Below are 101,794 nucleotides of genomic sequence, written 5' to 3' on the forward strand. Positions count from 1 at the left end.
ATACATTTCTTTCAAGTTCACAGTGCATTAAAAAACCGAGATTTGAAAACGATTCTTGGACTAGCTGTGCTGACCAATTCAAATGACTTTTTGCAATACCTCACAGGGTTTAGGTCGTCAGATGCATTTAATGATAAGCTTAACCTCCCCCATACCAAGAGGTCGAGAAATACACGGAGCCTGACGTAAATGAGACAAACTTTGAGAGAGCGAATCCATGAAAGCAAAGTTTCTGGAGTTTTCTCCTTGAATTTCCACCCTGTGGGCAGAGATCCACACAGTCCTCACACAAGGTCTTCAGCTGTGTGTGTATGTTTGTATGTGTGAGTGGGGGTTATGGACAGAGTCACCAACACTTTTTTTAGGATCAGGACAGATCCTTTGAACATGCTGTGTTTACACCAGTTCAAATGCCAGCGTTCCAGTGACTCACTTTGACACAGCAGGCAAGTGAGAAAATGTATCTGGGAACGGAGATAGATGTGTGCCTGTGTGTATGTCCTTGCATACATTTATCCACTTTAATATTTTGTTCTGATTAGATGGGCCATAGCTTTAGCATCTCACACACACATACTCAGGTAAGTCTCAGGTAAGCGCCGATGTAAACGCACACACACAAGAATGAATCAAAAATTGTCTCAGCCTGGATACTAGATCATTATTGTAGAAGGGGCACCAAGAGTCGCCCACATGCAGGTGGGCAAACAGACACACACTTGAAGGTGGACACTTGTTGGTGAGCTGGCTGCCTCCCCCTCTCACCCTGAGGCCAAGAATACCCTGTGTGCATTACATGTGCACACACACACGCGACCTTATCTATTCCACAGACCCCTGCTGAGGCCACTAATGCCTCCTTGTTGAGCTGCCTCCCCCAATCACTATACCGACGCCAAGAAATCGTGTGACTCCAGACGGCCTTTATTGCCTGCGCTTCGCTCACAGCTTGGAGTTACAAATGACCTTCAAGGAGCAGGTTTTGGTGAGCGTGTGTTCATTGGGGAACAGATGATGCGCATCATGCTGAACCTGGGCTTGACCCGTGCCACGAAAGAAGGACTCACTTGTGAGTAAACTCTGCCCACCCCTGCCCTGACACAGTTAATTTCACATGGAAAAAAACAAAACGAAACTCCATGTCCCTTGTCATCCATCCCACGTCCCGCCCGTGCGCGCTGCATCGCGCCTTTTCTAGCAAATCATTTGTTCTGCAGCCAAATTGGCTCAAGGATGCGACTTATGGGACCTATTCAGTCAAATGGGTACTCTGTGTCATTGTTACTGGTAGTCATCCCATCATCTTTATTCACATCCACAGCGCAAAGAAAATCCACATTTCATCAGTCCACTGGAGGATTAATAATGCATTGCTTTGGTAAATGTGACATTTACAAAGAGGATTGGTGTGAAAAAATGCAGCCTGATGTGCAGGTGTTGTACTACTACGATTTGTCAGTGGTGTTATCTCTCCCTTTCACACTAATATAACCAGGTCATATGCTGTGGTAGATGATTTCGCTCCACTGCTGGGTTTCCCTTTCATGTTCATCTGTTATTCTGAACTGTAGGCGTCTATCGGCTTCTTTCCAGCCTGGCCTACACCGAAGAAGAGAAACGATAACTTGACTTTAAGGCCAGATGAGTTTTCCCACCTCCACCTCCCCAGAGTACATGTGCCACGAGGCTACACACAAATTTGTTTAATGTGCAGTAGTCATGCAGCAACAATTCTTACTTTTTTCCCAGTAATTAGTTTTTGTCACCTCCATCCACCTCCAATCCTCCCACACTGCGAGTTGTCTTAAACGATGAACAAAGAAATTATTGCAAGTTAAACTAAATGCTGGATATTTGTATTAAACGTTGGGGAAAGGTTAGAATATTTAATACATGCTCAGAAAGAAAATGTAACGAATTATAAAAACAAATTATAAAATTTCTAGTTTATGTTGTGTTTCATTATCACAGCATAATAAATGATTAATGTTGAATTATAATATTTTTCTTTTGACAGCCAGTGGAGGTCTGCCGCCAAGATGACAGTGGCAAGCTTTGCCATTGCCTTTCTAGTCGCTTCCTCCGGTAACTCTTACTCCTCCTCCCAGGCTGACGTAGAGGATCCTCCGCTACCCACGGCAGTGGGCGAAGACCGGCCACGGGGATAAAAAGCTCCTCGGGACTCCGGTACGTCACTGCTTGAAGCCGCAGTGACTCGGTCACCAGAGCTGAACCTTAGCAGAGATAGCATCAAGCAGGCACTTCCACGCCGTGCAGGCTAACTCGCTTTCGGCTTTGGTTCGAGATGGAAACTCGTCGCACCGTGAGGGGCTCCAGCGCCCGCAAGTACAAGGGTAAGTTCCTCACCATTTTGCATCTGCAGATTCTACAGGTGCATTCATGTGCTTATAGCTGACACATTTTTACTTACCTTTGAACACGTTTCAGGGTTTTTTTTAGTGTTTTCAGGGAATATTGTCGTGTCATTTTGGGTTTAAGCAGCCTTTGTTAGACAGAAAAACAAAGTGTAGACCTCGATTTACGCGCAGTCAGTCTGACTGTTTTCTAATTATTTTACTATGAATCTAAACTGTATATGTCAGCTACATATTATGAGAGTTAAAGAAACGTGTCAGGGATGCTCACTCTGGGGTACAGATTTTGTGATCTGCTTAAAAAGTTATTTTTTACACGTGATCAAAGAAATGCTCTCCATACTGTTTTACGCATGGAGAGATAAAAGCATGACAATTCGTTACTTTAACGTTAGTGTAAATATGAAAGACATATGCCCTATTTGACTCCAGAGCTCTGGTTCCAGCTGTCTCTCAGCGTCCAGCGCGGCTAATAGTCCAACTTGTTAAGAGGTCAAGGGGTGAGACGCTGGAAAATCTTGCGCACAATAGATAAAAAGGAACCTCGTTAATATTTAACGCATGTACTTTTCCCGCCTTGCCCACTTTTTTGTGCACCGTAATCTGAGCGATGCCAAGAAGCTGCTAAATTAATCATAAGAACCGAAACTGATCCGGGTTTGGTTACTAGTTTTACGCGTGCCCTCCGCGTAGACAACCTTTCAGCGGAAACATCCTTTTGGTTGAAACAGCCTGAGAAGTAGAAAACAGGGTTAATGTAACAGGGAGGCAATGTGCTTTTCGTTTCTGCCTCTTAAATATATTTTGATTCTTGATTTGTGGCTAATTTATAGTCTAAACTGCTGAAATCCACGGTTATGTAACCATGTCACAAAATCCACTGACACTTAGGTAAAGTGATAAGGTGGATATGAATGGGTGATTGATTTTTGTAATGTAAGCTGCTGAATTATATATGAAGCCTAAGGTTCTGAATCCATCAACAGGTCACGGGTAAGAGCACAGCGATGTTAAAAGGAATCACTGACAACAAAACAAAAGTTTTGACAGACAGACAAAAAGAAAAAGAAATGGTACCTAAAGCTGAAACCGATCTCTTTTTCTTTGCCAGTCACTCTTTCTCACACACAATGTGCATGTTTTTCCAAGCCGCTACTCCTGCAGCTTTCTCATGCTAACATTGCCTTTTTCTTCTCTTTCCAGGTGGACTAACCCTATGGCTGATTCTGTGGCTGGTGGTGGTGAAGCCGGGTGGGGTCACAGCATGCCCCAAGCTGTGTGTGTGTTACCCTACGCCCATGACGGTCAGCTGCCAGTCCCAGAACCTCACCATAGTGCCGGCCGGTGTGCCCTACAACTCACAACGTGTTTTCCTCCAGAACAACCGCATCACAGAGCTTCGCGCAGACTCTTTTGGCTTTGAGACACAAGTGAGCAGAGTCACAACACTATTTCTAGAAATTATGTGCAGAAATGCATTTTTCCTCTCTCATGCCATTATTTTTCTTTTTCTTTGCTGTCCTGTTGAATTCCTCTGCAGGTGCTTTGGCTATATGGCAACAACATCACATGGATTGAGGCCGGAGCCTTCAGTAACCTCAGGGTACTGGAAGAGCTGGATCTGGGTGACAACCCTTCACTGCGCCACTTGGAAGGTGGAGCCTTCAGGGGCTTGGAGAAGCTGCAGAGCCTGCATATGCATCGTTGCAAGCTGGCCACTCTCCCCCATGATCTCTTCCACAAGCTGTACAGCCTGCAATTTCTCTATCTGCAGGTAAAGACAACATTCACACACACACACACCTAAAAGATGACCAGTACGTTCACAGTAAGATGTTGGATAGTAATACATGGGTATGATCAAGGGTATGCAAAATTACTGCGTTTAGTTGTGTTGTAGAATTGATTTAAAGCTTGCACAGGCTGCACACCCACACGCACGTTGATGCTTTCATATTGCACGTGTTGAAGCGTCACTTATAAATAGGTCCACTGAGTTGCACACACCACAGGCATTTATATGCAAACAATAATAAGTTGTAAAAATAAAAAGATGCAGAAATGCATATCTACAAAGAAAATTAGAACCACTGAACAGTTAAAAAACACTGAAACTATCGTATAAGGATAGATTTACAATAGGACAATAGATTTATTTAATTACTATAAACTGAATGCAGATAATGATCAATGTGAGCTAAGTGGGTAGTTGACAGATCTTCTAATAATATAAATTGTAAAAGAAAAACAAAACACATGTCCACACATTTACTTTCAGCAAGTGTATCTGCAAGTCAGAGGAAGTAATATCAATCCAAACTTAAAATACAAATATAGATGGCAAGGATGGTGATACAATCACCACTTCTAGAAGGCAGGAAAATTACTACAACACTTCATATTCATCCTTAAGTTAATTTTATTTAAAATAAGTGAAAAAGAAAACTTAAAGTCATCTTTTTAAATCACTTCAAAACCAGTACAGTAGATCCAAATAGGTTTTTTTTTTAAAGTAGAGATATAATATAACAGGCAGTGATTTCATTTTAATGCATTGAAAATTAGCTTGCAGAGATGCCATGTGCATTATTTTTTTGGTTGCTGTCAGTTTTTGGCAGCTAACAGTGAGATCTCATCTGTTCCTGAATTTAAACTCTCTTCCAATAAGACAATAACTGCCTGCCAAGAAGCCTTCTGAGGGAATTAAAGAGAACACATCCCACATTCAGTGTGACTCAGACAATGCAGGTCACTTCTCAGTGTTATAAAGCTACTTTCAAACAGATCACTTCTCACGTGTGCATAAATTATAACTGCAATCAGAGGGAGGTGAGATATTCTTTTATTTATTTATTTTTACTGCTCATATTGATCGCTGACTCAAAGAGAAATGTTGGATGTTCATTAATTCGTTAAAGGCGGCTTTTGTGTCACACATTGTGTGAGCTTCCAATCATTTCTAGATTTCAGGACTCAAAATCAGCTTTGACCTTTTGTTGTAGGACTTGAATCTGTTGTATGCAGTCTTTAACAAAAACCACCATACCCAGCTGCTTTAGTCTTTCTCATAGACTGTATATCAAAGATAGATGTAAACATTGTGATGTTAATCGTTAGTTTCAAAGTAGCCTTTTTTATATACAATCCATCATCATTTATTTTAGTCTTAGTGGGATTATAATTTGTAATGTGAACATCATGGTTTGCTTGGGAAGACATTAAACTAGTGACTGAAACCACAAACTCATCACAAAAGTGTCTAATGAGCTGAGAATTGAACCAGCAGAGTCGCCCCCTGCTGACCGCTAAACAGATTGCAAGCTTAAGTCACTTCTGCATTGGAGACTATGTGTATCTTTTATATGCAGTCTATAGTTTTACTTTTCACTTTTTTCCCGGCACTAAATGTTGCATTTTGACTTTGCTGCAGGAAAATCAACTCCATTTTCTGCATGATGACCTTTTCTCTGATCTGGTCAACCTCACCCATCTGTTCCTGCATGGGAACCGTATCCGTACCCTCACTGAAAATGTGTTCAGGGGTCTGGTCAACCTGGACCGTCTCCTTCTGCATGACAATCGCATCAGGCAGGTCAACCGCAAGGCCTTTCGTGACCTTGGCCGTCTTACCATCCTCTACCTGTTCAACAACTCCCTGGCTGAGCTACCAGGACAGACCATGAAAGATGTCCAAGACATCCAGTTCCTCCGCCTCAATGGTAACCCCTGGTCCTGTGGCTGTGAGGCACGTCCCCTTTGGGAGTGGTTCCGCGAGGCCCGCATCTCCTCATCTGACCTTGTGTGCACTTCCCCATCTACACGTCGTGGTCAGGACCTCCGATTCCTCCGAGAAATGGATTTCGCTCTCTGCCCTCTTCCTGACCCCGGCTCTCTGGCTGGATCCACCACAACCACCTTCAGTACCAAGACCCGCTGGTGGTTCTCCAAGAACAAACCCGAATCCAAATCAAAGTCCTTGTACCAGAAGAGCTCAGAAACAGTGAAGTCATTCCCTTTCCCTGCGGTCAAGCCTCAGTTCCCCTCCAAGTATGAACTGTCAGCTGACGAGGCAGCCCTCCCCAAACTCGACCAAGAAGAATACTGGACCAACTATGGCAATGAAGATTCCTCTGTCCGCTGTGTTGAGCTGGACTGTGCTCCAAGCTATGACGACCAAGCCTTCCCCTCATTCTCCTCCCTAGCCATCACTCCACGCCCACTCCACCTCCTCACCCTCACCATATTCGTATTCTCCCTCCATTTCCTTTTCAGCTGAACTCCTTTCTCCTCTCAACCTGTTTCTTTCTCCGATTTCTCCCTCTCCTCTTTCTAATACTAACAAAAACCTGGATCTTGAGTCCTTTCAGTTGCCTCCTCAACATGCAAGGGGTGCTACACTGAAGCAGGAGACAGGCAAGGCAGCAGGGAGCTGCTTAAAAGTGCCAGGTCAGTTGAGCTGATGTAGAGCCAGACACAATTGATCGTGAAATACCTGATCTTTCGTAGTACAGGCTTAGGATGACATCAGAGCTGAATGACAGTGACAACACAAAGGCAGAAAACTACCAAGTTAGCTGGTGGGGTCTCCACATGTCTTTTTTTCTATCACAGCTGTAAACAGCGCAGGCGTTGTAAAACTATCCAGCTGTTTTCTATATTAACTAGTACTCACCATTCAATTATCACTAACATTATTAAAGGAAGATTATTTGGCATTACCAGAAGTAGGACAAAGATGTGGATTAACAAGAGAGATCTAGGAGGAGAGAAGTAAAGCAGTTTGAGGTGTTCACTTCAATGCAACCAGGAGTGACTAACCTCCCTCCTTCAGATTCAAAACCTTGTGTGATCCAAGAGATGCCAGCAAACCATCTGTACATACCACACACCATCACTGTACATATGCATCCAGCACACTGTATCTTAGACTAGGTGGATTTGTACTTTGATCGTAGTAAACAGCTGTTTGTGAAGATAGAAGAGATGCTTAGACTGTAAAAGGATGGCAAGCAAATTAAATATGCGCCTCTTGATTTCCACTATTACCACTTTGCCCTTTATAAATTTTAAAGTTTTCGATATCCCAGACATGGAGTTATAACTGATTTGTGTGTGTGTGTTTCAATTTTCTGTTGTGGTTGTGTGAGTGAAACTTAAGTAATGTAGATAAGAGAGTCTAGAAAAGTCTGGAAGAGACGGATCGTCATCTATCTTAGAAAAGTGAGTGCCTGTATGCATGTTGTGTGGAAGTCCAGAAGTCCTATTTCATTACACTTATACCTAATATTGTTTTTTTTATTATTTTACATGTCTGTATGTGCTTTTTTTCTAACCTGAAATCTGAAAAAATAATCCTTCATACACACAAAAAATGACCAAGAAGTGTATTTTAAAACTGCATGCAGCATTTACACTCTGAACCATCTCTTCTCTTTATAAGCTGAACCTTTCTAACCCCAGTATGTGTTTATGGGAAAGTGTATGTGTGTTGTTTACGACCAATGAAACCTAACTGTGACATACGGTCCACGTCGGCCCCACATGTTAAATCTGAAACCAAACCTCGATGATGACTGTGAGTTTCAGAACAGAACATGAGAGATACTGTGACATTCGTTAGAGTCTGTTTTTTTCGATGAAAAATTAAAAAACTGTTATGGAAGTGCTTTGCTTTATTAAAAAAATAAAGAAATAATTACACAGAAGTGAGTGGGAGTTTTCTTTGTTCTTGTCTTTGCTCTAATCTCACTCTAAGTGCTCTCTAAGGATGATGCAAAAGAACAAAAAAATCAATAATGAATTTACACGAACACTTAATCAGATGAAAGCAGAGAGCAGAAACCTGAGTAGCAAAGCATAAGACATACAGTTATATAATGCAACAAGTCTTTCAGCAAGTCTGAAATTGATAACCTATTGAATAAGGGCTTTGCATGGAATATTCCATCCAGTAAAATGAGGGACTCGTGCAAAAGTGAGGACATTGGTTTATAGAAGGGAGGGGATATTTATTATCTGTATAACTGTGTGTAGTAGACGCAGTGTGTGTTCAAGGTATCCAGCCTTGGCTATGTTAAGCCAGTCACTTTTCTCAACATGTGCAGAAGGCAGCTATATCAGGTCGCATTACATATACAGTGAGATGAATGAATAAGCTCTCGAGATGTGTGTGTGTGTGCGTGTGTGCGGGGGTTTGGAAGGAGGGGCTGAGGTATGATTCAGGGCAGAACCGGGAGCCCACCAGGGATGAATATGTGATGTGTCCCGGAATCAGCACACCCCCTCAACAGATACTCTCACCATGCTAATGATAATGATGATGATGCACACACTCACGCATCTGTTTGCTAGTGCAAGGACACGTGCACGTACATAAACAGCAACATGTGCACACAAAAAGAAGTTTAGCTGAGTTGCCTCCAACTTCACACTTCGTGGTTGGCCTCCATGTCAATAACTATTCACAACTTTCACAGATCGCCTTGTTTTTATTTTAATATTAAAATATGTGATTGTTGCTTCTGGTTGTAGTTCAGATTCCCTGAAAAGTGACAAAAATCAGTTTTTTAAAAATTGCATTTTACACAACAAATACTGTCTTTTTTTTTATAACAAAAAAAAAGGTACCACAAGTGTGATCCTCACACATAAAAATGTAAGCCAATAACTGACGTTTGATAACAAATAAATGAGTCATATGTTACAAATTTGGTACAAATAATATAATATTAACATAAAACTATGCATTTTTCTAGAATGTGTTTATTGAGACTAAAACAAACAAACTATGCTAGTTCCGTCTTTCTGCTGGGAACATTGGATGTTTTCCACTTGTGAAGAATCTCTCTCATTGTTTCAAAATTGTTTAAAAGTAGCCTTAATACGTCTTTACTTTGTGATATTGACAACTGCTGACTCTAAAGGAAAACCATTTTATTATAATTGACTTTACCCACCAGGGACATAACCTATTCCCTCCGGTTCCCAGTGATCTGGTTCTCTGAAGTACTGAGAAGTTTGTTTGAATCTTTTTCTCCACTAAATAAACAATTACTGACCGCTTTACATGACACCTGGTGTTACCTGTCCTCCTTTCTCCGCAGGTGTGCCAATGCTGGCTCAGTTCCCAGTGAGAACGTGCGCCAAAGCACGTACAAAAAAAGGAAGAATCTCCCCTTACTGGAATAAAAATTCTAAATATCAGCTGTGAAAAAGTTTGTTCTTGATCTGAAGGGAAGTTAGATGGGAACATTGACACTACTCCCAGATAGCTCTGAGAAATAGCTTAGCTCAAAGACTGAAAAGAGGGGAAAAGGTGTGTAATAATTTAAAAAGGAATAAAACCTGCACTTTTTAAGATCACTAGTAAGAACATCATATCTGGTATGTTTGATTCTTAGAAACACTGTATAAATGTGTGTTTACTGCTTTACAGAGCGATATATGTCAGAGTATTTTTTTGACCAGGCCCAGGCACTTCCTGGAGTCTACTTGTTGCCTGGCAACTGCTCAGAGGCAAAAACTCAGTAAAAACTCTAAAAAATATCAACGAGCAATTTTCACATGCTTTTACATTTATTTAAAACAAATGATAGTATTAAATTATAGAGCTTCAGAGATGCTGGTAGGTGGATTTTGTTACTGGGTCATTCGTGGAAAAATCCTCAGAGTCAGCAAATTTGTTTCTTTACTAAAACTTTATAGATCAATGCAAAATTTTACTTCATACCATGAATATTTTCAAATAAATTTAGAGGCCTCCAAAGTGTTAATAGGCGAGTCAGACATTTTGTTACTTTTCAATTAGCATTTTTGTTTTCCCCAGAGTTTTTAGCTAACAGAATCAAAACTTGTAGAAATTGCAAATGAACCTGTACTTTTAAGCACTTTTACTACACCCATCATTACAAACACCTTTTTTCTATGTATTAGTGCCTTGTCTAACATTCAGACACTCACTCACAGATATACATCAAGAAACTTCAACATGTAGATTTGAGGAGCCAGGGATTGTTGTTCTGATATATAGATGTCCCTGTCTTCCTACACCTCCACAGCCACCTCCATAATAAACCTTGAAAAATATTGGACTTACTTCTATGTAGTTTGAGAGCCTGTAACTAGGAACATTTTATAGTGTTTAGGTAAGATTCTACGTGGCTTCATAAATTAAAGTTGTTGTAAAATATTGTAAATAAAAAATAAATCATTTGAGATTTATTACAAGGTTGTTTTTTTTAATGCAATAACCTACTAATAGGCAGAGGTAGGGCTGGGTATCGTCACTGATTTCTAGAATCGATTCGATTCCGATTCACAAGGTCCCGAATTTATTCTATTCTATTCGAATCGGGGAAATTTTGCCCGAGACAGTCAGAAATATTATAATTCTGATCACTTATCAGTACATTTCTATATTTTTATATCTATAAAAAGAAACCTGACACTTGTGAGACTTTATCAAAGGTGTAAGCATCACAGCTGATTCCTTTGTGTCAAAGTAACTGAGGATAAAACACAGAAAAACACGAAGGCGGTTTTCCTGGTCTAGGTTTTTATAGCAGATGATTTTGGTTTGATTAGAGACACAGCTAAGCATTTTTGCAATTTTGCATAATTTTAAAAAGTTTAAATTTGTTCAGTATTGAACAGCAGAAATGAGACTTTCTTGTCGGAAGTAAGTTAAAAAAAAACAAAAAACAAAAAAAACAAACAAACAAACAAACAAACAGCGGTGGACACCATAGACTGGTGGGTAATAAGTAGGAGTGGGTGACGATGTTTATGTGAAAAAAGTAGTTTGGACCGTCTTTGGCTGCTGGTTCAGTCAATATTGTTTGGAGAGAGATAAAACCTACAGCTTCAGAATCTAGCGCAAAAAGGACGTAACACAAAGCGCCCGTCGACGCTTCAAAATCAGTGAGCTGTCGGCTTTCAGCGCCCACAGCGTGTCCGCGTCTGCGTACAGGCCATCGGGTGAGAAAGGCAACATCTCACTGATTTGGATGCCTTGGGTCCGCGTTTTGTGTTTACATCTTTGTGCAGAATCCGTGAACCTGCTCTCATTGACTGTTTTAGCTGTTTAGTGGTTGTAGAAATTTCGTGAGGTTTTCCTGAGATTCAGGCGTTTCGGGCAAAATAAATTTATATTTAAAAATCAATTCAGGATTTTAATGAATCGATATCACGTTATCCAAGCCAGAATCGATTTTAATCGATAAATCGATAATCAAAACCCACCCCTAGGCAGAGGCAATGTGGATGTTTGTTGTTGTTGGTTTTGGTTTTTTGTTTGTTTTTTAGGTTAGTTAGCTAGCTAGCTAGTTAAGCTAAGCAGGAAAAAGTTACAGTAAATATTTGTGTCTTCTATTTGTAAATGTCTGCGTAAGACTTAAATGCCTCTTAATATAATCAATTCGTGTAATCATCATCTTTCATATTTAATCATGCAACATAAGAATTAAGTATGAGTGAAAAAAACATTATGTGGTATAAGAAAATACAAAAGGCCCTGTTTTAATGAGTTAGTGAGTTATATGTATTCACCAGTGACTTTTTTCAGGTATGCCTTTTCAACTGCTTGTCTAATCAGTCAATCACATGACAGCAGTTCAGTGTATTAATGCATGTAGAGCTCACAAATCTGCAGCAACTATGTGATGCTGTCGTGTGAATATGCACCAGAATCTCTGATGAATGTTTTACCTTGTTGAATTTATGTCACAAAGAATTAAGGCCTTTCTGATGTACCTAATAAAATGACTGGTGAATGTATGTCTCATTAAAATTTGCTGTTGAATACTAAACTGAGAAGTAATACTTTATACTTCTTTTGACTGCAAGAAAGAGAGGATTTTTTGTAAGTTTAAGGTTTTTTTTAAAAACTCCATTTATAGAGTATTCATGTGTTTTCTTAATTTCATTATTATAAGAAATGTCTCTGCTGTTATGTTCAAAGGAAATAATCTACAGATGCAGTCAGTTACCAGGTCAAAAAGTATTTCACAGTATAACTGTGACAAAACTACTTTAGAGGCAGTTTTGAGCTTTGGTTATGTAAAAGGACTTTTTACTGTATGTCACAGTTTCACGCTACTGTTAGAGGAGATGAGATAGCAGTATAAAATTACTCCCCTCAGCTTTTTCCTGCCACTGATAACCACCTGCAGAAAAACTTTCATCGTGACCAATGTAATTACCCTTCCCATATTCTCAAGTCCCAATTTCATGGCAGAACTGTGGGCGGTTGCCCTCCATGGCTGAAAGCAGCTGCCTGGGTGGTCATGGGACATATTTAGTGTTTTTCCGGTGCAGGAACCAGGCCATTAACAGCCAGAATTTCTCTGATCGTCAGACTTCGATGATGTGTGCCCACTCATTCTCCCCCAACTCTCTATCTAACTTCTGCTGCCTCTGCTTTTATTCCTCTCTTTTGTGTGTTTGCATCTTTTTAATTTGCTGTCACTCAGTCTTTGTCTGAAACCCATCGCTCCGGCACTTCTCTCTCCCTGACAGTATCCTCCACGTGGCTGTCTATGCTTGTCTTGAATAAGCCTGCGTGTTGGCCCGAGTGAGTTGGCGTTTTAGTTTGCGTTTTGTCGTCGTGTTTGCTGACGTTCACCTTCACACGTGGTATTTGCAGAGGATGAACCGAGACTCACACCCTGACGTCAAAGGAGGCCGGAAGGAAATGAAACGTATGGGGGAAGAATTTTAGAAGGATGGAGCCGATTAATTTCCTCCCACTGCGTGCTGGATATTTACCCTGCAAAAGAATTCAGTCGAATGGTTGAGAGTGCAGGGCTGCAGTCAACAGGAAAGCGAACCTATCACATCCATAATTGACAAACATCATGTGCAGTGCTGTTACACAGCAGTGCCAGCTTCTATTAACCAGCACGTGAAAACCTGAGCCTGCTGGACGGCAAAGCCTTCTTCCTGAACAGAAAAGCAAGACTGAATGAATAAATCATTTTAAGTGGAAACAAGGAAAGAGAGAGAGGCTGCCTATGAGTTCACACACTGAACATCAATGTTCCCACTGCCTGTGGGAGTTTCACTAGACGAAGAGCTGCCAAGCAGGAGGGAGTCAACTGGGAAACCTCCCAAACAATTACTAAATATTAAAAAAGAAAGCTTTCCATGAATTCACTATGTCTTCTTTTAACTTTTGCAGTTCTTTGAACAGTTGTCCATGTATTCGGGTTCCTGAGTCAAGTACCCAGTTCCGAGCTTTGGGCTTTTTTAAAATAATGTTTCCTGATTGTGTTTATTTGCATTTGGTTCTTCCCTCTAATTCTGTTCTTGGTTTTAGTTCATATTGTATTCCTTGGTTGCCTTATTTTCCCGTATCTGGTCAAATCCCATCTCTGTGTTTCATCTTATATCACTTTGTCATTTTTTTTGTTAGTTATTTGTCTCATTTGCACCATGTCTAGTTTAACTGCCCTCTCATTATCCCTGATTTATTCCTGCCGTGTCTCCCACTTATTTAACCCTCACCTCATTACCATGTGTGTAAACTGTTTACATCTTCCTCTGGTCCTTTGTCGCATCCTCGATCACTGCAGTGTGTTTCCTTGCTCCATGTTTCCTGAAGTTATGTGCTCCCTATCTATGTTACTGTACAAATAATATATTATTAACATAAAACTATGTTTCTAGAATATGTTTATTGGGGCTAAAACAAACAAACTATTGTTGTTCAGTCTTTTTTCTAAATTCTGCCTATAACTGATGCCTGTGGGGTCTCACATGTAACTATTGGGAGTTTTACAGTTTCTTTGGCTTTGGGGTGAGCTTGCTGGGATGTCCACTGCTGGGAAGATTGGATGTTATGCACTTGTGAATAATCTTTCTCACTGTTTTAAAATTGTTTGAAAATAGCCTTAATGTGTCTTTCCCCTCCATGGTTTACCCCAGATTTCTATTGTTTTGTATTCCTGACTCCAGCGCTTCCTTCAATTTGTATGTTTGAGATTTTGAAAAAGCTCGTGCATCAAAGCGGTTTTTGAGTTCACATTTTTCCCTCTCCTCCATACTGGGTCCAAAAGCTGCTGCACAGCACATGATTTTACTTTAAAAAAAGAAACAAACAAAACAAAAATACTGCATAAGGTATAAAATCCATACTTTACTATAAATTCTTTCCCTTATCAAGTTCTGGATCATGGGTGCAAGAGGAGGAGTGCACCGCAAACAGGCTGCCAGTCCCATTAACACCAACAGAGAGAATGCATGAACTCTAACACAGAAATTTGAACCCAAGACCTTTTTGTTGATAACCTATACTAGCTTCTTGTGGATGTAAAATGTAAAGTACTGATAATTTTTTGTTAGACCCTAACCCTAACCCTTCAGAACTCGAGTACGATTACCTCAGCCAAGGACGTAATAGTTCTGTCCTTAAAACACGACAGCTCCAAAAGTTTTGAATGAATTCTCATAAAAATTTGTTGGGGTGTGGAGTAGGGTCATGGAAAAAATTCTATTAAAATTTGGTTTACATTCACCAAAGTTTTTAAGGACAACTTAATGAGTTAATGGTCAGAAATTGACAGAACGCCTTATATTTTAGAAACAAAGGCTTCTGTATTAAGCAGTTTATCAAAATATTTCTTACTGCCTTTTTATTGACAACATATATTCTAAATATCATGTTATTATGATCTTAAATAAAGTCAAACATTCATAAACTGTCTTTTATATTTAAAACTTTACTTGAAATTCTGCTGCCTTTGACTGTATTGGAAACATTCAGGTATTGATACTGGTATATGGGTACTCCAAACGTCCAAATGTCATTTTATATTTGACCTCTGATCTCAGTTTTACATTTCGCATTTGTCGTTGTTTCAGGTTGACCCCAAAACGTGTTATATCTTTAAAGGGAGTATTACCTAGTTAGTTAGAAATATACTATACTATATTATTATAGAACAAGCTCAGGTTATTCGTGCCCAGTTATTTACAAATAAATATCTATTATCTATTATCGACTCCTACATAATGTTTATGTAATCAAAGTAAACATCTCTCATGCTACTCTTGTCTGAGTTTCTTAGCTGAGGTTATAATCACCTCGAGTGTTACGGTAGCTAATCAGTAGGCTGCCCAACTATTATTAAGTATTATTTATTTTTGGAAAACAAACTTGTGTTCACTTTATGTATGTTTATGTATGTTGCTAAACATCTAAATAAATTTTTACTAAACAATGTAATGCATGCTACATATGTAGTATATCCACATAAAAAAAGGCGGTTTCATAAATAAATTTAATAACAGTCACCGCGGGCACATTTTGGGACCAGGCCTTATGTTTGGCACCCCTGCTCTTAGTTTTCATTAAACTTGAAACAAAGAAACTACAGAGAATTTTTGTCACAGTAAAACCCTGTGTGCAAAGATAGAACTGATAAGTCATTTTCACATCTGACTGACTGTATCGATTTGTTGAATATCTTAGGTTCATCAAAGTTGTACTGTCTGCGTTTTGCAGTATAAAGAGACAGACACAGATTAGTTAAGTGCCATAATAGAGCTTTGACAGCTGAAGAGGTTAGAAGTCAGAAAAATAAGACGCAGCCATAAATAAGAATTGGATTCATGAATGAAACGTCAACCTTCTGGCACTGCTCCTCTGCTTGTGTGTGCATGCACAGAAATATCCATGAACATGCATGAGAATTTATGCGATTAGGCTTGCTGCCCTGTGCGTCCGGCCTTGAGTCACTTAGAAGCAAAAAGAGGAGAGCGGGGTGACGACAGGGCACATCTGTCTGAAGATCTGTCCACTCTTCTGAACATTTACGCAGACAGCTAAAAATATACTGTGACAGGCTGCACAGAGAGCCTGCTGGAAGCCAAAGAAGCACTTGAGATTTGATGCATGCTTCTTCTTTTTTTTCCCTCTGCCTAATCTGATTCAGAAAGAGTGAAAGATGTCATCGTATGACAAAGACAACAAGAGTAAAACCCAAGAAGTGTGAGTCTTGAGTTTGTTGTAAGTAGGAGAACAAAAGCACAGTGATTAGATGAGCAGTTGTCGTGAATCAGTCACTCTGCCTCCCACTGGGAGCCTGTATAGCCCATGTTTTTTGGCACAGACGCAACTTGTGACGTCCTTTTGACAATTGCTTTATATGTGCCCAAAAATATGACTTCCAGAGCCACTGTGAGTGACACTGCTATTCCGGTAACACCATATTTGCTCCTGACTTTGGAGTAGGCAAACACATCCGTCTGGTGCTCTGCAGGGTTTTTCTCTCACTTTTCTTCTTGTTTGTTTTGGATGCCGTCTCTCAGCCATCCCGCACGAGTCCACATTTGGGAATCGTACAAAATTATTAGAGAATATGGGACACGAGCCCTTGGGACCTGCATTCATCTGTCTCCCTGTTTACAGAGGATAACAGGAAGCGCTTTCTCTGGAAGAGCCAGAAAAGCGGATTTAGTAAAAAACTTTGCAGGTTTTAGCAGAACGGGATGACGCAAATACGAGTCCAAAAAGTAAATCAACTTGGGTCCCAACACTTTATCTACGGCTCAGACAGCTCAGTAGGCTGAGCCAGAGATCTGTAGCCATAGATTAGTTATTTAAATTTGTTCATTGCATGAAACAATTTAAAAGCTTTTATTTAATTAAAAAAACAGCAAATCTGTTACATGTCTTAAGCCTCTTTGTCTTATCCACTGAGCAACTAGGCCTGCTGAGCCGCTCATTGCACATTGTATGGATCATTGTACATAAACAATGCTCTAATGACCAGCCAACTGTAGAAGATGTACTATTTGAACGAAGTCCAAAAAACATCAAAAATACAGAGCTGCACACGAGGGACATGGAGAGAAAACACAGGGAGCAGAGGTGGCAAAAGTACAGCCTCTGAAATGTACTCAAAGTAAGAAAGTAAAAAATAGCTCCTTGAAGGAAAATTCTACCAAACATTTTTGTACTAAGGTAACTGAACCTTGTGCAGTATTAATATAATAATTCTAATTCTAATGAATGTACTCAGCTTGAATCTGTTCTGTGGGACATAAGCACAGATAGATCATTTTAAAAAATGTTCTGTTGCTACATTGATGGGAAAATGGGAAATGGGAATGGCAAAATCCTAAGATATGTGTAGTGGGTCAGCATGGGGAAAAGAAAAACTACTCACAATAATTTTTAATATGAGCTTCAGTAGATTTACTTGGTGTAAAGGCTGTGTTCAGCTGACCAGCTGCTCTTTGTGGCTGTACACAACTGAATTCAACCAGATGTCAGAAGATGTTTCACAGCTATCTCAGCTGACTTCCATTTATAGAGTGAATGATCATCATCATCATCTTAATTGTTAATTAGTCTATTACAGCTGATGTAAACCAACACAGACCATGGTCACCACAGATACTGTGCAGCAGTTCAGTGCAGTTCTTTACAATAAATCCACCACAGTACGACAAGCTGACCTCTTTATCCCATACAAACTACCCAGGATTTTATACGTGACACTTGAATAACACAAAGTTAGTATATCTTTGTTTGTTTTGCAGGAATATCCAGTCTGTGATTGAAGTGATGACATCACACGCAAGCTTTAAATTTGCAGTTTATAAAGTGTTACTGAACAGTTCTTACCTTTAAACCTAGCCTAACACTTGCACTCCTTCCCAGGTATAAATGCTACAGAGGAACCTTTTTTAAGCATTTGTTTAAAAAAAATGTAAGCAGTAGGAAGTTCAGATATTTTCTGTTATGGTGGCAAAGTGAGGACCTGCTGATTTACAATATGAGAAGCTATTACAGAGTGAGTAGAGATAAACAAAATAACACAATGACAAGGAAACACAAAAGGGCTCAGACATTTTAGTGCACGTTTGAGGTTTGAATAATAATAACAATCATTTTTAACACAATTTAGTGGGCTACACACTGAACTTAGGGGGTAAAACAAAGTATGAATCCAGTTGCACTAGTATCGAGCCGATGCCAGTACCAGCACTGGTATCGATACGATCAAAATTTGTGTCGATCCACCCACCTCTGGCTAAAAGCTTTTGTAACAGCGATGGCGCCGAAAGCAGGTAGGTGTGTGAATCCTAAATGCTACACTGCAGCACTGAGATAAGTTTGTTTCCAGATCTTACACACACACTGCACGCTGTGTTATACAGTCTATAGCTACAGCAGCTGTCCGGTTTGGATTGGAATTTATCTGCGTAGTTAAAATCAGCAGGAGAAAGTTGGTCAAATGTTTACATTTTGCGCTTTTTTTTTGATGTATTTACATGAAATGTCTGAGCATTTAATAATGTAGTAAGTTAAGTTCACTCCCCTGCCTTATCCAACATTACATTCTGCAACTCAATGCAAGCCCCTTTGTGTTATGAAACCATCACGTAACAGCACGTGCGCTGTTCAGGTCGTCGAGGGAGGAAGCGCAAAGCGGAGGCAGAGGAGCAACAAACACCAGCAGGGAAGAAGAAGGAGCGAGGAGAGGAGGAAGGCAAAAGACTGGTCATTGAACACTGGTGAATACACTAATCACATGGTTATAAGCGGTGTAGTAATTACCCAGATCAACCACTGCTGTTGTCCACTGAGTCCACTCACTACTTATTATATGGTTTATTCATTTTTAGTTTTTCCTTCTGAAATTTCAGTTTTAAAAAAATCAGTTGCTGTTGACTAGGTCATATAATCTTAAGACATTAAAAATAAATCCATTTTACAGTATAAAAAACATCCATCCATTCTGTTCTGCTTATCTATGTCAGGGTCGTGAGGTGTGTGGGTGCTTGATTGAATAAGATTACTTTTAACAATGACAAATGCAACTGAGTATTTCATCTACAAAGTGGTACTTAAACAGTAAATTGTCTGTTTAGATTCTACAACAGTATTCTATATTATCCAATTTTTTTATGACTAATAAATACAGTAAAATCAAGTATAATTCTTTACTATAAAGAAAGAAAGTACTTTCTCTTTTGCATTCAAAGTTGTCCTTGGGCTTAGTACTTTCTTAAATGTACTTTTCTAATAAAAGCACCTTATGCACAGATGGCTACCTTATAGTTTACCTGTTGCTTCCTGCAGTAAAAGCTGACGAGTGTATAGGCATAATGCTGAGGAGGTGAAATCTGCCTTCCTGGCTGCCTGTCCTGCACTGCCTGTGATTCTCAACCCTGAGAAACCCCGCAAGAAGAGCTTCGAGATCACTCTTATGGATGGAGTCAAAGGTTAGGAAGATGAAAAGGAAAATCCAAGATTAATCTACCCATTTTAGTGTTGCACAGGGAAAATATTAATGTTTATAGTAGCTATATCAACTGTACAGGGATTGTTAAGCATGCGATTTGGTTTTTCACTCACTCTGTATTATCACAGGACTTGCTTTGGATTACCATGTTCACATCAAAAATATTTCCTACTTGCAATCTTCTAAATTACATTGTTACTCTTTTCTCTGATTCCTAAAGAAACATGCCTGTGGACTGGAATAAAGAAGGGTCCACCTGCTAGGCTGAAGTTTCCTCAGCCTGATGTAGTAGTTGCTGCTCTACAGGAAGCTCTGAAAGCTGAGCAGATGCCAAAGTTTGTCAAAGCTGTTGCACAGAAAACATCAGCTACAGATTAAGTAAGAGATGTACGTTCCCCCTAATTTAATCTGGCTGTCAGTTGAAACAAGTTGTAGATATTTCTTCTTTTATAATTATTTTATTTTGAGGCAAACATCCATGCATATTATTTGTGGAAAACCTCAGGCTACGCTGAGCTGTTGATGAAAATGTGCTTTGCCTGTGTTTATGGGAAAGATCTGACTATTCCTGTCCAATGTTTATGTTTTAGCCCAGCGTTCAGGAGATGTGACCAGTGGAAGCAAAATGATGAGGAGGGACCAAGGAGATGTTCTCAGTCCCTCCTCTGATGAGTCAAGCGCCAACTGTTGTCATCTTCTGGACACATGAGGTCATCTGGTGGAGCATAATGATGCTAATGATGTTTTTATATGTGTTTTGGTAAATTAGAGATTTTCTTTGTTACTTTTTAGGTTTTTTACTTACTCTAGCAAAACACTTAATTGTTTTGTGAAAGTTAATTTTGCTGTGTTCAACTGGATGACTTGATACAACAATAAATCATGTTTTTTTTCTGTCCATCCACTTTCTTTATTATGGTCACAGGGGGTCTGAAGCCCATCCCAGTTGTCCTTGGTAGAGGCAGGGTACACCCTTCACAGATTGCCAATCTATTGCAGGGCTAAAATGGAGATACAATCAACCATTCATATTCACATTTACGCCCACAGCCAATTTAGAATCGCCAGTTAGTCTAATTAACTTAACCCAATGCATGTTTTTGCACTTTGGGAGGCTGGAGATTGCTCAATTCAAACATTGGACATTCTTTCTGCAAAGCAACAATGGTAACCATCACTGTGTTGCACTTTTGACCTTTTTCTAAATGTAAATCAGCAGGACTGAGAAACACAAAAAATATGTTTAATTTACTCAGGCAGGAACACACATAACCCTTTAAATCAGGTAACACACGTTCACTGCTTTAACTTTATATGCTTAAGTGTGTTGTCACCATACAAACACCATGTATTCCTGTTCATATGTAGGTACATACAAAGATAATGAAAGAACACTTTCCAAAAAGTAAATCAACAATTTTCCACAAACTGCAGACAATTTTTTTTGTTTCCTTGCCAGCTTTAGTCAGGCACAACGGTTTGCATTTTTCTTTAAATGTAGTTTTAGTTAAATTACAGTAATTATATTAACACAGAAATAATAACGATAGATCTTATTTTCATTCGTGCTCAGAAAACGTCCTATTAATGGTTTCGCCCAGGCAAACTGAAACCCCCTTCCCAAATATATTGGTACAGTCGACATGCGCGCGCCAAAGTTTTGTAACAGCAATGGCGTCCAAAGCAGGTGGGTGTGTGTTATAGGAATGTAAACAATACCGTATGTTTTTTTCTACAACAAAAGCTGTAACGGAGTTTGTCTGAGGAGGAAGACGGTTGTACCATTTTGATCCAGCGGTTATCATCCCCATGACTGTTTCAGCCTGTCTTTGTAGGTCATTTAGCTGAATGGCTACATGCATCGGAGCAAAGTAGTAACTCGTTAAATGTAGCAGGAGTCGGCGCGCTGACCTTTCTGACCATGTTTATTATGCAACGACTCATTAAATGGGTCATTATTATTACTACTCTGTTGGGTTATGAAACTTCTCAGCTTGCACGTGCCCGAGTCCTCCTCTACTCACTCTCCTCCCACCAAGGGCATGACAGGAGGAGTTGGAGCATTACGCATTTATGAAACAGACCTCTTTACTTCATTTTATAAGGTTATACATTAAATATGACATGTAGCACAGCTGCATCCGAAATTATTTTGTACTCGAGTTCTGTGACAAACTGGCGATCTGCCCACAGTGTAAACTCCATGTCGCCCTATTTGTGCTGGGAGTCTTGCTGCCCGACTGCAATCCTGAGCTGAATAAGCAGAAGGAGATGGTGGATGGATGATTGCTTTATCTTTGGCTTTTGTAAGACTCTAGTAAGGCCAAAGCCACCTCAGGCTAAATAAGTAGGTGGGCGGGCATAGGACCAGCATGCACCAGGAAGGGGCCTATGGTTTTATTTAACCATGGCAAGGGAAGCAACAGGAGCCAGCTACTTGCAAAGGATCAAGTAAATCGATGAACTGCATGTATTTTTTCTTTTGGGAAATTGACTTCTTTTGCCTACATACTTCACTTGCACATTGTGCATCACTGGCCTTTTGATTGTGAATTTTGAATTTGACTTTACGTCAAGCAGCCACTAAAGATACACCCTTGAGTCCTCAATTGTAGCTTCTTGTGCAGGCTGTCTCTGTCACTGTCTCCTCTGTCCTATTGATGTTTTTAGAAATTTTCCATTCAGTATTGTGCGGCCTGATTGAATTCTGGGTCTTGGACAAAAGGACAGAGGATAAATGAGACATGGAGGCACAAATTCAAGAAATAGCCAAACACAAAACTACGCATGTGTGTTTGTAGGTCGTGGTGGGAAGAAGCGCAAAGCAGAAGTTCAAGCCGAGGAGGAGAAACCCTCAGTGGAGGAAAAGACGGGCAGAGGAGAAGATGAAAGCAGCCAGGAAGGCCTCAGGGTGGTCATTGAACACTGGTAAAGAAAAAAAATATAATCACATTATAATCAGTGGTGAAGGAAATGCTAATTGTGTTTATTTAAAGTGAGTAAATATAGCCACCATTTTAAAATACTTAATTAAAAATAAAAATCAAAGTGTTTAAGTATCAGAAGTGAATGCATTGATTAGGTGGAAAAAAAAACAATAGTTCTCATGAAATCTGTTTATATTATTATTGAACCAGAACCAAAATGGATAACACCACAATTCACTGTGTAACTCAACTCTTAAAATCTGCAAAAAGGTGTCATCTTGATGTGTCACTTCTGGCAGTAAAAGCTGACGAGTGTACGGGCGTAATGCTGAGGAGGTAAAATCCGCCGTCCTGGCTGCCCACCCTGAACTGACTGTGGTCCTCAACCCTGAGAAACCTCGCAGGAACAGCTTCGAGATCACTCTGCTCGACGGAGGCAAAGGTAAACAGGATTTACTCAGCAATATGGATCTTTCATTGTAAAAAAAAAAAATGATACAAATGACACTTTCTTCCCAATTCCTAAAGAAACATCTCTGTGGACTGGAATAAAGAAAGGCCCACCTCGTAAGCTGAAGTTTCCACAGCCTGATGTGGTAGTTTCTGCTCTGCAAGAGGCTCTGAAGGCTTAGACACCAAGTGTAGGTTTGGCAAAGCAGTTTGACTGAATAATGAATGCATAAAAAACAGATAGAAAATAAGAAAATGCAACTTTACTTCTTATTCACAGTAAACTGGTAACTCATGTAGCTTTGTAAATAGAATCAAGTCAGAATGCCTTCAATATGAATTGCAATGCAGCTGTTCAGTGAACAACAGTTGTGTATAAGTGTCTTTTTAACAAAACTTTTCCCATGTTATTTGCAGCCCAACATTCAGGAGATGCAGCCAGTGGAAGCAAAAATGACGAGAAGTGACCAAGGAGATGTTCTCAGTCCCTCCTCTGATGAGCCATGCTCTAACTGCTGCCATCTTCTGGGTGCATGGTGACACCTAGTGGAGCTTAGTCGAGCCAAAGCCTTTCTCTGACACATTACTGCTGTTTACTGTTGTGTTTCACAAACGTTCAGTTGTGGTTTTATGTCTTTTTCTTTTTTTTTTTGATAAATAAAATCTTTTTTGGGGTAATTGTGTGTATTTTGTTACAACTATCCAAACACTCAGCTGTTATTATGGAAAGTTTTTCTTATTTTGATTCAGGAACCAAGTGTGGAGAAAAAAAAACTAGAGATAAATTTTGTATGTTGAAACACATTAATCCTCACATGCATTCAGAAAGTGTAGCAATGTTTTTAATTGACTCAATACTATACAACCACTATTAGCATTTATTTATTATTAACAACATATTGCAACTCTTGGCAAATAAAGTACATGTTACTAATTGATAGGGTTAATAGTTTTAAACAGCTGACAAAGCACCTTGTAGCATATTTTAGAAGGTTGTGCAATTGCGTTCACCGCAATGCCCTTAATTAGTAATTTGAGGGCTCTGGTCTTAGTCTTGTGCAAAAAAGTCATCTTCCAAAACGTGATTGCAAATATTTGCTAAAAATGGTTGCTGGTATTTAAAAAGTTTTAAATCACTTGTTGGCCTTAAGAAATGAGTATATCAGAGGAACAGCTGAGGTTAAGCAGTTTGGAGACAAAGAGAGGAAAGGCTGAGATGGTTTGAACATGTGCAATGGGTACATTGGATAAAGTATGTTCAATGTGGAGTTTCCAAACAGGAGGAAAGAGCAAGACCACAGAGAAGGTAGCGAGGGAAGACATGCAGAGGGTTTGCGTGAAAACTGAGGATGCTAGGGATAGAGTGAGTTGGAGACACGTTGTGGCGACCCCAAAAGGAAGCAGCCGAAAGAGGAAGATTTGTTAATCTGTCTGTAATCTATAATCTGTCAAATGTCTCTTGTGTGAATGATATCAAGCCATTTTGATCCAGAAAAAAATCCCCCAAAACATTCATTCCTGTCACAAGGTAGAAGCTACAATGAATTTTGTGTCACATGCCAAGCTAATATAAACAAGTCGCGTTGTGAGGACGTCACACAATGACACCGAAAACGTGATCGTCTGCCAAGTGTTTGCGAAATGTTGCTTTGCTTTGTTTTTGCCTTAAATATAAACAAGGATAGCAGACACACAAAAAGGATTCAAAGTCTTCCGTTTTTGGCAGACGAACATTTTGTTTGAATAATCGCCAGGATGTGACGTCATTGTCCCGCGACCAGGCAAGTCAACGGTTCCTCATGAGCACGGGACCGATTTCTTTCTACAATAAGTCTTGAAATTGGTGCGTAACTTTTATACATTACAAATTAATACGTTTTAGACTTTTGCTTGACGTTGCGAGAATCATCTGGGCGGGTTTGTAAGCAGTGATTAGACCTTTGCTAATCTTAGAAAGGTCGAATTAGCCGTGGCTCCGCTAGCTGGTTTGTTGATTTAAGTGGTTTCCCCCTTAACTTTACTTGAACCTATCATTGTCCGTAATCAGGTGTGTTTTTGTCATTTGACTTATCCGTTTCACTTTACAGGTAGCCAAGATTAATTACGCCGCCGTGGTTTTAGGACAAAATCACTGAAGTGTGTTTCAATTTCAGAATATCGTGGGCCTTCGGCTGGAAGGGCTGGAGTTGTGTTATATTTTATGATTGCTTTTAGAACCGTATATAGAAAAGATTTTTAGAAGAATAAATATGTTGAAAATATATGGACCAACTTTGGAGCATAACATTTTTAGGGAAGTCGACAATGGTCGAGCAGAAAATGCTCAAAAAATGACTCATGATCTCAGATTGACTAATCCTGCAGAGGGAAAACACCGATCACATCACAGTATTTAAACAATTCCATCTTTTACTCTGTATGATCAAGTTTATCTTTTATGCATACAATGTTAAAACACCAATTTAAAAATAATGTGAGGGGTAATGCTAGAGTTAAAATTAGTGTTTTTAAAAAGTTGTAAAACTACGGTAGTTAGCTTGTGACTTTAAATTGCAAATACTTAATAAAGATCCGTGTTAACACACTTTCCTTTAAGCATTGCTTTATTAGAGAAGCTGTGTGGAATGTTTTGTTGTATTACTACTTTATGTATGCATGTAACTTTTTTCTTTCCAGCATGCTACTTCTGCCAAATTATTGCAACCTAAAGTTTCTCGTTGACAGTCATGGCAACAGAGGGGGTGGAAAAGACCAGTGAAGATGCTCCAACAGCTGGAAAGGCCAGCACCAGGTATGACCTGGAAAAGGAGACTGAACTTCGCTTTGAGGTGGAGTCAGGGGAAGCAGCTGAACAAGTTGAGCTGGAGCTGCTCACAGGAATGGCTGAGGTGTTTGGCTCCGAGCTAAACCGAAACAAAAAGTATACATTTGGACCAGGCTCCAAGATTGCAGTTTTCACTTGGCAAGGCTGTAGTGTGAATCTTTATGGGAAGCCAGAGGTAAGCACATGGATGGGAATACTTGCAGATTTAGGAAAGTTTAAATGTGTCTAAAAAAGACAAAGCCACAAATACCATCATCTTGCTTTCATCACCGCAGGTTGCTTATGTGTCCAAGGATACGCCCATGCTGCTCTACCTAAACACACATGCAGCCCTTGAACAGATGAGAAAACAAGCAGAGCGTGACAATGAGAGGGGACCAAGGGTATGTTTGAATGGGGAACTACTTCATATAGTAACTTATAAGATCCCATGAGTGCTTCTTGGATTAATGCTGAATTATAAATCGACCCTCAGGTGATGGTGGTGGGACCGACAGATGTTGGGAAGTCAACGGTGTGTCGGCTGCTTCTCAGCTATGCTGTGAGGGTTGGAAGGAGGCCAACATTTGTGGAACTGGATGTTGGACAGAGCGGGGTAAGATCAAGTGGAATTATCATTATAAATATCAAACAGTCGGCTGGTATTTAAAATATTGCATGTCACAGCCTGCAGACTCAGCTGTCTTGATTTTGTTCAAAGTGATGCTAAAGCATGTACAGCATCTACTTTGTTTATTTAGCTTTATAGCTGTGATGATCCCCCTGTTGGTCTGCCCATGTGGCTTTTTCTGTTTTATCAGATGCACAAGTTCTGGAAAAAAATCTTGACATCTGTTTTAATATCTGTACAAAGAAAAAGAACATTAGTCTTTCAGTTGTTTACAGTCACTGGTGTTAATTCAAGTCATTGCATTTAAGAACAAAGAATTCTACACAGGATTGAGAGCACTGAATTCCTCCCTTCATTTATTAAAGGGAAAAACTATCCAAACGTACCTGGCCCTGTGTGAAAAAAGTATTTGCCCCCTAAATCTAGTGACTGGTTATGCCATCATTTTCAGAAAAAAACTACAATCAGGTATTTGCGATATCTGGGAATAACTTTCAGATCACTTTGGAGGAATTGTGGACCACTTTTCTTTGCAGTAGTTTTAATTCAGCCACACTGGAGGGTTTCCAAGCATCTCAATTTGATTTAAGTCCAGGCTTTAAGTAGGCCACACCAAAGTCTTCATTTTGTTTTCTTATGAGTCATTCAGAGGTGGACTTGGTGGCATGTTTTGGATCATTGTTATACTGCATAAGCTAAGTGCGCTTGAACTGATCGACACCCTCATTCAGGATTTTCTCATAGAGAGCATAGAGGTTCCATAAATTGCAGCACCCTAGACTATCGTACTACCAGCACCATGTTTGACTGCTGATTAAAATAGTTCCACTTTTCTCTCATTAGTCCACAAGTCTTGGGGATTATTAAGTTGTTTATTGCCAAATGTGAGATGAGCCTTTGTGTTCTTTTTGGTTAACAGTGGTTTTCTCATTTTAGCAGGGGTTTTCTCATTTGATTTCTCCCATGGATGCCATTTTTGCCCAGACTTTCTTATTATTAAGTCAAAAACACTAACCTTAACAGAGACAAGTGAGGCCTGCAGTTCTTTAGATGTTGTTCTGGGTTCTTTTGTGACCTCCTGGATGAGTCATCGATGCACTCTTGAAGTAATTTTGGTTGGCCAGCCACTCCTGGCAAGGTTCACCAATATACCAAGTGTTCTCCATTTGTGGCTAATGGCTCTCACTGTGGTTTACTTTGCAGTCCCAAAGCCTTAAAAATGAATTTGACCCTTTTCAGACTCATAGAAGTCAGAGAGTTTGTTTCTCAACTGTCTCAACTTTAGATTGTAGCACAATGTGTTTCTTTTAGCCTACTTCACGTTGTCATACAGGATCTATATTTCTTGATCCAACAGGCCTTGTAGTAATCAGACCTGGGTGTGGCCAGTTAAATTGAGCTCAGCTTTCCAGAAAATGTGGTTAATCATAGTTAATGATTCAATTGATGATTCAATAAGGGAGCAGATTACTTTTTCACACAGGTAAGTTTAGATAGCTTTTTTCCCTTAATAAATGAAATTGTCAATTTTTTTTTAATTTACTCAGGTTACCTTTGTCTAATATTAAAATTTGTTTAATCTGAAACATGTAATTGTTTACAATTCCAAAAAAAAGTGTCAAAATACCAAGTATTTTTTTAGGAATGGATCACCTAATAACTATACTTATTGGAACAATAAGGGGATAGGTGTTCGTGCCTTTGTTGGTAATATAGCATATGAAGCAGTTTGGTCAAAGTTTGTAAATTACAGTATGCCTGTTAATAAAGTATCTGTGTTAGTCATTTGATTGCACTCTATGCTGACTGTAAAGATCTGAACAATGCTGAACAGGACATTTGTTTTATGTGGGACACAGACAAAGTGGCTTTCTTCATATGATGCAGCATGATTAGTGCTTCCACAGATGGTATCATGTCTCTTAGAATGTTTTTTGGGGGGGTTGTTTGTTTGTTTGTTTTAATCTGCTTTGGGTTTCCTGTTTTTTGTGGAGAATCTAAAGCCCCCTATTTTAATTTAAAATAGAAATGCAGTTGTTATCAGTTTGAGTAGTAAAAGAAAATTCTGCTCCTTCAGGTGTCTGTACCCGGCACTGTGTCAGCGCTCTGCATCGAGCGTCCAGCGGACGTGGAGGAGGGTTTCTCAGTCCAGGCTCCTTTGGTCTACCACTTTGGCTCTACTAGTCCAGGGACCAACATCAAACTTTACAACAAGGTAAAAAAAGAAAGAGTCTAGACCCTTCCTGACATAGTCTGGAGACAAAACTTTAAATTTGTCGTACGTTGTCTTTACCTGTTGAGCATTTAAATCTTTTTGTCACAACATGCAGCTGACATCGTGCCTGGCTGAGGTGTTTTCCCAGCGCTGTGAAGTGAACAGGAAAGCCAGTGTAGGAGGCTGCATCATCAACACCTGTGGCTGGGTGAAGGGCTCTGGATACCAGGCTCTGGTCCACTGTGCGTCAACCTTTCAGGTGGATGTGGTTCTGGTATTGGACCATGAAAGGCTCTACAATGAACTCAAAAGAGACCTCCCTCACTTTGTGCGGGTTGTGCTCCTACCCAAGTCCGGGGGAGTGGTGGAACGCTCCAAGGAGTGTCGGCGGGATACTCGGGATGAGAAGATCCGCGAGTATTTCTACGGCTTCCGTGGAGTCACCTTCTACCCCTTTTCTTACGAAGTGCGTTTCTCAGACGTTCGCATCTATAAAATTGGCGCTCCATCCATCCCGGACTCATGCCTGCCACTGGGAATGTCCCAGGATGACACACAGCTAAAACTGGTGCCTGTTACTCCAGGAAGAGACCTCACATACCACGTCCTAAGCGTGAGCAGCGCTGAGGATGGAGATGAAGGTGCTAGAAAGGGCATAGTGGAGAGTCCTGTGTGTGGCTTTATTGTGGTGACTCATGTAGATACTCAGGCACAGGTGATGAAGGTGCTCTCCCCAGCACCTAGACCCCTGCCCAGGCATACTCTGCTCATCATGGACATTCGCTTCATGGATATGAAATGAAGCAGGCCCTCAGAGGAGAGGACTTGGATCGAAGACGTCCCGCTGGGTACCCTTTTTATTTTAAGGCTATCTTGTTTGTACTTTACAGAGAAAACAATTTAAGTGTTGAAATTCGGAATGCATCATTTTTTGTGGTTCATGTGAATCCAGTTTTCAGCCTGTTTCATACATTTTATGATTTAATTTCTGCTTATTCAACAATAAGATGATGGAAGCAGGGTTTTTTATACTGAAGATTTTTGGTCTCATTGCACAGAAGAGGGAATTAAATAAGAAATTAAACATTACTCTCTACACCAGCCGTTGGTCAATTTGTTGTGTTATCAATTTTAGCATGAGCTGGGAATTGGTGCATCCCTAATAGAAATTGAAAGCAGCTGTAAATTCTAGACCACACTGCACAGATGTCTGTAGAAAAGGATTTTTTATCAAAGCAAAGAAAAAATATTTTTCTTCATAATCTGTTTCATAGAGATTTTTTCTCTTGAGTAATAAATTGTTTAAATGTAAAAAGTTGTGTGAGTTTGTTTTTAATTACACTATCTGACTATCTATCAGTATGTTTCCCTTACTAACAAACAATAATTTAATTATCTGCATACCCAATATGTAATGAACTGAGGATGGAACACACTTAATGAACTTAATTCTAATCCAATCAAACCTGGGAATACTTTGCAGTTTTATAACCTTTCCTAAAGAAATTTACTGTTTTATTCAGTAGGTCTTCTGTTTTGACAAAAGAAAGGCAAATAATAATAACCTGTAGGCTTCATTAAAACACACACAGTACCAGCATGCTAGTGATTGTTTGGGAGCACTACACTAGCAGGTCATTTAATATTTGTTCTGTAAACACTTACCTGCTTACCAAACCATACTGAGTACATTTGAGACCCAGATGCTCTTTTAATTTTTTAGAGTAACAGCATTTCTATGTATGACAACATGACTCATAAGCATACACAAAAACAACTCTGTGTGATGCATAATATGTGCAAATATCTCAAACTAAGTATATAATAAATAAGTGTAGATATTTAAATGTAAGCAAGTGGTTCAAAAAATAATATTGGATACATTTGTTGTCTTTGAATCTTTTCTTGCTAATTTTTTGTGTTTTTTTTCTGAACCTTTTTGTTATGGCCGAGGTGGTTTTATTAAATTACTTAATTTTTCTTTTCTGTTCCCTGCCTGCCATATGTAGTGTTTCTTTGCACCTACCTTCTGCATGTCAGTGTTAACCATTTGTCATAACCAGCAGGGTGTGGATTAATCGTAGGTGGGTCGGTTGTGGGGGGGTTGAGATGGCCATCTGGAACGTAGATTGTGAATTTTGTGGAAAAGAAACCGTGTAAAACCATTTCAAGTGGGTGTACAGTCAAAATATTTTCACAAACAGCTTATGGCAAATAAAACTCCTTATTAAAAAATATAAAAATCAGTATCTGGTGTGACTGCTGTTTTCTTTTTAAACAGTAGTTGTTCTCTTTGGTGTATAGCATTTTTTCCCCCAAGGTATGTTCCAGGTGGGTTGTTTTAAGCATTTTCAGTGGATTTGCCGCACTTCTGTGAATTTAGGTTTTAAAGCTGTTTTCAAGCAAAACTTCGCTTTCCTTCTTTCTTGTTTGTGCTCCTTGCAGCTTCACTGTTACAGCTTTATTCCTCTCATTCATATGCATGTATTCTATCTTGCTCTGTTAACGTTCCTCTTCTCTCTCCAGGCTCTCTTCTATCTGCTTCATACTTTCACTACAGATCACAATGTTATCTGCAAACATTATAGTCCACAGATACTCCTGGCTTACCTCATATGTCAAAATGTCCATCACCATTACAAACAAGAAGGGTCTCAGAGCAGATCCCTGATGTAAACCCACCCTGACCATGAACCCAACCAACTGATTCACTAACTTTCCGCAAAGCTCTTAAACGAACTCCTTCTGTCATCTCAATACACTCTTTCACTGATAAGTATATTTCCATCTTTATTCTTAACCATCCAAACTGCTGCACATCCTTTCCAGCGTAGTCTCCAGTCTCATAAGCATTTTCCTTTACCACCTAGCCACTAGGAACTCCTGTCTACTGTCTGTCTCCCACTTTTTCTTCGCTACCCTCTTCCATTTGTTGTGCCAAAAAGTGATTGCCTGCCAAAAACTGATTTCCAGTGTTTCTGTGTATTTTTACATGTAATATCTTTATGTATGTTGGTAAACAGACTTGGTGAACACGGTTTACAAAGGGGTTACGTATAGAATTAAAAAATTATCTGTGTTTCAAGTATCTTTATAACTCTGTTTTATTGTACTTACATTATAACCAATCCGGTCCTTTATCCCCACTTAAAATATTTTTACAGAACTATTGTAATATTTGCTGCCATTTCCGCTGTCCTCTTGGCCAACTTACTCTTACAAAAGACATTTTTAATGTTAATTAGATTTTTTTTAACTGAATAAATAAAGGTTATATAAAATTCACTGCCAAAACCTGATTGCGGCCTCTACCTGCTTACACGAATGTTGTTTGTGGCTCAAGATAACTTTATGTCATCCATGAGGGACGCATTTGACATATGTTTCACATATTATAGCCCAACAAGTTACTTATAGCAGTTTATTAAATACGAGCAATCAGTTTTTGACAAATACCGGAAATCAGTTTTTGGCAGACGATCACTTTTTGGCACAACACTTTGAACACTTGCCAGTACTTCTTCATTCCACCATTCAAACGCAGCGCTTGTTTGTTTTGTTGCATACAAATCGTACCTTATTGTCTTTTAGAAAGTGTATGAAAGTACTCACATGTTCCTAGAACATAATACATAATCGTTTTAGGGTTAATCTGTATAGAATTACTTCTAGTAAAAAAAAAAAAATACTGGTCCATCACGCACAGTGTTTTTCTTTTCCCAGAGTCGACGCCTTCCATGTCTGTGATTGGCTGGTTGCCCCACCTGAGGCCTGACGGGCTACTTCCGGGATTCCTACGTCGGCCTAGCAGGCGAGCTAAGTAGGTTGCTAGCAGCTAACTCAAGGAGGACCGAATCGACCCACACCCTACAAGCAAGACACCTCGTGTGTTCATGATTAGGTGTGTGTTTTACCTCTTCTTTTTAGCCATTTTTCAGGTAAAATTCGCCATAGTTGTTTTGTCAGTTGTTAATGAAAATCTATTTGCTACTGTACAGCTCTCATGCTAGCCAGATAACTAATGTTAAGCTAACTCTTATAGCTGTGGTAAAGGATCGTACAGTGTCGCAAAAAAAAAAAACTTTAGGCTAGGTAAAAGCTCACTGTATGATTACCTACTCAGTATCTTGTGATTTCCAAGTATGGGTCGTGTTTTAATCGGTTTTTGTAGGTCGCATGGGCTACTACTTCTCGGCGGCTTTTGGTTTTAAAACAGTGGTGTGTGTATTTTGATGAGGTTCACGGTGTTGGCAGCTGATTATGATAACGTTAGCTGGTCTTGACTGAATCCTAGCACTGCCCTGGCCTGCTGTTTAACGGTTGGTATGTGTAACGTTTCATTTTGAGATGAAGTCAAAGTCTGTCTAGGGGTGTAGATTTAAAGTGTGTCACTGTTACTCGGAAAATGTATTAAATTTGCTTGACCGGTTGTAGCATGCGATGTGTGGATTGTTGCGGTGACATGATAAGCAATGCTCGACACGGAGATTTTAGGATTAACATGTATTATAGTGGTGGGGGGGTAGTTTTGGGGCAAGTGCGATTATTACCTACTGACACCTCTCTGCCATTTGTTAGTACGGATGGTTGTTGACGAGAGAGGTGTGTCCAAACGATCAGATTACACTGTTGTTTCGGATCCGTTTTCAGTGTACTCACAGACTAGTTTTTGTGATTGTGTGTGTGAAAGGCGTGCACCTTTTCCACAGATCGTTGTGTCTGTGTGTTGTTTTCAGTTTCCCTTCGTGGAAGGTATTTCCATCTGACAACCTGAGTTCACTGAGGTGGTGACGGGGTTATGGTGAAATACCCACACTGCTTAAGGCAAGCTTGTAGAGAAAGGAGGAACTTGGTCAGTGAGTCTGGTTTGTTGTGAAATCAAACTAAGACCTTTGGCCTGTGATTTAACAAGGAAATACATTGAAGGCTACCTGCAAAACATTGTAGTATACATGTTTTCAAACATATTTGGTAATTCTATATTCCACGCTTATGGTATGAGATGTATTATGCATTGGCAGTCAGAGATGCAAAGATTTACTTTGCCACCACATAGGACAAAGATAATAAATGTAATGCAAATATAGTGTTTATCAAAAACCCATTACTCTAATCACGGGTTTCCAAAATGGTCTTCCTAAAGGCAGATAGGACTTCACTTCAGCATTGCAAGGGGGCTAATTCAGAATTAGGACTCAACCTAATCTCATCCTTATCTTTGGACTGTGTGAGGAAGGCAGAGTATCTGGAAAGAGCCCACACAGACACGGGGAGAACATTCAAACTCCACACAGAAAGGTCTCAAATTGGATTTGAACCCAGGACCTTCTTTTCATGAGGCGGAAGTCATCACAAATATTGTTCTAGCTACACAAAAAAATAATGAATAAGATTTTAATTTCCCATATTTCTACAGGTTAGATGGTCTGATTGATAGCAGGAGGGGCAAAAAGATTACTTTCTGTGTGATTCAAACCACTAAATTGTAGTTGGCATGCTGCGTTCCAATGAAGCAAAATTGCAGCTAGAAGTGCCTTCATCTTGCTATATAGACTTTGTGGGACTATTAATGTAGGTGTACTGTGGGAACAAACTGGTTGGACACTACTGATCTGAACCAAGGGCTCATTAAAGCTTCAATTATTTGAAACAAATTCGTTCTGGTCCTGTCGTTGTTCTGCTCATTGAGTTTTTGTGTGATTTATTTTTCTTACAGGGTTGTCCAGCAACTTGCACAAAAAACCCAAGTGTGAAAGAAGAAAAGGAGCCAAAGATCTTTTTTGTTTGTTTTTGTTTTGGGGTTTTTGGTTTGTTTATTTGAGGGGAAAAAAGGTGTGAAATGCATCCAACCATGTGACATCCAAACTCTACGTGGCTTTCTTTAGGAGACGCAGTATGGGAAAAGAGCTCAATCTGCAGAGAATTTGGAGGTGGAAGACCCAATCCCAGCAAAAAGTGGTGACACCTCGGTGACATACACGGGACTTCCATGTGGAATGAGTTGGTTTTGTGCCCTTAATGACACAGAGACTGACAACAGGAGTCTCAGAAGATCCAGGGGACTCCACTTGGTTTTTTGAGTTATTTTCCTAGTAAATAAAAGGCTAGACATCTTTTTTTTTTTATGATTTTTATTTTCTTTTTAATAGCAGCTTTTTTGAAAACAAATCCCAGCTGGACTTTAGTTTGATGTTAAACGGATTCCCACAACTGGTTTAAAACTGAATTTGTTTGTTTAGTTGTTTTCCCCTGTGGACTAAGTTTGAAATGCTGGAACTCTCCCTCCTGCCACTATCCTCAGTTTCTTCCACCCACCCAGTGCCTAAATAAGCCTTCTCGGGAGGATCACAGAAGTCATCAGCAGCTGCTGCGCTCAATCCTCTGCCTGTTCTCCTCCATGTGCTTCTGCTCTCGGCCTGTTGGCTGTACACCCACTACCTCTTTAATTTTTCTGGTCTTTTCATTTTCACTGAGCGGGATAATCAGAACTGAAGCCCAGTGATGGAGCATTAATGTAAACCCTGAGCTGTTCCAGTGTTTTGTGCGTGAGTGCTGGTCCTTTCGCGTATATGCACAGCAGTGTTACAGTTGCACTGGTGCCAGGGAGTAACAGTAGAAGATTAGATTTATTTATATTGTTGCACCAAATACAGTTCCATTAAAGCCATACAAAAATATTTATGAATTACCTATACATATTTTTGTATCACACTGCTCTTGTATAGTTTTGCTTTTATAAGCTTCTATTAAGATTATGCACACAAATTAAATATTTACAACAAGCTGTACACAGCAGTTTGTATATTGCTATGTAAAAAAAAAAAAAAAAAATCTGTTTTTAGTGTTTATATTAGTACTGGGAGACATTTAGTTTCTGGACACAGAAAACCCCTCATGTTTCCCTTTATTTGCTGCTTTGCATAGTGTTGGTTTTCTTTTCCAGTCAGTAGCTATGGCCCCTCCTCCCAGACGAACGCCACATATGCCATTTTGACCTGGAAAGCACCCCTTTACAGCAGGTAGACAGTAGATAGCTACCTCTCTCTGTCTTCCTCCACCCTCTCTCTATCTCTGATGCCTGGCTTCAGCAGTGGGGGGGTTGGGGGAGGAGTAGGTGGCGTTGCTTCTGCTCCTCCCCGTCCATTTCGACCCAGCCGGTACGTCCCGGTGTCTGCAGCCACCACTTTCCTTGTCGGAGCCACAACGCTCTTCTTCTGCTTCACGTGAGTGTTTCTTGGTTTTGTTTCATATCAAACATGGGCTTTAAAGGGCCTACATGTGTGTACATACACATGTGTTTGTACATGCTGGAGCGATGTGTAAACGTCCACATGCATTATGTTCGGTGTTAAAATAAGCAGGGGTTTTTTTTGCTGTTCTTTTAATGTTTTTTCATTCAAAGTAAGTTGACAGCTTTTCAGGAACATTTGTTCATAGTTTATCGCAGCCACACCTGTCACCTCCCCAACACAAACACAGTCTCCTATTTCTGCCACTGAGCAGCTTCTGTGGGCAGTTGTTTAGCTTGCACATAAGCTTATAAGAAGTTGATGATGGAGTGTGTTAATGTTACTTGGTTACTTTTTTTCCTTTCCACATCTTACCACTAAGTGTGGGGATTGGTGGAAGCTTGTCTAACTGTAATTTTGTTTCCATCCTCCTTAACACTCTCCAGGTGCCCATGGTTGTCAGAGCATTTCTCCTCTGTCATTCCTATATATAATGGCGTAATCTTCCTCTTCACCCTCGCCAACTTCTGCATGGCCACTTTTATGGATCCTGGAATCTTTCCCAGAGGTAAACTTCAAGAAAGTAAAATGTCACGTCCTAATGATGCATGTGCAATACTTTTAAAGTACATGCAAAATAAGACTATTTGTTGGAATACTCACTGCCTATGAAGTAATTTAGAGAGACCGAGTGAGATGGTTATTAGGTGATTATGATACGAGTTTAATCTCAGGTTGTGTCTGTGTCTGCAGCGGAGGAAGATGAGGACAAAGAGGATGATTTCCGCGCTCCACTCTATAAGACAGTGGAGATCAAAGGCATCCAGGTGCGCATGAAGTGGTGCTCAACATGCCGCTTCTACCGACCACCGCGCTGCTCGCACTGCTCAGTGTGCGACAACTGTGTGGAGGTACATAATTATACATTTGTCCCTGCTTAATAATGTTGACTGGGTATTCTTGTGGCTCTAAATTAGAAATGAATTGGTAGTATCATACAGCAATGAGTGAACTTCATTAAAAATTGGATAATGTTTTGTAATTATGTATGCTAAAAATCTTTTAATTAATATTTCTGTTGTTGCCTTGGTTATGCTATTTCTTTTTTTAACCTATAAACGAAATGGTAGGGAAACACAATCTTGGAAATCTGATGTTTCCATGAGTTTAAGCACTTAATGTAATAAAATGACCAAAATGACTTAAATATTCATGTTAAAATGTCTTTCAGTTTTAATAGCAAGTCCTAATTTCACAGTGGGCTTCTATACACTCCTGTGTGGTTTCACTACACAGCCTAGATCTGTCCTATTCTTAGTTTTCATGTGTGAGTGTGGGAGGTGGAAATTGTGTGGACATGCAATGTGATGTACTGTAGTTGTTGCTTATCCTTATCGTTTCCCTCTGAGAGATATCTTTTAATCTTCTTATTTATTCTTAGGATTTTGATCACCACTGTCCTTGGGTGAACAACTGCATTGGTCGGAGGAATTATCGTTATTTCTTCCTATTCTTACTTTCTCTCACAACCCACATCATGAACGTATTTGGCTTTGGCTTGGTTTATGTCCTGCACCACCAACAGGAGTTGGACATGCCAGGTGCTGCTGTTACGTATCCTTTACTTGGCATAAGTCTGTCATAGAAATGCACAACACATTATGGAACTCTCAAACACAAAACACATCATTGGAATAGATTTTCCTGTGTCTTATGACAGGGGTTTTTCTTTTTGTGATTTCCTTGACAACCCCCCCACCAGTATGGGTGTGATGTGTGTGGCTGGCCTGTTTTTTGTCCCAGTCGCTGGTCTGACTGGGTTTCACATAGTGCTGGTGGCTCGCGGTCGAACCACAAATGAACAGGTACATACCAGAGGTGGTTGTGCAAATCACGGTCTGCATCACTGAGATAAGTCAGGCATGCTTTACACTTGTTAATGTGTTTTTGTTAGGTATGCAACTGTTTTATCTCGCTCCCTCTCTGTAGGTGACAGGGAAGTTTCGGGGAGGCGTTAACCCTTTCACCAACGGCTGCTTGAGGAATATTACCCATGTACTCTGCAGCTCCCAAGCCCCCAGGTCAGCAATCTTTCTTCTCTGCACTCATCTGTTTACTCCCCCCGTTTAACACTCAGCTCTGCAGTTATTCCTTTTCCACTACCTCTTTCTTTCCATTGCTCTCTCTCCCCTTCCACTTTTCCACCCTACTCTTTTATAGTTCATTCTGGTCTGTTGAGGTAATTAAATATCTAATGCAGACCTTTGGAGTGAGTGGGTGAGGTGTTGGTCAACAGAGCTGGGTTGTATCTTTTTGAATACGTGTGTGTGTGTGTGTTATAGATACATAGGTCGTTGGCGGGGCCGGCAGATGATGGAAGTTCAGCCACCTTTTCTTAGACCTGCTCTCACTGAAGCTCAACTAGAAGCCAAGGTCTTGGACAACGGCATCCAGAATGACCGACATAGCACTAGGGTGAGTTATAATGAATTGAACAAACACATGCAGTCTGTACAGAGAAGTCTGGATATAACAGCTCCACAGATATGCTGTATGTCTATATCATTACTGTGGTATGAGTTTTAGAGAAGAGAAATCTGGTGCACAAAATATTTCATCAATTTTAATTTCATGTTTAAATATTAAAAGGTCAGAAGCAACACAAACTCTGGTTGTTAGCAGGCAGCTAATGTAGTTTATATTGGTGCTGCAGCTGCTGGAAAGTAGCAGCAGGTGTAGTTTTGCAGCCCATACTATTAGTAGAGATTGAATAACTTAATAGTAGTGTTCTTCTTCTTTGTGTTATTTTGTCAGAATTTTCCAACAAGAGTGGTTCAAGAGTTGTTGATCACCACTAGCTGAAATGCATGTGAATGGTTTAGGGCTGCATTTCAGCTAGCGGTTTTGGAGATTTTGGATTGGATTAGATTGGAGATTTTGTTATAATTATGATTGCAGAAAAGAATTGCAAGATATTGAGCCAACATGGGGTACTTGTGGAAAGCATCTTAATGGTAGTGGCTTCGTTTTTGATAGTACTCCCAAAAACACTGCAAATACAGTAAAAAATATCTGGATTTAAAAGGAAACAAAAAACCAGCAGTGTGATACTATGAGTCATGGAGTGGTCTCCCCAAAGCCTGGAACACTCTACATGTGTTCGGGATGAGTGGGATCATCTTGACAGAGAACAGATCAAAATGCAGCTAATATGCAAAGAAGAGTGCTTCAAGAAGCCTGGAGAAGTGCTCCTGAAGACTACTTGAAGAACAGAAAGCTGCCTGTGTTGAAGAATAAAGGTCATTGTACCAAATATTGACTTTAAAACTTGTTAGTATTACCATGTATCACCATCTATGTTGTGAAACTGCGTGTTTTGAGAGAGGTGTGTGTCTGTCGCGACTCCATAGCATGGAGGGCAAAACTGAGAACATTCAAGAGTTTGCGTGATGGAAGATGCATTCTTTTAATTAATTTATTATTTATTTACATTTTCCCGTCAGTCATTGGGTGTCAAACTTTCTTTTCTTTTTTAATGTTTGGTTATGAGAAATGATAATTCACTCCCACAGGATCCTGAAATTGTCTGCAACATTAATCAGATATGAAAACCTGGAAAACGTTACAGATGTAGCTCTCTGTTCCAGGCAGTCCAACCACTGATTTCACTGAATGGCTTTTTGTTTTCGGTCCTCATCCTTTCCAGTCCAAGAGTAGCCTAGATCAGATGGAGAGCCAGTCAGCGGATGCAGAGGCTCCTCCTCCTCCAAAGCCAGAGCTTCGTTACCCTGGCCTTCCCCGTGCTGACACAGAGGGTGAGATGCACATACAAATGCATAATTGAACCTAGGATTCCACTTTGTATGACAGAATATGCAGAGAGAGTTCTTAGCTTTTGTGTAAATAGATGAATATTTGTTTACAACAGACCTTGTTCAAATGTCACTTTTGGTTTCTTGTCACTCAGAGAGCAGCTTGCTGACTGAAGCACCACCTACGCCATCAATGTATAAGTACCGGCCAACCTTCAACAGCCCAGGGAGAAACCACACTGCACTCACACATCCCAACAAGGTAGATCTTAGTTTACAGACACCTTAAAGTGCTCTGTGTAAACCATGTACGAAAAGGGAAAAAATAGCTGAAGTTAATTACATTTAAAACGCAGACATAATCAAATCAAAATACCATCTGCACACAGCCTTGTTGATTTATACATAGCTTAATGAGGAAAAACTCACAGATGTGCTCAAGCTTAATGCGTGAAACAGGGGAAGCGTTGGTGGCTTATATGCCCTGCCCCTCTAAATCCTTAATGGTTAATACATGCCCCTCTTTTTTTTACTTTAAATTGTTCATTCAGTGGCCATCGGTTGATCAGTAAGTCTCAGTACGTGTGTATACCTGTATCCCTTTGGCTGTCTCTGTGTGTTTGAATTGATCTGTCCTTTTCCCCTGAGACTGCATTGACTGCAATGTATAGTTCATGTTCCATATGTTTTTGTATTTCCATTCATTTGTTGACACACAGTCTTTGACATGCAGTGTTAGTGCTTGTTGAAATCAGTCAATATTCCCAATCCAGTAGTGTGATGATTGAGTAGCACACCGGTCAAGCATCCAGTTCTCCCCACCACTCTTTTTTTTTTTTTTTTTTTTCCTGTTTAAAAATCTCTACAAAATTGCTTTCTGTTCTCTGCTTTCTATTCCCACGGCAAGGTGGTAATTTTCATCTTTCTCCCTCCCCTCTTTACTCCTGCTTTCATCTTCATCACACTTTTCCTTACCCTCTCCCCTTTGGTCTGTTTCTCCTCCTCTCTCCTCTTCAGATGATCCGTGGAGAGAGTCTTGACTCTCCGTCTCCTTCCATCCTGCAGTCCAGCCGCCAACCTAGCTACCGCTCTGAGCCGAGCAGCTTGGATGGAACCACAGTGGTGGGAGGAGGTGTAGGGGTGCGCAGAGGGGGAGGGGAAAGGGGCGAGGGCCCCGGAGGCCCTGGCGGGACTGCTGGTGGGGTGTTAGGGGGCATGTCAGGTTACTCCCTGACTGGGCGCTCCTACACCTCCTACCCATCCTCTCTGGTTCTGTCCACTGGTGGCTCACACTCCTCCAGCCTGCGCTCAGCACACACTGCACATAACCCGCTGGCCACGCTCCATTCAGAGGGCACCACAGACACCAGCTACAAAAGCCTGGCCAATCAGACACCTCGGAATGGCAGCCTGTCCTATGACAGCCTGCTGACACCATCCGAGAGCCCAGAGTTCGAGTCAGCCGCCCACGAGCTGTCACCACAGAAGCTTCATGCTCCATTTCTCTCTTCAGCTGTAAGGGGCCAGACTGAGGTGGTGTCACCCAGTACTCCGCTGCAGGGCTACACGTCGCCCTTTCTCTCAGCTCAGATTGCCCAGCAGAGGGAGGGGCAGCTGCTCCAGGGCTCTGCCACTTTCTCCTCCCCCCACAAGGCCTACCTGCGTGCTGTCAGCCCTCCCCTTCCCTCCTCCGCTGGGCCACTTGAGACCCACCACCTGCTTCAGCATAACCAGGACTTCTCTTCCCGTCCCCCTCGTAACCCTTCCTCCTCATCCTCTTCTCCTGGGGCTCGATCGCTCGAGCCCCCTGTCTCCCCGCCTCCTCGTGGCCTCTCCCTAGGCAAGTCCCTGCCTTACAATATGGAGGCAGGGCCTCAGCACAAGCCTCGACTTGCAGGAGGAGGCGCTGTGCTGGGAGGGGGAGGAGGGCAACAGGCTACACAGTGAGTAGTGATCCGTCGCCAGATCCGTCAGCCTGCTACTCTTCTTCCTCCTTCTCCTTTTCCTACTCCTCTTCCTTCCTGGTTTGTGTCAGCCCTCCTCTTCTTCCATGATCTGTGTGAGTCTTCCTTTTCCTCCTTCATGTTTTACTTACAGTCTTTACCTGTTTAGTGCTTGAATAGTAAACTGTGTCTGTGTAAGTCTTTTTGGTTTAGTTGTTGGAATGTGACATGTCTGCCCATGCTGCTGTGTTTTGTCTTGTAGCCTTTTGTGTCTTTCCCCTGTCCTCACTCAGTGTAGTTACCGAATGCCTTACAAGATCTCGCGTAAAGAAACGTCTGCGGTTAGTGCTTTATTTTCGAAAAAGAACCACTCACCTGCATCTCCCTCTCTTCTCTCTCCTCTACCCTGATGTGGCTCCTCCCCTCCCGATGGCTGTCCAATCAGATCCACCTCTCGCCCAGTCTTGGCTAATCACACCACATCCAAACCAGGGGGAGGGGTGAAGAAGGTAACCGGCGTCGGAGGGACCACATATGAGATATCGGTTTAAGTGACAAACATCCCACATGATCTGCCACAAGGATGGGAGAAAGTCACTGGACAACTTCTACTTGTCTTTTACCCGAGCTGGATATTATTCATGACTGCAGGCTCCTGCTGCGCTGGACTAAGGGAGCAGGCCTGTTTGGTACTCACTTTATTATCTTTGTAATGCCACTGGCCAGTCTTCTCTGCCAGCCTTTCAGATTTGAACAAAGTGTAACTGGGGACACTGGTTTATTTTTCACAGGGATCAATCGTCTCCATTTAGCCACTTTGTGAGCCATAGACTGATGCGACTGTATCATCACAGCTGGGTACAGATTTGTCTATAGAGCACGCATAGCTAGTCAATGATTTGCCATTTTACTTTGGTACATTAGCACACAGAGTACTGACAACAGTGTCTGACACTCATAGAAAGGATGGCCTTTATCCAGTGGATGTAAAACTTTAAGAGGGAGGATTTCGGACTATTGACCAATAATAATGTCTGAACGGACCACACAATCTGTATATTGATAAGAATCATGGAGTAAAGAGTCCAATCTATAAAGACAGTATCATTTTAGTTTTATAAGTCTTTTTTTAAATATTGTTTTATATAAATGTATACAGATTATTATTGGGTGAAATTGTCAGGTATTGGAGATGACTATTGATAACGGTGGCAGTTATACTGTATGTAATTATTCATGAAAGCGATTTAAAAATCAGTTGCCTGTTGAGAAATGATGGCTGCATCAGCTATTCAAAGTTTTTGCTGGAGTTTTCACTGTCCAAAGAAGAAGATGATAATGATCCTTTGGTGGACACCTGAAGTGGCAAAAAATTACAGGTTATTTTTTTTCTATTCTTAAAAGCCACAAAGAAATGTTAATTGTCACAATCGCAGCACAAGCATCTTTGTGGAATGTACGCTTGTAATGTTTATGCTAGAGACATTATGCAAAATCTGTTTGTAGCTTTAAGATCATCGTATGTCTTTTTGGTGTTTTTATTCTCTTTTCTTTCTGAGAGGTTTTTGTCTGTCAGTCAATCAAGATGCTAGCAACCTTATACCTTTAACAGATGGCCAGCCAAATAGGAGCAGTGGGGAAGGGCTTATTTATTTCACCAGTGGAAAGAAACTTTGTAGTTCTGTACATGATTTCAAACCAGTCCCAGATAGTTTGTTTGGTTTTTTTTAAAAGAGAAAATAGAAACTATGGTTATATTTCATTACATTTTAATGCCATGCCACTGAATATGTAAGAGGGACTGGTTTGAAATTGGCGAGTGTGTTCGTGGGGTTTGTTTATTTTCCTTGCCTTGAGACCATTTGTAGTGAAGCATGTTTTTATTTTTTCTAATCATTTTAATTTTTTTTACTTAAAGTATTTAGAATTTCTTGCTTCATTTGCTTTTTTTTTCTTGTTAAAAGGAACACTTCTCACTTTGATACCCACAGCCATGTTAAGAAAGGGATTAATCAGAAGAGGAGTGTGTTTGTTTTTCACGATTGGGCATTACAGAAAGCTTATTTATTTATTTTTTTCTGTCAAGGCCCACAGCAGTGTTTGCAGAATGTTAAAAGGAACATGGCACATCATTTTGGGGGAGAAAGTACATGCTTGAAGCACACAAATATCACTGTTCAGTACGAGTTTTATACCCTACCAGGCTGTGTCTTCAGTGTGCATGTGACTCTTTAAAAAACTTTATTTTTCGGTTCATTGCTGCTTCCCTGGCGTGCATTCTTGTGAGATTATTGTCAAACGCCCATCCGGTTTCTGTGCGAGTGGCATCCAGAAAAAAAAAAAATCACAAATGGCACAAAGCAGCCGTCGTACAGAGAAATAAAGAGAACCTGTGTTGACTTTTTTTTTCTTCCCGCTCTGGCCAAGGGATGGTGGCCACTGAACAACCTGAACCTATGTGAGTATAGCAAGTAACTTCTATGTGAGATAAAATATTGCTGTTGTTGGCTGTGATGAATGGAACGAGTTTCAACTATCTGTAACGAGAACATTTAAAAAAAAATTCCAAAATGGCCTTATAAAGAATTTTTAAAAAGATGTCTTGTCAGAATAAAAAGGTCAAACTGTTGAAAGAGAATGTGTCTTGGATTTTATCGTTGCACACAGTCTTACTTTGTTTCACCTCAAGCTTTTACTTTGGCTTTTCTGACACAAAAGTAAACAAACCAGTCAATAAATACAGGCAGCAAAAGAACCAATGACACGTTGACAAAAGTGGGAAAAAAATTGGCAAAAACCTTTTTTGTTCGTCAATAACTTAGTGTAATAAAATGCTCCAATCGCTGCTGCTTCAATCTGCATCACACACAGATCGTTTAAATAAGATCAGCGTTTATGGGTATTTCCCACAATAAAGACTTACAGTGTAGAGACTATTTCTTGTGGTAGTGGAGCCTGTTTTCTTCCCTTAAACTAAAAATATTTGGCTGTTACAATAAGGAAAGTTACAGAAATGTTAAGAGCAAAACAAAGACTTGATGCAGCCCCTCTCCTCTTCACTGGTCTTTCTTGCTCTCTTTTGGCTGCTCCACATTGTCGGTGTCAGGAGGAAGCTCCTCGCCGCCCTCTTGTGGCTGAGAGCCATTCTGCTCCTCTTCCTTCGAACCATGGCTTTTGTTCAGCTTCTTGGATTTCTGGAAGAGCTCGTTGAGGTTAAACTCTCGGATGATGTTCTCCTGTGGGTGATAAAATGTATTTATACTGTCTGCATGTGTAAGCAAGCAGCATCTACTCAGGTCTTATTTCATGTGTTTTCTTACAATCTGAATAGACGTACCTCGTTCATGGTCCAAGATACAGCTCTACCTTTACTGTCCACCATTGGACGCCTCATAACTTCCCGTCCTCCTTGAAAAAGCAGAACTGAAGGTAGCTGCTTGGCCAGAGGAGAAGTACTAACCCTGTACCTGTTCAGAAAGACAGTTAATACCAGTCGATAGAATTCTAGAAAGCATCAAGCAATACTGGATAATTAAAGATCATTTATTAAAGGCAAAAAAGCCCTCCAAAACTGACTTCTTTGAAACCTCTTCATAGCGACCAATGTCTATCTTCCCAAACCGGAGTCCAGCACAGTTGTAGCTGCAGAATATAAAGGAAGACACATGAGACATTTGAGACAAATATACAGCTGTTTCTCTAACATGAAGTAAATTACATTATCTTGCATTTGAAGTGACTCTACAACAGGTAGACCAGCAACAATCAGGCATAATGTATCTGCAAGGGTAATGTTTCAAAATGTTAACTAGCATCTTGGATCTTTTTTTTTTTTTTTTTTTTTTTTTTTACATAGTGTCATTTCTGTTTTCAAATAAAAAAAAACCCTGACTGAGATGAAATATCATCTAGACTCTTCTTCTTTTCTATATCAGCACATAATTAAAAAATAATTTGGTCCTTAGCAAGTCTTAAAATTTAGGTAAATGTTACCTCATATGAACAATACCACATGACATGTTTTACTGTGTCATTAATTAACAAAAATGCAGAAGCAGTGTGTGATAAACTAAGCACATCCTTACAAATTCCATAAGAAATTAAGAGGGTAAGTAACAGTTGGGTAGCAGATCCATAAAAACAGATGTTTTGGCAGCTTTTCTGGTCTGAAGCATTCAGGTGCGTATCAACACACACCTGACTGTCTTTCCTGCTAAGGAAATCCTTCACTCAGTGGCTGCTGCTTAGGACTGAACGTGCAGTTTGCCCTTCGTGCCTCCCTCTTTGAACTTTTTGTTAAACCCTGTTAATAGTGTTGAACTTTGCTTGTTAACCCCGGTATATGGGTGAACTTAGTTTGATTGGAGTTTTGTGATGCTAACTTGCCTTAGTTAAACCTTAACTTTTACCCTCGTCTGTGTTATTATATTACATGTTAACTGGTTGCACAGTGGCCTGCAGAATGCAGTCCTGTCGGTTTTCAGTTTGAATTTCTGCAATTAAACCTTTTCTTCATTTAGGTTCCTGTGTATGTATGCTTATGTATGTACTCCTCCCTGTCCCCTGGCAGACGGGGTCGTAACAGGCCATAACATGCATCGCCATGTCTGGAGACACCCAAACAAAGCTTATAAGCCACAAACACCTCAAAGCAACTGTCAAGCACGGTAGTGGAGTGGTGATGATTTGGGCTGGTTTTGCAGCCACAGGACCACTGAGTGGACCATGAACTCTTCCACATGTATGCCCATCTCTCCAAAAAACTAAAACTTGGCCACAAAAAAGGGTCATGTAGCAGGACAACGATCCCAACCACATCAGCAAATCTACAACAGAATGACTGCAGAATCAAAGTGTTCCAATGGCCCAGTCGAATCCAGACCTCAATGCTGTGCATAACTGCCTCACTGCAAACCCCAATGAACTGAAGCAATGCTGTGAAGAACAGTGGTCCAAACAAAATTCCTGCACAATTTTTATTAAGTATTTAATGACACGGTGTAATATGACACATGTCCATCTGAAACTGTATTCAAATAATTTTAAACTTGGTAGGAACCAGGTGATTTAATAAAAAATTATGTCCTGAAATATTTAACCTTAGAAAACGTGAATGCGACTGGAGTAAAGGGTGTGATTTCTTACTTGAGAGAAAGATTTGCAAAGATGGGAGCAAACGACTGACAATCAGAGGACCAGTTGGCGTAGAATTCAACGAGCCATGTGACACGACTGTCCCGCTGCAGCTCCTCCTAATGAGTGAAGAACACAAAGTTACACTCAAACCAACCCACCCCTCTGAGCAGGGCATGATCAGTTAGATAGTTCACTTTTTTTTGGTATTTTAGTTTAGGAATTTTAAAATGTCAGACATACAATTAATATAATATCATATAACTGGATTTCAGTGTTTGATGGAAACTGCTAATTTCAAACAAAATGATTAATAGACTCAATCACTCCATGAACTTTCAAATAAAATAACACTCCCAACTGATGTACCTGTAAGTAATTCCCACCTCTTTTGTTTTTATCTATCATTACAAAGACCAGTGGCACTACTATACATGCAAATGGTCAGCTGATATCAGACAGGACTCACGTCGATGGTCTTGTCACTGAAGTACTTGATGTACTCTGGGCCCATGTAGAGAGGTGGCTGACAGGTCATGACAAATGCTGCAGAAAATACACAGATAAACAGACTGATGAGCTTAAAAAGGATAAAAACAATGTACACTTTACAGTTTATCCAGTGGTAGTCTGTGTTCACCTATGATACTTTGGTAAAAAAACATTTTTATTTGTGTTATTTCTTATTTAGATTTTCTCATTTTATGTTTCCTTTCTTAAACTCTGCCATATGTTTTTATGTAATTTGATTATTTTAGGTGTACACTTCGGTCAACAGCTGTTGTTTTTAAATGTGCTATAAAAATAAATTTGACTTTGAATGCTTTATTTTTTTTTTTATTTTTTTTTTTTTTGGGGGGGGGGGGGGGGGGGGTGTTGTAAAGGACACTGTTTTTATATATAAATTACACAATGGCACCACCTGTAGGCCAGTTAATAAAAAAGTTCTGATTGCAGAAAGCTCAGAGAAGTTTCTAAACAGGGCTCAGATTGCTGCTTTACCAGGAGAACACTTCACAGAGAAGATGTGAAGCTTTTTCTTAAAATAAATAAATAAATACATAAATCTTTGCCAGATGAAAAATTCAGGACTTCAGAGTAAAAATACTCATTGCACCTCACCTGCATTGGAAAATAATCGAAATATATACAAGAAAACTGCTGATGTCACTTTTCTGTACAGTGATAACACCGACTTCCCACTGGATGGTATTCAGATGAAGAACAATTTGTCAAAAGTGTGAGGACTTTTATCAGTGGAATTAGTTTCAAGTACATTACATTAATGATCTTTTTTTTTTTTACAGCAGTAACAGAAATGGGGACTAATTGCTGTTGCACATTATGTCTCAGAAACACTGGCTCAAGGAGAAACCCCTTGATGAGCTTTAGATATCAGTACAAGGTGAATACAGAGGGCTGATTAATTTGGCATGTCAAAACAAAACAAAAGACCACTCCTATTCTCATGAACATATCTCTTTAACTAAAGAATTAGTGCAGCGTCACTGCCTTAAGACTGGGGATGGTTAATGCAGTAGAGTTGTCCTTTTCAAATTAAGAACCACTGGTAGACACAGTTTACACTACACAATTTTAAAGGTGGTTGTGACAGACCGCTTCCCTGGAATTCTAATGCTTTATGCACGCACACACAAACACACACACACACACAGACACAACTATATATATATATGGGTATGGAAGTATAGGGCTTGAGAGACCACTGACCGAGGCACAGTGCAAGGTAGAGGATGCCAAACCGAATGTCCATCCTGAAGAAGAGGATACAGTTGGCCACTTTGCTGAACATTAACAAGTTCCCAATGTGCTGCTCCACTGTGACTGAGGAAACAAAGAGCAGGGAACAATGAATGAACAGCAGAGGAACACCTTCATACTGTTGACCTTGCAGTGTGTAAGTGAACCCCTCCCACTCCCTTAATGTTTACACAACAAACCCAAAGTTTACAGTGAATCACTTTACAGATGTGCGTTCTCAGTAGAGTGGGGGTTCCTCTCAAATGGTTTATCAGATCAAGGAGTGGAAACTGTTAAACATCAGACTGTGTGGTTAAAGATTAACAGCAGCATGTAATAAAGACACAAACAAAGCGACCTTGCTGACTTTATCTAAAAAGTTAAGGTCAACAAATAAATCGCAACATATCCCGGTGCTTCCTATGATTAGCTGAGTGGTTTGGATCATTGGCCACATGGTTGATTGGGCCACTTTTTGTGATGTGACAGTTTATTGTGTAAACACACTTTCATCAGTAGGTTTACACATAAGACAGTGTGATGTGTGTGGTGGGGGGTAGACTACTCACTAGCTCTCCTGTTCTTCATCATCACTATTGCACTGAGAAACATGAGGATCTCCAGCTCTCTCTGTAAAACAAAAGGAGCAAAATCATTAAAAACAAACAAACAACAACTTTGTGTCAAGTTTATTTACTACTTCTATTTATTTCATATTTCTGAGACTTAATTAGCCCCACCAAATGTAACCGCAAGCATTACCGCAACTCCCCCACCACCACTATGCTCACCCAGTCAAAGTCACAGGAGTTGCCGTCCTCGCGCTGGGTCACCAGGTGCTCGCAAAGACCTGGAGTCTTTCGCACCACCACGAAGGAGATGGTCAAGAGGAAGGACGTGATATAGTACGGCTTGAGCAGCCATTTGTAAATCTGAGGTAAGTGATACAAGAAAGCGAAGAGTCCCGTGAGTAAACCCATGCTGACGGAGAAGACGAACCACCGCGACAGAGTGTTGGAGGAGAAATGACAGCTGGAGCTGTTGAGCTACGGTGTTACAGAGCGCATGTGCCAAATGGGGGCGGCGGCGTCGTTTCTGGGTCCGGCGGCTCGCCGTAGATTTGGCGGGCGCTGCGAAACATAAACAGAGGCAGCTGAAAAATGGAGGAAAGTAAGTCAGCAACAGAAGTGCACAGTGCAGGTAGAACTGGTGCGGAAGATTCAGCTGAAAGCCAGGCTAATGAAGCGACAGGAGAAACTTCCTCACAGATACCGAATAAACCGACAGCGGAGGCGGAGGCTCGGTACAAGAGGATGAAGCTTTTTGACAAAGTCATGCAGAAGAGCCTGAACAAGTTTATCGAAGATGTCAGGTAACGTGTTGGGTGTTGTGTTTATTACCTTGTTTTTACGGTAAACTACACGTATGTCATGATATTACCTCTGCACGAAGGATATAAACAGGGGTGAGAGCTGGTTTGAATGTTTCTCATCAAATAGTTACAAAGGTGGTGGTCATTAAATAAACAGTAAACCAAGTGTGAAGATCTCATTATTAGAACACATACAGTCTTAATTTATCTCAAGTGAGCCAATAAAACTCCAGTATAATAACCTAGAATACCCCAAGAGTATGTATAAGATATTTCCTCAAATTATCCCTAAATTTAGGGGACTCATTGTGTCACAACACCGAGGCATTAAAAACAACATAAAACAAAATAGCTTAAAAACCCTGGAATAGCAAGATTAATTTTAAAAAGTAATACAATAAGGGACTTAAAAAGTAAAACTAACAACTAAGTGGCGGTATTTTGGTATAAAGGGGAAGTTTCTGATTACTATATATAGTGTTTTAGTGTCAAGAAGTGTTCTAAAAGCTTCATATTTAATGAACCTCAGCTTTAAAAAAAACATTTGATGAACAGCTTACTTGCAGTTCGTGTCGTTTCTGGGGAAAAAGCAGAGGGAAGCTTGTTGGGAATTGTGCAAAATCATAGGGTTATTATTATTATTTTTTAATAAATAAATAAAAATAATGGATGGAGGTTGGGCTGTTTAAGAGCCCTAGCATTTTTTTTTCATTTTACATTTTTTGTTATCTAGAAGACTACTTATGATCACTTATGATAAATATTGGACTTGAATTTGACATATTTCCTTTTAAGAAGTGTATCTTTCCCATACAGATTTTTTTTTTATCCTTGCACATGTGAGATAGTGAGATAAATTGACAAAGGAATGATCCTGTGGTGTTTGTTAGCAAGAAATCTATAATACAATGATTCAGAACTCTGGTTTGGGCAAATTTAACACTTCAGACAGGCACTCTGTTATGATTATTTTTTATATATATATTATTTTACTTACAGGTGAAAACCAAACATTTCCACTGTCCTCCTGTCCTCCAAAAAAGAAGGCCTATCCAAACGTACTTTTAACATCACACAAGCAGTAGTGTCTTATAATGTTAATGATCTACTTATTCCTTAGCTATCATTTTCAGGAAAGGTCATATTTTGCTTCACTTTGTTCACACTGTTCTCTCACAGTTTTAACAGATTCGCCAGCATGTTTCGTCCACTGTACAGTAAGAACCCTCAGAGAATGGAGAGCATTCACAAGCAGTTCATAGAGGAGCTGCGGAGCACCATACAGGTCTGTAGCATATTACATTAAAACCCTGTATTAAAAAAAAACAAATGGGAGGACTTCTGCCTCCTATGTATTGTGTATTGCTTAGGCTGTATGTGTGGTACACCTTTTTAAACATTGTATATATGACATTTATTACATTTATGACATTTATTGTCAATTTCCTTGCTGATAGCAGTAAAATGAGTATTACAAATTCTGCATCAAACTAAATGTTTAGCATTTTGTCATTCAACAGGACAAATCAAATAACTTTTCTGGGCAAAACCAACATTTGTATAGCTGTCCAAATACTCATTGTATGCCATATTCACTGATCTACTACTGGTCTTTATTTTCACTTGTTGACATAAAAGTTTGTGTTTTCCTGCTCATGAAGGAAGATATCAACAGACTGATTGAAGAAGGCCAGCTAGAGTTAAAACTGAATGAGCTGGATAAACTAGAGAGAGCCACCAAGGACAGTCCAGACCCTGCATGGTCAGTAAACCGCTTTGAAAACACTTGAACTTCTGAAATCTTGAGCATTTAATTATATATGCTTTGTGCATTTTCTTACCAAACTGCTAAAATTCTCTCTTTTCTTATTTTTTATTTAATTAAATAGTGATAAAGTAACTAAGTGGAAATATTTTTTCATTAAATGTACTAACTGTATATTTAAGAATTTCATTTAGTCAGTGAATCAGATTGAAAAGGTAACTTTGCATCTTGTATTATAGTTATATTGCCTTTCTTTACTACACTGTATATCACCACTGTGTTACTTCAGCTTTTTAACAATCAAAGCATTTTAATCCCTCATCATCTCAAATGTTGTCTTAGGCGACCAAGCGGGGTCCCTGAGCAGGACTTTTGCAGCTTTTTGATGCCTTACTATCAAAAGCAGGAGGCCTACATGCGACGGGAGCTGAAAAAGATTCAAGCAGAGAATGCTGCTCTAGCACAGACGGTTCAGGGTGGAAGAGAGAGCATCAGTCAGACTGAACACCGAATTTCTGCTGCTGTTGATGAGTGGAAGGTGAGAGAGAAAGAGTAGATAATTGGCAGAATAGATATGACTTGTCCCTAATAGGATCCATGAGAAACCATATTCAGCATGTATGCAAGTATAAACCGTGTCATTTCGATTTTATATACAAAATATTCTTTGTACAGTACATTTATTTTGATGATCACATACAGTCTTTTTTTTAGCTGTTACATGTATATAGACCTTTTTTCTCATATTCTTACATTTGTGTGTATATACATCTTAGGTCCTTTTTGTATTATATTTTAAGATTTATTTGTTATATTTTTATTAAAAGCGAGTCAATGCACTGAAAATGCATTCTAATGCGCACTAACTAATGTTCTGAATAACAATAAAGTAGCTATTCTATTGTATTCTATGTTTCTATCATTCCTAATGAGGATGTTCAGTATATTTAGTCTCAGTGTAGCTTTAATGGTTTTATTTGGTAACTTGTTATAGAACATTTCTACTTGTAACATAAATAAATTGAGTGCTAATAGTTTTGTAATGTGTGTTCTTTTCTCTCATTTTTAGGCATCAGTGACAGAGTTTGAAAGGCTGGCGTCATCTCTTTGCCCCGCTGATGTTTTTGATGTGTGATTTTCCAAATTACACAATATGTCCACTAACTTAATTGTACATAATGAGTTTGTTTACTGTGCCTGTTTGTTTGAAAATAAACACGACGTTTTGGAAATTGTTAGTGATTATAGTCCTGTATACACCGACAGTTACGGTACAGTGCGTGTTTGTTGCCTGCATTACGGTAAGTGGCCATGAAAAGAAGTGAGGAGCGGAGCGCTTGACACTCGAATTCACGGAGAACAGCTTCCTCGCAGATAGCAGGCCATACGCTTGAAGAGCCCGGCATTTTCTTTCCATATAAATGTATTATTCAAGGTAGATATGACGGAAATGTTTTCAACTCTTTTCGGGTCAAATGAAGCTCAGGGACCACCTGGTTCTTCGTCTCTGGGTTTTGGACCGGGGAAGCCTCCACCGCCTATGCCGCAAAATCAAGTTGCCATGGCGGGTCAGATACCACCGCAGCTCGGGGATGAAGGGCCTGCTCTACGGAAGCCTGGAGCTATGAATGAACCTTTCTATTTACTGCGGGAGCTGCCTGGTACTGATGAATTCTTGTAACTGTTGGGTGCTTCGTGTTTAATTTGTCCTTTATTTAAAACTTTAGCCGAAATCTAAAGCTGCTTAAATAGTTTGTAAACAATACTAGCTCACGTAGGCTGACTAGCTGGTTGTGGGCTAACATTGAGTTAGCGGATTGTAGTTAGTAGCGATGTATTTTTCAGTGAAGCGTTTATATTCAGTGTGTAACACAAATGCTGTAGATTTAACACCTTTTTGTGGCTTAAAAATATGTTGTGTAACTACGGTTATTATGGGAATGAACATCCCTGAAGTAGCCCAGGTTCCCTTTGGAAATGGCCATCTATTTCACAAACATTTATGTACTGATTGGTTACAAATGATATGAATTTGGTGTTTGTGCTTAGTGGGGAACGAGTTAACTGGAAACACCAACCTCATCACGCACTACAACCTGGAGCACGCTTACAATAAGTTCTGCGGGAAGAAGGTGAAGGAGAAGCTCAGCAACTTTCTGCCAGAGTTACCAGGTGGGTGCGACAGTCACAGATGTGGTCAGATAACTGTTTAGTAACAATCTTATAATGATCAGTGTTGGACAATAGCGGTAAAGCTTTGCTTTGATTGCTGTGAAATGTAATATTATAAAATATTTTAAAACCTGGGTTCTCACTGTCCTTTGGATACCGCTGACTGAGAAAAAGTCTTTAAACTGAGTTTTACTAAAGGACACATTGACAACTGAGAGTTATCAGAACTTGTTCGTATGAGCAACCACTTGGAGAAAGTGGAAAGGATAACTCCCTTTTAAGTGGAAGAAACCTCCAGGAGAACCATGCTCCAGCTGGGGTGGTTAGACTGGTGAGGAGAAAATGGAGACGGTAGATAGAGCTAGGACAATACAACCTATAGGAGGGAGTTCACATCTTATTGACATGCTGTAAATTAAAATAGATGCCTCACATCTGTTTCCCATGGCGTTTTTTGGTCCATGCAAAGGGTCAGTGTCAGTTATACAAGTAGTCTATCCTCCACGCCAGCCTGTTTCACAAGTTCTGATATCTTAATTGTTTGTCATTTTGGGTCATTTAATAATGCCAAATTAGTTCTGAAATAATGAATTATAAGTGTAATTATATTATTGTGTGTTTTGGTTATCTAGTTTTAAGTGTACTATACAGGCCACCTTTTGTTATGAAACTGGCTGCAAAATAAACTCATATTGGAAAAACACTTTGTAGTTTATCTTCAGCCATTTCTTCTGCTACGGCACAGGACATAAACAATGTTATGTGATAGTAAAAATGATTGTAATACTCCAATCACGTCTCTTGTTTTGGATCTTTATGAGTACTCTGATAATGGAGCTGTTAAACCATGATCCACAACTAGTTAATACAGATATAACATATTAGTGGGGATTTATACTTCAGTGGGAATCAGTGGGAATTTTATGCGTAGCTACATCATAACTGCAAACTTCTCTTAAAACGTTATGACATAACATGACATGCACCTCCCATAGAAATTTAACTACATGTCTGGTCGAAGCAGTCTGAAACTATTGTGATTCGTCCTGTGCATTTCCAGCTACTTTTCTGCTGCACAATTTATCAGTGAGAGAATCATCATATCGATATAAGGAATAATATTCATAACATCAGTATAAGGACTCACAAATGTCAGCAAATTCCTGGAGGGATATTGTTGAAACTATCAGAATGGAGTGAATCTACAAAAAAGTGGAAAAACTAGAGGGATGCATGTGAAAAAAGATCTGATCACAACAAAGAATGAGTGGGGACTCGGTAGGGGGGGAAAGTTGCAGCAGTTTATTTGTTTCTTTCTCTTTTGATTTGAATATTTAATTAAATTTACCTGTGAACACAGCTGAGCACTTATGTTTTGACCTTTTCTGCTTCTCTGCAGGTATGATTGACTGTCCGGGCACACAGGACGGCAGCTCATTGCGCTCTCTGATTGATAAGCCTCCAGTGTGTGGAAACTCCTTCAGCCCACTGACTGGCGCTCTACTAACAGGCTTCAGACTACACACAGGACCGGTACATACTACACAATACAATGCAGTATAAAGTTCATGCAGACATTTTCAACGTCCTGACTGACACTGATTATTCAAATTTAACTGACATTTAAATGATCTTAATTCTCATATTTGCATATTAATACGCAACTAATTTTTCATCACATCTTTGCAGCTCCCAGAACAGTACAGACTGATGCACATACAGCCTCCAAAGAAGAAGAGCAAGCACAAGCACAAACACCATCGACCGCAGGATCCATTACCACAAGGTATGATATAAATTTATCCACATGCATGTCTGCAAAAAGGTACAAATATTATCATTTCAATAACCTTTCTTATTTTGATGTTTGATGTCACAGAAACGCCGTCAGACTCTGATCCCAAGAAAAAGAAGAAAAAGAGAGATGATGATCCCGATCGCAAGAAAAAGAAGAAAGACAAGAAAAAGAAGAAGGTAAGACCATTTGTCAAACTTTACCTGAACTAGTTAGACGAATCTCATTATTATAGTCACTTCAGGTTTATTTTAATTTCTGTATTTGTTTTTTTATTTTTTTTAAAGGCTACTTTTGTCTGATCTCTTATTCACAAGGGATCGACACTTCAAGTAGCTCCTTGTATTTGAGTCGGCAGATTTATTTTTTATTTTTTTAAACCAAAAACCCTTCCTCACACAAAAACAAAGGGATTTGTGTCTCTTATCAAAAGTGAGGATCTTTTACTTTTTAGGCAAATATGTAAACCGTTACATGTTTGCAAATGCATCATTTGATCTTAATTCAGTGAAAAACACCAAATGTGCAAAAAGTCGAGTTGCTACATAACATTTGTCAACCTGACCAACTGAACCAACCCCAGATCATAACACTGTCCCCACAGGATTGTGCATTAGGCACCAGGCGTGATTTATGCATCACTTCATCTGCCTCTCTTCTTACACCTGTAAGATGTGCCCATCACTCTGGAACAGATTAAATTTCGGTTCATCAGACCACATGACCTTTTTTCCCCCACTCCTTCAGATTTTGGTCTTTATTCCTTCCTAGCAAGTTATTTTCTTTCCAGTTAGCCTCACCGCTAAGTGATTTTCTTAAGGCTACACAGCTGTTTAGCCCCATTCCCTTGAGTTCTCTTAAAAATTGTGCATGTGGAAATGTTCTTAGGTTAAATAAAAAAGATAACCATGACTTCTACTGCTGATTTTTGTTTATTAGATTTTATCAAACATTGTGAGTAATCCCTGATCGAAATAATTAGGCTTTTTTGCAATAAAGCATTGAAAAGTTCTTAATCTCCTCTGCTTTAACCTGCTAAAACAGTTAACATTAAGCAATATTCTGCAAAAACCAGATCCATATTTACTCCACAGTTTTAGTCCTTTCTGAGACACCAAATCTCTAAACAAGGTCTTTAATTGTCTGTGCGAACCTCAATAATTTTAAAACCATCTGGGGTCCCACTGCAGATGTAGCCTCTCTAAACTCCTGCTTCATGTCACTCAGCAGCAGTGAAGACCACACCTGTATTCATCCTATAAGTGTGACAACTCTGTTTCTGCCCCCCCACAGAACCGCCACAGTCCAGACCACCCCGGCCTCGCTGGATCACAACCCAACAGCAACAGCCTCAGATAGACAGCCCACTGTGTGTATGCCTGTGTTTGAATGCGTGACTTTTGTAAGAGGATGTGTGTGTATTTTACAAGTAATTGTATTATTAAGAGTATGTTTAAAGAGAGAAATAAATGTATGGTGTGCGAAAGAGTGAGCTGTGACAGGATGTGATGGAAAGATTGATTTCAGTACAGTGTAAAAGGCAGATAAGCTGTGTGATGCTGTGGATGACGTGTGTGTGTGTGTGTGTGTGTGTGTGTGTGTGTGTGTGTGTGTGTGTGTGTGTGTGTGTGTGTGTGTGTGTGTGTGTGTGTGTGTGTGTGTGTGTGTGTGTGTGTGTGTGTGTGTGTGTGTGTGTGTCTCTCTTTAAAAATGTTGTAATATCTTTTGACCGTAATGCCAAAATTAAATAAACTTTGGTTACTATCTTGTGTCTTGGTCTGTCTTAGATTACGATCAGGTTTAAAATAATGATCATTCTGGCAACGTCTTGGCATTTGATCATTTATTCATATATCAAATGCACATGCTGGTTATAGTGATGCAAGATTTAATTTAGCTAAGCAGCATTTCAACACTAATCATGGAGGCAGTTCATCTAACAGTCTTTACAGATACAGCAAAGGACGTTTTCAAGACTGCCAAAGGCACAGATTAAATTCAAGGTGGCAACTACTAATCAAATATAAAGACAAAAGCAGAATCCATTAGCTTTTCAGACAGCTACTTACACGGAACTATAATACAACAGATGGTTGTTAAATATTTTAACATGACAAGAAGGACATAAAGAAATGGCATAAAGTAGAACCTCAAACTTTCAAATGCTAATCTATACAAAGTAATAACAATTTCAGCCTCTATGAAGATTAAAGGTGAGTTTACAACAAATTGGACTTTACTGCAGAGCTAGTGCATAGTTTATATTAAGGCATTCCTGGTTTTTGTTCCTATACTAGCAACTGTTATCACAGTCCCTAAAGATGTCTTTGGTTAAGTAGTAGGGTGTGGGGAACGTCAGGCCTCAAGGGCCGGTGTCCTGCAGGTTTTAGATGTGTCGTTGATCCAACACGGATGATTTAAATGAGTAGTTCATTACCAGGCCACTGGAAAACTTCAAGCCATGTTGAATTTAGCCATTTAAATCAGCCGTGATGGATCAAGGACATATCTAAAACCTGCAGGACACTGGCCCTTGAGGCCTGGAGTTCCCCCACCCCTGGTTTAGAGAGTAAGCTGTTTGCTAGAGGCATTAATCTTGCCTTCACTTCCATTGCAAAGATAGCAGCACAGGCACAAAGCTGAAATAAAAACCTCACGTCTAAGCAAGCGTGCAGAGTCAAGCAGCTGAACACGTCCTATGACCAGGAAAATGGTGTATAAATAAAATGACAAAACATAATGGAAAATCTACTGAAAGCTGCCCAGGCATTGAAATGGATTGAATTAAAACAATTAAAAATATACATTAAAGCTGATTGGTGCTGTAATTTGTGGACATTTGTGCAGAACAAACATGTACACAATACAATGACACAAGGTCATGTAGATCATGTACACAACACTTCGGAATAAAAATACATTTTGTTTTTGCCCGTCATTGGCTGAGACCACGTGCTGCAGCTAGATGGGTTTTTATCAAGTTAAAATCACATTTACAACAAACAAGTTTGACCCCAGCCACTTCCTCCTCAGTCTTCACTTAATATACTGTACACAAAAATGTTAGGCAAGCGGCAGATCATAAAATACAAGTCACACCTCACACTTATTTACAAGACAATTTGCTGGAGGACGTTTTCTTTTCCTGCAATACAAAACTGAGCAGAATAAACATTAAATCACCCGAGCTTCCTTTAGAATAGGCCCGCTACAAAATAACATTAGCTGATAATGAAGCGCTTCCCTTTTTAATGCTACAGAAATTATAAAAACTACACTTCAATACACATTTTATACACACACTAGTTCATTTCTGTGCATAAAGTAGTATAAAGTAGTAGCATAAAGTAGTCCCCAACACTGACACACTGTGCGTCATAATTACCAAAACCCATCCCGTTCTTTCTTTGTAAAAGTTACATAATGTGTTCCTATAGATGTTTATATTTATAAAAGAGTTCAGAATGTGAGGGGCAAATAAGCTGGTTAAACTTCATCTCTGAATCTATCTATTCAGCTCGGGGTATTTTAATTTAAATGAAAATGCTGGATTGGGTGTGTTAAATGCTGGATAGGCAAAGGAGTCTGTTAAAGAGCGACAGTACAAAAAAAAAAGAAAGAAAAAGTAAATGGAGGTAGATGTGGTGTCCACCTGTGTGTTTCAATCAGAGAAAATTTGTGAAGAGCTGAAGTTCTTATAAATATTGAAATGTTCAAATCGTCTAGGTCTTTAGGATTTTTTTTTTTTCACATGCATTAACAGTGTCTTACTGTGTGGTTTTTTTTTTGTTTCTTTTGTTTTTTTGTTAAGAGTTTGTTGGAGACTACAGTAGAAAAAGCACTATTAATCTACACTTTAGCTTCTTGGCCTGCCACGAAGCTCCTGGCTTACAGTTTTTGTGCTGATGTTAATGCGACAGGAGATTTGGAACTCCAGAGTTATCAAGTGAGCTTGTTGGCAACATTTACACATTATGCACCTCAGCACTCAATAGCCCCACTCTATAACTTTATTTGGTTTACCATTTATTAACTGAATTAACTGTGGTTCCTTAACGCTTCTGCTTTGCAATAACCCCTTTTACAACTAATCATGGAATATCTAAGTGAAGAAATCCCACTAACTGACTGGTGGTAACAAAGCCATCCTATTACAGCACTGTGCTTAAATTCAGTGAATTCCATAAAGCGACCCATTATTTCACAAATGTTGGTAAAGGCAGGCTTGCTGGTGAGGCACGTGACTTTATACACCTGTGGCAATGGGACTGGAAACACCTGAATTCAATTATTGAAAGGAGTCACTTATTACTTTTGTCCATATAGAGAACTAAATGGTTGAGTCCTAAAATACTGAACAGGAAGTGTAACTTAATATCTTCGAGCAGTTCTTTGGTGTTAACTAGTATTGTCATGATTATAAGTCTTTGAAAACTATATCATAGTATTTCAAGTACTGTGATATCAAATGAAATCCATGGCTTTTTAAACACACCAACTTGATCCTTGGCCTAGACCAAAATAAATAAAAAAAACAAAACAAGTGATGACAAATCTCCCTAAAATACAAACATGTGGGATATCATATTCTTTTTGATGTGGTTTGTTACGAGAACTAGCACCAGCTTAAAAAAACAAAACAAAACAAAAAACAAAACTTAACATAACTTTATGGTTGCTTATTTCATAGCTAATCCTACTGTCCCCCCCTATCCTAAGCTGTTGCGTTCTCTAAGCATCTATAGCATTGAAGCCATTAGTGTGAGGTTTGCAGCCATTGGCGTTGGTGTGGTTGAGCGCCTCCATCTCCTGATTGGCAGCCAGCTTTTCTCTGGCCTTCTTTTCCCTCGTCAGCTGTCTGCAGTGGTAGAACAGGTAACCTGGCAACAGGAAGCCAGTAAACGAGAAGATCAGCAGGCCGAGGTTGATCTGCAGGAAAGAAAGATCAGGAAGATGGACAGTTGTAATTATGATTCACATTGTCAGGCCATAATTAAAATTGGCAGTTTCAACTGTGACTATTTTTAAACTACAGGAAGAAAACTTTAAAACCAACTGAGACAATAACCCATATAAATCAAATTACATTTAACATGTAGCAAGAACCGATCAACTGAAAACAACACCAACAGTTTAAATCTCAAACTTTCTCGTGTCCTATTCTGGCCAATTATACAGCTTGTTCTTTGAAAACAGCCCATCTAACTCTTAGTTGTTGTTTTTTTTAGGGGGGCATTCCTAAAAGCCTACTTTTTTCTGATTGGCTGGCCCCTCATCTGGCTTCCATAAACAGAACCCTAGGCTTGTAAGCCCCTCCTCTTTATCTCAGGCATGTAGAGAGCTTTAACACAATAACCCTAAGGAAAATTCCCTGCTAAGACCAGCCTGAAGCCAGAAGATTTGGCTAAATTTTACTTACCAATGTAAGCAAACACGTATAATTAGGGAAAAAAAGGGACACGTATAATTTGTCTCCTTTAAGCATAGTCATGGTTTGTGCTAAAATGCTAATGTTACAGTGCTAACATTCTCAAAATAACACAGTGTTTAATGTGTTCACAGGCTAGTTTAGCTGCAGTAAACAAAAGAAGCAGAAGGGAATGTCTTCAGATTTGTAACTCATGTGACACCCAAACTCAGTACAATTTATCCCGAGGGAAGCTCAAATATTTTTGCTATATTCATATTATACTTGCTGAATGTCAACCTACTATGTGGCTCTAGATAAAACATTTGCAGGTGATCAGAGTGATTAGGACTCATTATGTTTGAAACCTGAATGATTGTTTTAACATACACGGAGTGGTCATGTGGACATTTCGAGGTGAATCAACATGATGATCCAATTTAAGATTACCATTTGGTCTCTTCAGTCTTCACTTAGTGCACTCATTACCTAATGAAATTAATGTGTATAAAACTGTAGCTAACAAATGCAAATTCATTTCATTTACAATTTCAGTTATCCCACGGATAGTTGGTGGCGCAATAAACAATGCTGAGAGCTTTTTATGGGAGTCTCATTGTTCAGTTTGCAGGCATGCAGAGAAAATGTGTTTTCTCACATAGTAGGGGTCTCCTTTCAATGGTCCAACCATGGCGATGAAGAGTGGCTGCTGCAGCAGGGCGACCACAGCGCTGATCATGGACTGGAGGCCTGTCAGCGTGCCAAAGTGGTTGGACGGGTAGCTGTGGGAAAGATTTAGTGGTTAGCGTGAAATACCAAGTGACAATAGGCTGACAATACATAAAATAAAAACAGCTGATTTAGTGTTGGAGACATAACATCTATGTTGAAATGCAGGATTTAGTGCCAGAGAGAGCTTGTTTTCATGCTGATGTGGCTCTGGGGGCACTCATAACCAACAAGTTTAATGTTTGCCCACACGATGTTGGGTGATAATGAACAATCAGATATGTACCAATCCTACAATGACATAATTATGCATGTCATACTGAATAAGTATAAAATGTATAAAGCAATGCATAAGCTGAAAGGTTGCAGTTTGTGGTCTCCGGGCACACAATACAGGATCCCCCCTCCTTTTGTTACCACATCTGGTTGCTTTTATCACACTGTAAAGCCGCGCTTTTTGGTGTTTATATGGTGTTAGGTAATCACACTAAATGGGTCAGAAAAGAGTCCATTGTCTCATTTCCAAGATTAAGTGAAATCCTAGTTGTCTTATTAATAAACTGGAAACTCAACATATGTTCACTTTGATGAGCACTTCTTCCAGTTATTACGTCACCTAAATGATTGCCATGTGATTTAAAAATTAGGTTTTTGTGAAACTTTGCATGTAATTGTGTTGTACAAAGATTTATCAGCACTTACACAGCAGCATAAAGACCTCCACAGCAGGAGTGGATGAAGCCTCGGACCATAGTGTGGAGGATGAAGGTCAAGATCTAAGGTTGAAAAGAGATGGAAAAAGTCAGGGAATTAATGCATCACACTAATTACTGTTGTATCGTTGTTGTCACAGAATAAGGCATTACCTGTAGAGGCAGGTTGTCGATGAGGCAGCAGACTCCAAATGCAATTAGCAGCAGGTTAGTGAGGATGAACGCCCTCATTGCATTTGTCACCTTCTGAATCTTACGGTCTCTTTTGGGTCCACTGGTGAGCCTGTTGAGGACACAGGCAAAGAAGTTCCCATCACAACATACAGTGTGTGCTTCTCATATATAAATGGCCTCGTCAGTCTAGTCAGTCCTTCTCCATCATCCTATATTCATGTCTTTACTGTCAAACTACCCAAAAAAGGCGAAAAATAAATGAATGTTTATTCCCAAATCTGTCAAGTTTCTCTGCACATACCTCTCTTGTGTGCCTGAGGGGACTGTCTGATCCTCTTCACACTCCTTCATCTTCCAGTCCATGATGTAGCCAATCAGAGGACATGTGACCAGACACAACAGCTGTAGCATGCCAAAGGTGGACGAGTAGAAACCCACTGAAAGACAAAACATTAAATTAAGAGGAGACAAAATAACAAAGATAACAAGTTTCAGTTTAAAGCCTTATTACTACAGTGCTCACCATTGTCTTCTGCCTCCTTGGCTAGCTTGCCAGACACTGGAAGATACATATAATAAAGAGCATTTCTGTCAGTACTGCTCAAAGGTTTTTAACAGTATTGTAAATACTGACTGTGTTTGAGGGTTGGACACTCACGGTGCTCTTCTCCATGGGTGATCAGGAACTCCAGCATCTTGTTCATTGCCCCCATATAAAAGATGATTCTCAACTGGGACATCCCCATGGTAACCAGACTCCAGAGGAAGATGGGAGAAAACACAGACCGACGGAAAGGAACCGCATCTGTGAGAGGACGAGTGTTTTTATTTTCCTGTAATGATTGTGATGGAAATTCAGGAGAAGTGGTTCAGATTTCTAACTTTTACCGTAAACCTTGTGGGAGATCCAGTCTCTCAGTAATATCACACAAAATAAATCAGTGGTTCTCAGCCTGACATGTGCAAGACGTGAGGCACTTTTCTAGTTTGTCTACAATATTATAATTTGAGGGGTTGCAAAATGATTAATGGGACAGAATTTTATTGTGACCACAATACAAAAGGTGCATGACTGCGAGCATTGTGGCTGTGTGTGTGGGTACACTTGCATTACTCATTTTGGGGGACCTATATCCGTACAGTCACACATGTGTGGGGACTCTGTATCTTTTGGGGTCAAAAAGCAAGACCCCATAAGACAAATCTTAAAATTTTACAGTTGGAAAAAATGTAGTTTTACGTAGTTTTAAGTGGCACAACTGTGTTAAATGGTAAAGTGGTTCTTATATAGCACTTTTCTACTCTGCTCAAGCACTCAAAGCACTTTAAAAATTTTAATTGCCTCAATTACATTCGGACAAGCACTGTTTTCTATACCCAAGTGCTTTTTCTACCCAACATTCACAATATTCAACATTGGACCACCAACTTTTTAATTAGTAGATGACCTGCTCTATATCCAATCTATTTACCTCAATATAGATTGGCACTTGTATAGTGCACCATTCATATTCACACAAACTGCAGAAGGAAAAGAGGACAGATTTGTTGACCTACTGGGTGCAACCTCATGTCCATTAGCAAGCTTCTCTGTGGAGCGTGGGATGTCTCCGTTTTGGTGGCTCAGTCTCTCACCAACAACCTTCTGCTCAGATGAAGGTGGCTCTTGAACATGGAGGATCTTACTGTTATCAATAAACAGGAGGGTTTCAATTACGGAGTTACGGTTGTCATCAACGGTTACTGTATCAATATTAAAAAACCAAAACAAACAGACCTGTAGTCCACCTCTTCAGGTGTTGGAAAACCTTCTTTGGGCCAGTTAACAAAACAATTTATGAAGACACATGTGGCAAGACCCGCCCACGTCCACATGATCACCGTGAACGACACGCCTGCGTCGTAGATGGCCTGGGAGGGAAAAGAAGTTGTGTTTTTACACTCATGTTTCACTTGTGTTTAAAGGTGTGCTCGCTCACTGTTTTTTTTTTTTAACCACATGGCGGAAACAGAACAAGCTGTAAACACAACACAGACATTATCACCTTGTAAAGTTTTTACGGTGAGCGTGCTTAGAAACCATCCAGACACATTTATGCATTTATTTACAGTGGCGTACCTCAATGTTTATGCCTTATAACTCCATCCATAACATTTCTAACATTTCAAAGGCACTCTGAAGTAGACTCACGGTTACAACTCCACCCGGTTTATGTGAGAAATTCATGTAAGTGTGTAACTTTAACGGTGTATTTGTTAACATATCCTTAATTTACCTTGACTCCAGGGAAGGTGACTGCAGAGGAAGCGTAGGAGCCGATCATCAGAGACATTATGGTGGAGCTCAGGGCACCAAACATGTTGGGGAGCTGCAGGCACAGGGACATGTAGACAAAACAGACATTGTCACATATAAAAACATTCACAGTGGTCCATGGACTACCCGGAGTTCATCATTTATTTTAGTGAAGGTTCACTATGCTATTTTGCCAGCAGAGGGCAGTGGTCTGCTTTGTGTTAGCAGGACGAACTACTGAACACTGATGAGGTTGCTCCCAACAGCAACGGTTCACTGCTCTAGCCTGCAGCGTTTGCACCCAGTAACACTTCTCTCTTCCTGCAGAGCAGACTCATTAAAAATATTAGTTTCCATGTCAAAACAAAGAAGAAATGAAGACATGGCCCCATGGCTCATTAATGGATTATGCTATACTTAGAAACATTGTTATCCTTGCAATTAAAACAAAGAAATAAAATTCAAACTATTTCAGACTTGACTAGGTTCTTCTGACCTAGCATGAGTTGAAAGAGGGCAAGGTGGTGGGCATTAGGCACTAGGACACCATATATTAGGTCAACCTATTTACAGTGACAAGGAGCTTAGCAAACACAACAGTGACCTATTGTGCTTGTAGCACAGTAAGTGTCCTTTTAATTAGAGTTTTAAATGGGTTAATCGTGATTATAAAAATCACATGTGTAGGATTTTAATTGTGCTGGATGACAAGCTTGCTATTCTCTCTCTCTCTCTCCCCCAATGACCACAGTTTTCCAAAACTCCTGCAAACGTCACCTAATCTCCCTACGCCGTCAGTGCCACCGTTGTCTCCCAGACAGTTTCCACACCCTTACACTGACGTTATCGAGGCAGAGAGCATTTATTAAACATAAAGGAGCACAACGTTGACCTCCTAACATTTTTATTGGGAGATGATTGTATAGAGATATAGAATTTTTTTTTATGCGAAAAATCATTATCTCTTTAAGTTATTTAAACCTCTATTAATTAAGAATGAGCTGAAAACAACACCAGCTTAGGCTACTTAGAAAGTTGATACGGCTGACTTGGACGCAACTTGCTTCAGTTTGCACAACCAGTCAACATGGTGCAACATCAGCATTTTATTTGGAGTCCTGTGTTACAAGCCTATAAGTTTAAATCCAATATTCACTCTTTCCCTACCCTCTCCACCAAATCCTTAGTGAAATATTAAGCGATGTTTGCTAGTGTAACTTCGCTTTGTATTTGCTAGCGTATCAGCAAGTGTACACAAGGCTTTTCATTGGAAACAGCTGCACCGAGATAGCGGTGAGAACCAAAGCAGTAAAGTTGTGGGTTGGGAAAACCTAAAATAATTTGTAAGAAGAGTATAAACCTCTGTAGAGCTAAGAAAACTGCAGTCTGTTTATAATCTTACATTATACATAGTTATTTGAGCAAATGTTGGTTAAAAATATTAATTATAGTACCTTTAACAGATTACAGATCCCTTCTAATTACTATAAATTCTTCTTATAGCACATTCTGCAGTCCTTAATTTTCCCATCACTTAGACACACTGGGATTCAGAGCTGCATAGAAAAGGGTTTCCAGGAGTTTTATAACCAAATATCAAAATTCCTACAAATATTTTTGGCCTTTGTGCCAAACAAGATGTAAGGTGGAAGGTGTGGGTGAGAGGTGTGCTTTTTCATCCATGTATGAATGTTGTCTGCTGTCCTGAGATTACATAACTGCGACGATGTGCAAGCTGTGGTGCCTGCGCTTTATCGAGGAAGCATGAGGTCACTTCAGTTGCTGACACTAAAGTGAGATGTTGGCAGGTAAACAGGAAAGAAAAGCTTTCCTGAGGATGTTCGAGGAGAGAGTCTGCCTGTCTGAGTGAGATGAGAAAAACAACCGCAAGAACACCCGTCCTCATTCAGCACTTCTGAGAACTGAAATACAGCTCGTCTATGAACATAAGGTCTGCAGTGCTGTGGAAGTTTATGGAATGTGGGAAACGGGGCCCTCCGAGCTTGCATCTCATGTTGTAGGATGTCAGGTTACCAAATATGGAAAGTGCAAATGTCTATCCTCTACCTCTGTGTTCTGTCAGATCCTATTAAATAAATATTTTTTTACAGAGCCTTGCAACACTTATGCATGTGAATGCTGCTAGGGGGATGTGGACACAAACGCATGACTGTATGGACGCACACACAGGGTCAAAATCACACACATAAAAAAAAAAGGATTTAGCCATTCACTTGCCACAGCTAATGAGTTCAGGCTCTACTCCTGCCGTGCTCACTCACTTGGGTGTTGTAAGGCTTTGGCACTGAGTTTAATTAAGACTTTAATCACTGGGAGAATGGGCCAAATAGCAGATTAATGAGCAGTGAAATTTTGAAAGACAGGACGCAAGAAGGGAAAGTGGGAAAGGAAAAAAAGGAGAGGAAGAAAGACAGATGGGAGTATAAAATCAGCAAGGACATCTGTGACAAAGACACGGGCTTTCTCACACTCACACACACTATAAGAAGATTGTTGGCCTATGTATCTGTGTATTTTCTAATCTTTGTGTCCCAGGTGCTGTATGTTTGTTCTGTCTTTTGTCTTTTACAGGTGCGGCAGTTGTGCATTCACCCCCCCCCCCCCTTGCCTGTCATACTGCATTGTCATACCAAACCACATATAATGTAATTCACATGAAGAAGAGCTGTTCTTTCACCACTGTACATTCAGATCACAATTCTGATTGCAAAATCTGCCAAACAGGACAAGCCACAAGAAAAAAATAAATAAATAAAAAATCAGCAACGTAATGAAATTGGAAAAGAAAAAAAAAAAAAAAGACAGGTAGCAGGAGTAAAACTTTTTGTGTTTGATCTCCCAACGCTACATTTGCAGAGCCTCCCTCTGTGGAGATCCCAGCAGGAAACCCTAAATTGGAGCCGATTAGCACAGACTTCTTTTTGCTCCCTCTCTCAGTGTTCGCAGTTTGGTCAAACTGTCAACTTCAGAGTGTTAGCAAGGCTGTCAAAAGCCTGCTGTAGTGGACTTGTATAAAGACTAGGGACTTTTTAATATTAGGATATGTACAATAATTACCTTTTTCCCCCCCAATTCCCTGAAGTTGCTTCTATTCACTGAGTAAATTTAAAAGTAGGTCAGAAGCAGACTGACGACTTTCACAGTCATTACAAGGAACATGATTAACAGAAGTAGCTGCATTGTCTAAGTGCATGCCAGTGGTAAAGTATTTGCATTGTCAGTTGCAGGCCAGGCTTCATTCCTTTAAAAATGACATGATACTGGCACCAGAAAACCTTTCATTCTGTACATAGAGAACATAGGGCGTTCAAAGGACCTCATGCATTCCTGTGACTCACTGGAAAAGAAGGTGTCTGTGAATCACCTTGTTGTCATTTAAGGCTTTAATTAGTTGGTAAAACCAAAAAAACTAAAGGTGTGTTTGCATATTGAGCATAGTAATGAGTCAAACTAAATATTTAATGAAGGAAAGAAATCAGAAAACTACAGGGCGTCACGTTTGCTGCTTTTGGCGCCTGTTGTTGTTCTTTTACATCACCCACACAAGATCTCAGCTCATTGTGCAAGATACTGCACCTCAAATGTCCCAGTGTTCAGTTGTTTTTATTTAATATTCAACCAAACTCAATTATGCCACTCCTCCTTGAAATAAAACCCACAATCTTTTAACCTGTTGTTGTAATTGACAGCATCTCTTCAAACGATTTTACAATTTTCTGCCAATCTTGTGTTATTGTTGGCGACATGAATGTATTATTACAAAATAACACTGAACATGTACGGACATCACAGGGGGACCAAGAGTACCTGTGAAAGTGAGGCAGAGTTAATTACCCTGATCAAGGTTATGGAGTTAAAAATGTTAAAACTTTCATCAACGCCAAACGTCCAGTCCACTTTTGGAAAATGTGAAAACTGTAAAGAATGAGGATAAAATGTGGACGTTCATCAGTGCTTCTGTCAGCTTTACAGTCTTCTTACTGACAAAGACATCAGCGGTTCCTCCAGACATTTCTATAGGAAATCCATCCATAGAATTTCCATCCCAATTAAGACCGGCCCGCCAAGGGAGTCTGATATTCCCAGTTTAAAGAATCTGAAGTTATAGTGTCTGTCTAAATAAATTACTATATTTATGTATTGTATAAAAATCCAATGATGGGCTTTGTATTGGGAGTTTCCCCCCAGTAACTGACTCGTAGAGCACAATACCGCAAAACGACTGAGATGGGCTTGTTTAACTCTCGACCACATGGTTTAAATTATGATGGCATTTGTGAATTTACGTTTGTGTGCGTCTGCCCTTGCACTCTTTAGAAAAGCAACAGCAGCAGCATTGAGGTCACTCGGTGTTGGTAAACCTCACCCTGATTAGAAGTGTCGACAGAGGGAAGGAACGAGGGACACAGAGGTCAGTCAGGGACAAACAACAAGGGGCAGCTGATCATTACTCAACAGTGTGTGTGTGTGTGTGTGCGCGCGTGCGTGTTATTAACCGTGTTTGTCTGATAGGCTTGAAAGAACATTCTGTGTCGGCGTGAGCTAACACTAAAAGGAGCTCCACGTAATGTAATGTTAGCCATGCGACTATAAAAGGTAGCTACATTCTTAATTTTGCATGCGTTTCTGCTTTTAAAATTGGTGTTGTTTGTGTACACCTCTACCTGGGGGGGGGAAGAAGTGCTAATTAAACATCTTTCAAGATGAGTCATCTGTAAAAACCTGAACGAACAAACCACTCTGTCGATGTGCTGCTGCACTACTTCCAAAACATTTCATCAAAATTCAACGCTGCGATTTTGTTCATTGTAGAAACAAGAAAAAAGTCTACCTGCTGAGTCACCACCAACAGGTCCCTGCAAGTTACACTTTTTTTTTTTTTAACATCTGCACTGTTTGTCTGGTTTATATCACCCTAAACATCTTTCATACCCAATGGCATCCAGTTTCATAATAGACTACTCTAACGCTTTTCTTTCTGTAAAAACACCCACGTAAGCAGTTTGCGAGCTTAAAGAGAAAAAGGTCCCAGGATAAGGTCATCTGTCCACAGCCAGTCTTTAACTTCAGCATTTAAACAGCTGTTTCTTGTTCATCTCCCCGTGCGCGCACATTTGCTCATCCGCATGTGCGCACAGTCATGCAGAGTTTAAAAGGTTGTGTAGTGATTATTCTGCTGACTGCTGAGCGGAGAAACTGAAGAGAGCAGGAAGAAGGTCGCGAGGAAGGTCGCGAGGAAGAGCTCAATGTGTGCTCAATGTGTCCTTGAGTATCTTTGATTAGAGGTAAAGGGGCCGAGCACCAGGGAGGGTGTGTAGTCACCCTTGGGCTGCTATTGGTGGAAACTTTCCATGTGGTAGAAGTCATGTGCACTCTGACGAAAACACTGTACCAGGACTAACCACCAACCTAAATACTTGCCAGGACAATGATAAAAAAAAACACACTTGCTGATAGATCGCACGCACATACACATGCCTGATGTGGACACACACCATATCACCACCACCCCTTACCCCCACCCAGTCAGAAAAACACATGCCATTTTGTCAGCTGAGAGACCAACCATGCTACTAAAATGTTTCTGCTCATTTGTTCCAGGAAGAATAAAAAAATAAAACCCAGTCACTACTTTCTTAGAAAGAGTTATGTAAATAGATGGTGTTAAATTATATTATAGGACATCGAGTTACTGACTGACTACCAGATGACTAATAGCATTTAATGTTACGATTGTACTTAATATAATGATGAGAGAGAGAGGTGGGGGGAGACTTTTAAAGTGTCCAATCCTCTCATTTGTATGTTTTCGAATTCGTATTTACACTGATATGTATCATTTAAAGCAAAGATTTTTCTTTGGAGCCATTTGTTCAACTTGAATACAATAATATGCACAGGATTACCAGTCATACTACTATCAACTGTTAAGAAATACAAGACATGGTGTACATGCAAAGGCTCCCTTCTTTTAATTTAGGGGTTTTGTAAAGTTGACCACATGGAATAAGACCTTTGCCACCCAAAAATAAATCCGAACTGGTACCGAGAGGAGTGATTGTCTTGTTCTAACAACATCACAAAAGACACAACGATACCAGTAAATGAGATGTGAACATGAAACCAACTGCACTGGAACTGGCCGTTGATAAGATAAGATAAGATGAGATGAGATAAGATGAGATAAGATGAGATAACCTTTATTAGTCCCACACGTGGGAAATTTGTTTTGTCACAGCAGAAAGAACTGAACTGAAACAACTGATGAGGGCTCTGGATAGGTTATATATCGAGTTGCCTGTGCAGTATATATATATATATCACACTATTCCCCTCAATTAATCAGCCAGACTGCATGTCTTATCCCTTCGCCTATTAGCCGTGTGTCTTACCGTGATGGAGGTGAAGGTCAGGCAGATGCCTCCGAAGCCATTCAGAGAAAGAGCCAGGAAGATGAGCGCTGAGAGGACTGCAGAGAAAGCAAGAGAAACATTAAAACTCACTTTGGTAAACTGGAGGACTTCACTTTACAAGAAGTCAGTTTAAGTTAGACCGCCTTCAAAAACAAGCAAATTACCACGGGCCTTAAAATTTAACCGCAGCGGATATTCACTAAAGCTGTTGGCTTTTAACTTGTGAAGTGGTGTAAAGATGAGGGTGTGGTGAAACACATTGATGCACCTGCAACTCCTTCACTTTCTCTGTGGTTTAAGTGTAATATTGAGCAACACAGACAGCAGCTTAGATAAACAAGCTGGTACAAAAAATGGTTCCAGACAGTGGGACAGACACTTTTATATAACCCTAAAATTCATCTAAATTTTAATTAGGCTTAAAATTATGAATTATGAGTGAGACGGCTTTCGGTGACAGGTAGGAACATTTTTTTAAAAAAATAACTCATTTGTCATGCAAATAGATAGATACCTTATTGATCAGTGATAAAAATCAGTTGGTTTGTTTTTACAGTGATTAAAAAAAATCCAGGTATACAGACTTCTGTAAAGCCTGTGTGTCATTTTGCATCGATTATCTCATCAATATCTAGCACGTGTCTGTTTTTACTCACCGTCGGTCTTGTAGGCAGAGGTGGCCATCATAATACAGGACAGACCAAAACATGAGCTGCAACAAAGAGAGAGAAAAATAATGAAACCTCGCGATAGCTAGCTGCTGGTGACATCGTCGGCAGTAATAAAAAGCTACTTTCTGCTGCCATCTTATCCACAAGGGGTCGCCACAGTGGGTAGCTTGGTGACTTGGAGAGAATGTTGATTCGTTCCAGCTCGAGACACAAAACCCCTTTGAAGTTGCGACAGGAAGTCAGGCATAAAATCTGTCATCTGCCAAATCAGCATTTTATCAGTTTCCATCGAGGCTGACACATCAAACTGACAACGGTGTCAGCCACTTATGGAGGTTATGTTGAAGCGTCTACAAAGACTAAGACCAGAAGTCTAAATCAGCTATAAAGAGTCTGGTTTATAAAACAGTTGGTCAATGATTTAACAGCCTGAATGCTTTTTGAATCAGATACGTTCAAATCCGATAAGTGTCACGCTTGACTTTTAAAAGTCAAGTAAAGTCAAACTGTGAATGAGAGGCAGAAACCACGTGTGTTTGTTTATGTAACATGACTTTTTACCCTTCTGTTTTGAAGATAACCCAACCTCTAACTGAAGTTTTCCAGTGAACATCTAAATGATTCTGAGAAGGCTTTGGAGAAAGAGTGCGGTTGTCAGGTATAACCAAAAATTCAGCCCTCTGGGACCAACTCGATCTGTCGTGTTTGGAGCAAGAAAAATGCTGAATATGACCCACAAAATACCATCCCTACAGACAAGCATGGAAATGGAAACATGCTTGGGGGTTGTTTTTCTGCTAAGCGTGCAGGACGACTTCCCAGGACTGAGAGGCCAATGGATGGGACCATGTACCCTAAAATCATGAGAATCTCCTTTCCCGCAGCCAGAAGACTGAAGGTGGATCACAGATGGGTCTTTAGGCAATGACCAATGACCCCCCAAAAATACAGACAATATAACACAACAAAGGAGCAGCTAGCCAACCCCCAGACCTCTACCCTATAAAAAAAGTACCTATGGAGGGAGCTTAAGCTTCGAGTTGCTGAGCAGCCAAGAAACCTCAAGCATTCCTGTAAAGAGGAGTGGGTCATAATCCCTCCTGAGACGTATGCAAATGTGGTTACAAACTACAGGAAACATGCACAAATGCACTTGCCAAAAAGGGTTTCTCCACCAAGTACCAAGTCATGTTTTACTTGAGGATCAACCATTTATTTCATGCAAGTATAACTTTTATGTAATGTGTTGTTTTTTTTTAATCTTATGTCTCTCGATTAAATTGAAACTACCATAAAAACATGAGACTGTTCTTCTCAAACTTAAAAATTCAGCAGATCATCAAATAATTATTTCCTCTACTGTATCTCTAAGAGTCTGGCTCTGAAGACAGTCCAAGCTCTACCTTACAGAACACATCCTGTAATTACATGAACGGTTGTAGACTAACTACACGTGTACTGAGAAAAGGTGTACACATACAAACGAGGACTGCCTACACTCAGTGATTTGCAGAAACTGGATCAACTTCTCGCTCCTGCTGTGGGAATGTGATCCATCTACTTTTTGTACTAGAACATAATTACCAGTAAATGAATTGATTGAATATCAAGTTTTCCTTCCTCGTCTCCACACGTGCCAAGGAAGATTTTTTTATGATTAAACCAAACATACAAGGATCATTTATGAGCCACACATACAAATACATTCTCAAATGTTACAATATTACCTTCCAACCAGTCGAATGGGACGTGGTCCAAACTTATCCATCAGGATACCAAGCGGGAGGGTGGTGGCACTAAGCAAGAAGGAACCGATGGTGAAGCCCAGATTCAGCATCTCTTCCTGCTCAACACAGCTGACCCACTCCTCAACCTTCTGGCCAGAGGAGTTACCCAAAGACGCGTGCACTGTGTCATTTTCTGTGGGAACAAGTGTGTGGGCTTGATGAGAGATCGCTCAAGAACTATTTGAGTCTTTCAGGTTTTTTGTGGGCTCTGACTTGACTCCAAAACTAAGCAATATTTTCCCCATTTTCTAAACTTGTCTTAAAGGTGACTTTTCTGCAATTTCCAAAACAAGACAATCTCATGCTTTATAGGTTGCAATGGCCATGACACATTTGAACACAATGCATATGTTTTCCCAAAAAGTAATTCCAAGTGATGAGGCCTTAAAACCTGCAGTTCCTCAAATGGCCACTCAAGGGACGTTCCTAAAATGAGTCAGTCCTCATGGACTCCAATGTTAAAATGTACTTGAGCAATGTCTCTATGCCTTCATAGGAACTGTTGATGGGGTGAATTGTTAGGATTTAATCAGGGCTTAAAGTTAGAAGCGTCCCGAAACAAAAAACTGTAGAAAGCTTGCTAACACATTATTTTGGGTATTTTGGGTATGTCTATCTTCTATTTACAATCTATGCAAATGTCTAATAGTTGTGTTATCTCCATATCAAGGTTCAGAGATTCTGATCTTACCTGAGCACAGGTGAGAGTAGAAGCCTTCCCTCTTTAACATGATGAGCAAGGAGCCCCATCCCAGCAGCACAGCCGAACACAGCAGGTTTTCAATCACCGCTGTCACCGCCATCCACCAGCGCCTCCTGTAGGCCTGGACGAGAGTGGGCGCCATCGCTGCTGCTCTGTGATTGAGGAGCAACAAAGAAGGAGGGGGAAGATAAGTTGAAATGACTTTAGGCAAACATGGAGGTTATTTTTTTTAATTTTTTCTAACAAGTAAAAAAGAGAGTTGATGCATCCAATGTAAATGCGAAGGGTTTTCCATTTGTTTAACACCTTTGAAAAACTTACAGACACACTAAATAAGCTGAACAGATTTTATTAAATAATATTACACACTGATGTGAGTCATTACTGATGCTAAACCACCTCCTCCAAAGGTTTGATTACCCGGTGTCTTAGTTTGAAGTAACAACATTAGTTAGTTTTAGCTCAAAAACACTCAGTAATGTTTTCCCAATGTTCCCGTATTTATTAAGGACCAGGACAATCTTTAGCGACGTGAATGTTAGGATTTTTGCTAAACCAGTTTGTTGTTTCAGGGAAGAAAAAAAAAGGCACAAACTGCAACCATAAGTCTGAGTGACTCACAGCACTTTCCATAACTTTGGGTTTGTGAAATTATTCCAGTCCGGATTTACTTCCTGTGCACTTAAGCTCTCATTCACATTGACATTTGAAACCTGATGAGTACATCTAATGAGTGTCCATGTGGAGAGTCACTGTTTTGTAAATCCTAGGCCAGACAGCTTCAGATGTTCACCTACTGTGCTGTGAACAAAGCACTTGAGTTTGACTCCCAGAAACACTGCAGAGTGCTGAATTGGTCTGCTTTCCTTATGGAAATTGGGGTGGCACCTTAAAGTGCCGCTGTTTCCATCTAAAAGCAAAGGGGAGTGGGATTAAATGAGTATGGAAACCAAATGGAACTACAGCTTGGCTTTGGTTTTAAGTCGCAGGATAATCAGGCTGCTTTTACATAAACACACATGGGCAAAAACACAGCAGCTGTGATGTGACTGACTAAATAAAGTCATCTTAGTCACGGCCACCTGAAAAGTACACACAGACACACACATATAGACACACAAAGTACAGGTCACTGGTCACAATGATTTGCAACATGAGCGCCCAACACAGTCATGAATCTGATAACACACATATGGAAAACATCTAAACAAGAAGCAATGATCCAAATATGACCAGCTATTCCATTTGGCAGCCAAACCACAAAAGGGGGCAGAGGGGAACAGCGAGAGACGGGGCCTACAGTCAAGGCCTCAAATAGGAAATCAGTTTCAGTGCTTCTTAATGGCGGCATCCTTTAAGCATGTGTCATACTGGAGAACCAGAGAGGCCCTAATGGGACAGATTTGTCTCCGCTTGTGCTCACAAGCTTGCGTGTGCCTTCACGAGGCATGTGTGTAATGCGATTATCCACTGCCCGCTGGAGCGCCTTTGTGCTGAAAAGAGTGTTTGAAAAGGGGGATTTTGTTGTAACTGACACCCCACGACAAAAACCCCTTCAACACACACTCACTCAACAATGAGGTGACAGCGGAAGACGGTGCTTATTCACGCTGTCGTGTAAATGCCCAATCCACACATTAACTCGTTAATTAAGTCTGAGCGCACAAACAGTAAAGAGGCTAACTTTTAGCCAAACTTGTACAAACACTTGAGTTACAACCATTCATATCATCTTTAAGTTGGGAATTTTTTGTCGATCCATTACCATTTTCAAACCGATTGTTTTATCCACCCAGCACGCCAGAGAGAACCAAAGTTATTAGATCCACTGTTACAAAGGTCTAAGATGTTCATATTTGAGCTTTTAAAATGTGTCAGAGATCCACCTGCTTACAAAAACGGACTCCAGCTATCAATCAAAGGGCAAAATGATAACCAAATTTTCTGTCCATAGAGTTTATTATCATTTACAACCAAATTTATACATGATAATAAAAACAGACTCCAGCTATCAATCACAGGGCAAAAATGAAGGAAGGAATTCATTTCCCCTTTGGATCCTGCATGATGTGTCATATATGCTTTGTATTTTATTTTTAGCCTGGAGGAAAAAAACAAACAAAAAAAACCCCAACCATTACCGTGATCCCATGTGTCCTTGTATATAAGAGATAACTGTACACAGATAAAAATTTGTTGCTTAACTGTTGCTACAGTCAACAACTGAACTTCTATTTTGATGATCCTGGTAGGGTGCCTGTCGATATGCACACATTACTTCTTTAATCTAGCATAAATCTAAATCTTGTTAATTTCAGCCAAAGCTTATGTGAAGTGAGGACAGCCGAACCTAGTTAGCATCTCGCTGAGAAAATCTGTCCTTTAATTAACCTCAATGTGCACTTTTAAAAAAATCTTTTAGCTTATATCATTAACTTCAAAGGTCAAATGAGTACAAGGAGTTGAACATACAAGTTTTCATTGTTGCGCTTATGACTTTCCTACTTTCAGCTGCTTCCTTGTCAGAACAGGTCACCACAGCAGGTAGCAAATGTAACTCTGCCAAGTCAAACATGATTGATTTGGCTAATCTTTACACCTGCTGCCCTTCATGACAAGGCCCCCGAAGGGATTTGTGTCTCTGGCTAGAATTGAGCCAGCAACCTTTTGCTTGTCAAGCACATATATACACCACTACACTATGCACAAAATTTAACTCTAAAAAACAGCCAAACCACTTAAAGTCCATAAAAGTCATTAACTTAAAAAATGTAAAAATATTTTAAAAAATCAGTAACTTCTAAGTAGTGTCAGAGTTTCCACATATACAAACTAAAATGTTAAAGTAACACACAGACCATTAAAGGTCTAAGTACACAAGCTACAGTCACATGTATTTGATTTACCGCGGGGGCTGAATCGGGGGCATCAACACACACATGGTGAAATATGTGTGTGCATGAAAACATCGTGCACACACATCGCTCAGGAGGCAAAGCAGTAAACAGGGCTGGACTGGGACAAAAAAAATCAGCCCGGGCATTTTGACTAGTGACCGGCCCACCATGGTATTATAGGAAAAGCCATAAAGCCTTTATAATAAACTTAAACCTACACCACCCTCCCTATTCTGGTATTCTAAACGGTCTTCAGCAAAAATATAAAACAACCTAATTTATAATTACATATACCTAACTAATAGGGTTGCCAACTCCCAGCAAAAAAAAAAAAAGGGAACCATTCCCCCACCCTCTGTTTCAAAGCTTAATTGACAAAACTGATTTTAATTTAATGCACGTATCAAACAAATGCACAGAAATCTATTATTTGTCTCCTGTAATCAAATAGATTCAACATCTTTCTTCAACAGAATTGCAGACTGCACAGATGGTACCTTCCCAAAGGAAAGAATACTATAACTTACTAGGGTATATACTAGACTTAATATTTACTGAATACAAGAATGTATTTCTATACATTTTACATCAGATGAAAACTTTGGTTGTAAGATTCAGATAAATATTTATTAAAAGCTAGACATTTTAAATGAGAATAAGAAAGAAAAGTATGGATCCTGGTGTTATTTGTCTCTCAGAAACAGTTAATTTCTTCCCTTCAACTCATTTATGTCACCTAAAATGTAAACCTGTTTCTCCATCACCTGTTCAGTTCTGATGATTCAGTAAGGACATCTCCTGGTTTCATCTTCATGTTTCCCTCTTACCACATATCCAAACCGATATCATGACCAGCAGGTTTACAGCCGTGGCTCCAACGAACATCAGCTGATACTTGAAATTAACTACCTATTACTACTTACCTATAACTATTAAATTCTACCGACAGCTGATCAAGCTTAAATGTGCTGCTGTTGTTTAGCGTGACATCTGCTGGTTCCCTCTTTCTGGAGAGAAAAGTAGATCAGCTGATCATTGATCAGTTTCATGATTGAATTAGCAATTTTCTAGCTGAAGTAGTGATGAAATCGCGTTCCTTTTCACCTCAACTTTAAAGTTCGACCTTCTCTGCTGTAACTGGTCAAGCCAAGAGTCGATCATGACCAACTGGCCAATCCACCACCATTCATTTATATCATTAAAAAAAAGAAGAAATATAACCCCATCGGCCCATAAAAACGAAAAATCACGAGCGGCCCACCGGGCAAATGCCCGATGGCCAGTCCAGCCCTGGCAGTAAATGAAACTGGGAGCTCATGGCTTCTTGGTATCACAAACACGTCTGTTACTGTAAGAAAAGGCTGTGGTGTCATCTGCTTTGCTTTCACACTAACTGATGCAGGGCCATTCGGCCAGCTCTACTAACTTATCACACATCCCTCGTCACCTTTTCCCGCCCATTTCCAGGTGCCTGTTACTACTGCAGTAAACTGCACGCTGTCAATAAAGGGAACAGGAGTGCTATTGTGTTACCGTGCAGGAAGGTCAACACATGACAGACATGTGGCAACAACTTAAAACATGAAAGCCTGGCTTTTTGTGTTGTTGGCAGGCAGTTGTGAGTCCCTGTCACAACACTGTGAAGTGTGTGCTTGTAAAGTTAGAGCAGGTGAAGCCTGCTTTGGGATAAATCCCACAAAAGGAGGGTGTTTCCTGAAATACCGGAGCAGTAGCAGCTGAATGATGCAATAACTCCAGGACTTACTCTACTCCTCTTTGCCACTAGCAGCCTGGATAAGCGGATGGGGTTTTAATGGGTTTTGAATTATTGAACAGGGCCTTCCTTCTCAATCAACAACTGAGTGAACATATAGGCTCAATTATCCCTATCATGCTTACTTTCAAGTCTCCCTGTTGCTGCTTACTTCCAGCCTTTTTTTCCCTGCTGGGGATATGGATGACCTTGACCAGACGTGTTTATCAAACTCTGCGGGACTAAAAGAACCGCAGGAAAAATGTTTCCAAATAAAATAAACCACAAAGCCCTGGGCTTCCCCAAGGAGTCCAAAAGTTGCCCGGACAGCGAGCAGCTGTCTCTCCATGGGTGTGACCTCAGTCAGCCTCCGCTTACTAGTCAGGGCAGAAGAGGAGACGCGTTCATGTGCTGCTCCAAATGTCAAAATCTGGAGTTCTCCCCTGGCCTCCAGATCCCATCAAAGCGTGACACAATTAAGAAATAAATGAAGAAGGAAAACGAGAAATAAATACATAAAAGATAGGCATATTGGCTGGATAATGGGAAACAAATATATAATTAGGCTGTTTAAAGATCAAGATTATTTTTAATCTGCTTTTCAAGGGTTTTGTGACAATTAATCACCCAAAACATCCACTGATTATGAACGCCAGCACCCCAGTTTTGAGAGAAATGGGCAGCTCTGCTCTATCTGATGCTTTTTCTTATATTCTTTAATTTAAGGGGTTGTCATTTTATTTTGTTTTATTTGATTCCTCATCAATGAAACCAACCAACTTTTGGTTTTTCAAGATGCAAACAAGATTTTCATCATGTCACCCCAGCAAGTTTTCGCTGACTGACATAAACCAACTTAATAACTCAGTACAGGCATGGATGGATACATTAAATGCACAACAAATTCACCAGACTACTACCCAATGTAAAGTTTCTTCTAGGTGTTACATATGGTCATGATTCAAATGCAGTAAGTATACACGTTTCATATAAATATCGTCTATAGCTTAATTATTTTCTTTAGCCCACATAATTAAACATTTCAGTTACATAAAATGTGAATTTTGATTTGATGTACTGTATAGCATGTGGCACAAGGCAATACAGTCTCTGGCACAATCATAAGCATGGGTTGCTACTGAAAACAAGAAAAAAGCCGGTTGGACTGAACCATTTGTTAATGGTGGGGGAGGGGTACACTATGCAATATATTCAGTTTTAGAATTTATATTTAGTGTTAATTGTAGCTAGGCTCAAAGGGTTAATACAATCTTATTTTAATATGCAACACTGTCATATGCAAAACCAGGGTGGCATTAGGGGTCTATGCCAGCACATTCCACCACATGCCACCCCTCTAGATCCGCCCCTGTTATAGTGTAATTGGGCTATAATAAAACAAACGCCTAACTTAAGACATTTGTGCGCATTTATGGCTTTTCAGGGGTTTTATAAATATTATAAATGAGTCATAACAGGCAGGACTCCGATGCTCCATGAAATGAAGGCTCAGGTTTCACTGAGCGCATAGTACACATTTTAATCGTCACTTCCAAAACTTTCTCAACATCTGCCGCTCGCGCCGATTCTCACATTTTTACCCTCCCTTTCTGAGCGCCCGTAATTTGCGCCATTTCTCTCCTCACGAGGCCACGGACACACAAACACACGTGGACACACACACATATTGTGAGTTTAATGCGCAGCGTTTGGTCTGTATCGTGAAAGCTGACACTGTCCATCTCGTGCCACGTGTATCAGAGGTCGATTGTTCCTCCTGCTGTTTCAATCCGCCGCTTACTTCATTTTTTCTTTTTTTCTTTTTACATATAACACTAAACTCGTGAACACAACAGCGGCAAAACGTGGAAATGTAAGTAAACATCATATACTTACTTCAGTTTTGTGTCCTCTCACAGGGGCTTGGAATAAAGGTTTGAGTTCCTTATTGAATAACAAAATAAGAATTTAAGCTTAACTTTAACTAATTGTTGTCCTAATAGGAAAGTTGAGCCCGAGTCCCCTTAATAAAACGTTTCCCCTCCCTCTGTCCTCTCCCTTTCTTCCTGGTTGAAGACTGATGTTCCTTGCCTATAAGTCCACGTTTTTTCTCCCTTTCTCTCTCCGGTTACACGACACACTTCCCCCTTCAATTTGACTTCTCCCTCCCATCTAGTTTACCGCCTGTTGAGGGGAGGAGAAAAGTCACTACGGCACACACATTCATGCTGCTCTTTCCTTCCATGCAAATGTCCTCCAGCATGGCGCATGGAAGCTTTAAAGAGCCCTTAACCTCCTAGGACCTGGGGTCCACATATCTGGACATCACATTTTGAGTTGTCCAGACCAAAATACTAAATTTTGCTCTTCAGGGGCCTGATATCCACTTACAAGGAATTTATACTACCACTGTGAATTTCCTCATATGTGGATTGCATTTTTCTCAGAAACAAAATTATTTATTTTTTTTAAAGAAAATCAGGTAATTCTTTTTCTTCTTTTTCTTTTTACAGTCATCAGGTCCCAATCAGGCCAAATAGCAAAGAGAAATTAAAAATGCATGCCATGAAAGAGTCCGGGTCTTGGGAGGTTAAAGGAATGTCACTGCAATACGGGATCACATAGAATAACTGATTCAGCACATATGTGGTTAATGTTTCATACCAAGCTGAAAATACATTTAATACGACAACAGTTTATCAGCTCAAACATCAAACGACATGAGTGCTTTAAAAGCATCTCTGACACCATGGTGGGAGTTCCTAAAAATGACGGAGTCTTCATTAATACCATGCAAACATACACCTATCTGAAACAACCCTGACATATTACAAAACAATAATATGATTAACTTCCCAGATTGGAGTGGAATCAAATACTTGGAACATATATTAGAAGGAACAGACTTCATTCCGTTTGACAGAATAGTTGTATTCAGGCCCATCCTGAGGCCTCCTGGTCTTGGTGGATTCCAGAGAGTATTGGTGCCTACTGGGGTCAGCGGGGGAGCTGGCCCTTCCTTCCCTCCCCATCCCCAGCTGCCTCCCTCTTCCCGCTACACTAACATTCAATATTTAGTATCTACTGTTATTTATACTTAGCTAGATTATTACGATGGCGTTGTGTTTATTATGTTGCTCTTTTTTTTGCTTGTTTTCTTCTCTCAACAGGTGATCCAGGTGAATCAAATGGACCACTTAGTAAAGTTACTAGCTGGGTATTTTTCTTGGCCTTCAGACAATAATTCTGATGGCTAAAGAACTAAATGAGACAGGCAAGAAAAAAAAAAGACAACCAAAAGAAAACAAACAAAAGAAAATCAATTTGGCAATGCATTCTTCTGAAGGACTTCATCACATAATGTGGAGATGTCTCACATTTAAGGTAATTTAACAGAGAAAGCCATAACTATTAAAAGATTGAAAGAGTGTTTCTGAAGGTTGTTGTAACAACCCAACTCTTTTGGCGTCTGAAACGGTGACATGTAGGTTGTTCTCATACAGTTTTGTTTATAAATTGCACACATTTCCCCAGATACATCATTTCTGAAGACAAAGACGACAAAAATGAAAACTAACAAAGTCTGACAGAGTCAAATCTGAAAGCTTAAAATATACCTCAAACATGCACTATGAAACATATCTGAATCTTTTTTGTTCACTGTCATGTCTTTTATTTATAGTCGGTGTCATATTTAAACAATAGAACTCGCCCCACAGTGCTTTAGAGTCGGGGACATTTAAATTCCAGGTCTCCAAGAAGCTCAGTTTTAAAATACATGAATTGCTAAAAGGTTTCTTTTATTATGTTAACAAATTATTGTAAAAATGAAAATCACAGTGATTTAGTTTTCAAACTGATGATGATTCATCATATAAATTATTACACACTGCTCTCCCCTGCTGCCTTTATAAAGTAAACATGTCAGTGCTGGTAATGGTATCTGCAATACTGGCCCTGTATTTACTTGGTATTGAAACAATAGAAAATCATGTCCTCAAGAAATGGGAAAAAAATCGAGCAAAGACACAGGACCTGAGAGAGTCATCTGGTCCTTTAGTTGATTCTTTTACTATTTGCTGAAGTGTCATCAGAAATGATCTCAGTGTAAGGGTGGATGTCGAGAGGCTATTCTTAAGGAACTGAAACAGGAAAAAAGGTATGTGGAATACCAAGAACTGGACTGATAATCACTGTCAACATGGAGTGATTAATTCAAATTTGACCTTTTTGGTTCAAAATGTCATCAGTATGTATCGAGGAGGTCAGCAGAGAGGTACAGCAGTGAGTGTCCACTGTACATCCATCCGTGAAGCTTGGTGGAGGCTCTGTCATGGTTTTGGTCTTGTCAAAAACAAAAAGGTACTGTCAGCTTTGAGCCACCATGGTACACCATCTGAAAAGCATCTGATTGATATCACTCTTGTCAGCAATGATCCCAAACACACTGCGAATGAGGAAGTTTCAGAGGGCTGGCCAATCAGAAGCACGCTAGCTTAACGGTAGAGGAACTACACAGCCGCACACAGCTGCATTTGGCACATTATGCCGTGGCTACTATAGTTGAGGCCAAGAATTAAAACAGGGAGCTAATTTATATAGCGCCATATCACAACAGCAGTTGTTTCAAGGGCCTTTATTTTGGAAGGTAAAGACCCTACAATAATTAATTATAAATTAACCACCAGAAATAAATATAACGTGAAACTAATATTCTTCAAACAGGAGTTACTTGCATAGAAGAAAGTCATTTTGGACACACAGATCAGATCAACCCTCCTGTATATAGAAAACCAAGCATTATTAATATCTTGCAGTGAGCCAAAATCTGGTAATTCCCTATTAATTCTGGCTCCAGCACAAAAGCATTAGTTCTGCTTAGTCATGAGTCTGACAGGGCTCACGTCGCAAAGCAAATCTGCACCCCGCAGGGCTCCACAGGGAACTGTCCAGTTTTCCATTTCAGATATATAGCAAGTGTAGTCTGATTAGTCACAGCTTTACAACCAATTGCAAAACATTTGTTCCAACTGCAGGTGTAAATCTAAGAACTCTGCCCCTCTAGTTTCTTAATAAAATAATCCCATTGGAATTTGAGTGAGCTCTCTCCAGCTGTGGACACCCGGAAATGTCACCTTTAACCCCACCTGCAAAGTCCAGGGCCTGTGTGAGCAAGATAAAAGTGAGGTCGGACTGTACTTCACAGCAGGGAAGACTATATGTTGCTGAGGGATTAGACATAAAGTGGAAACAATGCAGAAAATGTGCAGTTTTCGACACTGAAACAGATTAAAAACTAAATCTAAATATTTTGAATACAATAAAGTAAAACAAGGGAAACCCACTATGGAAACTTTCTGAAACTAAACCAAAATTTACATAATTAGAAAACATAAAACTATAATAACTATAATAAAACTGGAAAGTTTTTTAACGAAGCAAATTTTACCACGTTGAAGTCTGGAGAATCCTGATAGAGGACTCCACCTGCTGGACGTCCCGCAATCGTGGCAAACGATGTCATTTTTAAAAGAGAGAGAGAGAAAAAAAAAAAGGAAGTTGAAGTAGCTCGAGGACTCCATCCATCCAAACACACCTTTATTTTTATAGCAATCACCATGCTCAACAAACTAATGTGCAAGGTCAGTTTCGCTGTGGGTGTGGGACCTGCCTCCCTGATGAAGGTGGCAGAAAGAAGGTTGTTGTCTGAGTTACAGATTGTTTTGCAAGATGGTAGTGAGACCTACTTTGATGTTTGGTTTAGAGACAGCAGCACTGAAAAAAAGACAGGAGACTGAGCTGAAGATAATAAGATTTTCATTGGGACTGACCCGGATGGACAAGTTTAGAAATGAGCGCATCGGAGGGACGGCTAAGGACATAAAGTTATAGAGACAAGGCTGAGATGGCTCGGGCATGTGCAGAGGAGATTTTTCAGATGGAGCTGGAAAAAAGGAAGACCTCAGCATATTTAGCAAAAATTCTGATTCTGATTGGATCAAAAATCTTCGCCTTTTTCCTCATGTCTCAGCAACTGGAAGGTACTCTTTGCTCGCCGTGTCACCTTAACCAAAGCAGAACATTAAGTGGCGCATGTATTGCATTACCGAATGGGTGACACATTAAGGATCAACATAAGGAAACAGTCAGCGGCTAAATAGACTAATGAAACTTTGCTGTGCAGCCACAAGTCAGCGTGATCTCAGGCTTTAAAAGGGGCGGATTAGGTTCTGTAGCTCCTATTAAAAAGTGACAGTCCACTCTTGCAACAGCCAATTACAATGGATCATCAAAGAAACTTCTTTACTGCAGATTACTGGTAGTTTAGTTGCTTAGAGGAAAGCACATTTTGATCCTTCCCAGCAGATGTTTCAGTGAAAGAAACTGAACAAACAGTACAGAGTCGGAGTTAAATGACATTATCTGACCTGTAAATAGAGTGAACAACTCTACAGATTTCACAGATTCAGTGAATAAATATCCATGTTTAAACTAAGGAATTATAGAATAAGAAGAAAGGAATACAGCTTGAATGTGTTGCATCAAAGAATCTACAACCTGCTTTTAGTTTGTCAAAGGTTGAGTCGTGTATGGAGGTCCCAGTGAGCCAAAGTTTAAATAATACTGCCTCATGCTCAAAAAATGAAACACTTGATCATCACAGTATGACACAGTTAAATTTCAGGGATATCAATCTGTCCACTTAGGAAGCGTAAATTGCAGTGGATCAGTTTCGGATGCTTTGGGGAAACTTAAAGTGACAACAGGTGAACAGGAGAGAAAACAAGTCAAACTCCACAAAGCGAATGGTTCTGCAGGTGGTGGCCACGGACCATTGTTATCCCATCATCCCCCCCGACTGATTTTTATCTACTTTTTCTTCTTGCTAGTGTGCTCGTCATGCTGGTATCATGAGACAATACCAGGAGCCCATTCAGGCTGCATTGGTAGATCAGCTCCTCCAGGACTGCACATGTGCCGCCACAAAAAGGTTTGGTGCATTTCCCAGTACAGGCTAAAGCGTGTGGAGTAAGATGTGCTGTTACGCAAGCAGAGCTGAAAAGAGCCAGAGAAGGGTATGAACGTAGAAGCAGAGATGATATATGCTTCTTTGTGCTGGAGGAACATGAGGAAGACTCCTAGAGCTCTACAAACTGACCGCCAGCAGGCTACTCACATGCATGTTTCTGACCAAACTGTCGGAACCATTTAATACATATACTATATGTATTCATTATTCTCTCCACATTACATCCCTCGTCTGCCCATCTGTCCCACAACACCCCTCCGCCACCCGCATGTGGTGCGCGATTTCTCCAATTGTTCAGTAGTAGGAGCTAAAATGGTTGTCTTCATGTTGATGGTTGTCGACCCTTGATCTAGACGTATCAGGATGATAAAGATGCCTGCCTGCAACATTATCAAGCATGGCCGGTTTAGTAGTGTGCCAGTAATGATTTGGGAAGGTAGATCCTTTAAGGGTTGCAGAGATCTACAGGACTGCTGATAAAAACCTCAGACTCTTTGGTATATGTTATCTTGTTGATCCTTGTGAAATGCACTACACACAGGCACACACACGCCCATGTCTTTGTCTCCAGATGCCACGTTTATTTATTCTCTCCTTTGTTATGACCGACCACAGTCTGATAGCTGTCGGTCTCAGCTGATTTCCAGCCCCCCTCCGCTCCTCTCCCGTCTCACTATAAAAGGGGAAGGAAACCATGATCAGTCCAAAACGCCATCAGCTGTTCTCACCTGCGTCTCCAGCACCGCCCCGTTGAGCTCACCGCACCACTCCTCCCCTGCAGCCGCGCCCGGGACCACACCTCCGCCACGATCCTCTTGGTGCAGGACAATGTCTGCCCTGATATGGACGGAGTATGCAGGCATTTCCTGGATGACAAAGCCATTGATATCACTGACTGACCCTCACATTCTCAAGACCTGAATTCATTTGAGAAACTTTGGGATGGTATATAGCTGTACATCCAATGCTGCCAGCTGCACTACAGAGAATCCAGGAACTCTGATGCTCTGATCTGGGTCTGGGAAGAGATCCTCCCAGGATAGCATGCATTGTCTCATCAGGAATGTGCCCCTTGTCTCTTTCTATGAACAGTGACAAAGATGCTAATAAAAATCCAAGCCAGAAAAATATCAGCATGGAGGGATAAAGAGAGAGCAGTGATCTGTGGCCACCACCTGCTAAACCATTCGTCAACCCGTCTCGGGGTTGTCTTGTTGTTTCCTCTCTGGTGCACCTGTTCTCGCTTTGATTTGCACCAAAGCAACTGAAACTGATTTACAATGGCTTATGCTTCCTAACTTTATACTTTTTTTATTATTATTATTATTTTTTGAGTGGCGTAGTTTGCAGCAACATTGTATTTAGCTTTCTGGCCCAGCATTCCTGTAACCTCATTCAGCATTGTATGTTCTTGTTCTTGACCGCCACTCCTTATTTTTGGAAGAAAATCCACCTGTAGACTATTGATCCACACTGACATTCTCACCTTTAATACCTAACCTACTACTATATTTATATGGGGATATTACATTTGGCTTTTCTGCACGTTATCATTGTTCTGCTCAACACAAACAAGATCTTGGATCTCAGGAAGTTAAGTTAATCACAGTGTTAAACACATTGGCTGGAATATATGTACAAGATACACGTCTGATGTCCGTATGCAATAATGAAATGTAGGCTATGCCCAGTTGTAACTTTGTGCGCTAACACATGACATTTAAAAGACTGCAATAAGATGAGGGTGTTCAAATGCAGCTTAGGCTTAGTGCTGTAGAAGGAAGCATTTAGTAAGACAGATTTGTCGGTTTAAGAGACACATTTCTTAAATGGCTCAGGCAGTTAGTGTCAGCTCTAACAGGAATAAAGTCAGCCTGTAAAACAAAAGAAGTATCCGAACTGCTAACCACAATTCATTATCTAATCATGCTGCAAACAATTTACTCGTTACCAAAACATTGTTTCTCTTGCCTTAGCCAGGATCTCATGCTTTTTCTATAACAAAAAATAAAATCCCTGCTGTTGTCAGGATTTTTAGGCTGATGCCGTGAGAAAAGAAGCTGTTTTGCTTAAGGTCTCACAGCGAGCTATATCTGAGACAGAGCAGAAAAATGTGTGTCAGTGATGTCACAGACCAGATGTACATTTACATCTGAAACAGAAACAGAAAACTATGAGTTTCTGAGCAGCTCACACAGGTTGTTCATGTCAAAACAGCTAAAGCTTTGAATTCTACACATCATAAATGCATTTCAGCTTTAGATGTCTTTCTTATTGCATGTTGACCTTTCCACCACAGTCTCCTCTCCACTGGCCGTTCATGTAATTAGCATAAATTTGTTTTGAAGCTGTCATTGAGAGTTTTGAGAAATCATATGTGGAGAAATAGATTCCAGATTTGACTTTCTGCCCTGCCTTTCTAAAGCAACTTCATGTAACTTTAAGTGAAGAAACAGAGCTGGTTGTGAATTCCTCTTTTCATTTCAGATGGCAATATTTCTGCAAGATGGTAACGTTGACTACTTTGGAATATACCCAAAAGCCCCATTAATCAGAAAGTCACATTAACCCCTTAAGCCTAGACCAGTCATTCTCAAATTCATCCCAGTCTGGAATATTAAAAACACACCCAGACCTTCACTCACATTTCTGATCATTACACAAGCAGGAAATGAAGACACAAAGTATTTCCTTTTTGTTTCCTTCCGTCTTTTTGATCTTCTGATGATTTACTTTTGTAACTTGATTCCCCATCAACAGCTTAATGCCCAAGTTAAGATCTTACCAACTAACAACCTGACATAAGAGTCTAGAGATCTGTCATGGCATTCAAGGGTAAAACCAGTCTGCAGACTCAGAAACTGGATAGCTTATAATTCAAAGGCTTTATTTGTTTGAGGTTTGAGAATGATGAAACTCGCAACTGGGGTGACTCAGGAGAACTGGTCAGCAACTCCGGGAGATGGAAGACAAAAAGTCCAAACAAAGTTATGAGTCAACAGTTGTTATAAGGTGCTGGTGAGTACTTTTACTTGGGAGCAGCGTGACGGGAGGACCGACCGGTCAGGCTTCTGTGAGGAGTTTGTGCTGTAGGTGAGTTAGAGAGGTGAGTGTTTGTCCAGAATCTTCCAGAAACGAACCAGCTTGGTGGAAACAAGTAAGAAGTTTTTGCAAGAAGCATATTTTTCAGCCAAACAGAAATCTGTGGACAGCAAGAAATTGAGGGCAGTAGTACTAAATAGTACGGTAGTACTAGATAATAACTAGTACTAGAGCCATAAATGAGCCTGACTATCAATCCACAATCCATGGCAATCTAGCGGAGACTGGCTGCTGGAGCTTGTCCTTAAATGCAGGTAGAGGATGAGTCTGATTGGAAGCCGATGGGATGGGCTCTTGCAGAGCCAACCCATCATTAAACTGCAGCGTTAGAACAGGGAAACTGCCAACCAGGATAAAGACTAACAGCAGGTAATGTTAAGTAATTTTTAAATCCAACAGTTTTGTTTCGTGAATTCAGTTTCTTTTTAAAATGTAAATATTTGATTGCATTTTTAAGATAAACTGATAGAAATCAGAGTCAAAAAGTCCTGCAGAATCCCAAAAGAAGGTTTTAATAGAAAACTATGATTTTGGAAAGGACTGGTTCCTTGGATTAATTTACCCTATAATCCCATTTTATTCTAAAGTATTATCCTACAGGATTAACTTGTACCAAAGTTTAAATCTATTTTATCTAAATAACTTATCTCTGCCCAACTGCAGTACATTCACAGCCCGTTAGAGGGCTGCAGCCCACACTTTGGGAATCACTGCCCTGGGCTATTTTTTGAAAGAAGAAAACTATATGCAATCTGTAGTTTCTACACAATAGTAAGGCCAAGATGAAGAACCTTGGATATTATGGATAAGTAACATATAGGAGAATTTTGAAAAAGAATAATTCTCATTTTGTCCTAACACTGGGCCGGAATGAGATTTCAAACTCACTAACTCCAAAAGAAATAACAAAAATGTAACTTCTATAATATCATTTTGATCGTCCTAGGGGTCAAAATTATCTCTTCAACCCTGAGACATTTTAAGTCAGTGAGGACTCGTGCTGTGGTGGCCTGGATTTAAAAAAGCAAATTAGTCGTTGTCACTGCATCACACCCATATCAGTGAGATATTTTAAAACAGTTTACAAACCTCTGTAAGACACAGTATAGAGCTTAATGTTTTGTGTGGTAACTATTTAAAAAAGATTTGCTCTGAATATTCACATGAATACCACAAGGCAGTCTTTAGGGGGCAAACACTAAAAAACATTCTCAAAAACCACAAAGCACTTACTGCACTTCAGCAGTGGAATTCCAGCTCTTCCTGCTTTCAAGTCGTGTTTTCAGTGAAAAACACTGACAACAAACATAAGGGGGGGGGGGGGGGGGGACGACAAAGAATGCGACAGCTCTTGGCAGCTAAACATAAACTGATGCTTTTCGCAAGCACTTTGACCTGCTCTTAAAGCCATCCAGCCCCAGAGAAGTTTGTGGTTTTCACTTCCTTCCAACTTTTTGGTGCATAATATAGCCTCCTTTTTCACTGATAATGTGTTGGCATGTCACAGAGGGAAAAGCGCAGGCGAAACACATTTCCTTAACAATCATTCAGATCCATTAATCTATGACAGTGTCTCAGTGGTTTGGCATCAGGACCAAAAAGTGCCTAAAAGTGTAATGCAATAATTGTACGTATAACAGAAATGGGAAATATTCCAATGATATGGTGAGAATTGACTTCCTGCTCTTTTTATATTTAATATAAATGAAAATATAAATGAAATTTTGTCGTGACATCTCGTATTGGTAACACTTCCATGTTAGTCTCAACAGATGCTGTCACAGATTGATTGATGTAACCGCTCTTTACAAGTTTGAAACGTGTAATTAACTACAGTATGACATAAATACTGCTACAACATGCCAAACTGTCTGCTTTCTAAAAAGGCTTGTTGTGTTAGTGGTGTGGTACATTTCTATGTGACTTCAAACGCTTTTGCTTTTGTAGCTGTCAGAATGAAAAACATCAGGCCTGATAAAAAGGAACAAAAATAACTGAGCTTATCGTGCGTCCAGATTTATTACAAAAGTTCTTGGCTTAAATAGGATCATTTGCAGGCTTTCACATTGGCGTTATGTGCAGGGAAGCTTAATTAAATCCTGATGCATCCAGATCCACTGACAAAACAGAAACAACAACAATGCAACTTATATTGTGTTTGACTGTTCATGTACAGTCACGTTCTCACAGGACTCCGAAAGTCCAGTAAAAAACTAAGTGCACCCCATGATTCAGTAGCCTGTAGAACCACCTTTTGCAGCAATAACTTAAATTGTTTTCTGTATGATTTCATGAGTCTCTCACGTCGTTATGGAGGAATTTTGGCCCACTATTCTTTACAACATTGCTCCAGTTCTTTGATTTTTATGGGCATTTGTTTATGCACAGCACTCTTAAGGTCCTACCACAGCAATTCATTCAGACTAAAGTCAGGACTTCTTTTCTGGAATTCTATTGCAGATTTGCTGCTATGCTTGGGATCATTGTCCTGTTACATGACTCAGTCTGGGCCATGCATTAACTGTTGGACAGATGGCTTCACGTTTCACTCTAGAGTACTTTGGAATAGAGAGGAGGTCATAGCTGATTCAGTGACTGAAAGGCGCTCAAGTCCTGTAGCTGCAAAACAAGCTGGACTCATCACCCCTCCACCGCCATGCTTGACACTTGGCATAAAGTGTTTGTGCTGATATGCTGATCTGATGAATGTGGAGCTGTGCATTATGTTCCAACATAATTTGGTCTTACTTTGGTCACATCTGTCCAAAGGACGTTGTTCCAGAAGTCTTGTGGTTTATTCAGATACAGCTTTGCAAACTTAAGGTGCGCTGCCATGTTCTCTTTAGAGAGAAGAGGATTTCGCCTGGCAGTTCTTCCAAAGAAACCATCCTTTTTCAGAGTTTTTCTATTTGTACTCTCATGAACTTTAACATTCAAGATGTCAATCGAGGCCTGTAAAATCTGAATGTAGCTTTTTGCAGTTTCTCTGAGGATCTCACAGTCTGACCTTGGGGTGAATTTGATGGGACGTCCACTCGTGGGACTCCTTGGCAGCTGTCTTGAATGTTTTCCACTTGTGACTATTTCTTACTATACAAAGACGGTTTTTAAATTGTTTGGAAAATGGTCTTAACCCTTCCCATCTAAACAACTGACTAAATGTCCTCTTTGGCCTTGGTGCTAATACACACCTGAATGCTTCAGACCTGTACTTAACTTGTGCTTTTATAGCATGCTGGTGATCATTAATTAAGCACATCTGATCATTAGCACCTGGCTGCAACTTAGCATCTTAAATCATCTGGAAGCAATGTGAAAAAAGCCTTTTTCATATTGTTGCACATGTGAGATGAATGTCCTCCTTGTTTTTGAGTGATATGGAACAGGTCAAAGGTTAAGCCCAAGTCCAACTTGTTCTAAATTTTATTGAATGTATGATGCCAAAAAAGAAGGTTTCTGTCCTGAGGATCACATACTAGGTGATATTTGGCAAACCACAGAGAATGAATATTTCTTGCTAGTGAGCAGTGGACTCTGTCTTGGCATCTCGCCATAGATCTCACTTTACTTCAGCTTCTTTTTGGCCTCAAGATACTCATGATGACTGACTGAAGCCAAGGACAAAAGAAGCCAGCAGACCTCTGGATGCTGAAAAGAGGGATTCTTGTAACTTCCTCTGATTCTTCAGTTCTTGGAGAGGTTTAGGCAGGACCACTTCTTGGCAGATTCAGTGCTGTCCCAGACTTTTCCCCGCTTGTAGTTGGCTGATATTCAGTGGAGCCCCGTAGTTTTTGGAATGACTCTGGAAACATTTCCAGACTGATAGGCGTCAACATCATCCCGCAGGATATGCTGATGTATTATCTTTGATTGTGATATAATGTGAAATATGTGTGATGATATTTTTTCTCTCTTGGTGAAGACCAAAGGATGTCACATGTTTAATGCTTTCACCCTAATGGTCTCACAAAAGACCTTGTGAAGTTGAAGAGTAAAAAGTCTGTGTAGAAACAATTTAGTGGCCAGGTAGATTTACCTTAAGAAGAAACAGTTTAGTGTAGAGTAAAGTCCAGTTTTTGTATAGCTGCTGCTACAATTTCACACCCAACAGCTGTCAGGACAGTGTTGATGTCTTGTGTTGACCACCAGCTACCTTGCACAGTCAGTCTAATGACTGCAAACAAGCTGAAACCAGTGCAGCTCTTCCTAACCTCACCTGCTTATATGTTTAACCTTCCGTTTTGATGCCTTAAAATTTCACTTTACAGCCAACAACCTCTACGTTTGTGAAGCAAGTAAGTAAGAAAATTTGCATGTGTGGGTGCAATCTAATGCTTTGCTGCATCTACATATGTTAAGCATAGATTCTTCAACTCCAGCTGAATTAAGGTTTTCTTTTAATATTTAGCACCAAATTACAACAACAGTTGCCTCAAGGCACTTTATATTGTAATGTAAAGACGCTACAATAACAGAGCAAAAACCCCAACAATCAAAAGACCCCTTTGAGCAATTACTTGGCAACAGTGGGAAGGAAGAACTCACCTTTAACAGGAAGAAACTCTAGCAGAATCAAGCTCAGAGAGGGGCAGCCATCTGCCATCACTGGTAGCTAGATGAGAGGAAGCAACAGGGAAAAAAATAAACACACTGTGGAAGAGAGTCAGAGATTAGTAATAACTGATGATTAAATGTAGTGAGGTGTATAAATACACATAGAGGCAGACACCCGCTTAATAAGTTCAAAGTAACAAACTAATAAAATGCTAGAATTTCACTTCTTGGACAGGCTGTTAACAGTCAGCCCCACAGAAAGCCATATTAGTTTCCAGATTGAAAAAGTTCAACACCACAAAAAGAGGCTAAGATGTCTAGTTTATTTAATTAGCTGAGAGGAAGTCAAGCAAATAACTAAAGCTTTAGCAATGTGACGCCACCAACCTGTCACTCAAAAAAGCCCTCCACACAAAATCCGTCTGGGCACTTAAGTAGAATTACTTTATAACTTTTCAAACTATGTAATACTAGCCTAAAAACGTAAGAGAGGGCCCCAGTTGTAGAAATGTTACCAAATAAATGTGAATATATTTTTGTTTAAAAAGTTACATACATACATTACCCTGACTTTGATTAAAAACTCAGTTACATTAAAAAAAACAAACAAACATTGTATTTAATTTGCACTAGTGCAATGTCAGGAAAGTCTACATTTTGTGAACACAGAGCAATGCTGTCACAATGTCAGCAGTTCAGTTAGTAATGTTGCAAACTTACAAAAGTATGACCAAATGTAACACTGGCTTTACATTATTTGTTTTTATAGCTGATCAAATTTGAGCTGGACTGTTCTGGTAGCAAGTTCCAGTTAGTGAATCTTAACTTTCATAAAACCATATTTGCTGTTTCTTTGTTTTTATGCTAAGCTGTGCTGTAGCCTCATACACAATATAGACAAAAGATAACCATGCAGTCTGCCTGTCACAAACATTTGCGAAAGAACTGGTTGTTCTAGAGAGAGAGAGAGAGAGAGAGCTCACTGAATTTCAGTGCAATACTGTAACAGGACACCACAGCTGCAACAAGTCAGTTTGTGAAATTTCTTCCCTACCAGATATTCCACAATCAGCTGTAAGTGGTATTATTGCAAATTCTAATAACCCACAGTTCTCGCCCTGTGCGTAAAAGTGGCCAAAGACCTGCTGAATCAATAACTGCACAGTTCCAACTTCCTCTCACATTAACATCAGCATTAAAACTGTGCACCAGGTGCTTCACAGCATGGCCCAGCAGCTCCTGTAGGTGTAATGTATAGGTTTATGTAGGAGACAGAGTATGACAAAATGTTGAACCATTACCGCAAGATTATAATCATTTTTCAATTCTTTATTTTTTGTAAATAAGCAGAAAATTTATAGGTGTCAAATTACTCTTGTGTATACGAGTGTGTGTGGTTCCAACTGACCTGAAGCCCCTTTTAAAAAATCAACTCTGTGATACAACTGCCGTTTGACATAGTCTGGGAAATTCCATCTTATTAGCCCTAATTATCATTCTTCAATCTGTTTCTAGTTAAATAAGGTCCAGACAGTAATCAGTGAATGCACACACACACACACACAAATTCAATGTGGTCTTAATTTTCATTAACAAGAGGATGGTTGGTGGGTTGGCAGGGGAGAGGGCGAGTCGCACGGTACTTGAAACATAAAACATATCTAATCCTGTGATTCCATTAGCAGAAGACCATAACACATCATTTTTCTCAGTTGAAAACTACACACAGGTGGTCAAACACACTCACAGCTCCTGAGAAGGCATGAACTGATAATAGTAACGTCTACTGCTCGCCACAGGGAGGCATTAGAGGCCTATAAAAAACTTTTACAAGAGAAGTCTATTTAACCTCTTTAACAACTGGCCAATCATTTAGGAAACAGTGCTGTTGGCTGAAACAAAACAGTTTCCAGTGGGCTTATTTACCTCCGGCAAGATCTGGAGCAGGAGCTCTAGCCTTAATGTAATCCAGCGCTCTCCTGTAACACAGAAAACAAAGCAGGAGTGCTTTTTTGACACATCTATTTGATTCGAGCCAAGCTTGGAGGCGTTTCTACTGCTTCTCAGTCCTGAACCTCAATAATGCTATAACTCTTATCCAACTTGGAAAGTAGGTTCCCATTATTCAACACACCAATTCTGCAGAGCTTCATATATCTTCCTTAAGTGGGTGCGGCCCTCTGGTCCTGTAACAGTAGTATCAAAAGAATGAACCCCAAGAACAGCCAGGACATGTGTTTTTCAACAGACGTGCAGTGTAATGCACCATGCATAGAAGCACAAATGTCCATATAACATGAAAACTATACAAAGAACATATATTTAATGAGTCTAGATGAAATTAAACTGATTTTTTTTTATTAAGAAATCCCCATATATTTTACTAAGGATTGCACTTTTAAAAATGTTGGTCTAAATTTTGTGTAACTTTTGAAAATACCATACAATCACAAATCATTTAATTTCTGCAGCTGCGTGCTGGTTTATAGTATCACAAACACACGTGCAGGAAATCAGCTGCAGCGGATCCCTTTGTGTTTCAAAAAGACAGCAAAGCCATAACAGCTGTATCATCTTGATGCATGCTAAATCATCCAGGAAAGTAAATCTCCAAAAGTTGACTTCTTCAGACTGAAGAAGTCACTTGGATGAGTGACGAAGCGTCTCTCCCACAAAACGCTACGTCCAGATAAACAGAATCAACTTTTGGACATAACGGCTGTAGTTAAACCGGCATGAAATACCAGGCTGAATTCTCAATTTGCTTAAATTAATAGGGGGCATATACTATCTATATATAATAATTTGATTGCTGATTTTGAATATGTGTTTTACTACATCTATAAAAAAGAGCCAGCCAACCCTTGATGGTGAGAATCAGGATTACGTGTTTTCCAGAAGGAAAGTGGGAAAGTCAGTTTGGTGTTTAATACTTAAATAAACAGAAAACTTCAAATGCTAAAGGTTCAACCAAATCCTGTGAGCTGCTACATTTGGATAACTCGTGAGATGTTGCTTTTGACACTAGCGTTGGGTGAATTTCTGACGTCACCATTCACAGAACTTGAGAACCAGCTTGTTGTCAGCCTGACTGATCGTCACGTTGAGGATAATTACAAGTGGCATGAGTACGATCTCTTTCAGGAGCATGACCAGGTGCAAATTAGGTTTTTAAGACATGAATTCATCCCTGGGGCTACTGTGTCAACATACAGAGCTTTTGCTTGAAGAGACCTGAGGAGCGCGACCATACCACTTACACTCATCCCCAGTATGATATTGAAAGGTTGCTGTTACCAAGGAAAAGATCCAGAATGTATTTCAAGTGTGCACTTCCAGGCACCATTCTAAAAATTTCTGGAGATCAGGTAAGGTTTTTGATTTGGTAGATATTTTGGAGTCGTGGAGCTTGCAGACCTATGCAAAGCTCCAGTCTGTTATCCAGCACTGAAGTTCATGCTGCCCATAAGATGTCATTTGGAGATACTTAAATTAGTTCCTGCAGATTAAGAACAGTTTCCTCAAAAATGTGCAGAATAGCAGCATTATACTTTGAATTTTCTTTCAGAAAAAAACAACAAAAAACAAAACATTCATTGGATTCTAAATGTTTTGCATTATCTGCCATTAGAGATGAAGAAAAGCCTGGAGGTTGTTTGTTGGAACAAGGAGCCCGGCATGTTGGCAAGAATACATGGTCTACATGAGATGAGCTATTCTTTTATATATCTAATAAGACTTTGTTTAGAATTGAAAGAAGATGTGAAAATGGAGTCCAGATCAAACATTGACTGATTTATCCTCGAGAGGGCATTAAGACTTTGAGGGCATTGTGTGTAGGTAGTAATTACCCTCCCTGCTGTTTCTCTGCACGCTCCTGCTCTGAAGTTCAATGGGCAGAGCATGGCGTGGCCATTCTGTGGTTAGGGGTTAGACTCCCGCTGTGGCTCCACAAATCGAAACTGCATGTTTGCACAGCACTGAAACACCAGTAATAAGAAGGATCCTTCAAATTGCTTATGGTGCATTTGTACCCTGTGAGGCAAGTAGGTGCCTAAAAGTAATTAGCACATTCAGTTTTTTTTTTCCACCAGGACTCCTGCTGTCTTAAAATGGTTTGCTACTCCTGAAGTCGGCGAATAATCAAAGAGATCCCGCTGTGCAGTTGAGCCCATGGGCCAATCAAACATCTACTCCTGGCTTGAGTTATGACATGAAGCTCTTGAAACTAGACGCATTGGGCTGAAAGGAGCCCTGAGTGTGCATTAAACCAACGCGGCAGTAGCTCAGGACAAGCATATTCGCATAAATATGAGATAATTACACGACAGCGTTACAACCGCCGGCGACAGCACATGATGGATGAGCCAGGGAAAGAAAACATGAACAGGGCGAGCAGAGAAAGAGACAGGGCTACTGGTGTAACACTAACTCTCGATGGAGGGATGGGAACGAAAGCCAAAACAAAAGCTAGATTGAAGGATGGGCAGGGAATGGCGGAGGTCTTAGTGGCTCAGGCCTCAAGTATTACCCGCTCCTCTTGCCCTTCTTCTATTTCTGCCTTTTAAGGAGCTCCATAACTTCAAGTAGATAATGAGTGCCTTCAAGCAGGCGGAGTAAATCAGACAGAGCACGGCGAAGGGTAAGTGAAAAGGTGAGTGTGTGTTAAGGCGGGAGGGGAATGAGGGTGGATTGAGAGAAGCAGTGGGAGACAGTGGAAGGAAGAAGAAGATTAGAAGTGATAACAAATAGAGCGAGAGAGGCAGAGAGAGGAGCTGAGCTGAATGGAGATGCACGATAAGATCATGCATTAACTTAAAAGCATACTTTAATGAAACTCCAACGAGAGCTTAAGAGAGGGAGATGCGAGGATGGGTTTTTGCGTAGGTTAGGAAAACACACAATCTCTCTAGATGTTTTGAGATCCCCGATTTTGTGTTTGACCTCAAATCCCTCTTCTTGCTATTCTTCACGCTCATCACGTTACTCTATTTACAGTCTGAACAGGCTATACGCGGATTCCCGTCTTTCTTCACTCAGTCACTCCAAAACTTCAGGTTCTTAGTAGGAATGTTGTGACTTTGAAGGAGCCTTGAGTGCACCGCGGCAGCTTCACGTTTCAAACAGACTGCCACCTGGTTTCAAATTAGCAGCGACCCAGTCAACTTTAAACTTTCACCCTTACTTTAACCGAAAAGGTCTGATCAGAGCAATGAAGTCAGCGTGCTTTAGAAAGACAGCTCGTCAGGCTGTCTTTTTCAATCTTTTTCACTTCCTCAACAGCACAGGACATCTATCGAACACCCTTCGGCTTGGACGCTGAAAAATACCAAAAAAACCTCCACCTTTAATGGATTAGCACAGGTGGGACCCCTCTTACCAACACACATATCGATGTTTCGACATAACGTCGTCACGTTTCTGAGCACAAAAGAGGACTTTAAGAAAAGAGTGTTTGAATTCGCTTGCTGTTATCGTACCTTTCGTACCTTTCACCAAGTCGAGACACGTGAAATACGCAGAATACGGGAGATAGGGAGGCTTTGCGATGCAGCCAGATAGAGGCTATGATGACAGACTTTCTTTCGTGTTTAGTGATACAAATAGCTACACGTTTGTCCTTAGACGCCATCGAGCGGCTCCTCGCACAGCCTGGGCTGGTTTAAGCCAACCGAACCCTTAAAGATGCTCTCGACAGATGACTGCGGGTAATGTGATAGGACCACTTGAAGCAAACCCCAATCATCACCCAACTTCATTTCGCTCGCATCTACAGACTTTTCCATGTATTTGTTGTTGTGGTTGTTGTGGTCTGTAACTTTACCTTTCTGACTCGACACATGAACTCTGCACAGAGTTGGAAGATTGGGGTCCAAGGTTTCTCGGATGTTACATGCCACAGGACGCTGCTGGAATCGCTCTGTTTGGTTTAGGCGAGGTGCAACTCCTGGAACGAACATGCAAGAGACAGCATGACACTTACTGTGAACTTTAGTGCTGTTACCTGCATATTCCTACATGGGTGCAACTGAATATTACACTGGCTTTGTACTAGGGAGCTGTCTCATCTGACTGAGTTGAACATTTGTGATTTCACATGCAGCTCCATTGGGGAATGTTTAGAAAGGATCATTGCAGCAGTGCGTGTATAAAACAGCTGTAGTATTATTTTCCGCTCACTGGGTTGAGCAGGTAACCCATGTGCCATAAGGCTTGTGCAGAGACCTCTCCCAGCTTCCCTTTCAACTCTACTATCAAAATAAAAGCTTAAAAAAACCCCATAAAGAATACTTTTTAAAAATTGTGACTAGAATGTGGGTGGAGATGTTTTTAAAAAAGTACTAGTAATGTATTGCGTTACTAGTTTACTCCTTCTAAAAAGTAATTCACTACCTAACACAACTCATTACATAACCTATGTGTTACTCTGGAACATGCCCCGAGATGTACTGTCACATATTTACTGTTTAACAATAAAATCCAGAGGCTACATTCCCACCCCACTGGCATAAATCCCAGACCTAATGAGGACACTCACAAGATCTTTCTTTTAGTGTTTAAGTTTAAACACAAAGAGGACAGCAAAATTGGAAACCAGCCCAAAGAGCACTTCGGAGAAAAATGTTTTGGCCTCAGCGACTCTACTGTAGAAACAGGTACGGGTAGAAAAAAAGGCAACAACACTACAAGCCTGACTTCTCCTTGCTCCTTTTCTCACCTGTTAAAAATCAAGCTGCTGGTCTGTGATTGGCTTACGCTCAGTTTTAACCTCATTCTGGGTCCAGTTATCTTTAAACGGAGTTGTTTTTATGTAGCATCAATCAAAGAATCCTGCAGGAGTCTGAATCAATAGCAGCACAACTAAGCGATGGTTCAGCATCATCAGATCCAGCCTCGACTTGAGCTTTACCAGAAAGAAAAGTTTTAAGTCTAATCTTAAAAGTAGAGAGGCCAACTATATCCTGAATCCTAAGTGCAAGCAGGCTCCAGAGGAGAGGGGCCTGATAGCTGAAGGCGTCCCATTCACCTTCGCATGATGTCTTTGCAGATTTTGGAAAAAGTTGATGTGGTGTTAGCAGCAGTGCACAGCTGTTTCTGGCCTGAGTTTGCACTTGATAGTCGTGTTCTGTACCTTTCAAGCAGAAAAAAATAAAGTATGTCCATATGTCCAGGTTTCTCTTATGGGGATGTTTAGCAGAGAAAGAGCTTTTATTTTATTGATCTTAGTGGATAGCCAAGAGCAAAACAAAGATAAATAAAGGATAAAAAAAAAGAAGAAGATTGAGACGTGATGCATGAGTCCAAATTAATGTGAATAGGCAACTGTCTGCTAACATGTTTAGTGAAACCTCAGTCCAATGCATTCATCTTAAACCAATTAGAACGTCAACATTGCATTAATAAAACAGCTTTCCTGCCAGCTTCTCTGGCTGTATTTGTAGACTGTGAAACTATATCTGAGCATCTCTGCGGTAAGTTCAATTTCTCACATTTCTGCCTCCCATACTGGTCAAAAATAACAACCATCAGTTTAATAGAAAACAAATATTGCCCAAGAAAACCCATTCTTTACCCACATTTCTCCGTTTTCCTCTGTTTCTCTGGATTTTGCTTTGCCATCCGTTCATCTCTGTGTCTCTAAACCACAACAGTTTGTGGAAATCAGTCCCAGCTGTCAGCACTTTGATCTGATTGTAGAACGTGTCAATCAAGCCGGGCCGCATTGAACAAAATCTAATTCTAGTCACTCGTTATTTTAGCTCCCACTGAGGTCTTTGAGGAGGAATTAACTCTGACTGTCACACAGAACTAAGAAAGCCGTGGGCAAAACTGACCAGTGCATCTGATCTTTGTTCCATCTGCCAAGCAAACTGTAGATGAAAGCACAAACTTATTCAAAACAACTTGT

At 40.1% G+C, this 101,794-nt stretch overlaps 8 protein-coding genes and 1 pseudogene across 11 annotated transcripts; 7 read left to right on the forward strand and 2 right to left on the reverse strand.

Annotated features, from left to right (window-relative positions):
- The first annotated feature begins 2,210 nt into the window (after positions 1-2,210).
- On the forward strand, positions 2,211-8,073 carry rtn4rl2b (reticulon 4 receptor-like 2b). The gene is made up of 4 exons (XM_006781378.2): positions 2,211-2,354; positions 3,579-3,805; positions 3,916-4,149; positions 5,806-8,073. Exons 1-4 carry the CDS (start codon positions 2,306-2,308, stop codon positions 6,649-6,651), a joined length of 1,356 nt encoding a protein of 451 aa, XP_006781441.1. The 5' UTR covers positions 2,211-2,305; the 3' UTR covers positions 6,652-8,073.
- A 10,350-nt stretch (positions 8,074-18,423) lies between these two features.
- Positions 18,424-20,477, forward strand: LOC102786112 (selenoprotein H-like; annotated as a pseudogene). Of its 2 annotated transcripts, none has more exons than XR_015716553.1 (5): positions 18,424-18,449; positions 18,788-18,896; positions 19,465-19,607; positions 19,848-20,014; positions 20,218-20,477. The product of XR_015716553.1 is annotated as a selenoprotein H-like, transcript variant X2 (transcript). The 2 variants fall into 2 exon arrangements; XR_015716552.1 differs by having other exon boundaries at positions 19,848-20,005.
- Positions 20,478-21,264: 787 nt separating this feature from the next.
- Positions 21,265-23,676, forward strand: LOC102796109 (selenoprotein H-like). The gene is made up of 5 exons (XM_035911333.2): positions 21,265-21,314; positions 22,429-22,555; positions 22,854-22,996; positions 23,083-23,195; positions 23,422-23,676. The coding sequence occupies exons 1-4, from the start codon at positions 21,299-21,301 to the stop codon at positions 23,184-23,186; spliced, it is 390 nt and encodes a 129-aa protein (XP_035767226.2). The 5' UTR covers positions 21,265-21,298; the 3' UTR covers positions 23,187-23,195; positions 23,422-23,676.
- Positions 23,677-24,707: 1,031 nt separating this feature from the next.
- clp1 (cleavage factor polyribonucleotide kinase subunit 1) lies at positions 24,708-29,968 on the forward strand. Of its 2 annotated transcripts, none has more exons than XM_006781377.3 (6): positions 24,708-24,847; positions 25,729-26,003; positions 26,104-26,211; positions 26,304-26,423; positions 28,516-28,653; positions 28,769-29,968. In XM_006781377.3, the coding sequence occupies exons 2-6, from the start codon at positions 25,731-25,733 to the stop codon at positions 29,453-29,455; spliced, it is 1,326 nt and encodes a 441-aa protein (XP_006781440.1). In that variant the 5' UTR covers positions 24,708-24,847; positions 25,729-25,730; the 3' UTR covers positions 29,456-29,968. The 2 variants fall into 2 exon arrangements, with proteins under 2 accessions (XP_006781440.1, XP_035765641.1); XM_035909748.2 differs by having other exon boundaries at positions 24,724-24,847; positions 25,681-26,003.
- Positions 29,969-32,423: 2,455 nt separating this feature from the next.
- On the forward strand, positions 32,424-44,286 carry zdhhc5b (zDHHC palmitoyltransferase 5b). Its single transcript, XM_006781376.3, has 12 exons — positions 32,424-32,554; positions 34,370-35,876; positions 36,329-36,450; positions 36,636-36,793; positions 37,324-37,496; positions 37,645-37,747; positions 37,872-37,963; positions 38,225-38,357; positions 39,589-39,697; positions 39,850-39,956; positions 40,712-41,637; positions 42,083-44,286. The coding sequence occupies exons 2-12, from the start codon at positions 35,728-35,730 to the stop codon at positions 42,186-42,188; spliced, it is 2,178 nt and encodes a 725-aa protein (XP_006781439.2). The 5' UTR covers positions 32,424-32,554; positions 34,370-35,727; the 3' UTR covers positions 42,189-44,286.
- tmx2a (thioredoxin-related transmembrane protein 2a) lies at positions 43,698-49,572 on the reverse strand. The gene is made up of 8 exons (XM_006781375.3): positions 49,323-49,572; positions 49,101-49,161; positions 48,502-48,615; positions 47,240-47,316; positions 46,783-46,889; positions 45,214-45,279; positions 44,975-45,104; positions 43,698-44,873 (listed from the first exon to the last, which is right to left on the reverse strand). The coding sequence occupies exons 1-8, from the start codon at positions 49,509-49,511 to the stop codon at positions 44,694-44,696; spliced, it is 924 nt and encodes a 307-aa protein (XP_006781438.2). The 5' UTR covers positions 49,512-49,572; the 3' UTR covers positions 43,698-44,693.
- A 70-nt stretch (positions 49,573-49,642) lies between these two features.
- Positions 49,643-52,937, forward strand: pmf1 (polyamine modulated factor 1). Its single transcript, XM_006781374.2, has 5 exons — positions 49,643-49,903; positions 51,083-51,188; positions 51,565-51,665; positions 52,011-52,206; positions 52,738-52,937. Exons 1-5 carry the CDS (start codon positions 49,692-49,694, stop codon positions 52,801-52,803), a joined length of 681 nt encoding a protein of 226 aa, XP_006781437.2. The 5' UTR covers positions 49,643-49,691; the 3' UTR covers positions 52,804-52,937.
- Positions 52,938-52,973: 36 nt separating this feature from the next.
- Positions 52,974-57,261, forward strand: med19a (mediator complex subunit 19a). The gene is made up of 6 exons (XM_006781373.3): positions 52,974-53,329; positions 53,718-53,840; positions 55,240-55,373; positions 55,530-55,626; positions 55,720-55,814; positions 56,929-57,261. Exons 1-6 carry the CDS (start codon positions 53,110-53,112, stop codon positions 56,992-56,994), a joined length of 735 nt encoding a protein of 244 aa, XP_006781436.1. The 5' UTR covers positions 52,974-53,109; the 3' UTR covers positions 56,995-57,261.
- A 202-nt stretch (positions 57,262-57,463) lies between these two features.
- slc43a1a (solute carrier family 43 member 1a) lies at positions 57,464-81,348 on the reverse strand. The gene is made up of 15 exons (XM_006781372.3): positions 81,096-81,348; positions 74,538-74,701; positions 73,787-73,979; positions 72,045-72,100; positions 71,368-71,444; positions 64,935-65,027; positions 64,436-64,569; positions 64,216-64,343; positions 63,317-63,463; positions 63,182-63,217; positions 62,960-63,095; positions 62,638-62,767; positions 62,474-62,547; positions 61,701-61,824; positions 57,464-60,564 (listed from the first exon to the last, which is right to left on the reverse strand). The coding sequence occupies exons 2-15, from the start codon at positions 74,689-74,691 to the stop codon at positions 60,367-60,369; spliced, it is 1,680 nt and encodes a 559-aa protein (XP_006781435.2). The 5' UTR covers positions 74,692-74,701; positions 81,096-81,348; the 3' UTR covers positions 57,464-60,366.
- Between the last annotated feature and the right edge of the window lie 20,446 nt (positions 81,349-101,794).

The sequence above is a fragment of the Neolamprologus brichardi genome, chromosome 2 (genome assembly GCF_056152115.1).
Source record: "Neolamprologus brichardi isolate AB-2024 chromosome 2, ASM5615211v1, whole genome shotgun sequence".
NCBI lineage: Eukaryota > Metazoa > Chordata > Actinopteri > Cichliformes > Cichlidae > Neolamprologus > Neolamprologus brichardi.

Coding starts and splice junctions, on each gene's coding strand:
- med19a (XM_006781373.3), top strand. CDS start 53,110: ATGACGGAAATGTTTTCAACTCTTTTCGGGTCAAATGAAGCTCAGGGA. Junction 55,627..55,719: donor GCAGGATCCATTACCACAAG/GTATGATATAAA, acceptor TTGATGTCACAG/AAACGCCGTCAGACTCTGAT. Junction 55,815..56,928: donor AAGACAAGAAAAAGAAGAAG/GTAAGACCATTT, acceptor GCCCCCCCACAG/AACCGCCACAGTCCAGACCA.
- rtn4rl2b (XM_006781378.2), top strand. CDS start 2,306: ATGGAAACTCGTCGCACCGTGAGGGGCTCCAGCGCCCGCAAGTACAAG. Junction 3,806..3,915: donor CTTTTGGCTTTGAGACACAA/GTGAGCAGAGTC, acceptor ATTCCTCTGCAG/GTGCTTTGGCTATATGGCAA. Junction 4,150..5,805: donor TGCAATTTCTCTATCTGCAG/GTAAAGACAACA, acceptor ACTTTGCTGCAG/GAAAATCAACTCCATTTTCT.
- pmf1 (XM_006781374.2), top strand. CDS start 49,692: ATGGAGGAAAGTAAGTCAGCAACAGAAGTGCACAGTGCAGGTAGAACT. Junction 51,189..51,564: donor AGCTGCGGAGCACCATACAG/GTCTGTAGCATA, acceptor CTGCTCATGAAG/GAAGATATCAACAGACTGAT. Junction 51,666..52,010: donor GACAGTCCAGACCCTGCATG/GTCAGTAAACCG, acceptor ATGTTGTCTTAG/GCGACCAAGCGGGGTCCCTG.
- slc43a1a (XM_006781372.3), bottom strand. CDS start 74,691: ATGGCGCCCACTCTCGTCCAGGCCTACAGGAGGCGCTGGTGGATGGCG. Junction 71,445..72,044: donor CTCTGCCTACAAGACCGACG/GTGAGTAAAAAC, acceptor CTTTCTCTGCAG/TCCTCTCAGCGCTCATCTTC. Junction 62,768..62,959: donor CCCTCAGGCACACAAGAGAG/GTATGTGCAGAG, acceptor TGTCCTCAACAG/GCTCACCAGTGGACCCAAAA.
- clp1 (XM_006781377.3), top strand. CDS start 25,731: ATGGCAACAGAGGGGGTGGAAAAGACCAGTGAAGATGCTCCAACAGCT. Junction 26,212..26,303: donor ACAATGAGAGGGGACCAAGG/GTATGTTTGAAT, acceptor ATCGACCCTCAG/GTGATGGTGGTGGGACCGAC. Junction 26,424..28,515: donor TGGATGTTGGACAGAGCGGG/GTAAGATCAAGT, acceptor CTGCTCCTTCAG/GTGTCTGTACCCGGCACTGT.
- tmx2a (XM_006781375.3), bottom strand. CDS start 49,511: ATGGGTTTACTCACGGGACTCTTCGCTTTCTTGTATCACTTACCTCAG. Junction 47,317..48,501: donor CTACCTTGCACTGTGCCTCG/GTCAGTGGTCTC, acceptor TATTTTCTGCAG/CATTTGTCATGACCTGTCAG. Junction 44,874..44,974: donor TATCTTGGACCATGAACGAG/GTACGTCTATTC, acceptor TATCACCCACAG/GAGAACATCATCCGAGAGTT.
- zdhhc5b (XM_006781376.3), top strand. CDS start 35,728: ATGCCTGGCTTCAGCAGTGGGGGGGTTGGGGGAGGAGTAGGTGGCGTT. Junction 36,451..36,635: donor TCCTGGAATCTTTCCCAGAG/GTAAACTTCAAG, acceptor CTGTGTCTGCAG/CGGAGGAAGATGAGGACAAA. Junction 39,698..39,849: donor TCCCCGTGCTGACACAGAGG/GTGAGATGCACA, acceptor CTTGTCACTCAG/AGAGCAGCTTGCTGACTGAA.